At 42.3% G+C, this 137,481-nt stretch overlaps 4 protein-coding genes and 1 non-coding gene across 24 annotated transcripts in view; all 5 read left to right on the top strand.

The window, feature by feature from the left end:
- Positions 1-12,792, top strand: part of grk4 (G protein-coupled receptor kinase 4) — a 38,729-nt gene extending 25,937 nt beyond the window's left edge. The window contains exons 8-15 of one of the 2 annotated variants that reach the window (XM_072464029.1): positions 4,092-4,282; positions 6,238-6,275; positions 6,886-6,975; positions 7,199-7,407; positions 8,936-9,073; positions 9,517-9,654; positions 9,749-9,880; positions 10,319-12,792. In XM_072464029.1, the coding sequence (XP_072320130.1) occupies positions 4,092-4,282; positions 6,238-6,275; positions 6,886-6,975; positions 7,199-7,407; positions 8,936-9,073; positions 9,517-9,654; positions 9,749-9,880; positions 10,319-10,375 (993 nt within the window). In that variant the 3' untranslated portion in view covers positions 10,376-12,792. Of the gene's footprint in view, positions 1-4,091; positions 4,283-6,237; positions 6,276-6,885; positions 6,976-7,198; positions 7,408-8,935; positions 9,074-9,516; positions 9,655-9,748; positions 9,927-10,318 lie in introns of both variants that reach the window. The other variant, XM_072464030.1, reaches the window with a different exon arrangement.
- Positions 12,793-16,778: 3,986 nt separating this feature from the next.
- On the top strand, positions 16,779-46,162 carry htt (huntingtin). Of its 17 annotated transcripts, none has more exons than XM_072463414.1 (67): positions 16,779-17,168; positions 17,716-17,799; positions 18,646-18,766; positions 19,679-19,738; positions 19,825-19,904; positions 20,034-20,172; positions 20,271-20,412; positions 20,480-20,658; positions 21,159-21,363; positions 21,571-21,618; positions 21,816-21,884; positions 21,993-22,369; positions 23,784-23,907; positions 24,000-24,115; positions 24,204-24,315; positions 24,993-25,130; positions 29,235-29,393; positions 29,464-29,561; positions 29,630-29,769; positions 29,839-29,902; positions 29,976-30,076; positions 30,596-30,742; positions 30,873-30,993; positions 31,086-31,231; positions 31,301-31,473; positions 31,551-31,768; positions 31,849-31,975; positions 32,051-32,178; positions 32,264-32,374; positions 32,453-32,530; positions 32,908-33,131; positions 33,209-33,287; positions 33,380-33,541; positions 33,608-33,663; positions 33,737-33,885; positions 33,958-34,094; positions 34,175-34,291; positions 34,371-34,493; positions 35,144-35,400; positions 35,481-35,623; positions 35,711-35,933; positions 36,045-36,186; positions 36,268-36,447; positions 36,534-36,710; positions 36,784-36,860; positions 36,969-37,104; positions 37,203-37,325; positions 37,396-37,603; positions 37,687-37,832; positions 37,918-38,095; positions 38,167-38,259; positions 38,361-38,545; positions 38,624-38,750; positions 38,837-38,940; positions 39,154-39,308; positions 39,383-39,522; positions 39,603-39,688; positions 39,759-39,889; positions 40,384-40,516; positions 40,623-40,778; positions 40,848-41,038; positions 41,147-41,261; positions 41,575-41,788; positions 43,122-43,341; positions 43,465-43,627; positions 43,964-44,124; positions 44,210-46,162. In XM_072463414.1, exons 1-67 carry the CDS (start codon positions 17,071-17,073, stop codon positions 44,421-44,423), a joined length of 9,528 nt encoding a protein of 3,175 aa, XP_072319515.1. In that variant the 5' UTR covers positions 16,779-17,070; the 3' UTR covers positions 44,424-46,162. The 17 variants fall into 17 exon arrangements, with proteins under 17 accessions (XP_072319515.1, XP_072319505.1, XP_072319504.1 ...); XM_072463404.1 differs by having other exon boundaries at positions 18,643-18,766; positions 32,054-32,178; XM_072463403.1 differs by having other exon boundaries at positions 18,643-18,766.
- Positions 32,725-32,855, top strand: LOC140378703 (small Cajal body-specific RNA 14). Its single transcript, XR_011930525.1, has one exon.
- Positions 46,163-47,137: 975 nt separating the features above from the next.
- Positions 47,138-127,201, top strand: rgs12b (regulator of G protein signaling 12b). Of its 3 annotated transcripts, XM_072464005.1 has the most exons (19): positions 47,143-47,183; positions 48,109-49,267; positions 49,618-49,845; positions 49,940-50,860; positions 59,952-60,071; positions 116,074-116,095; positions 121,767-121,936; positions 122,114-122,206; positions 122,289-122,432; positions 122,909-123,091; positions 123,202-123,352; positions 123,419-123,513; positions 123,642-123,839; positions 123,963-124,036; positions 124,131-124,257; positions 124,343-124,436; positions 124,518-124,585; positions 125,183-125,354; positions 125,606-127,201. In XM_072464005.1, exons 2-19 carry the CDS (start codon positions 48,275-48,277, stop codon positions 126,172-126,174), a joined length of 4,422 nt encoding a protein of 1,473 aa, XP_072320106.1. In that variant the 5' UTR covers positions 47,143-47,183; positions 48,109-48,274; the 3' UTR covers positions 126,175-127,201. The 3 variants fall into 3 exon arrangements, with proteins under 3 accessions (XP_072320108.1, XP_072320106.1, XP_072320107.1); XM_072464007.1 differs by lacking the exon at positions 125,183-125,354 and having other exon boundaries at positions 47,138-47,183; positions 125,606-125,940; XM_072464006.1 differs by lacking the exon at positions 116,074-116,095 and having other exon boundaries at positions 121,745-121,936.
- Positions 127,202-131,835: 4,634 nt separating this feature from the next.
- dok7b (docking protein 7b) overlaps positions 131,836-137,481 on the top strand; it is a 19,931-nt gene continuing 14,285 nt past the window's right edge. The window contains exons 1-5 of the mRNA XM_072462396.1: positions 131,836-131,911; positions 131,987-132,032; positions 133,949-134,028; positions 134,786-134,936; positions 136,139-136,339. Coding sequence (XP_072318497.1) covers positions 131,858-131,911; positions 131,987-132,032; positions 133,949-134,028; positions 134,786-134,936; positions 136,139-136,339 — 532 coding nt within the window. The 5' untranslated portion in view covers positions 131,836-131,857. The remainder of the gene's footprint in view (positions 131,912-131,986; positions 132,033-133,948; positions 134,029-134,785; positions 134,937-136,138; positions 136,340-137,481) is intronic.

Genomic DNA, 137,481 nt, shown 5'->3' with positions numbered 1-137,481 from the left:
GACAGTAGTTGTCACAATTAGTCAATTCATTGTTGCAGCCCAATTGCTCATCTCGGCTTTTAAAAGGTTTGTTCATCTACATCAGAAAACAAGGACTCAACAAGGGAATAAAATGTGTATTCGTATTATTACGGGGCCAATCAGAGCCTCGGTCATTTCTGCTCCGCTACTTCCAGCTCTGTTCTCATCTCTGAGCCTTTTCCTCCGCGCGATCGTCTTCAAACCGTGGCGTATACACGAGTCTAATGATGTGTAGGAAACTGCAGAACAGGTCTATGCCAGGGCAAACACTGTGACGTTCTCATTTCGTCTGTCTCAGGTGCAGGAAAAGAAAAGTTATCTTTGGCTGTCGACTGTTGTTTTTCTTTAGCGAAATGTTGATCCAGGACTAACTGCTAATTGAGTTGTGTTGGCGGAAAAGCGGTTAATTTCACTCCTGTTTGCTTTGTGTATGTTACGCGGAGTAGATGTGTGTACTTAGTAGGTAATTTAACGAGGCAACGCTGGCATATTGACTTGTACTGTGCCTTCAGTTGTGTAAAGCGCACAATATTCTTCGTGTACAATTCAGGTTGGGCGAACTGATAAAACAATTTTCTTAGTCTGGGCCACAACTTTGTTTTCATCTCCATTCGCGTATTTGTACATCTTGCCTAAAGAGCACATGGAAGGCTCACACTTCCCTGTAATTATTTGAAATTGTCCTGTCATTCACGCAAAGCAATTGAGTCGCTCTCACGATAATAAGTGACCTGAAGTGCACTCACAGGTTTACACATGAACTACGTATTACAAAGCGATATCGATGAGTAAAAAACGACAAACAATTCTGATAAAACTCTCCTTTCACCGAGGGAAAACTTGCATGCAGATAAGTGACCACTACGACTTATAACCCTGATAATATTCTCAATCCTGCCACTGTTTGTAACAACGAAAACAAAATATATACTACATTGTCAGCAGTTTTTAAATAACAAGACAAAGGAAAATATAGTTTAGCTAAATAATTCCAGTGTTCTTTCCTCTAACTAAACGAAACAAGATCAAGATTTTAATCAAATTGTTGGCGTACTTCCGATTTGCCATTTGTGACACGTTTTTGATCAGATTGCGATACATCTTGTTGCATCTCTATTGTAAACACTTTTTGGTGATTCAAATGTTTCCCTTTTGCATTGTTTGTTCATTGTTCTACAGTAAATGTATTGAGGCATTTGACACACTCTTCTCTCTCTCTCGTCACCTGGGACTGGCACATGCTTTTGTATTTTTTGCTCATGTTTGTGTGTGTGAGAGAGAGAGAGAGAGAGAGCTGGAGGCAGAACGATGACTCCTCAGCCTCCTCTCTACTTCCGTCTCCGTGGTAACGCTGACCAAACAGCAGTAGCAGGAGGAAAGTCAAGAGCTCTCTCAAACCCCCATCTCTCTGTTCATGCACACTGTTAGTCGGGTTAGTTAATGCTGTTTCAGGGATACAAGGCGGTGCAGGACCTGACGTGATGTAATTTAAGCTTCAGAGTTTAGAGATTTAGTCGTCTCTAGTCGTCAATGATCAGCTGTTTAATGGAGATGTCCACAGCCCGTCCACAGTAAAGGCATGTGGTTTGGTGTTAAAACTTTGCAGTGAGAAATGTTACCTTTTTTGTTTTATTTGGTCATTATTAAAAGTCTTGTTTATCTTCAGGAAAATCGTCTTTTCCTTTGTAATGTTAGACTTTAAATGTTCTTCAATTAGATAGAGGATTGTACTCAAAGAAGCAAAGGACAACAACAGATGAGGTGAATAGGAGTTTTCATGTGACCTAGCTTATTATTTCGTCTTTGGCGTCTTTGGCGTCATCACACAGGACGGTTGCAGTGCAGAGTGAGGCCGAGAGGGGGTATAGACATTTGGCAAATGGTCGCGGCTCTGAATTGAACCCACAACGCAGCGGTAGCAGCAGCCACACATGTGCAATGCCCCCAGCCACTGCACCTACGGCACAGACGCAGAAAGTAGTGTATTCAGAGTTGATACAAGTGTTTTAAAAGCAGGAAAGTGGGTGAGTTTGATGAGAGATATTAGCTGTGCATCAATTAATCACAAATTTATGTTGTTCAAAATATCAATATCGTGATATATTGGCGTCTGGCGTGGTCAGATTTTCTTTTTCTTTCTCTAGGCTTAAACTGTAACTTCTCCCTCCTTTTACCAATACTTTTATATTCAATATTCCTTCTCTGTCCATACAATCTTATCCTTGTGTAAACAGTTGCGCAACAAACTGTTAAACTATAGATTAAAAAAAAATAATAATAATACTAAGGCTGTGCAATTAATCACATTTTAAAGCATGAATTAAATTGCTAATCTATTCAATTACACAAATCCTGTTAGTGAAAATACTATTACATTTTTTTTTTATCATATTAACTTCTGTTTAGATTATCTGGAGCAAAGCCACTTTTCTAAACGTCAAAACATGACTACGAAAGTATGTTTTGTCCTACTTTTAAAGGTTCATTTTAACACCATAGAAGTAATAATTTGAAATTATACAAATTTCAATTATGAGCCAAATAACCGCGATTATGGTTTTTCCCACAATCGGCATCCCCAGTTACTGCAGTACATCAAAGGTATTTTAAAATGTTGCACTGGCCCACATAATTGGCCTTTTGATGAATTTAGACTGTTTACATGTACACATAACTGCGCGGGCTGTTCTCTGGGGCTCAAGTATTTTCCCATCTCCTCTCGTGGTGGGTCGTGACTTGACAGTGGTGAGCAGATGGGACGGCTCCTGATGGCAGCCACATCCTGCTTATCCTAGACAAAAGTGCACCCCACAAGTCACTGACCCCCGGGGAGCGAGAGAGGCCCGAGGGGGAGTGGGGGAGTGGACGGAGGCGCGATGGAAGGACATGCTGGCATTAGGGAGAGTGTGTGTGTCGGTACGGGACTGTTGGTTTTATTTTCAACTGGTTACAGAAGAGGAGTTGGATATATTGTACTTGAAACGCTAGAGGTGGGCAATATATTGAATTATGGATAATATCATGAATAGTGTTTTGAAGATATGCAAAATACGAATATAGAGTACACGTTTTTTTAGTAAAACAAATGCTACAAAAAGAGATTTTCACATTTGTCTGATTATTGCTCAACTGAACATTTAAAGACACGTTTGAACACATTTTTGTCTGACTATTGTTATTGGAATACTCAAAAATGAATATCTTGAGATTTCTTTGGTCAATATTGCCCGGCCCTAAAATACACTCAAGTTCAGGGACCTAGTCAATATCACACGGCTCAGATTATGGTCATCACAGCAGAATTCTGTGCCAAAAATATACAAAAACATGCAGCATACTATCTTCAACCTTACAGGCAATGTCAACAAATACATTTTGCCCAACCTTCAGACAACAATGGAAAGCTTCTGTATCTCTGTCTCGTGTCAAATTGTGGAATGACTAAAGCATATTTTATTGTGATCTTGCAATGTCGTTATTTGTATCAATCAATCTACGGCTTTGTTTGTTATGCATTTATTTATCAGTAATTCTGGATGTAAAAATCCCAGAAGTGCAGATTTTTAAAATAACTGAATGCAACCAACATAATCAAAAGAAATTAAAAGTGGACCGTTAATTCTCACCTGTGGGACGAATCCTCTGCAATTTATCCTATATTGCCGTTTCTACATTATAACACAAGGCAACTCGGCGCAAAAGTGTTCTAAGTATTCAGAAAACAGTACTCTGATTGTACCATGTAACAGAAGACGTTAGTTTTAATGCAGGTATTCAGTCACCTGTAACCAAATATATTTTCATGGTATTAAACTACTGAACGTTGCCTCGCCCAGTATTTGTAAAGTTGCACTGTAAATGTAGAGACATTTAAGTGAATATTCAAAACTTGAAGTAACTGTTGCCAATGCACTGGTTTCCAGAAAAGACACGGTTGAATTATCCGTTTTAAGTCTAGTTTTGTTTGCTTATTCTCCTGCTGTTCTTGTACTTTGTGTTGCAATGCTGAACTTTCCTTTTTGTGGGACCTTTTTCCTTTAACCTCTTTCCTCTCTCGTGTACGTTCCCAGGTTAATCTAGCCTATGCCTATGAGACCAAGGATGCGCTGTGCCTGGTGTTGACCATAATGAACGGGGGCGACCTGAAGTTCCACATCTATAACATGGGAAACTCTGGATTCGACTCGCAGCGGGCCATTTTCTACGCTGCAGAGATCTGCTGTGGCCTTGAGGACCTCCACCGTGAGCGGATAGTTTACAGGTGAGGCCAGGAACATGTGTCTGAAGACTGGCGTAGTTATAGGGGGAATGTTTAAATGGGCTGCGTTCATGAGACATACCAACATTCTTGAATGGCTTTAGTTAAACTTTGCCTTTTTAACTGTCTGATTGCAAATTTGTCAACTTGACTTGTTTCACGTGGATAGGCCCAGTAATTACATGGATATGAACCACAAACTGACACAAACGACTCCTTAATCTGTAGAATATAGATACAAAATAAATCCGAATGGATTCTGAAAGTGGGGCCATTATTCAACACTAAATTAGTTATTGTTGTTTTTAGACTTGAGATTAATATGGTAAATAAGGTGTCAACGGTTGTGGATCATATTTCTTTTTAGGATCCTTCCCTCCATCTGAAATTGTGACATTCAATGATGTGACTGCAACCTAAGAAGGTTATGGTTTCACAAAACTGTAAATATGCATAATTGTATTCTTACACATGTTTCTGTTGTGCTATAGTTTTACTACAGGACTATTCTGGCCCTGCTCGTTTCAATGGAGCAGGGCGCTTATACATTACACGGCACACTTTTATGTGTACCAAAGAAAACATGATTCAATTTAACTCACGCCAATGGTTAAACACCATTATTTAGATGATTTACTTAATCATACTAGATTTGTTAAGAGGTCTGAATACTTATATTTACAGTACAACACTGATAATAAAACTGGAAAATGTCCAACTCTTATTTTTTTTAATCTATCATGTCAAAAGAAATGTAAAATGTTTTCGTTTGATATTAAGTATATTGGTACGCATACATTTTGAGGTTCTGGGTGCATCTATAGCTCTTTTACAAACACGTTGCCTAGTTTTTCAGTACAAAACATCCTTCTAGACTTAACTAAACTTGAGTTAAGTTGTTTGTCTGAGCGATAAGTCCAAGTGCTGATGTGTTACAGCCTTCATCTCTAAATGCACCTGTCACCATCAATCAAGGTTTCAGGGAATGTCAACATGAAGGATATTTTTACAAGACTTATTCAAACACAGGCCAGGCCTTTCAATGACTCCTATTGTTAAGGCCAGTGTTGATTCTCATGATTATCTTGTTAGACTAGACGTGTGCAGTTCTGTGAGAATTTTTTTTTTTTTTTTTTTTTTTTTTTTAAAGAGGTCATGCATAAAAAGGAAGTATGGACATGAAAACCCCATTGGAAAGCTCATACAAAATTTGCCATTCGGTTGCCAGATGCTATGGCTAAATCCCAGCAACAAACTGTTGGGTCCATGCTCAGATTTCACATTTAGCTTGAGAACAAAAACCACAAATGCAAATGATTCAACTTAGGTATATAATTATTGTTGTGGGCAAAATCAATATTTGAACTAGCTTTGCTTCTTATCTGGAGACGCAGATGGGTAATGATTAAATTGTATTGTAATGATTATATTGTAAAACGCTGCCTTTTTTTATAAGACGTAGTGCAGGTGAAGAAGATGTTGATCTGACAATTTTCCAATAGTTGAAAGTCTGAAATAATTTGTCCTCTTAGAGTGTGAAGTTTGTGTAGTTGGTGTCAAAATTGTACCACACGTACTTGTCATTGGGAAATATCCTTTTTTGACCATTTCAGGAAAAAACAACTGCTTTTTCTCACAGTACATTGAAAGCATATTTTGTGTCAGACTGTATGTACTTGTGTTTGCCCTTTTAACCTTCTAAAAAAAACTAATAACCCAGTTCAGCGTGTGGTAACAAATTAAGCAAACAAAGATGTGTACAGATAAGCTTAGCTCTAATCCACATTAAAGCCAAACACGGCATGACTCATGCAGGTAATAAAGGATGAATAGAAAAATATATACAATGACAATAAAGAGTCCCGATATTTGTCTAGGATTTAATTATTATGCCCTATATCTCTTTTGATTGGCACAAGATCAACCAGGCACTAATGTTTGTGTGTTCTCTATTATAGGGATTTGAAACCTGAAAACATCCTTCTTGATGATCGCGGTAAGTTTGTGTTTAATAAAACCCTGTATGTATCTGGAGGCAGGTTAGTGCTTCTGCCTGTTCAAACATTATAAATGTGTTGGTAAAATAATGGCTCCAATTTGCTTCTTGTGAACCCATGTAAGGGTCACGGTCCAGATGTACCTCGTCTAACTGTAGGGACACACCGATCCTGGTATCAGGTATTGGGTAATGATTGTAATTTGATTGGGTATCGACACACACTTAAAGCTAAATTAGCGAAATCAAGACTGAAAAAGCTGGAACAGAGGGCGTATGATTTCTGTTTTGTTGCAAATGAGCAATTCTGCAACTACAAATGCAGACCAAAGTAGTATGTATACAACTGATAGTATGGTAAATGTTCTGGGAAGAAGTTATACCAATTATAACTAAAACTGGCTCCATAGTAGCTTCCCATGTAAGATGTTTGTGGGTTTAATCCTTGTTTAGTCTAAGTTTAAACAAAACATGGACAAAAGCTCGATCTGCAAACATTGGTTGCCTTGTTAGGACAATACAAAGTAAACAGAGGAATGGGAGAAATACCACAATCATAAAGCCAACCTGGAGTAGAAGTCATTCTAATTTCTAAATCTTTCTTTAACAGGTCATATTCGCATCTCTGACCTGGGGCTCGCTGTTCAAATCCCAGAAGCGGAGACGATACGAGGGAGAGTCGGCACGGTCGGATACATGGGTGAGCTTTTGCAGGCATTTGGAACTGATATGAAGAAATATTTAAACTACAGAATTGTTGAACCCACATGATCAGTTATTTATGCAACCACATTACAAAAGTAGAATGTTATTGTAGTGCTTTAGCCTGTAGCCGTCTCAATGAAACACTGCAGGCTTAAAGGATGTTGTCCTGTGAAATCCTTGAAGATGGCTGGACATTAAATCTCCTTTCTTGTCCTCAGCTCCAGAAGTGATCCAAAATGAGAGCTACACCTTCAGTCCTGACTGGTGGGGGCTGGGATGTTTGGTCTTTGAGATGATCCAGGGACAGTCACCTTTCCGAAAGCGCAAAGAACGTGTCAAAAGAGAAGAAGTGGACCGACGAGTGCGCGAAGACCCGGAGGAATACTCCGATAAGTTTTCTGAGGAGGCAAAGGACATCTGCAGACAGGTAGTGAAAACAAGACCGTTTTACACGACTATTCATTGAGCAAAATGTACTCAAAGGTCCACACAGCAAGGTAAACAAGGCAGGTGTTGGACTTTTAGGGTTCATAGATAAAAAAAAAAAATGTTTTCACTATTATCTCAAGACCATAATTTATGGGGAGAAAACGGTTTAACAGTTTAACAAACGTTTGTACATCAGCGATACGAAAATATGATTTCACAATAATGTGTGGAAGGCTCTCCTTGTGTTTTGTAATTACTGACCTTAAACAGTGTTGTGGGACGAGGGCCAACACATACAGACGGCAGCCTTAACGGCCAAGATAATCTTGCTATATTATTTATCACCATATTTTTACATACATTTAGCAAAAATCAGTTTAGTGTCATGTGTTAAATAAAAAAAAACTGCACAAAACCAATGTTATGCCAGTCTAAGGACTATGATCATTGATAACTACAGATAATAAGAAAAAGTCTTAATGTCACATTACCACTTCAAGCAATTAAGCGACATTAAAAACATAATTCCAAATGACTCCTGCTTTTTCCTCCGGATTCACTTTTAGGTTTCTCTTCTCCTTATACAACACTCACCCAATTTACACCTGGGTTCAAAGCACTCTCACTCTCTGCTCCTGACAGCTAAGACCACTTGTCTATTTTGGGACGTTGGTAATGGCCTGGTCTTCTGTGTTTCATGAACACCCCACAAAATTCTTCCTCCTTTAACATCCCCCCTTGTTCTTTATCCTTTTCTCTTGTTTCTTGGTCAAACCATTCTTTTTCCCAGCCCACTCTTCCCCTCTCCAGGGAGGCTTTGAGTCGAACGAACCCTGGGTCAGAATGTTCCACCGCGTCACACAAATAAACGCCCCCTCCCTCTCTCGACTCATACACACAGAGCAGCGTAGACTGAAATTAGCAACAGGAATTGTTCAAATTATTGGTAAATAAATAAAATTGACATTGAGCAGTGTTTCCATGGCTTTTACAAACAAAACAAAAATGTCATATTTCCTTGACATTATTGACTAAACTGTTAATTCTCAATCGGCTCTAACAAAACCCCCGTGTTTCATTTGGCAGTGGTACCTATGTCCCAACCGTTATCTCTACAATAATCTATTGGAAGAAAAGGTGTCAGATTGTAAACTATGTGACAAAAATGTGCTCTTAGTTTCAAATGGAAACTAGGAACATGTTGTGTCTTGAAGCAGACCACATGTTGTTGACCACTTCTCTCTTAATCCTGGTTAACTTGCTCTAAACTTGATTTAAAGCTGCTCTGGTTTAGTCCTGTTTTTAGATCCAGCTTTGCTCGAGTTTAGATGTTGGTTTGAGGATTGACCTTGCTCTATTCCTGATTTGGAGCATCTATCAACATGAAGTCTGTTTTAGGTGAAGAAGTAATGTTATGACATGGAGACAGCAGCTGTTCATAATCGCAGTACATCAGATTTGAATGTGAAGTCGATTTCATTAACTAAAATGTTTCCCTCCCCTCCTCTCTCTGCTGTTCTCGTCAGCTCTTGGCTAAAGACCCTAAGGAGCGGCTCGGCTGTCAGGGTCAAGGGGCCACAGAGGTAAAGCAGCACCCCATCTTCAGGAACATCAACTTCAAACGACTGGAGGCCAACATGCTGGACCCTCCCTTCATTCCTGATGTAAGAGACACGTAAATGCAGGCCTGTAGCATGAAACCAGGGGGAGTGGCAAATTAATGCACAGGAAATACCATTGTCAGATATAAACAAACTTTTCCAGTATAAATGTGCTATTGGGGCTACAAAAGCACACTGTTTGTCAAATGGCATGTCAAAAGTGCACTAGTGCATATCAAAGTATCACACAAACTGTCCTGCTACCTGCAATATTCTATAAATATATGTGTAATTTACAGTCTAACATTCTTTAGTTCCAGGGATCTTTAAAGGCATTGCTATGAAAAACATGGTGAGAGAGTGACCTTCAACGGAGGCTAACTCTGTTGTTGAACTTAGATAGTGTTATCTGTATCTTAATTTTAGCATAAGCCGGTCAGTGGAGTTTCAAAACAATAACAATAAATCTGACTTTTATTTTCTATTTGTGATATCTGTTTCCTCAGCCGCGAGCCGTTTACTGTAAAGATGTCCTGGACATTGAACAGTTTTCTACTGTCAAAGGTGTGAACCTTGACCCCACCGACGATGATTTTTATCACAAGTTTGTCACAGGCAGTGTCTCCATCCCCTGGCAAAATGAGGTACTGCACCCTCAGATTACATCATACTGTACTACTTCTTCAGAAAACAACATGTCTAATGTACTGTAACATTTTTGGACTCCTGTTTGTTTAGATGATAGAGATGGAGTGCTTCAAAGAAATTAATGTTTATGAAACTGATGGGGTGCTGTGTGCGGATTTGGATGTGAACCGACCCAACCCTCCACCAAAGAGAGGCTTCTTCTACCGCCTGTTCAGAAGAGAGGCAAGTGCTAGTGCTCCGGCTACTGTGCGAGGGGGTGGGGGCTAAGGTACCTTTCTCTTCTTCCTTTACCACTTTACCACTGTCCAGGCCTAGTTCAAGGTATACAATTAACCACTACTGTAAACATCAACAAAACTAACATCACCATATCAATCAGCTTTATCCGCTTAATTATTTTCTGCTTCAATAACAATTGTGAAGGAAACCTCAATTCTTCTGGTATTGCATCTAGGGGTAACATGCTGGTTTGTGATATACTGTACAGTAATCCACTTCAACTTTACAACTAATGCTTAACTTAAGCAGCCGCATCAATGCAAATACATATCGGCCTATCCTTGACTTTTGGTATAGATATTGGATTTTATCCTCATTTCCTTTCAAAGCAAATATGCTAGGAGCTTGTGTGAGTGATGTATGTTGATGTGGTCCCTGCAGGTCTGTTTTAAAGGGGGCTATAGTGAAGACGAGGCCGAGGAGCCCTCACGACTCTAAACCACTCTTTCCCACCCGCCTCATCCTTCCTCACGCCGCTGAACATCACCACAAACTCCAACCGAGCGCAGATTTTAGGAACTCAGTGAATGTTGACCTGTATTTATGAGCTGTATTAAAAGTGTATTATAATTAAAGAAAAAAGTATGAGTTTAAAGATTTTGTACATTTGTACTTGAATTTATGTCTAGATGTATATTTTCACTAAAGGTTGTATTGTACAAAAAGCCATAAAAGTACCACTTGAATGCATACATTTAATTTTTTATTTTTTTTATTATTGGAATGAGTATGGACAATGTGTATTCTTTTTTTTTTTTTAAAGCACAGTACCAGTAGTCATTTTATTTTTCCAATGTAGCATACAGCTTTTTGTTTTGTATGCGCTTTATGTGTCATTGATTTAAATTGGGGCTCTGTAATTTGTCTTTGGCAAACTAGATACACAAAGTCCTATTTTATTTCTCCTTTAGGCTCAGGTAGAATTAAATGCTTGTAAACCCAGGTGAAAAGGGATTAGATTGGTCAATTCTTTAAAAAAAACAGAATATTTAAATAATCTGGTTTATTGTAAATCTGTTTAGAAAGTGATGCTCTCCACAAAGATAGTCTGTAAATTTGTCAACACTGATCTCTTGACCTCCAGCTAAAGCAAAGGTTTTTCTGTGTTTCAGTAAGTAGAATTATTTGGATTGCGGAAACCAATTGGCATAGTATTGCTTATTTATTTTTCAACAACTGAATCTCCATAAAGCCAGATTCAATACTTGTCCCACACATGACGCTAATAGATAGTTTTTACCTGTGGCTTTAGCTGTGTATGTTTTTAAATTTATTTTCCAATGATTGCACCCTGGATCGTAAATGTTGTTCTCTCTAGGATTGACTTGAGGCTTAGACAGTGTAGAATGGGAGTAGAGTTAATATCATCTATGTACAGGAATACTCAACCACTTCAAATCCCTATATGTTGTGCACTTTTGTTTTAACATGGAGAACATTTTCATGTTTTTTATTTTTTATTTTTTATTGGTCAGTTCCCAAATTTCAAGATATATTTTCATTATTTGACATTTGACACATGCATTTATGCTTTAAATCGTGCTTAAAGGCAGTCACTGTTTACGCCACACCAATACTGTGAATACCCAATTTGGATACATTTGCTTTGTGTATGTATAGATGAATTGTATAAAATGCAGCTTTTGTTAAGTCCAGTGCATTGAATTATTTTAATGTGCTATCTGAATGAACATTAAACCAGATAGAGTCTTTGATTGTACAGATGCGCAATGTCTGCATTTTGTTGTCAATATGATAAAGGAATTTAACTGAGCAGAAATTTATACAAGCTATTTATAACGATGCATTCATTGAGGTACGGTGTTAGTTGCACATGGAGTACAAATTTTGATCTAGGTTTTTGTTCCATATTACACATTCCATTGGCAAAACAGGGATTCTTAACTCTACATTTAGAAGTCACCATCTTGTCATTAATATCGTTTGGGTGATTGGTTATTTGTTGTCACGCTAAGGCACATTTTACGCTTTTTCCTTGACTATGTAGATTTAGTGCATTATCTCTTAGCCTCAAAACCTTGTAAATGATGTATTTCTAACACAGCTGTAACACTCATCACCTTCAAAGTAAAGAGTGTTTTGCATTCATGCCTGTCACTGTTCAAAGAAAGGCTTCTCAATCCATAAGTAAATATCAGTTTTATTGCACTATGGTGTGTATGGACAATGATAATGGGAAGTGTCTTTAACTTTTTCCAATGATACCAAAAGCAACACTGAGTTAATTAAACTTGTATTGTCTGAAAGAAAGACTGACAGCCTTCATTGTATGTGCCAATTATCATGTTAAGTTTTGATCCCCCGACTTTTTCAGTCCCCTATACTTCCGTCCACTCAGTAAATTCATTCACAAAAATTATATTTGAAAAGTTTTGAATGTCGCACTAAGTGCATTGTAATGCCTGTTTTAAATACATACATTTTAGTACTGAAGCATGTATTGGTTTGTAATACTTCAGGTTCCTTGTATATGTTATGACCTTCTAATGCCAACATATCTCACTGGTATCTGAAGAAGACTTTATAAATGGCAAGGTGACCAGCTGAGTTGTTTGCCCTGTTTGAATATATGTCTTCATCCCTCACTTGATGTCAAAACGATGTTCTTCAACAGATTATCAAGTCTCTGAACAGGGGGAATTGCTGTATTCAAACAGGGTCAGGGATCTCTTGTTTTTATTTTATTTATTTATATATGTATAAATAAATAAATAAATCTGTACAGTCATGTCTTTCAACCACTGCAGTCATTGTTAATTCTTGTACATGTACTGGTTGTTGTACCATATCAGACATTTGTAATTATGAAATAATACACTGCCATTTGTATAAAATGCTTTCGACTGATTACTTATTAGGCCCGAGCGCCACAAGCTGGCGAGAGGCCTATTAATCTCGTAAGGCCGTGCGAAGCACGGCTGCGAAAGTGCGCACGTAGTGCGCACGAAATCGAGCGCGAAGCGCTCGCCCACTTCCAAACACTCACTAACGCACTCCTTCACTCATGCACGCCCCGTGCATACTAATTAGTAGTAGGAAAATGGAACATTACCGTTGTAAACGGGCGAAGCCCGTGCAAAAGTGTGCACTAAACGAGCACTTTACATTGAGATGACGACCGCTTCGCGGTCGTCATCCCCATATAAAGCACTCATTTGCGCTAAGTAGCTCACGAATACGTTCCCCATCTCTTGCATGTTCCGTGCATATAAGCATGTAATGCAAAAATTGAACATTATTACTGTTTAGAGGGCCAGAAACACAAAGTGGGCGGAGCCCACTCAAAATTAACGAAAGTACCCGTCAGTGACCAGGGACCCACACCATGAGGTAGGAAAGCGCGAGCGCTTTCCGAAAATGTATAGTTTATGATATTTGAAAAATGGGAAACATTGTTTTCGCATCGGAATATTATTCTTCTTCTTCTTCTCGGGACCAACCCCCCTATTTTTCACCCAGTGAACATTGACGAAAAGTCACAAAAATTTGCACACCTCTAAAAATCGTGCCTCTCTACATTCTGGCTATTTCCCTTTTCTAAAATAAAAAAAATTGGCGCGTCAGCGCCACCAAATGTACCAAAAATGCATTGAGAGATGGGAAATGACCCAAAAAAAATCTGATCGTAGAATCATGAAATTTGGCGTAGAGGTAGATGGTGACAAGAGAAGTAAAAAATATTATTACGGCAACGCCGTCCCCCGAACCACAAATGTCGGCCATATTGCTTCAAAAATGGCTAAACATGACTTCGGAGTTTTTCCAAACGTCGTACTTTTACGAACTCCTCCCAGGGCGTTGGCCCTAAAAAGCTGAAATTTGGTGAAAATGCTACTGAGGAGTGGGACATCAAAAGTTATCCAAATTACATTGATACCTCTCACGGTCTCTGTGCGGCGAAGCCGCAAACTGTAACTAAAATTTCAGAAATCTCCCATATTTAAAATTTCTGCCGTTTGCGCAGATAAAGTCCGAATTGCATCAAATTAGAATCAGTTGTTAAACTCTTTGCCCTAAACCTACTTGAAGTGAAATTAATTAATTTGGCGCGACAGCGCCCCCTATAGATTTTATATGGAGGTTAAATGTTTAGTTTTGCGAAATTATCTGAAATTTGACACACAACTTAATTTTAGCATCCCCATCAAAAAAGTAAATGAGACCCATGTCATAATTGTTATGGCTTTGCCGTAGCGATGATCGAAACCTCCCATGTTATTCCAATGGGGAAATCACCAGAACATGCTTACACTTATAAATACTTTCACCAACTCCTCCTAGGGCGTCAGCCCTATTAACGTGAAATTTGGGGAGACTCATCTTCAGGTGTGGACCATCAAAAGTTATCCTAATTTTTATTCTAAGAGTCACGGTCTGTGCGTGAAAGCCGCACATTTTGCCAAGAATTCAAAATAAAATTGCTTTTTGATGGTAAAACAAAGGGGAGAAGATGTGACAGCATCACAGATTCAGCAGTAGGCGTAATAAAAGGACAATTGGGGCGCGTTAGCGCCCCCTCCTCTTGCGGCGTGGCGGCGGCGTAGCGAGGGCCGATCATTGCCGCTTGCGGCTATATTTCTTCTTCTTCTTCTTCTTCTTCTTCTTCTTCTTCTTCTTCTCGGGACCAACCCCCCTATTTTTCACCCAGTGAACATTGACGAAAAGTCACAAAAATGTTCACACCTCTAAAAATCGTGCCTCTCTACATTCTGGCTATTTCCCTTTTCTAAAATAAAAAAAATTGGCGCGTCAGCGCCCCCAAATGTACCAAAAATGCATTGAGAGATGGGAAATGACCCAAAAAAAATCTGATCGTAGAATCATGAAATTTGGCGCAGAGGTAGATGGTGACAAGAGAAGTAAAAAATATTATTACGGCAACGCCGTCCGCCCAACCAAATGTCGGCCATATTGCTTCAAAAATGGCTAAACATGACTTCGGAGTTTTTCCAAACGTCGTACTTTTACGAACTCCTCCCAGGGCGTTGGCCCTAAAAAGCTGAAATTTGGTGAAAATGCTACTGAGGAGTGGGACATCAAAAGTTATCCAAATTACATTGATACCTCTCACGGTCTCTGTGCGGCGAAGCCGCAAACTGTAGCTAGAATTTCAGAAATCTCCCATATTTAAAATTTCTGCCGTTTGCGCGGATAAAGTCCGAATTGCGTCAAATTAGAATCAGTTGTTAAACTCTTTGCCCTAAACCTACTTGAAGTGAAATAAATTCATTTGGCGCCACAGCGCCCCCTACAGATTTTATATGGAGGTTAAATGTTTAGTTTTGCGAAATTATATGAAATTTGACACACAACTCAATTTTAGCATCCCCATCAAAAAAGTCAATGAGACCCATGTCATAATTGTTATGGCGTTGCCGTAACGATGACCGAAACCTCCCATGTTATTCCAATGGGGCCAGAACATGTTTACACTTTAGACTTTCACAAACTCCTCCCAGGGCGTCAGCCCTATTAACCTGAAATTTGGTGAGACTCATCTTCAGGACCATCAAAAGTTATCCACATTTTCATTCAAAGAGTCATGGTGTCTGTGCGGCAAAGCCGCACATTTTGCCAAGAATTCAAAATAAAATTGCTTTTTGATGGTAAAACAAAGGGGAGAAGATGTGACAGCGTCACAGATTCAGCAGTAGGCGTGATAAAAGGACAATTGGGGCGCGTTAGCGCCCCCTCCTCTTGCGGCGTGGCGGCGGTGTGGCGGCGGCGTGGCGAGGGCCGATCATTGCCGCTTGCGGCTATATTTATTATTATTATTATTATAATTATTATAGCCTTTGGATTATAAAGGCTATGTGTGGTAGATGGTATCAGAATAGTAAAGTAGCCTATAATTTCTGTCTTTATTAGTGTATGGTGTGGACTCCATGCTGCACCACCAGAGATGCTTTCTTACCCCTGGGACACCGTACTTGAATCTCTTGAGCAAAACTATAATTAAATAAAACACGGATTGTGTTACAAATTGTGCACTGTAGTTAATAACTGCGGTTATTGTATTCTCAGATGTAGTATTTGAAGTATTCTAATAAGCGTTTATTAATTCCCTTCTAAGTAACAACAATCAGGAATTCAGTGATCCCGTGACTTACTGAAAACAACGATGGACAATGTAAGTCAGCTATTGGTCGACTGAGCTGTCAATCAAATCAATCCTGAATGCTGATTGGTGAATCTGCAGTGCCAAACGTTCTCACCACCCCAAAGCGTCAACGTAAGGACGAACAGTCACGGCCTTTCTGCGCAATTTATGGAATCATCAAATGTATTAGATTCATGGTGCAAATATGTACGATGATGGGCTAATTTTAGCGTTCTTTGGTAGACGCAGAGTTATTCCATTGACCTCCAGCCATCTGCGTCCATATCTGATAAGTTTTTTAGGCATTTTAAGTAGAAAATCAACGTTCAAAATCCAACCCGGATAGTAAGTTTAAAGTTATAAATAAAATCAGCTGTTTCTTTTCTCACTTAACTATTTACTGGCTACACGATTATTTTTGTGTCAATACATCCACAGATCAAACAAAGAGCATAATTTAGAACCGATAGCACAATACTAAAGCTATCGCACTTTACGGCACTACGTTGCCATGGTAGCAATGAACGCTTTCGACAACTACAATGATAAGTTAATCATAATATTGCTTTCAAAGTGTTAAATAAATAATCAAGTATTATTGCGCTCTTGTATTTTCTTGTCTGTGTTTGAAAGAACACAAAAGGAGCCCATCATAGTGCTATATGCACCGTGATCTACGCAAGGGCACCAGCCGTTTGCATTACGTTGACGCTTTGGTGTTGTTCTTCCTGCGTCTCTGTCACGGTGCACTTCCTGGTGTGATTTCTTGTGGGCAACGCAACGCCGCACCAAAGATGTCGTTTATCATCAGAAACCGCGTTCAGTGATATAGTGAAGCAGCAGTATATAATTTGCAGAGGGAGTTGTTGGAGGGCTGGTGGTAGTTGTCCGAGCAGTGTTGTCACTGTCGGCGCACTACGCACCGTTTGCTCTCCCTATGCTAACTGTGCTAACTAGCTCACATTGTAAATATTAGCCAGCTGAGCTAGCATCCGTATATTAGATTGATAAAATGGCCACCATGGAGAAACTGATGAAGGCCTTTGAGTCTCTGAAGTCATTCCAACAGCAGCAGGGACCACTGACTGCAGAGGAGCTGGTCCAGAGGCAGTAAGTGTTAACTCTGTTAGCTTGAGCTAGCTTCTATGTCCCTCAAAGGAGCGCCAGTGTCTATTATGCACAGAATCAAAACTAGTTACGCTATTACAAAATGTAACTGTTACTGTATAAAGTGGCCCGTAGACCTTACTGTGCATTGAAAATACCTGCAATCCTCCTCACTGACAGATACATTCTGTAACAACATCGTGTGGTTGTAGCATGTAAACACTTGCAGCCCTCTACATTGTTGCCACAAATGGAAATGGTTCACTGAGAATATTAACATGTTGATTGAAAATCCCTTAGAAATAGAATATACATTTGTAATCATTAATTGTACACAGTACAGTATTTTTAGTAATAAATAATGCCCTGTCAAAAGGGTCAGTATAGGTTTCATGTGATGTAGTCTTATATTCATAATCAAGTAACAATGAGTGTATTTCAAAGTGTTGTATTTTTTTCCATTATTATTCTTAAATACATTTATATAAAACATTTGCTCTGTCTTTGCTTTCTTTTTTAAAATAAGACAATCTTTGTTTTCCCTTTTAAGGAAAAAGGACCAGGCCACCACCAAGAAGGACAGAGTAACACACTGTTTGACAATATGTGAAAACATAGTAGCTCAATCTCTAAGGTAGGTATCGATAAATAATGGTCATGAATAGGAGTGAGCAATATTAACAAAAACAATATTTATTGATAATTTATTTAGCGTCCAGATGACGATATTGAGACAATCAGAATCAAAAAAGGTTTATTGCCATTGTCAATGAACAAAATTCCCAGGCTAGGAACTTGTGATACAGTGCAACATACAAAAATTAACAATAATAAAAGCAAGATATAGCAAATACAACCTGCATTAAAAAAGTTTAATAATGAGATCAAATAGACTTAGTCTATTTGTTTATTATATACTTAGTATATAATATATACTACCGGTAAGTAATAATATGTAAATGTAACAGAAACGTCGGTGTAATCCCTCATTCGTTCAGGAGTGTTCCATTGTTATAAAAGCTTCAGTTGTTGTCATCTGGACACTGTTTTTCTAGAAAAACAAGATGTTTCTACTCTCATCCAAGACTCATCAAGACTCTAATGTGAAACGTCTGTAAAAATGAAATATCACTTGAAATATATTTTTGTTGCATTTTTTTTAAATAACATACCAGTTTCCTGCATATCCAAACATAATAGTAATAATAATAAAGTATATTCACATTATTGGAATTTTCCAGGTCTTCAAAAGAACCTACTCAATATGATCTGAATTTCAATATATTGCTGATCTCTCATGAAATTAACAATGCAATAATGTAATTTATAATAAATATTTATAATGGCCTGATTGTTAGGAAGCCTAAATTAAATTAGGCAAATCTTATTTTATATCAACCATGAAAATTCAGTTGTAAGAGTCAACTCTATTATGTTTTGTATAAAAAGTGTATATTTTGCCTTTTGTTTTGAAAAGCAGAACATCTCCAGAGTTTCAGAAATTGCTGGGGATTGCCATGGAGATGTTTCTACTCTGCAGTGATGACCGCGAATCAGATGTGCGAATGGTTGCTGATGAGTGCCTAAACAAAATTATCAAAGTGAGATCATTGAATGTTTGCTATATTGACTTTAAACAGTTGTTGGTGTTATACATACATATGTACCGTAGTCAAAAAGTCCTTTCGATTTGACCATGTTCTGTAAAAATCCAATTAAACAAAATAAATGCTAGGACAGATTATTGTTAAATGGGATACAGTAATCCCATTGGACACACATCTGTCCTCTTAGTTTCTAAATCCTGTCAGAGAATTCCGCAAATGAGAGTGTGAGATTCTTCTATAAAAGTCCTGTAAAATTCACAAAATCCCATAGGCATTAATGTCTTATCTCCTATCCCTAGCTCACATTGCGTGTGGAGGAATTGTAATGTAGAGGCCGGATGAATTTCAAATCATTAAAAATAAGAGTAGCTCAGACCACCCTTGGATTATTGCGGAGGAGGCTGTAGACTTGCCATGTGTAATGGTTCACAGGTTAAACCCCAAATCCGAGTCAAGAGACTGAGGCAGGTTATTTTAAAATAGTAAATATTGCAGGCAGTGTAGACGGGGAGCAGGAACAGGACATCAGGAGCAGAAGATACACAGAGGAGCACCAGGTAAGAATAAAAAATCCACACATCAAGGTAAGCCAGCACTGCAGAATGTGACAGAATTATCTGCCAGAGTGGTGGTGAAAAGACCAGTCTGATATACTGCAGTTATATATGCAGGTGGAATGGATGAAGTGCAGGTATGTCTCGCAGAATAAAACGGCAGTTGCTCCGCATGCAGTCTGAGCGAGGAGCAATCCATGGGGTTTCAGAGTAATGTTAATCGAGCACCTTTTACCATGGCAATTACCAATAAAAAACAAAATATTGTTATTGAATATGGACGCTGAAATCAATGAATAGGATGTATATATTTCATATTTGGTTTATTTATCTGAACTCATCCTTCATTTAGGCACTGATGGACTCAAACCTGCCCAGGTTGCAGCTGGAGCTTTATAAAGAAATCAAAAAGGTACTTCATGTACAAGACTGATTTGTGTTTGTCGTGGCCAAATGCAATGACGCATTTTTAAGTGCTGATTTTCTGTTGGTCATCAGAATGGTGCCTCTCGGAGCTTGAGAGCTGCATTGTGGAGGTTTGCTGAGCTGGCCCACCTCATTAGACCCCAGAAGTGCAGGTATACACTACAGTCTCCTGACAACAATGTTTTAACAAAATGTGATATTCTGCTTTGTTTTATATGCCCATTTCAGAGAGAATATATAATTATGAATGGCCAATACTTTCATAACCCCTCTCTTTTCAGACCATACCTTGTCAACCTGCTGCCGTGCCTCACCAGAATAACAAAGCGACAAGAGGAGACCGTTCAAGAGACACTGGCTGCAGCAATGCCCAAGATCATGCTGGCCTTGGGAAATTTTGCCAATGATAGTGAAATAAAGGTAAATTAGTTGAGAAGTATAAACACAGTTGCTGTCGCTAATTAAAGCAACGTCTGTTGATAAAGCGTTTCAATAAAATATATATTTGCTTTTGACAGGTGTTGCTCAAGTCATTTGTTGCAAACCTTAAGTCTAACTCACCCACAATTCGACGGACAGCAGCAAGCTCCGCTGTCACAGTCTGCCAACACTCCAGACGCACAACCTATTTCAACACCTGGCTCCTAAATGTGCTGCTGGGTGGGTTTTACTGTAAAAATTTGTGTCGTGTGTACAGTGGAAATGACATCTGAACATACACCCTTAGGTCTCGTGGTTCCTGTGGACGAAGAGCACCCAACTCACCTCATTCTGGGTGTCCTGTTAACTCTCCGTTACTTGATACCTCTCCTCCTTCAGCAAGTTAATACATCAAGCCTCAAGGGAAGCTTTGGAGTCACAAAGAAAGAGGCAGACGTGCAGCCAACACCTGAACAACTGTTACAGGTACAGCAGAGCAATTTTAGCACTGTAGGAGCAAGAGATAGAGATTGGAGCTGGTACTAAAAAGTTAGGCTGAAAGAAGAGTGGCGCGATATGCCCTCAAAAAGGATTTTCCAGATCACAATTTTAATTTTCGATTCATGCAACAGGCTTTGTGCACAATGGCGCCGGGCAAGCTCACCTTTTTCAGGCTTTGACTTAGCGCACTGTCCACTGCATGATCGTAAAGTATTTATTGATTTGAGGGCGACTTGTCAAAAAACCCTTTAAGAAAATAAATATAATGGGGGCAGAAGTAGGAATGATAACATCTAGATGGACGCCATTGTACACAGAACAAATTACCGTTCGTGCTTTTATGGTCGCCATTCAGAGGTATCCTGATGCTTCTGAGAGTTCATAATCGACTGTACTTGATTAATTGGTCCTGTCAATCACTCAGAGCATCAGAGCATGATAGTGGGAATAAAAAGCAGTGACTCTGATTCTGTTCATGTCCAAAGGTGTATGAACTTACCCTACACTACACACAACACTGGGATCACAATGTGGTCACAGCCGCTTTGGAGCTCCTGCAGCAGACTTTGCGGACTCCGCCTCCAGAGCTTTTGCACATGCTCATCACCGCGGGAAGCATCACCCACGCCTCTGTGTTTCGCCAGGACATCGACAGCCGAGCGCGATCTGGCAGTATTCTCGATCTCATTGGTAATCGTTCATTTTTAAGTCATTTTGACTACTTGGCTTTACTTTTTACCTGTAACATTTTCAAGTTCCAACTGTTTAATTCATGCTTTTCAGCTTCCAGTTCCTTTTCTGACTAACCTGTTTACAGTTTTCAATCCTAATCCTTTTGTATCTGCTTCTTTTCTTTTTGTACTTTCTTTTTCTGCTTCCTATTTCCTGGTGTTTCAGCTGGGGGAGGGTCTTCAAACAGTCCTCTCCTCTTCAGAAAACAGAAAGGTGACTAATACATTTATCGCTACTTGAGTAGTGACGTGGTTTTTGGGTTGAGATTAGAATCCAAAATTAAATCTTTCAAACTCAAGTGTATCTTGTGTAAAACATTGTGGACTCCCGTGCAGTGCCTCAGAGGCTCCCCAGCGGCGCCCTGACCCCAGGCGTTTTCTTGCGTTTAACCATGAATACTTTTCTTTTAGGGAAAATGCTCTCTGGAGAAGAGGATGGCTTGGAGGATGAAGCTGAGAAGAATGACGGCAACTTTTCAAGTAAGATACACCCACAACTCAATTCTCATCCTATCTCTCCATATTATTGCATATCTATGTACCTTTTTTTCAATAGTTCTATTAACATCAAAATAATTTCTGTCCCAGCTTCAGGTGCAGATGGATCCTCGACAGGCCAAGTGGACATCATCACAGAACAGCCTCGCTCCTCACAGCATACTCTCCAGCCCGGAGACTCCGTGGACCTCAGTGCGTCTTCAGAACAGGGCGGCAGCGGCGGGACCCCTGAATCTCCCAATGACAACGAGGAGGAAATGCTCAGTAGAAGCTCCAGCGGTGGGGCCAACATCACTCCAGAGACTGCAGATTACACCACCCCTGAGAACACCACGCCAGAGGGGCCCTTAGTGGATGGAGGAACTCTTTTAGGAACAAATGATCAATCACTTCCACCCAGCGACTCTTCCCAGACCACCACCGAAGGGCCAGACTCTGCGGTCACTCCCTCAGATGTAGCAGAACTGGTAGGTCTAATCATCTACTCTTTTGAAAATGCAGTTATGTTTATTGTTATGCAAAGAAAAAAAAAATACCTACAATTATTCAAAAATAGGATCCCAAATCGCCTTGGTCAGAACTGTATAAAATTTGACGATAATAGTTTGTAGAATGGACATTGAACATGCAGTTAGATCACTTCATTGATAAATAATTGGGTTATTCTGCTTTCATGGTAATATGCACAATTCTAATTGAAATTGTATTGTTTTCAAAGAAGTTCATTGTGAATCTGTCCATTCTAACAATCCTACATCTATGGTCTTGCCCACTCTTCTTACCCTGTCCTCACTTGGACCGCAGTCGCACTTTCCATTGCTGCAGGTGATTGAGCCATGCCCTCCTTCTCCGACCTCCACAGAGGGTCCTGATGCTGCAGACAACGACTCCTCTGTCCACAACACATCTTCCACATCGTCTTCTTTCTCTATCTCGTCTTCTTCCTCCTTCTATGCCACCTCCTCCTCCTCTAGCACTAGTGACAAGGTCAGCTGCAGTTGGACATTCTCTATAGTGGGAGGGGCTTGTTTGCCTGTTTTCCTCCATTCTTTTCCATTGCTTGTTCCTCAAATTGATTCCCTAATTTTACCTTGCTAGTGGCTATCCCTTGAACTTTGCACGTTTTGGTCTAGAGTAGAGATAGACCGATATATCTGGCCAATACTTACACGTTAAGGTGTATCGGCTATCAACCATAAAGCTCTAGCATAGACCAATATTTTTGTTTGGGCCGACAAAATAAAACGACAAACTGTGATTGCTCTGCTCTGTAAATGGTGTGATGTGTATTATTTTTCTTTATTATACTCTGTTATTTACTCTGTTATTATGTAGAGCAGTGAACTGCATTAACTGAGTTTGCTGTCATTTCAAATCATTTGGAGGAAATAATGAAAATTGGTCCAAAAATAGCACATCTTATTGGCCATCGGACGATCTCTGTTCTAGAGATTGCCTCCATGTTAAAGCAACATGTTTTTAATATCTTATTTGGAAATGCTTTGACAAGTTTTCTGTGAAAACCTAAAAGCATGGATACAGTACGTTCATTTAACTTTCAGGAGGCTGTGACAGGTTTTTGTTCCAGTTGAAACCAGGCAGAGCAAGTTGACAAATTTCAGTCATCAAAAGCTTGATCATCTTCTGGTTTTACTCTTTTGGTGTTCTGTTTTTTCAAGCCAAAACTGTTGGCTTGTTTTCGTCGTTCAAACCCAAGCATGACGCACTTGAGTTAAAAAAAAAATCTGTTGTCCTGTTGTTGTGTGTGCCATGTTTGGTTCCAAAGTTGGAAAATATCACTTCAATAAGTATGCACAAGGTTTGGATATGGTCCTGAAAGACTGGTATAAGAACCCTTTATTTTGCTTGTGTGTGCATAAGGTGTTGGATGGCAGTGAGAGCCAGTACTCTGGGATGCAGATAGGAACACTACAGGACGAAGAGGAAGAAGGAGCCTCCACCCAGGAAGAGCAGCAACAGGAGCCATTTCTGGGCTCAGCACTGGGTACGTTTCTGGTAGACAACGGTAACAGGTGAATAGTAAAATATTGACATGCCTGGGTGATCTAAACGGTGGGTAATGTGCTCTGTGTGCAGCTCTGAGTAAGCCTCACCTATTTGAAGGTCGTGGTCACAACCGCCAGGGTTCGGACAGTAGCGTGGACCGTTTCTTACCAAAAGAAGAACCAACTGAACCCGAGCCTGACAACAAGGTAAAGACTACTTGTATTCATGAACATTTTCAAAATAAAATCAAGATTTCAAAATAATGTGATGTCTTCTTTAATCTAATATTCCTAGCCATCACGGATAAAGGGTCCAATCGGACATTATACAGACCAAGAGAAGGAACCTTTAGTTCACTGTGTGAGACTTCTTGCGGCTTCCTTCTTGTTAAATGGTCAAAAGAAAGGTAATGTTGGCATTCATTAATTTGCTAAAAGGTTTTAATAATACAAACAGCTGATGGATTTATGTCTGTACAATGGCGTGTGGCGTGTGCAGAAAGTCAAGTTGTGTTTTCACTCACAAAATTAGCCGACCTATCTCATCAATTAACCCCAATTATTGATTTAACATATATGACATATAACGGCTTTAGTACTACAAGTAACTGCACAAAACAACATTTATGACGAGATACTCACAATAACATGCACACATAATCATGCCTAATTTGCCACAAACATAACCTTAAAAACAGCCGTAAACTCGCCCATCACTCAGATACAAATCAAACCACATCTTTCCTGAAGGAAATGTCCTGCATTTCCTTGAAGTGGAATTGGTCCAAAACAGCCACAAATTCACTCACTCTTCATACTATGTCCTGTTATTCCTTGGTCGCTGTTGTTACTTCATAAAATAGTGTTGTGTAAAATAGTGTCGTGTCGGACAAGCGTCAGCAGCAGAAGTGAGGGGAAAACGGCTTTAATTGGATATATTTCGGAACACATTAAATGTAGTTGTGATGCGCGGTAATTTTAGACGTTAGTCAATCACTGATTGCCCTGACCGCACGCCACTGCTGTACGAGTTTCTTCATTTCACTTGATAAAAAGTGTTATAGTCACTGTATCATCTTCACAGGCCTTATACCTGACAAAGAGGTGCGAGTGAGTGTGAAGGCCCTTGCCATCAGCTGTGTGGGGGCGGCTGCTGCTCTGCATCCTGCCGCCTTCTTCAACTCCCTCTACTTGGAACCGCTGGACGGCATCTCAGTAGAAGGTAAAAGCACAGTATTAACAGTTACAATGGTGTAAAAATTACAGCCTACTCAACAAACATTGTTGAATATGAAACAAAAGAAATGTTTTACTGGAAAACTTGAGACTTGGTATCGGCTGCCATGTTAATTAAGTTATTCCAAACCCATATCTAAATAATGATAATGATAATGAACTGCCATGTTGAGTAAGTTATGCCAAACCCATTATGCCAATTATGCCATTATGTCATAAGGCGCTGGTACAGCTGGCAGCTCGGTGTCAACGCTCTCTCTTCTTTCTCACACTTATTGTGCTTTATCTCCTATATTTTGTAAATATAGTTAGTATATTTTTTCTATTTTACTGTACGATAGGGACACGCGCTGGAATATTTTTTTTAATTCAACTGTTTTTGACTTTTTTCGGCTGGATTTTTCGTTGCGTTCGTTGTGTTGTTGTGACGTGAGCTAGCTCCGAGCGAGCCCACCAGCCCCCCCCCCCCCCCCCCCCCCGCGCCCTCCGGCCGCGCTAAAGTACGGTGTGTCGTCGGTACACGTTTATATACACGTTTATATGAAAGAGGAACTTCACGAACGATCGGGACACGCACTGGAATCGCTTTAAATTAACTTGTTTTGACTTTATTCGGCTGGATTGAGTGTTTTCGTCGTGTCGTTGCGATGTGCCTTGGCTCTGAGTCCCCCGGCTCCGGCCCCGCCCCCGGCTCCGGCCCCGCCCCCCGGCCGGCGCCGTACCGCGTTTACACAAAGGAGGAACTCATGAAACTGCGGAGAACAGTCGTCTTACCCGGAGATCGTCACGTTATCCCGGCGGACATCCTAAGGAAAACGCAACGAGGCAGACGGGCTGGACGTAAACTCCGAGAGAAGAGAGGGGCAAACAGGAAGTCGGTTCCCGCCGTAGTCATAGGTAACGTGAGGTCCCTTCAAAATAAAATGACCGGAATAGCGAGCCTCATGCGGTCCCAGAGGATGTATAGGGACAGCAGCATCTTGATTTTCACAGAGACCTGGTTAACAGCAGAAATGCCAGACTCTATTGTAGGTTTGGACAATTTTCATCTGCTGCGGGCGGACAGAACGAGAGAATCCGGGAAGAAAAGAGGTGGAGGTCTGGCGGTGTATGTGAACACGAGCTGGTCCAAACCCGAACACTGCACAGTGAGGGAGCAGCTGTGTAACAAGGATATTGAACTATTGGCTATTGGCATGAGGCCATATTATCTGCCCCGGGAGTTCTCACATGTGATTTTGATCGCAGTCTATGTGGCCCCGTCTGCCAATGCTGAAAATGCTTGTGAAGCACTGCTCTCCTGCACTTGTAGGCTGCAAACACAGCACCCACAGGCTCTCTTCCTTGTCTCTGGTGACTTTAACCACGCTTCTCCCTCTTCTGTTCTACCAACATACACCCAGTATGTTACCTGCCCCACCAGAGAGAATAGAACATTGGACTTGTTTTTTGCCAACACCAAGGAGGCTTATTCTTCTTCCCCCCTCCCTCCCCTGGGCAGCTCGGACCACAACCTTGTACATCTGAGGCCTGTGTATGAACCCATCGTGCGCAGGCAGCCTGTGGTGTCCCGTGAGGTGAGGATGTGGTCTGCTGAGAGCGAGGAGGCTCTGATGGACTGCTTCAGCACCACTGTCTGGACTGAGCTTTATGACCCACATGGGGAGGACATCAACACCATCACAGAGTGCATCACGGACTACATCAACTTCTGTTTTGAGAACATTGTTCCCTCCCGGACGGTGCGGTGTTTTCCAAACAACAAGCCATGGATTAACCGTGAACTGAAGGCTCTGCTGAAGGAGAAGAAGAGAGCCTTCAGGTCAGGGAACAAGGAGGAGCTGAGGACTGTGCAGAAGGAGCTGAGGAGGAAGATCAGGCAGGCTGAGGCCGGCTACAGGAGGAGGATGGAGGAGCAGCTGCAGCAAAAGAACATTCAGGGAGTGTGGAGGAGCCTGAAAACCATCTCGGGCTTCAAAATCCCCCCTGCCCAGACAGAGGGGGATCTACAGTGGGTGAATGATTTAAATGCTCACTTCTTGAGGTTTGATCGGTCACCCGCCCCTCCCCCTGCACAGCTGCATGCTCCCTCTTCCACAGCTGGACAATGCCCTGCATCTGTTCCTCTTCGCTTATCTGCCCCGGACCATCAGCTCCCCACTTCGCCTGGACTCACCCATCCCCCCAGCACACGGTCCCCCTGCCAACCACTGACTGTCACAGCAGCACAGGTGAGGAGTGAGCTGAAGAGGATTAAAGTGAGGAAGGCAGCAGGACCTGATGGCATCAGCCCCAGGCTCCTTAAGTCCTGCGCAGATGAACTGTGTGGAGTGATGGAGCATGTCTTCAACATGAGCCTGAAGCTGAGGGTGGTACCACAGGTCTGGAAGACCTCCTGTCTGGTACCTGTGCCTAAGACACCGCGCCCCAAAGACCTCAACAGCTTCAGGCCAGTGGCTCTCACGTCCCACCTGATGAAGACACTGGAGCGGCTGGTCCTGGACCACCTCCGCTCCACCGTGAGCTCAGCCATGGACCCGCTGCAGTTTGCATATCGGTCTGGCATCGGAGTGGAGGACGCCGTCATCTCCCTGCTGCACCGCTCTCTCTCTCACCTGGAAAAGCCTGGCAGCTCTGTGAGGATCCTGTTCTTCGATCTCTCCAGCGCCTTCAACACCATCCAGCCGCTGCTCCTGAGGGACAAGCTGGAGACAGCTGGTGTGGAGTATGACCTGGCAGAGTGGATCCTGGACTACCTCACAGACCGACCCCAGTTTTTGAGAGCCCGGAACTGTGTGTCTGACACTCGGACCTGCAGTGTGGGGGCGCCCCAGGGCACTGTCCTCGCGCCCTTTCTCTTCACCCTTTACACTGCAGATTTCAGACATGACACGGGCAGCTGTGTCCTGCAGAAGATCTCTGATAACTCTGCCATCATCGGACTCATCACGGACGACGATGACGCGGAGTACAGAGGACTGGCGCAGGACTTTGTGGACTGGTGTCAGCGGAACCACCTCCTCATCAACGCGGGGAAGACCAAGGAGATGGTGGTGGATTTCCGCAGACGCCACCCCACTGCCCCCTCACCAGTGAACATCCAGGGACGGGACATTGGGAGAGTGGACTCATACCTGGGTGTTCATCTGAACCACAAACTGGACTGGACTCATAACACAGACGCACTGTACAGGAAGAGCCAGAGTCGGCTCTACCTCCTGAGGAGACTCAGGTCTTTTGGAGTGACAGGGCCACTCCTGGGGACCTTCTACGACTCTGTGGTGGCATCGGCCCTCCTGTACGGTGTGGCCTGCTGGAGCAGCAGCATCACAGAGAGGGAGAGGAAGAGGCTGGACAGAGTCATCAAGAAGTTCAGCTCCGTCCTGGGCTGTGCTCTGGACTCGGTGCAGGAGGTGGGGGACAGGAGGGTCCTGGCTAGATTCACATCTATGCTGGACCATGAGTGTCACCCCCTGCAGGACACTCTCTCCGCTCTGGAGAGCAGCTTCAGTGAGCATACTGATCCACCCTCGCTGTGTGAAGGAGAGGTTTCGTAGGTCTTTCCTTCCTGCTGCTGTCAGACTTTATAACAAAAACTGTTAGTACTGAACACTCGCAATACTGGCCTAACCATGTGCAATTCTGTCATATGTGCAATTGCTGTTGGAATTCATGTGCAATTACTGTGAAATTCATGTGCAATCTATGTGCTGTCGTGACACATATTCATGTGCAATTACTGTCGTGATCACATGCAATGGTATTTATGTATTTATTTATTTATTTATTTGTCTATGGGAGTTTTTATTTATTTATAGGAGATCTTCTACTGAAAGTGTTTTTCAGACTTCCTATAAGTGATCTGTTCTTCTGTATCTACCTCTGTATCTACCTCTGTATCTACCTGCGTTGCACCAATGAAATTTCCCCATGTGGGACAATAAAGGAATATCTTATCTTATCTTATCTTATTACAAAATCATTGTTTCCTTAAATACTGGCTAAAGAGAGGTGCCTAACCTGCCATTGGGGGTTTGAGACGTATAAAACAAAGCAAATTCATAACTATAATTTACTTCTGACCTAACAGAGCAACAGTACGTCAGTGATGTGCTATGCCTCATCGAGCATGGGGACCCTCAGATCCGAGGGGCCACTGCCATCCTGTGTGGAGCTATTATTCATGCAGCCCTCACCAAAACTCGCTACAACATACACAGCTGGCTGGCCAGTGTACAAAGTGTAACAGGTTTGTGTCCAGTTTTAATATTAGAACATTGGCCCCCCCCCCACAAGACTTACATTTTGCGTTCCCTTAGGTAACCCTGTGTCCCTGGTGGACTTGGTGCCTTTGATCCAAAAAACTTTAAAGGATGAATCATCTGTCACCTGTAAGATGGCTTGTTCTGCAGTGCGAGTAAGTATTTGTATGTGCTGATGTTGTGTGGTTTGCTCTTGTGTATGTGAACTGTGTGTTTGTTGTAGCACTGTGTAATGACCCTGTGTAAGAGCACCCTGAGTGAGCTCGGACTGCAGCTGCTGATCGACCTGCTCGCTCTCAGGGACTCTTCTTATTGGCTTGTTCGAACTGAGCTATTGGAGACCATGGCTGATATAGATTTCAGGTAAATCTGATGAAATATAGATTATGTAACAACTGTGCAATGAAGCTTACATTTCTTTTTGTTTATTAGAATAATTAACTTCCTCGAGAGGAAAACTGAAGCTTTGCATAAAGGAGATCATCACTACACTGGGGTAATTTTACATCTTACTGTTGATATACATGAGTTACTATTGTCATACAAAACCTTACTACTCTTCATTGCAGACATTGGCATTGCAGGAGAGGGTCCTGCATGATGTGGTCATCTGTCTTTTGGGAGATGATGACCCACGAGTGCGCCATGTGGCAGCTTCAATCATTTGCAGGTACTTTCAATTATTACTTCTTTTCATAGGTCGTTTTCACACTGCCACATGTTAGTTTGACGTCAAAGAGCTCCAGGAGCGGTGTGTTTGGAACAGTGTGAACAGGACAACTGCAGTCTGGCCCACATTTAATGAGACCACATGTTTAAGCGGTCTTTGAGCCGCCCGCTCCTCTCGCACTCGGAAGCAGGCCGAAAGTGGTGTGAAGGTGGTTGACCTCGGGCTGAGCTTATCTTAACCGCAGTGAGAGCAAAAGTGCTAGGACGTGGATCAAAAAAGTGATGGATCACTTGGATCACGTATATTTGTAGGACTGGGCACTGCATAGTTTGAAGCCAGTTGTCATGGAAATTCTTGTGTCAGCCAACTCCTCTCTTGTGACTCATGGTGCGCCTTTTGGGGTGAACGAGTAGCTGTACGTGTGAACTAAACCTAGTGTGCACTGGAAAGCTCCAGGGGCTGTGTAACGTGTGAAAACACCCTTAATGTTCATTGTATTGACACTTTGTTTGTTTTTAGGATCGTCGCTCGTTTATTTCATGACTGTGACCAGGGTCAGGCTGATCCTGTTGTTGCTGTAGCACGAGACCAGAGTTCAGTGTATCTACAGTTACTAATGCACGAAACACAGCCCCCTTCCCAACTTACAGTCAGCACAATCACAAGGTAACCACATAAACAAACAGCTGTGTATATTTAGTCCTGTTTATAATTCAGTTGCTGCTGTTTACGACACACGAATAAAGGGATAAATGCTCTAAAGTAGGTCTTATGAAACGGTCTTTTATTCTGTTAGAACATACAGGGGCTTCAATCTGTCTAATGCAGTTCCTGACGTCACACTGGAGAACAACTTGTCAAGAGTCATCACCGCAGTGTCGCATGCTTTTACCACTTCTACCTCTAGAGCCCTTACGGTAGGATTTTGTTCAGTTCCCACAATGTTTTGACACATTTTCATTTGACATTTTTCCCACAATGTACAAACACATTCTGGTTTCCTTTGTAGTTTGGCTGTTGTGAGGCTTTATGTCTCATGGCTTCAAATTATCCCGTATGTAACTGGAGCACAGGCTGGCACTGTGGCTATGTCAGCGCTGGATCCAGTCTTTCTTCTCGGGCCAGTCTGAACCGCACCAGGGGCCGGGCCCATAGGTTAGCCCTAAATCTCCCTCAATATAAATATTTTCTTGTTGTCGTAATTAAAATGAAATGTTATTGCAGTTTGTCACACTCCAGCAATATGCCTACGTCATCATCTGCAGCAGACACTGAGAAGAAAACTTTGGTCATGGGAGTGGCCAACATGGTTCTCTCATTGCTCTCCTCTGCCTGGTTTCCTTTGGATCTTTCTGCACACCAAGATGCACTTTTGCTTGCTGGCAATTTGCTTGCTGGTGGGTAACGGAAGCACTTTGATAAAATATATATTTCGACAATGACTTATGAATAAATAACTCTCTTCCATGTTTAGCTGTGTCTCCTAAATGCATGCGTAACCCCTGGTCTGGTGAAGATGAAGGAGGTAATTCCAGCACCAGTACTGGCTCCAATAAGATAGAAGAACCCTGGGCTGCACTTTCAGAGCGCCCCCTTGTGGTGATGGTGGAGCAACTTTTCTCTCATTTACTGAAACTGCTCAACATCTGCGCACACGTGTTGGACGACACACCACCTGGGCCCGCAGTAAAGGTAGTTCATGATGTTCTGAAGTCTTTCTAATTTCATTACATAAAATAATTTTATTATTTAATGCAAACATGTCTTACCAGGCCACCCTCCCATCCTTAACCAACACCCCATCATTAAGTCCCATTCGCAGGAAGGGTAAAGAGAAAGATGTGTCTGATTCCAGTGCAGTGCCCATGAGCCCAAAGAAAAGTACTGAAGCCAGCACAGGTAAACTGCAACCCACACAATATTGGACCAAATAAACTTGAATGTGGAGTAAAAATGTGTGTTGTTAAAAATGAGTAGGGCGACCTGCAGACAACACTGGATCAACAGCAATTAGTAAATCCACAACTCTTGGTAACTTCTACCACCTGCCAACCTACCTCAAGCTGTATGATGTCCTGAAAGCCACATACACAAACTACAAGGTTAGATAGTCATTTTAAAATATAAAATGTTGTCGCCACGAAACTACCTGCTTAGTACTAATGTCTTGTATGGGACTGTGTTTAGGTGACCCTGGATCTGCACAGTAACCAGGAGAAGTTTGGCTGTTTCCTACGCTCTACGTTGGATGTTTTGTCACAGCTGTTAGAACTGGCTACTCTGCATGATATCGGCAAGGTAATCAATTAAAATGGCAGAATCTAAATGTTACTCAGCTTTGCCTGTGGTTAATGTGCTTTCTGTGGTTTTATACAGTGTGTAGAGGAAATTTTGGGCTACCTGAAATCCTGTTTCTCCAGAGAGCCCACCATGTCGACTGTTTGCGTACAGCAGGTTAGTAGTTTCTTTCTTTCATTTAATTTCCTTTTATTTAAGAGGTTGGAAAGTAAAGTTTTGTAAGTTAAATTCCATCTTTCCTTAAAAAAAAAGAGGGGATGGGGGGCACAGTGCATTATTTACAGCGCAACAATAATACTGAAAACACATTCTGTATGAATACCTGTACTGTGAATTTGTTCTAAATTCGTGTGGTAGTCCCTTGTGGTTTCAGCACTGAGCAGTGTGCTGTAGCTGTCTTGACTCCACACAGAGTGAGGTTGGCTCCTGCCGACAGGGACTGTAAAGACATTGGTTTCCCTGTGCGATGGTTCCATACAGCTTTCATTGTAATGCTTTTTCATGAGTTTGTAAAAGGTGCATGTTCTTTTTAGTTGCTGAAAACTCTTTTTGGCACCAACCTGGCCTCTCAGTATGAGGGAGTCCATAGTGGACCAAGTCGGTCTCAAGGGAAAGCCCTTCGCTTGGGTTCCTCTAGCCTTCGACCTGGTCTCTACCATTACTGCTTCATGGCCCCATATACACACTTCACCCAGGCACTGGCTGATGCAAGCCTGCGCAACATGGTGCAGGCTGAGACCGATCAGGACACATCCGGGTAGGTATCTACACACTTCCAATGGATTGAATACATAAGTTGACACGGACTGAAATTTAAATACCTTGTTTTGCCAGATGGTTTGATGTCATGCAAAAAGCATCAAATCAGCTGAGGTCCAACATCGCTAATGCAACGCGCCACAGAGGAGACAAGGTGACTTAACCAGTTTGGTCACAAAATGAAATAAAAAATACACTTTTCATCTATATCTATCTAACTAACACACTATTATCCTTTTCTTCCAGAGTGCAATTCACAATCACATTAGACTGTTTGAGCCACTGGTGATAAAAGCTTTGAAGCAGTACACCACAAGCACTTCTGTCTCACTGCAGAGACAGGTGCTGGACCTGCTCGCCCAACTGGTGCAACTCCGGGTCAACTACTGCCTCCTGGATTCAGATCAAGTAAGACAAAAAACTTATTGTTAGACCTTTGTTCATTTCCATTGATTTCTCTTTCGTTTGTTCCAGGTGTTTATTGGGTTTGTTCTCAAGCAGTTTGAGTACATTGAAGTTGGACAGTTTAGGTAAATTGTTCTCTCTTAGAATACAACATTGGCACCAATTTCCACTCATCCACTCTTGTTTTTGTCCTTGTAGAGATTCAGAGGCCATCATTCCAAATATATTCTTCTTTCTTGTACTGCTGTCGTATGAGCGGTATCACTCCAAGCAGATAATCAGCATCCCTAAAATAATCCAGTTGTGTGATGGGATTATGGCCAGTGGCAGAAAAGCTGTGACCCACGGTAAAGTCTATTTCACAAAATAAAGACAAACAAAATTTTGTAAAATGTACTTACTTTACTTTTTCTTTACAGCTATCCCTGCATTGCAACCTATCGTCCATGATCTTTTTGTTTTGAGGGGCTCCAACAAAGCGGATGCAGGAAAAGAACTTGATATTCAGAAAGAAGTGGTTGTGTCGATGTTGCTGAGGCTCATTCAATACCATCAGGTTTAATATCTGCAATGCATTGTAGTATTTTTTTGCTTTACATTATTTAGTCTTCTTATGAGTCCTTATTTACATTGTAGGTGTTGGAGATGTTTATCCTTGTGCTGCAACAATGTCACAAGGAAAACGAGGACAAGTGGAAAAGACTGTCGCGGCAGATAGCAGATGTCATTCTTCCGATGATTGCAAAGCAGCAGGTGGTGTCATTAATAATGAATGTTCGTACTTGACCTAGTGTATTTGCGTTACCAAGACGGTTCTTTTCTGATTGAACAGATGCATTTGGACTCTCCCGAGGCACTTGGTGTTCTGAATACTCTTTTTGAGTCCGTTGCTCCCTCCTCTCTGAGGCCTGTGGACATGCTGCTGAAGAGTATGTTTACTACTCCGGTTACTATGGTAAGAATTGTTTTCGGAAAGTAAATTTAAAACACTTATTATACAATTACTCATGGGCCACAATACATGGCACATATCGGTAATCTTTAGTTTACTTAATGTTTACTAGGCACCGTCTTTGTCTAATTAGAATGACTAACTTTATCTGGAGAGATTCATTGCACCAGGTTGTAGCATAAGTGCTAATTTCCTCCTGTTGTCCCTGGACAAGCTGCTCATAAACTCAAACTCAGTTATTCAATACTGGGACAATTTCGTTCACAATATATAATTAGTTTTAGAAAGAAACAAATGCCTTTTTATAACAACCGTTCTTTGTTAAAACACTACCTGCAATAGGGCTGCACAATATATTACAATTAAATCTGAATCACAATTTGATTACCAGTAGTACCAAATTGCAGAGGTTGTAATTTTTTGTTTACTACAAATGACAAAATGTCTATATATGTCTCTTTAGGGTAGAAATGGTTAACACAATATTTGCAAATCTACTTGCAATCAAAACACTTCTACAAAATTGTTTATGAATCAACTTTTTTAATCCTCCTCAGTATAAAAAAACACTATTTAGACAATCAATACATCTGCCAAATTAAACATCATGATATGAAATGACCCTTATAATATTACGCCTTGTGTTTCTGCAGACATCGGTAACCACTGTCCAGTTGTGGGTGTCTGGCATCCTGGCCGTCCTCAGGGTGCTAGTGTCTCAGTCCACAGAAGACATCGTACTGTCCCGGGTCCATGAGCTCTCTTTCTCCCCTGATCTCCTCTCATGCCAAACCATCACTCGACTGCATCAGCAAAGCTTCTCCCCAAATGAGCCACCATCTGAAACGCCCGCCGTCCAGGAACCTGATGATGACACACAAAAAACACTCCCAGAAGAAACATTTGCCAGGTGAATAAAAGCTTTAAAAAGAAATTATCTAATGATTATGATTTCAAAATGTTGACATCACCATTGAATTGTTTGTACAGGTTCCTGTTGCAGTTGGTTGGAGTGTTACTCGATGACGTTTCCACTCGTCAGATCAAAGTGGACATTACTGAGCAGCAGCACACCTTTTACTGCCAGCAGCTCGGCACACTTCTAATGTGCCTTATACACATATTTAAAAGCGGTATGTCTACATTGATACTGACACTTTTACTTTTTTACACTTTTAGTCTTTCATGTGTGATGATTGATCTTTACATTATAATTCAAGGGATGTTTCGGAGGATCACAGCCGCAGCCAGCCGCCTCTTGAAGGGTGAAAGTGGAGGTTCACAGTCTGATGGCTGTGAGTTCTACCAGCTTGAGGGACTGAACAGCAGGGTCCAGAGCCTTATCACGACCCACCCCTCCCTCGTGCTGCTGTGGTGCCAGGTTCTGCTCATCATCGACTACACAAACTGTACATGGTGGTCAGAGGTGCACCAGACCCCCAAGTGAGAAAAAACCCAATGATGAATGACAGTGGCGTTTAGTATAATGCTCACATCAATATTGACCTACAACTTGGATATTTAATTCATCATAATTTGTTTTCCTTCTCATAGGAGACAGAGTCTGTCCTGCACAAAGCTGCGAAGTCCTCGTGGCTCAAGGGAGGGTGAAGAGGACAAGCCTGAATCACGCTTAGCTATGGTCAACAGAGAAATAGTCCGAAGGGGAGCCCTCATCTTGTTCTGTGACTATGTGGTGAGAATATTTTGATTTTGATTTTGCTATGTAGTTCTTTTAGCATGCTTATATTTTTTTGTTTCATTCTTCTTCTTTCAGTGTCAAAACCTCCATGATTCGGAGCATCTCACCTGGCTGATTGTTAATCATGTGCGAGACCTGATCAGCCTGTCCCATGAGCCTCCAGTGCAAGATTTTATCAGTGCTGTTCATCGTAACTCTGCGGCCAGTGGCCTCTTCATCCAGGCTATCCAGTCACGCTGCGACAATCTCTCCGCTGTAAGAATTCCAATAGGGAATTTAGTTTTTAAAATCTATTTTAGACAATTATCATTTTAATTCTTACTCTGGGTAATTTGTTTTAGCCCACCATGTTGAAGAAAACTCTGCAGTGTTTGGAAGGGATTCACTTGAGTCAGTCCGGCTCGCTGCTGATGCTGTATGTGGACAAGCTGCTCTGTACTCCCTTTCGTGTGCTCGCTCGCATGGTGGACACTCTTGCCTGTCGCCGGGTCGAGATGCTGCTCGCAGAAACACTACAAGTACGCAACTGACACTAGTGCAATGCTTGAGTTTTAAACTTGTATTTAATTCATCATCTTTTTGACGCTGCAGAACAGTATAGCTCAGCTCCCTGTGGAAGAACTCACCAGGATTCAGGAGTATCTTCAAAGCAAGGGGCTTGCTCAGAGGTAAACACACTGATGTTTGCCATCACTCGGATACTGTGGTTTCCGTTTGCTTGTCGTAGTATCTTTGCGTGGCAGAAGATTTGACCAAGTCCCCACTTTCCATTCCAGGCATCAGAGGTTCTACTCTCTGCTGGACAGATTTCGAGCCACTGTTACCGATGGCAACAGCCCAGTCCCTCCTGTGACATCACATCCCTTAGATGGGGATCCTCCCCCTTCACCAGAATTAGTCACAGCAGACAAGGTAGGCTTAAAGGTCAATTGCATGCATGCTGTTAAGGCTCTTTTTATAAGGCTTTTTGAAATTTTATGCAAATATATAAAAGCTCTTTGCTTTATTAGGAATGGTATGTGGCTCTGGTGAAGTCACAGTGCTGTCTCTGTGGAGATGTATCATTGTTGGAAACAACAGAACTTCTCACCAAACTACCTGCACCTGATCTCCTCAGCGTAATGAGCTGCAAGGTAACAGATTAACATTGTTTAAAATGCTTAATAAAGGGTTAAGTAACAATGCTTGATATCTTTCTTGTAGGAGTTTAATCTGAGTTTGTTGTGCCCAAGTATAAGTTTGGGAATTCACCGGTTAACGCGAGGTCAAGGGTCACTTCTGTTAGAGACTGCTTTGCAAGTCACCATTGATCAGCTTGTCGAGGTCACGAAGTCACTTCCTGCTCCACACCAGTCTTTTCTGCCTCCCTCTCAGCCACAACCCTACTGGGAAACGCTTGCCACTGTCTATGGTAAGGAACATGTTAATGGTTTGGTAAATTAAATGTCTTTTCTATCTAAAGCATTATCTTAGGACGTGGATTTGTTTCCCCAGATGAGCCTGGCTTTTTCCCAAAGGTTTTGTCGCTATGTAGAGCTCTTTCTCAATACTTGTTGAATGTCAGTCAGCTGCCCTCCTCGCTGCACATTTCTGCTGATAAGGAGCATCTCATCACTGCTTTCACATGCACTGCTACAGAGGTAGTCATTACGTTTTCTACAGATGTGTAAAATGGGTTCACCTGTTGTTAAATGTGACTTTACTACTGGTACTCCTGTTCTCCAGGTGATCGTTTGGCATCTGCTGCATAACCAGCTGCCTCTCAGTGTGGACCTCCAGTGGGCTCTGGCCTGTTTGTGTCTCGCTTTACAACAGCCCTGTGTTTGGAACAAGCTTTCTACTTTAGAGTACAACACACACACCTGCTCTCTTATTCACTGTCTGCACCTTATTATTGTGGCAGGTAAAATAGTGGTTGTCCTCTTTAACACATTTTATATTGCTAGTGTTTTTAAGAGTTGCTTTGGTGTTTAGTGGCTGTGAAACCAGGCGACCAGCTTCTATATTCTGAGAAAAAACCCAAGGCGGAGGATGAAGGAGATGAAGTAGATTCTCCTCATGCAAACCGTAAGTGTCAATTAAGGAAATGTGGTGTTTATTCACCGGTTTGCATTTAGCCCAGGACCTGCAATGAATAATAATGAATAATGCACTGCTCTTGTTTGCAGACATGCGTGAATGGCAATCATGTGAGATAATGGGAGAGCTGGTCGAGGGTCTCCGAAGCGTCCTTACTTTGGGTCACCATAGAAACAGTGCAATGCCAATCTTTCTTACTCCGACTTTGCGCAACATTGTGATCAGTCTGTCTCGACTGCCTCTGGTTAACAGCTACACTAGAGTTCCTCCACTGGTCAGTAAGAGAAGAGAAGATGCAGAATAATCATGTATTAAAATCATCATCTGCATCGTGATGTCCTTTATGTTTTAGGTTTGGAAACTGGGCTGGTCCCCTCAGCCAGGAGGAGAGTTTGGCACAAGCATGCCAGAGATTCCAGTGGACTTCCTGCAGGAGAAGGATGTCTTCAGAGAGTTTCTGTACCGCATCAACACACTGGGTATAAACACCAAATAAAGTCCATCTATCTGTCTATACAACTGTCTTAGTGCAATATTGTGTATTTCATAAATATGCAATTTTTAGGTTGGAGCAGTAGGACACAGTTTGAAGAGACATGGGCCACTTTGCTGGGGGTGCTGGTCACACAACCCATCACTATGGACCAGGAGGAGGAGACTCAACAAGAGGTGTGAAGTGTTTTCTAAGAAAGATGTCCCATTTAAGAACAGCTTTGCCATGGCAACTCTTCTGTAAAAGCCAATACCAAACCGACATAAGAGATTTTGGGCTGCAATTTCATTGATATAAATAGAATAATAAGAATAATATAGACAATAATTGTGTATAGATGAAATGGTAACTTCTCTCATTTACTTTATATTTATACATTTCCTGTTTAGGAGGACTTGGAGCGTACCCAGTTGAATGTGTTGGCTGTTCAGGCCATCACCAGCCTGGTGCTGAGTGCTATGACCCTGCCCACAGCTGGAAATCCTGCAGTCAGCTGTCTGGAACAGCAGCCGCGGAACAAGAGCCTCAAGGCCTTAGAGACACGGTGAGTACTCAATAATAATCATTACATTACAACAACTCACTCTTGAGTCTTTTAAATTTCTTTTTTGAACAAAGATTTGGGAGAAAGCTTGCCGTGATCAGAGGTGAAGTGGAGAGGGAGATTCAAGCTCTAGTGTCAAAGAGAGACAATGTTCACACGCACCACCCCTACCACGCATGGGACCCTGTGCCCTCGCTCTCTGCAGCCTCAGCCGGTAACAAACTGCACATGCACAAAGTTTGTCCCCCTTTTTAAATAAGTGTAATTATACATTTCTCTTTCTTGGTTTTGTAGCGGGGACACTTATCAGCCATGAAAAACTGTTGCTGCAGATCAACACAGAGAGAGAGCTGGGTAACATGGACTACAAATTAGGACAGGTAAGAAGTAAAATGTATTTGTATGCACATTGTGTTGGATTTTTTTTTTTTTAAACTCCTACCTTTTCAGGTATCAATCCATTCAGTTTGGCTTGGCAACAACATCACTCCACTCAGAGAGGAGGAGTGGGGAGAAGATGAAGAAGATGAGCCTGACACTCCAGCTCCCACGTCCCCCCCGCTGTCTCCCATCAACTCAAGGTAAAACAAAAAGGGGAACGCAATCAGGGCAGTCAAGGCAAGCAGTGATTGACCAGTAAAATTAAAAGTTACCATGTGTCACACTCACAACTATATTTAAATTGTTTCGAAATATATCCAAATGAGCCCGTTTACCCCTCACTTTTGCTGCTGAAGCTTGGCCGAAGTCAGTCTTTTAGTGGCATGTGCAGAGCAACGGAAGCACCAAGTGACCTAAAAACTAGCTTTTGAAGACAAGTCTTTGAGTCTTGAATCCACCTAGCAGTTTAAACAGGTAAGGTAGTTTAGCTCAGTAAGATGGGCGTTTGCGCTTTACAAGGCTGAGCTTGGTTAGAGACTGACCTTTGAGTGTATTTTTTTTTTTTTTTTTTACTTTTGCAAATGTTATCCATCTCAAGTTTGCTTGCCCATCCATAAAAGTCACAGCCACTACTGGTAAACGCTGAAATAAGTGGCACACCATGAGTAATATGTACTTTGTATTGCAATTTTAGGAAGCATAGAGCTGGAGTGGACATCCATTCATGTTCCCAGTTTCTCCTTGAGCTTTATAGCCAGTGGCTCATACCAGGCTCACCCAACAACAGGAGGATCCCTACAATACTTATCAGTGAAGTGGTTCGATCGGTGAGTGCTCCACTACACACCATCATTTGGTTGTTTTCTCCATTTTGTTTTAATCGAGTCCATTCCTATTATTTGATATTTTGTGTGCATTTTGTGTTCATTGCAGCTGCTGGCAGTGTCTGATCTCTTCACGGAGAGAAATCAGTTTGACATGATGTCCTCAACTCTAATGGAACTACAGAAGCTCCACCCACCAGAAGACGAGATCCTCAACCAATACCTGGTTCCTGCTATCTGCAAGGCTGCTGCAGTGTTGGGCATGGTAAGCACCGTGAGCCAACTTAAACTAGTACTTTATACAGATGGATTAAAGTACTCTCTACAATTCCAGGATAAAGTCATAGCAGAGCCAGTGTGCCGCTTGTTGGAGGCGACACTTCGTAGCACTCATCTGCCCAGTCGAATGGGGGCTCTTCATGGGGTTTTGTATGTGCTGGAGTGTGACCTGCTCGATGACACCGCCAAACAGCTCATCCCCACTGTCTCCGAGTACCTGCTGTCTAATCTCAGGGCTATTGCACAGTAAGTTTAATGTGTGAATAATTATATTTACCTCACTTCTTTATATAATAATAAGAACTACCCTGCCTTAGTTGAGTCTGATTAAAGGTGTATATTTCTGTCCTACAGCTGTGTACACTTGCACAACCAGCAGCATGTGTTGGTCATGTGTGCAGTAGCCTTCTACATGATGGAGAACTACCCTCTGGATGTAGGTGCAGAGTTCATGGCAGGGATAATACAGGTAAATCATTAAGAATGTTGTTGGTAGTTGCTTTCAGTTTCTAAATAGTAATGCTGTCATAGATGGGGGTCAGGAGGGCGTTTTCCTTGTAATTTATTAGTGTATAATGTAAGTAAGTTAAATGTCGCAAATTATGATGTGAATTTACTATTACTAGTCTATGGTGTCTATATCTTTGTATTATAGTCTGTACATCTATGATGTCGCTTAACCAAATACTAAACCAAATGAAAAATCTTGACTACAATGTTCATTTTACCGGCCCACTGTTTCTATTCAACATTATAATGTGCTTATTCCATCCACGTTTCAGCTCTGCGGTGTTATGGTCTCGGCCAGTGAGGACTGTACTCCTTCTGTCATCTACCATTGCGTGCTGCGTGGACTTGAGCGCCTCCTGCTGTCCGAGCAGTTGTCCCGAGTGGATGCTGACTCTCTGGTCAAACTCAGTGTGGACAGAGTGAACATGACGTCACCCCACAGAGCCATGGCGGCGCTCGGCCTGATGCTCACCTGCATGTACACGGGTAAGGAAGGCACTAACTTTACAAACTAACCACACATCAGACAAAAGATGGCTTACTACTTAACACCATATTTATTGGTTTAAAACATTCTTTTATGATTACTTACAGAAGTATGCATGCAATCTTAACCACTGACGTGTGCATTCTATGCTAGAAAACCCAACCCAGAAACAGTTGTTGTCCCCTCAAGTGACCTGTGAAAGCCTGAATGTCTTAACACTTAGAGGGCTTTAACAAGTAACAAAAACAAGTCTTGAAGTCCGTATGACACTTCAGACTACGCTTTGCAGTAAAAGAAAGGAAACAAATGAGATTTTACCAAACATTTTGTCTGTTTTTCTCCGATTTGGCAATTTTGGTGACGTTGATAATGTTAATTCCTAGTTCGACATGAGCAACAAATATGACATAGGTAAAGGTAATGCCACAACTGTTGCCTAGCAGTCAGATTGTAAACAAGAGGCAAAATCAATTTACATGAGACAATTTTGAGTATTTTACAAATAATTACACCGGACAACATGTTAAATAGTTAAATGTTTAAAGTGTCATAAAAAGGTGTAAGTTCCGTGCAAATTTTCTCTGCATTGTTGATGGAATGGTGCTTTTTGATGACATAGATGGATGTTGCAGAACTCAGGACTGCTTCCTGTAATTTTCAATTTTTATTTGTCGAACACAAACTGCAACTTGACCGATGTAAAACTATGATAACTATTTACCACAGGTGCTATCTCACCAAATAGCGTCATAATTAGTCACGAGAACATGTCATCTTTTGGTGGCTACTTAAGCAAAGTTCACCATTTCCTACATATGCAACGTTTTACTGTATAAAATGCAATACACTTTTAAGAAGTTATCATGTCCTCTTTTCAGAAAAGGCTATTTTTATTTGAATATATTTTACACTTGATGTACAAGTGCTTGATTTACGTAGTTCATATTTTTTGTTACACATTATTTGCACTGCGTGTTTGCATCCTGCATGTTACCTGTACCAGACAGTATTGGACGTAGTATTTGAGACCTAACCTCTAACCCCTGCAATGACCCTTACTAACTATCGTGTCTAAAGCATGTTGCCCTTTTGTTTTGACCTGTAACCTCAAGGTAAAGGTGGGTTTATTTAAAAAAATAACTAATTTGAAGATTTTGTTATTTCCCCCCAATCCTTAGTAATTGGAAGCAATGCCTTTGCACTCCTACAAAACATTTTATAGAAAATCTTTCAGAAAAACCAGTTGCTACATTGTGTTTTGACCAAAGTTCCTATAATTTGAGCAGCTTTTTGTTCAAAGTCTAACGTGTGTCCCACTGGTCGTCCTCTCAGCGGTGCTTGCGTCGGGTTCAGAGGTGACAGGGGATAGAGGTCAGGTTGACTCTAGCTCTGCCGTAGTGAAGGCGGTGGGCGTCACGGCGGGTCATGTTGGTTTCTCCTCAGGGAAGGAGAAGGCCAGTCCTGCCGCTCGCCCCGCCCACACTGACCCGCAGGCCCCGGACAGCGAGTCTATCATTGTGGCTATGGAGAGAGTCTCGGTCCTCTTTGACAGGTACAAACATCGTACAACAATCAACACAATTGGTTGTAAATCAAGTTTTCATGAATATTTTAGCAACAAGGCTTGTTCCCTAATTATCACAAAGCATCCACTGGTTGTGTTTCCTGTTTGCAGAATCCGGAAGGGTTTACCCAGTGAGGCGCGAGTGGTGTCTAGGATTTTGCCCCAGTTTCTGGATGACTTCTTTCCACCGCAAGATGTCATGAACAAGGTCATCGGCGAGTTCCTGTCCAATCAGCAGCCCTACCCACAATTCATGGCCACTGTGGTCTACAAGGTCAGTAAAGGATTATTTTGAAGTTTCCTCCACTGGGTAATTCACTTCATGCCATTTTGTAGATTAGGTGAGTTGATGATTTAAGTAGTGTTTGAGCTGTCCACATAAGCAGCAGCACATAAATGTCCTAAATCCTCCCTGCTCTCACCCTTATTTCACGCTACACTGTCCTGTCCATTAAACCAATAGACAAAAAAATAATAATTAAAGCTGACTTGGTTGAAAATATGGTCTGATAATAGTCCAAATTAATGTAGTAGACATTTTAAGTACAGATTTAGAGCAGAAGTATGTAAATGCACGTAATACTGTTGATTTTCCCTGCTGTCACTACAGGTTTTCCAGACACTACATGCTACGGGACAGTCCTCGATGGTGAGGGACTGGGTGCTTCTGTCTTTGTCCAACTTCACTCAGAGGACGCCGGTGGCTATGGCCATGTGGAGCCTGTCTTGTTTCTTTGTGTCTGCCTCCACCTCGCAGTGGATCTCTGCTCTGTATCCTTACACGTCAAAGAAACACACTACTTATAGTTTTGAAATTGTTTTGAGATGCTTTCCTTGACTCTCTCTCTTTCACCAGTCTGCCTCATGTGATCAGCAGAATGGGCTCCAGTGAGGTCGTGGATGTAAACCTGTTCTGTCTTGTAGCAATGGATTTCTATCGGCACCAGATTGATGAAGAACTGGATCGCAGGGCTTTCCAGTCTGTGTTTGAGACCGTGGCCTCCCCGGGCAGCCCCTACCACCAATTACTGGGCTGTCTGCAGTCCATCCATCAAGACACATCCCTCTAAGAACAGAAGTGCGAAGAATGGCAAAAAAAAAACCAACTCCTTTGCACTTCTTACTTGTGCTTGAAAATATAGATGATGAAGGAGCAGGATCAGAATGTGTACGTAAATGTAATCTACTGTAGCTGTGTTTATGTCACCAATTTCACCTGTCTAGTAAATTGAAGCGAAATGTAAAAAAAAATAATAATCTGAAAATGCCTCAAATTTAAGGTGATGACATCAATGGCTCCAGACCATTCCACAATACAAGCCTCAGCACCTTTATTGTGTGTCAATGCTGCACTTTGACAAAGTTTCACAGAAATCCCCCAAAAAGTTTTGACAGGGGTGTCAAAAATGCCTGCTTTCAGTTGTATTTCAAACCATTTTTATATTTTGTATAGTCCGCTAATTTATGTTAAAAGTATATTTAATGAAGTGGGAGGCAGGCGTCACCACAGATATAAATTACAAAAGTATGTACATAGAGAAAGTTTTAAAGTATCTATTCTCTATATGTATACATACGTATTTTAGCAGTTCAACTCTTGCAGAGTGAATTAACACAACTCATAAACTGGATTCCCTATATTATAAAAGATTATTTCTGTACTTCTCAGGATGTATGTGACTTATTTACAGAAATTGCTATGGCGTGTCGCATAAAAATATTTGTAACGCCATGATGCATGATGATATATGAAGAAAGCTCCTGAATTTACAACAATGCAATGCCATTACTTGTTCAGAAGATCATAGAAAGCAAAAAGTAGTGCGTTTTAACAATGACTTGACTTTAGCCCAGACGATCTGTGCTGTCACTGTACATACACTTGCCTTAGTAAAGACTGAAAATGTATGTCTTGTACATTGAAACTTGACGCATGTTTAGCATTACTGCTATTCTCACACTGTATCCATATGAGTAGATTTCCTTGGATGCAGTTGCTATGACTGATGCAACTCAATCCAAAAGGAGACTTCTCGACCAACTGCAGCTTTGACAAATCAGACCGAGGAAAGTGTAGCATAGAGTGCCATGTGACTTCTATTGTTGAGCTTTAAATATTTTGTCTGGATTTAATATTCGTAAATATTCCATCAATAATTGTCTATGTGCTGAGAGTATTGATATTTAGCACTTAAACGTTAAACTTAAAAGTTTTTCCATGTTGGTGTTTCAAAATTCAATATGCAATGTGTGACTTTTAACATCTCAGTTTGTACAGTAAAAACATGTCTAATCCTGAAAATGCACAGCTTGAACAAGGCACTGTAAGCAGATTAATACAACCTAATGGATTGTGTATAACTGTCATTGTTGAGAACAGCTCTTGTTTTTAGACAAAGGCAGACTGAAGACCCCTGCGGAGCATAATACGATTACAATAAACCTGAGGTGGTGCTGGAAGGGTCAGTGAACATTTTTCATTTAATTTCAGGATGTCTTAAAAGGCTTTGCCCCTGTCACTCCCACAACAGACGCTGTTCCACCCCTTTGCTTGATCCATAATGTATCACCTCTGGATCAATAGGAATTATGTTCTTGTTTTCTGAAAGTTAAGACTTGGTATGCACGACACATGTGGAACATACAGTAATTTCATCTCTGCAGATTGAAAAGTCTAGAGTCTCACGTTATTGTTTCGACCGCCTGTAAAAATAGAACAAGAGATTGTGCATTTCATGTTAATGTACATTTTTGCAAAGATTAAACACTGCTTATGGTCTTGTAGAAATTAATACATTATTTAAAGATGTTTCTGTCTTGATTTATATATTTAAACTTTTCTCTTCTTTAAATAAGAGTAGAAATTGTCTTCAGCTCACCCAAACCCCTCCCATAGGTGATTACATGTATTAACAGGATTACAAAGTTACAACCATATGGCCCAGGAGCTAAAATCATGACCACTATGTCACAAGAAACCAAAAGTAAACTAAGTCAAGCTTATATATGTTCTTGTCTGCACAACATAGAGCCACGAGTTTCCTGCATGTCCTTTGCAGCCAGTGTCTACTCATTTTTGTCTTCATTTCAGTCCAAAAGTGCACTCTTGATCAAACGTTTGGCTGATGTAAGCAGTGTAATAAACTTCCTAATTGATTTAGCCCTGCACAGAGTGGTCTTCCTCTCCTCCCTCCCTCTCCTCCGGTCTTCCTCTTAAGGCTACTTCGCCAGATGGTGCGGCAGCAGCCTTTTTCTTTTGTTTACCCATCGCCTCTCAGAGTTTACCTTACACAGATCCTTGGCTACGCAACTATGGACACGGCGCGACCGACATCACCGCCGGACGCAGGACGGTAAGTTTTGTCGCTCGCTGACTCTCCGTTTCACCCAAAACAGCGTAGACAAAACATGAGAACGAACTTCCTCTGAGTTACAGTCTGCTTTTTCTTTTTTTTTTTTACAACTCTTATTCCTGCCATCTGTCCCCGTCCCCTGGCTGTCTTTCTTTTCCACGCACTGTCACGTTGCTGCCGACGCGTGGTCAACAACTGTTTTTTAACTACTACTACTAAAAGTGTGATAATGTGTAAGTTTTCCACCTGTTGAATCTGTGACAGGCGATACTTTTTTCACATCTGTGGCGCCTCAAGCTAACTTTTGTCAATTTATCCACATAACTGTCCACGGGTTGATGGACAGCTCAGTTGACCAATGGCGGCTTCCGAAAGGCTGTGTACAGTTCTGTTACCGTAGCAACTGACCGACATTCCAGATTTCGGGATGCTGGGGGCGGGACTAAAGGATTAGCATGGTTGGTAGCGCGTAGTGGAGTAAGTTTCACCCAAAAGTTTTTTAAATATTTTTTTGGGTGAAAGTGGAGTTACAGACGAGTTAAGAAGCGTGTGTTTGTTTGAAGCATGGGAACAATCAGTGATGTTTGCTCGCCGATGTTTAACACTGAGCGCGCATTTATAGTTTGCTGCTTTGAGCTAATTTGCTAACCTAGCTAACCTCTTTCCTGTCGCTGCGCTGCATGTATCTCGTTTACAACAATGCACCGAACGAACTACAACGTTTGCAAACAAAGAGCTATTATCCTGGCACACAGCTGTCAGATTTGGCCTGTAGTGTTACCATAGTGACGGAGCTCAGGTGCGCGCACCTTTTTAACTCCCGCCCACTCACCTTCCTCGTGCTCCTCTCGTGCACTTTTGTCTCATACCTGTCTCACCTTTACTGTATTTATAAAACTACTCACTGCTGGGGAGACAAACATATACTGTGAACAGATCATTGAAGCCTTCAGTGTCCTTTTGTTTGGTTTCAGATCACATTTGTTGTCTAGTTAAATTGAGATGAGTAGTAAAGTAAGATTAATATTGCTAATATTAATCACATGCATGTATATGTGTAATATAGTTATAGTGGTTGGCTTATATTCATTCATATTCAACATGATTTACTTCTTTCCTTTCCATTATATTTTTATACAGTTAGTTGTGCCTATGACTGAACTTATTTTATCTGCATTCTTCTCTTTTAAAGTAAATTATGATTATTTATAATTTTATTCATCTGTAATGTCATTTAAATACATATTATCTTGTTCTTTCTTGCACTTTGAATTTCTTTGTATGTGAACTTGCCTTGCCTTTTATTAAGAATAAATACTCTGGATAGGAATACTCACCCTTGAAGTTCCTTATGAAGAGGTTTGTGACACAACTGCTCTAATCATTTTCACTGTGTTGACAGGCGCGCAGTTGGCTTGAAATGATAGCACCATGATGATACTGCTCTCTCATCAACGCAAGAATCACAGCTGAGCTTTTCATCCCAGCTGCACTATTTCCTTCAGCTCGCAATCGTCAAGGACCTGGGTATGATGTGAGGACAGAAGTATATTAAGACAGGTGGCACAATGTTTAGGCAAATGGACACATCATCTAAGAGACGTGGGTTCAACCTGCCCGCCCCGTGTCAGCAGGGGCGTATCCGGGCCGTAGAGGTGGCCAGGGGAAGAACTGGCTATGGATTTACTCTGTCAGGTCAAAGTCCCTGTGTCCTGAGCTGTATTCTAAAGGGCAGCCCTTCAGACTATGTCGGACTACGGTCTGGAGACTACATCCTCTCTGTGAATGACATCAATGTTTCCAAAGCCTCCCACGAAGACGTGGTCAAGCTCATCGGCCGCTGCTCCGGTGTCCTGAAGTTGGTCATTGCTGAGGCAGAACGACCAAAAAGACACCATCATCAACGCAATGCCGGCAGCCGACACCACAGCAGCAGTAATATGGACGCCGCTTTTGTGGACTCCTGCTCCAGTGACGACGAATTGGACTATTTCTATGATAACAGCATGAACAACAATAACAACAGCAGCGGCAGGTCCGGGGCCAGAGCCGGTTGGTACAAGCCCAAAACCGATGTGAAGTCCCTGGGCATAAACAGAGCCGAGAGGGTCGTGGCTGAACTACAATCTGGTGGGATTTTTAACATGATCTTTGAAAACTCCAGCCAGTCATCAAGCAGCTCGGACAAAGAGAGGGTCCCACCCGCACCCAAACCACGTCCACTTTCTGATCCAGAGTATCCCCCGTATCGCACGCGCTCCCATAGCAACCCAAACTTGCTGTCTGAGGAGGAGATGGCCCAGGTTGTCAGTGACGATGCCTTTTTAGACTTCAGACACCTTCAGCTCCTTCAGCAAGAGGGGGACGTGGAAGACGGAAGGGACTTGGGCCTTGAGTCAAACGAGGGCATCCTAAATGTAGGGATGATTGTTGGATATCTCGGATCCATTGAGTTGGCATCCACAGGGGCAAGTCTCGAGAATGACAGTTTACAGGCCATTCGAGGCAGCATGAGGCGCCTGCGAGCTGAGCAAAAGATTCACTCTTTGGTAATGATGAAGGTATGTCATGACTCACTATTCACTATCACTTTTTGTCACAATTTTATTTTGCACTACACAAGGTTCACCGTGTTTTAACATTTAATTCATTTGTAATTAGGTTCGGAGCTAGAGGGTTTGGGTTGCTTGCTATTATGGGTTGTTACACAAAAAGAAGTAGGTACAATATATTAAGTGTAGTGTGAAATGATGTGTTGCAATTTTGTTTTTCAATCATGAAACACACTTAATATACTCAATGATAATCCAACTTCTAAACAGCCAGTTTACTGCAAAATGACATTATTATTATACATTACCCTATAGTCAGTTATTTTCTACAATAATGTATCTGTCTTCTGCTTCTCCAGGTCATGCATGACAGTGTTCGCCTGTGCAGTGACAGGGGGCAGGTTTTGGCGACCTATCCCACAGAAAAACTTGCCTTCAGTGCGTGTTGTCCGGATGACCGCAGATTCTTTGGGCTGGTCACAATGCAGGCCTCAGACGACCAAGATGACCGATACTTTAACGACGAGAGTGGTTTGAGGACATCTTGTCATGTTTTTATTGTGGATCCAGAGCTCTGCCAGCACCAGGTATGAAATGTAGTTACACGCTGGATCATTAGCAATTTTACATTGTATTATGTCTGACTCACTTATTTTTCACTTCCCTACTCCTTCCCTGCAGGTTCACCTGAGCGTTGCCTGCAGGTTTGGCTTCGAGTGCACCCCAGACCCTGACACGGGAGGCTGCCTTGAGTTTCCTCCCAGCTCTCAGCCTCTTTTGCAGTTTGTTTCTGTCCTGTATCGAGACATGGGGGACAATATTGAAGGTGTGAGAGCCCGAGCCTTTCATGATCCTGACAACGACGCCCAACAAAACCACAGCACAAGCAGCAACAGTGACAGCGGCATCGGCAACTTTCTACCTGAGGAGAAGAGCAACAGGGTGCTCGTAGTCGACCTTGGGGGACCTCCTGCCAACAACTACGTCCCGGGACCACGTCACTGGGACAGCCCTCCGTCCTCACAGCAGGCCTGGAGCCCCACCCTGGGTGCAGCGGCACACCCTCCTCATCCTCCTCCTCCCGTGGCTCTGAGAAACGGTCACTATCGCCATGAGTCACACCTGGCTGACCTCCCTCAGCCGTTGCCTCTGCCCCATCATGAAATGTCCCGGAGAGGGGTCCACCCACACCACTTCTCTCCAGGGATACGGGGAGGAGCTGCGGGAGGAGCTGCGGGCGGAGGGGCGGAGCCTCAGCGATGGCTACCAGTCCATGTGCTGAGAGACTGGCGGCAGCAGCACCACCTTGGTCTGAGCAGCGACCAGGAGTCCTACGCTGAGTCTACGGACGGATGGTCTTCAGCAAACTGCAGCACCCTGCCCCCACCCATGAGTAAGATCCCAGCTGACCGCTACAGAGCCCCACTGGCCCCTGGGGACCACCTGCCACCTCAGCCTCCGCCTCCACCGTCCCACAGCCAACGGCTGGCTCTGCAGAAAGATGAGTGGGCTAAGAAACTGTTTGGTGACAAGGACAGACCTGTGGGTGAGAGAGGAGACAGAGATAAGAAACGAGGGAACACCAAGGAGAGGGAGAAAAAGGTGAGTTTGTGCTGAAGTACTGCACAAGTACTGAACTACATTATTTTAAACTATTTTATTTCGCGTTGTACTTGCTTTTACTTGCTTCTGTCTTTGTAATGTCTTGTATTAGGACCAGGCCACTTTTCTGTGATAGTGAAAGATGGTGTGTAAGTTTGTGGACTCAGGGTTTTAGGTGGAGTTGTGTTAAAAGTGACTCTGAGATGAGAAGACTGGGCTGTAGATAGCATCCCCCATCACACAGCACTGCTGTGGAAAGTTACTCTGGCCCCTCTGTGTCTGAGACAACAGTTTATTGAAGCTATAAATCTATGGTTGTGCTGATCACTCAACACTGACCGTTTACCCAATTCACCTCAAAAAACCTGCTGATATAAAATTATTGTGGATTTAGCTTTGCTCAGACTTAGAATAACTTTATCCCACCGCTCCAGTATCAGATCATGCATTATGCACAAGGCCAGCATCTGCCACCTGAAAACCACCTGTTTCCCTCTTCTCTGTCGGGGACAGTCACGGAGTCTTGGTTTGAAACTTTGCAAGGATGATGGATTACTTCTGAACAGTATATTGATTATATTGAGTAGAGGTGGGAAATGTATTGAAAAATGTATAATAAAGAAGTTGCAAAAAGAAGATGCAAAAAGAGCTGATTAACTATAAAAACAAATCAAATTTGCTGTGTAAGCTATCTAATAAGTGTGTAAAGCTGTTTGCACATTTCATCATTATTTTTACAGTCCAATCACTTTTTGTGCAATATTGGAACCTGGAACTAGATTGTCATGGTATCATCTGAATATGGTCATTGAGATACTCAACATCGCCCACCCTAATATTGAATTATGTGATTGCTATTCATAACGTCACTTGTATCAAGCTCCCAGTAATGAAATAAAAATGATAATAAAAACTGTAATTTTCCCTCTTGACCTGACCATGTAGATGCTCATTCTCATAAAAGGGAATAAGCCATTGACACAAAAACAGAATTTTGTTGTGGACGTCCCTGAGTATTGGGTCATGTGTCTTACATGGACCATTTCTCGGCTCAATTAAATGAGAGAATGTACAAAAGTGATGCACTCTTTGTTTTTGGCACCTACCAACATTTTTCTTTTGCTGTGGTCAGTGCAGCACTTCTGTTGACAAATACATTGTCACCATTTGGTGGCACTGTTTCACTACCCAAATGATTTGCCATTGTCATTTTTGGACTTAATTCAAATGTATTTCGAATTCTTAAATAAAAGTACCCCTTATCTTCCTAACTGTTATAGTTTTATTCCTTGTGAATTGCAACGTCAGACACTTTACTGTTCAGCTCAGATTATTCAGCTCTATGGTGACAGTATGTAGAGTATTCTTGACCAGTCTATTCCCGTCTGTGGTCCAAGTACTTCTTTCAACAATTGTCTTCAGCTGGAGATCGATATGAACTCTGATCTTGTCTGTTCTCAGAAGTTAAGTAGTGTTGGACCTGGTTTGTGCTCTAGTGCAAACTGTTGTTTTGCCCTTGGGCTGGGCACCTCAACCACCTTGCATAGTATTAAGATGGTCAGACTACTCCAGTATACAGAAGTTACTTAACATCACCAAATGTCTTCTTATTTATTTTATTTTTTAATTCATTCACTTAATTTGTACATTCAAATAATAAATTCCACTTTTCGATCTCATACTCAACATTTTCATATCTGTTTGCTGTACTTACCATCTCATCTTGACACATTAAAAAGTCACAGACCGTTCACGTAGGATTCTGGTTTAATTATCACTTGTTTTTTTCTGGGACGCGGCGGCACATAGCGAGTGTCAGGCTCAGACACATCAGCAGCACATGCAGAGTCAGTATCCAGGCAACACCACTGGTCATCTCCTGAAGAAACCAGACCTGCCTCTAATCAGCCGCACATCACATTCAACACGTGTCAGAGCCCGGCTGCTTTCATAATTACCCACAAGTCAGCTGGACTCCACTCATGCTTCCTGTTTTAGAGAAGCCAGTGCATGCCATTGGTGAGACGGATAAAGAATAGCATTGTTTGATTGATGTCTGATGGTTATGCTACTTTATTCATAGTTCGGCACACATTTTAACAAACAAAAGCTTTAAGTTTGTAGAGGCAAAAAGTGTGTCCCCAAATATGTATTATTCACTGTTTTTAAAAGAAATAACCAAACACAAAATCCACATTTGTTTAACGTTATCATTATTTGTCAGGGATTAGAACCACAAACATGCCGTCTTTATATATTTCCAACAAACAAGAATGATGCCTTTGTGATTGAATAATGCTTCCACGTTTCGAAAGGTATTGTTTTTGTTTCCTGTAGTTAGGCCCAGTAATAACAGACATTACCCAGTAAACTAGGCCAAAACATGAACAAACAACAAGGAGTACCGTAGATGACTGTGAAGAGGATGAATCTGTGAACTATAGGCATTTAAGAATGTTGTGTCACATGTAGGGGTCAATCTACATCGATATATAAACTTCTGTAATATCCATGGGTTTCAGAAGGATGAGAAATTCAGATTGTTGCATAGAAATTAACAATTTAAAACCTAATATATCTTTTGAATGGGAAAACAATTAATTGGAAGCTAAAACAAATATCCGCACCATCAAGACAAAAAAATGTCACTCTTGAGTTGACTCTGAAACCAGTTTGTCAGAGAAGTATTTCTGAGGCAGAGCAGACAGTGCGTGATATTTTGTGTAGTGTGAAGAACAAGTATCTATTCAGGGGCACTCTTTCCTCCTTGGATCGATCGCAGAACTTAATTTGATTGTGTCGTGATCGTGTCGTGATTGTATGACAGCAGCTTTTGTAATAACTCAATCGCAAACTCAATCTTTTTACATAGACTTTTGCTATGTGTACAATGTTGGTCAAATGGTAGCAAATGGTATTTGAGAAGAGCTAAACTGTGATTTTGATTCGAAGGTTGTGAAGTGCACATGACAGGTCCTCATGTTTTCCAAATTATTACTTTGTTTGGTGGTTGTTGTCCTTGTGGTATATATATACCATAGTTTTGAAGTTTAAAGTTGAAAATTACATTACCTCTGTCTATGTCGTCAATAGGCGACATTTCACCCAAAATGCTGGGACAATTTACATGCAACGGACACATTTTTCTGACAGTTTAAACTTAAATTTTACAAAATAAAGGTGTTATCAAGTATTTGTCAAATCATGTCTATCATGTAATTTATATGGATTTTGGCCATTGATTACAATATGGTTTCTAGGTAACAGTTATGTCACATCTGTTACTCATGTCCAACCAGGAATTGACATTATAAACTTCACCAAAATTGTCACACTGGGGAAAAATAGGCACAATGGTTAATAAATCCTTAACATAATCACAGTCACTCCGATATAGTGAAATGGAAAGTTCTCATATGAACTTTAATCATGACTAACTAATGCTTATTACTTTGCTATAACAAGGCGCAGCATGTCCTTGTTTACAGCATCCTTCTCTGTAGTTACATCACAGTCAGATGGCATCGGGCAATAAATCCTGATGAGGCGGTGACTAATGAGTGTTCATTTCAAGCCCAGGTTTATGGTGTCATGTAACAGCTGCCATGCTTTAATCTCCACAGTCGCTGACAATTATGTCAAGTTAACACAGGTTTATACCCAGTAAAACTCGCATAACGTCATTATCATTATGAAATTGAAAACGTCTGAAGAATCTTAAGTCATATCTTTGTGTGTACTTCAGTCACTTCCATTGTCGCAGTCTATTTTGGAGATTTTAAAGTCCAACTCATCGCTGCAGGACAAATCACAGGACTGTACATGCCTGTGTGTAACATGTGGAATTTATCATTGAAGTGGTGAAGAGTCTTGAAGAGGCGTGCGTGTAAGTCGGGCTTCAGGCGAGGAGCCAGGCCAGGAAAATTAACATAAAATGGGTGTAAACGTAATATGTGTTTAAGCTGTTCTTTGGCTTTAGTTACTATTATACAGAGATATATTTTGCTTCATATTATTACTCACACAGTTGTACACATTGTAGAGAAAACGTTTTAATTGTAACTAAATTCAACATCAAACTGTGAACTCTTTCCATCTTATCCTGTCTAAAATAATTATCAATTACATGTGTGATATATTATACGTATAGTGTGGCTCTAAATCTATAATGTATGTGTTTGACTTTAATTACAGATATAAATAGTATATTGATTCATTGATTTGCACCTGTAGAGTCAAACCAAACCAACTGCAGTTAAGAGACATCAATGATTAAAACACAGATACTTTTATGCTAAACTTTTCTCTTTTAAAAAAGCTTAAACGTTGCATCCCCAACAGAGTTTTCAGTGAGTAGAGTAAAAAAATCTCAAGATTTGTACGGCAAGGCAAAAAGTTTAAATGTCATTCAAAACTGAAAGATCACTTTTTGTCAGCTCAAAGGGAAAATGTTGAGTGTAATGTTGTGCCGTAGGTTCCTGTACAGCAGGGGTGTCCCAACTTTTTTCACCAAGGGCCGCATTTTGAAACTTAAACGGGGCAGAGGGCCACAAACAACTTGACGATGTCGAATTTGTTGAATGACAAAGTGAATCATTCAAAATGTTGCATTTGACGTAATTGCGATGAGCCTCCACACCTTTAATTAGACCTAGAATATTAATAGGTTGGTATAACATCAATATGCTTGAACTTTCCCAATTTCACAGTAAAAAGTACTACTACCAACAAAAATTGGTTTGAGGGCCGCATTTGGCCCCCGGGCCCTAGTTTGGACATGCCTGCTGTTCAGGCTTTACTGGCAGATGATGGTTGAGTTATCAGGAAGAAGTGGAGAATCTCTGGGTAAAATCTGTGCTTACGACCTGGGAAGAGCTAATCAAAATATACAAGCTAAACAAAGATGTCCAAATCTTAAACTGGTTGGCTTATGATCAAAGAGTTGAAGCTAACAGCACAGATCTGAGATTCAAGGTCTGGATAGCAAAAGGTATGAAGCTTTTCCACCAGGTTGTAAAAGATAGTCAAATGAAAAGCTTTGATATGTTGAAAATAATGATTTGGCTTGGAGAAACAGGAGAAACTTGTATAGGTATTTACAGATAAGGAGTTATTATAACCAAGAAATTAAACAAAGCACCATTATAACCATCTGAATGAGATATTTATTAAAGCTTATACATCAGAACTTTCAAGGGGAATCATGTCTAATAAATTATATTAATACATTCATAGTCTTGACAGATCTACTAAATTAATTAAAACAAATGGAAAAGAGAAGGTACGGTAATGTTGTTTTGTCAGATTTTGAGTGGGAAAATATATGTACATCCCAGTGGAGGACCACAAAGTCACATGTCTGGAGGGAATTTAGTCTGAAAATTTTGTCTTGTTATTTCATAACACGATGTCAAAGTGCCCATTATCCACAAGGAAAGACTAACTGCTGTAGAAACTGTGGCAGCCTGTCCAGTAATTTACCATGTGTTTTGGGACTGTCCATTCCACACAAATTCAGAACTATTTACTTGGGTCTCAGAACATCTGCCATGATAACAGTCGGTGGATACATTTAGAGTATACTTCTGGCTGCAGTGAAAAAGGCCATTATAAAAACATGGATGTCACAGACTGCTCCAACAATCGAGGACCGGACCACAATTACAACTGACATTGAAAAATGTAAAATAAAGAAAAGGGGGGAAAAAAAATCACATTTGGACTTAAAAACTGACCTCTTTGACGGACTGTGGACAAAATGGAACTCTTTTAAATTTGACTGTGCTGTGATTTTTTTTAGTTTTGATAGATTACATACTACTAAAATTTTAGTTTGCTCTTTGGTCTTGTTTTGTGTTTAGTTAAAACACAACACAGCTACAGTATGTATGTTTTGACAGTGATGAGTGGAACGCTTCAGTTAAACTTGTAATGCTTTTGTTTGTTTATAAAGACAAAGTAGGCTGTTTTTACCTTGACTTATTGGCTCGAGCCATTGAATGGAATTCATTCCATGGAATGCTAGGAGTCATTGTTTTCGCCTGGTTTCTTATTAAAGAAAAAACATGAACCGCTTTAATCTTTGGCCTAGGCACATGAAACTGTGATAGAGCTACCTTTGATGAGTAAAACACACCTGGCAGCATCGCTCTATGATAAACAGGAAGTCAGCCATGTTGAATCAAAGTGGCGATGCCACGTTTGACTTTTTTTTTTTTTCAACATCAGACTTGTTCTAGGTTTTTTGTCCGATTGAGCTCAAAACAACACTTTTTGCATCTAAAGACATTGAAATTTAATAACGATTTAAAACAATGTTGATTTTACTTACGGTCTCTGCGTAACACGGCCCTCAAAAAAGGCTTAATTTCCTGTTTTTTCAAGGACTAGTCTATTGGACAACTATTGGAATTGATCTACGGAGCTCATATTTCACTCACTAATGCGTTTTTATGGTCTGATTGAAAATAATGAATACCCATGTAACAAATTTACACTCTAGCACCCCCTACCCATTGTGTGAAAAACTCAACATTGTCTGATTTGTTTTGAACTCATGGGTTATATTCTCCTCAAGACTTTTTAACAATTGGCCAGCAGGGCGCAATTAATGCCTTCACGTCCTCTTTTATTTTCATGGGACATTTCCTCTCGTGCCGCGGTCTCAGCATTAGCATTAGCATTAGCATTAGCACTAGATCATACGCTCATAACTCACGGAAGTGACGAATTCGGTCCCGAAAGTGACGAATTTGGTGGCCGTTCGTGGCGGGCAGATCACATGCGAGTATATTGTCTGTCTTGCAGCAAGACATTTCCAGATCATTTGGCCCAGCAGTTTGAACCACAGCGTGCCATGCTGTAGATTTTGGGTTTGAGTCTGGTTCCGACCCTTAATTTGTTTTTGTGTTTAGATTTTTCGGCGCTTCCGCTGTACAGCTTTATTCTTTAAGCTTCATTCTTTAGGCTTTGATATTTCCACTGATGTCGTTGCTTGGCAGCCGTGCCTCTACTAGACTGGGCGAGACCAGGAGACCGCCCCCACCTCTAGTTCTTCACTCTGATCACTCTGGTTCCCCAAAAGTAGACCTCCATCACTCCGACTCCCATTTAGCGCTATTAGCCGTTTTTCTATTTCTGCCCATTTAAGCTCTTTTGTTCCAAGGAATCTCCCTGCAGCTTTAGCAACGATCCTGATCCTTTCAGTTCTGCTTTGAGTCTGAGCAGCACAGTTTACAACATCCACCATAAAGAGCACAACATCCTCTCTATCCACAACCAGGGTATTCTCATTAATTCTGGAACCTCCACACTTGGAACCTCCACACTTGGAACCTCCACACTTGGAACCTTCACACTTCTTGGGAGCAGCGCTGGCTCCTCTCTCTGTATTTACTTTAACCTCGTTACTTGAAACTTTCTTGACTGCATCCGCATAGGATATACCTTGAGAGACCTTAATTTTCTGCACTAACCCTAACCCAGCTCGTTTGCTAAACTTGCATCCCCCGTAGGCAGAGCTATGTTCTTCCCCACAGTTACAGCACTTCAGTTTCCAGAGTCCGACCGGCATTATTCCAGGGCTGACCCCTCTTCATCTTCCTCTCCTTCTTTGATGTTCGGTGCTTCCGCCCTACAGCTTTTTCTTTAGGCTTCATTCTTTAGACTACGACAAAATCTGAGGAATAAAGTCTGGCGGTAATGCAACGCTCGGATGCCAACCGCCATAAAACAACATTTCGCAACTAAAGAATAAAGTCTGGCGGTAATGTAACACTTGGATACTGACCGCCATTAAACAACAAAGAAGAAGAAGAACAATAACAACAACAACAACAACAACAACAACTTTATTCTTTAGACGTTATTCTTTAGACTTTATTCTTTCTGCCACAACTCGGGAATTTTTGACCCCGTAAACATCAACAAAAAGCCAGGTCACCGAGGCTCTCTCTCTTTCTCCCTGCTCAGGTCTGTGTTCAGCACGATCTTGCAATTTGTCAGGACAAACAACTATTTAAATTGCAAACTTAAACGGTGTTGATTATTAAAACGACAAATTGAGCGTCGTTTGTTATGTCGCAAAACACAGTAGAAAACATGGACGGGTGGGAAGGCGGTCACGCGGGTGGCGAGAGCCATCATCGCTGCTAGCGACTGTAATTGTGTTATATTGCTGATGACAAATGATTACTTAAGAAATTGGATTTCTGTGATCAGAACAGACAAACTTAAAGGCGTAATGGATAATTTTTCGGCGAATTGAGAACTCAGACGGAAGTGCGCATGTGCACTCGGTTTGTTTATTAGCGCGACGGATTGCATCGCATCTCTCGTCTCCCGTAGAATTCCGTCTTCTCCTGAGCCAACTCGAACAGTCTTTCTCCGTCTTCATTTTGTCCCATACACTGAGGGAACTATGTTATGATAGATCCATGCGCTTAGACACGCGGCTGCAAGTGAGCAGTAGGTGCGTTTTATGATTGATACGTGGCAGGACTAATCGGCAGTCCACGCCACGAGGAAATGAGACTCAGATTTGGGCCAAAAAAATCCATCCAATCCGTCCATTCAACCTTTAAATGTGTTTTCAGATACATAACTCATATTCAGTACATAATTGCACCTGAACAGTCACAGATGAAGATAAACCAAAGTAACATTGTTGTAACATCGTGGCTTCATCAGAACTTAATGGCGAATGCAGAGATTGACAATATATCGACATTGTTATAAATTATTGTGAAAGTTGTTTTGAAGATATCCAAAATTCCAATATTGTGTATATCATTTATAGGGAAATATGCTCGAAAAAGATATAATTAAAAATAAAAATGAATGAAGTTATGCTGTCAACTTTAAAATAGGGATTTATTTCAGGATTTTGCAATTTATTTTGAAGATATTTTACATTTGTCTGATAATTAAACCTCAACCAATAAACCAAAAAAAGGCGATGGATTCATTGTTGTCAAAATTGCCCATCCCATGGCCTACATACACCAGTTATTCAGAAAATATGTAAACAGAAGTAAAAAGTGAAACAAAAGCACATTCATTTAGCATATTTCATTGCTCTTTTCTGTTGCAGGGGAGTCGGTTTCGGGGGCTGACCATGGGTTTTCCTCCTCTGGCTCAGCGCTCGTCCGCCCGGCGCTCCTTTGGCCGCTCCAAACGCCTCAGCCTGGCTCGCTCCCTGGATGACCTGGAGGTAAGACTCAGTAATGACTCATACTGTTGACTGAGACTCCCTCCTCACCATCTGCACAGACTCACTGCAGCGCTCGCGTTATTGTCACATTCAAGCCTCTAAAAATAGTTGCTCATGAGCTTCGTACGTGACACGTCAAGGTCTCCGCTAACATCACCGTGGCAACGTACAGAAGATTATTGCTTTTGTAATATAACCGGTTCTTGATTTTAGCTATATGTGCACAATGGTATCAAGCCTCGAAATAACGGGCTGGACACTGTCAATGACAGACGTAAAAATCTGTTTTGACCGACTCAAAAATAAAGTCTCCGGACAAACTGACCGACGCTAATTTTTCGGCGCGTGTGACCCCATTTAGAATTTTCTAATTGCCCATTCACTCCGCGGCGTCAAAGTGTCCAGTTTACATTCAAAGTTAATGTGAACGTGTGTTTTTGCAACGTGTGTTTTTGCGGCGTGAATCCTGCACATGCGGTTTTACACAGATCGTCGGACACTTTGGACGCTCCACCAGAGTGGGCAGATTTTGGTCACAAGTCTGAATAAACACGCTGAACGACCGTTCAGTCAGCGTGAGTACCGTAGTTTTTTTAAAATGCATTTTTATCGGCAAAGCAAGGGGCTCCACCGCTGACGTCGCTGGAGCGAAAAGCACGCGCTCAGTGCGGCTCGAAGTAGAGCCATGGAACGCACAGAGGAGGAGAGGGAGGGAAAGAGAGAAGAGGAGACGGGTAGTTCCAGAGCGTAATCTTACCTGTAAATGCTTTTTTCTTCTTCACAAATCTGTTTGTTGTTGGCGTGAGCCAAAGGAAAGTTTCAAGCCCCTCCCCCGAGCGTTGCCATGGAGCTCATCTCACTAATAAATTATACAATGCTTAAAAGAGCTACAATGAGGGGCCAATAAGCATACTTTAATATTATTTAATCAATTTGTAGCCATTTTATTTTTAGATGAATATGCTGTATTAAAGAGTGGGGAAGTTAATTGTTTTTAAAAAAATACAATATAAATGTTTCCTTACTTTTTTCTGATAATTGTGAATAATCGTAAAATCGTGATATTTCTCCTCATGATAATCGTGACTAAAATGAATATTGTGACATCCCTACTAACGTGACAAACAAAAGTCACCCAAAAGCTAATAAGACGAGGAAATATGAGGAAGTGTTTGTAGCACTTGGCTTCACTGTGACTGAGGTGGAGACGAGGAAAGACCGGTGTGTCCACTTTAATGTCTTTAATGTTGGCAGCGACATGAAGCCAAATAAACACATCAATAAAACACACACACTGACTGATTCAGAATTAGCCATCACAGGTACCAAATGACTGGTACCTGTCATGTTGACAGGAACGTAAAAATAATTATTTCAAGGCTAATAATCCCAACCTGGGGCTAAGAAAGTAAATACATTTCCACTGATTTACTATAGGCATTAAAACTCTTTCTATTGGTATTTAGCTTATCTTCCTGTGGTCTTATTTTTCTACGGATTCATTTTCACAATTTAGCTTCTTTATTTTATATATCAAAAACGTTTAAAATGGTTTCTGAACATAAACCAGGCATACATTAATCTTTGCCATTGAACTCAAAATTCCTTCCGCCCATTGATGATTAGAAGTATTGAATCTAAAAAATGTGCACAGGTCTAACAATAATGCATCTTTGAAAACAAATACAGCGTTGACATGAACCAGCTAGAAGTAAACAGACAAAACTTGTTTTTGCTGTAAAACTGTTAAACCCTTGAGTCAAAGGTTTTGCCATTTGCTACACTTTGGTTTCTTTTGTGAATATCTCTGTGGACTGCATCTTGTATTAACTTTATTTCAGACACAAGTTAGTCCATAATTAAAAGAAAATTCATCGTCCATACTAAGATGAACGGTTGTTTTGCCGCAGGTACAAACTCTGTATCTGTGTCACTTGAGCGACATGAGTTTTGCTTAACAATGTATCTACAGTATTTGGTCAATCTTAACAACACTTATGAATTGTTTGCCTTCTGTGGTGACTGTATTACTCTTAAGAGGAACAATACAAAGGATTCATGGTTGAACACAATACAATTCTTGAGGCAATTCCCAGATTGTAATTATTTCCTGTCTTCAGTGGTGGATGAAGTACTCAATTGTGTTGAGTAAAAGTACAGAGGCGTGTTCAAAATAATTTTCAAATGGGCTTGAACTCAAACCCTTTATGCAGAAATTACTTAATTTAAGTATAGATACCTAAAAAGTACACTACTTTTACTTTTGTACCACTGTTGTAAGTACAGTATATCCTATGCATTTATTTTTAGGAAAGACACAAGGTATAATCAAACATTACACTCTGGAGTCTGGTAAGTGGGAACAGAACTTTTGTGTTTTCTCTAATGATTTTAATCATTTTTGGACTTAAAGGTTGAATGGACGATTTTTTTGGCCCAAATCTGAGTCTTATTTCCTCGTGGCGTGGACTGCCGATTAGTCCTGCCACGTATCAATCATAAAACGCACCTACTGCTCACCTGCTGCCGCGTGTGGCTCGTCCCCATGAGAGCAGCACTTTCTGCGTGTCTAAGCGCATTGATCTATCATAATATAGTTCCCTCAGTGTACGGGACAAAATTAAGACAGAGAAAGACAGTTCGAGCTGAAGAAGAAGACGGAATTCTACGGGAGACGAGAGATGTGATGCGATCCATCGCGCTAATAAACAAACGCACGTGTGTGTTATATCAGTCCGCACGGGGGAGTGCACATGCGCCTGAGTTCTCAAATCGCCGAAAAATCGTCCATTACGCCTTTAAATTCATATCTATTTTTGCATCTATTTGATCAACTCATAATGTTTCTTAAGACAAAATTGGCATTTCATGCTGAAGGTTAATGGGATATGCCCGGATTAACTGAGGATGGGCCCCTGAGCACAATTTGCAGTTGGGCCACCATGTTCAAATTGATTATTATTTATTATCAATTATTATTATTTTATTATCAGTTATTTTCCTTTCACCCTTAGACCGTCAACATGGCCTTTTGATTGAATCAACTATATCAAATACATAAATAAAATGTCCTTATTATCTGTGACCCTTTTTTATCCCATACTTTTATTTATGTACAGATTTGGCAGCAGGACCTATTGAAATATCACAGCTGCCTTGGGCACATTTGAGTTTTAGTTTAGTTTCTTATGGAGTTTTGCGTCGAGTTCACTTTTCTAATCAGTGCATAAAGTGGAGGCGCGATGCAAAGCTCTGAGAAGTTCGGAAAGTTAGGCAGCTTGGCAGGACATTTGGGCTGAAGTGTGACAGAACTGTGGGAGAGCTTTTCTGCAGTGCAAAGCTTTACAGTGTTTCTATGACACAACTGCCTGAAAGGCTGCGTAAGAGCTCAGACCACAAATGCCAAAAATTTGGTTTGGTGTCATTTTAGTCTGGATCAGAGGGCCCTGGTCGGCAGGGAAGGCCCCTGGGCCCTTTGGATAATCCGGGTATGTAGCTAGAACATATATTGTGTGTCTTTCGTTTGATGATTCAAAACAGTTGCTCTTTTTTAGTGAGATAATTATCTGAATAAAGACATCTCTACAGTTTTGTGGCTATTGCAACACACTCGCATAGTACAAAGGCCTCATCTATAAAGGTTTGCGGAGAGATTTTGCTGATTAAGTTTGTACTTTATAATTATTTATAAAACACTGTCCTCCACGCAATTGGAATCTGCAGCTGGAATCTGCAGCTGGAATCAGCCTACGCAAACCCACGTCACGCCGCTCCCTCTCCACATCCCCAAAACGCCAAAAAAGAGCCATGCAAAGTGAACAAGATTTACATAAACATGAGACGATAATCAGTGTGACTCAAACACAGGGGACAGAGTGGGAGGGGCAGACGGGGCAGCAGCAGTCACATGGAGCTTTATTACAAATACAAATAAAAGTGATTGTAATGACTCCCCTCAAATTAACTTTTAAAACGTAAGATTAAATTGTGTTTCAGTTGACTACACTTAATACTATTTAGAAAGGAGGCTATTTGGTTTTTATTGTGCTTCAGACTCGGACTTCACAGGTTTGAACATGTCCATGTTAATACGTGAACGTGGAGGTCTAACTGGTCAAAGGAGGGGGCAGTGAGGGGGCAGTGAGGGTGCAGTGAGGGTGCAGTGAGGGGGCAGTGAGGTTGCAGTGAGGGGGCAGTGAGGGTGCAGTGAGGGTGCAGTGAGGGGGCAGTGAGGTGGCAGTGAGGGGGCAGTGAGGGGACAGTGAGGGGGCAGTGAGGGGGCAGTGAGGTTGCAGTGAGGGGGCAGTGAGGGGGCAGTGAGGGGGCAGTGAGGGTGCAGTGAGGGTGCAGTGAGGGTGCAGTGAGGGGGCAGTGAGGTTGCAGTGAGGGGGCAGTGAGGGTGCAGTGAGGGTGCAGTGAGGGGGCAGTGAGGGGGCAGTGAGGGGACAGTGAGGGTGCAGTGAGGGGGCAGTGAGGGGGCAGTGAGGGTGCAGTGAGGGGGCAGTGAGGGGGCAGTGAGGGGGCAGTGAGGGTGCAGTGAGGTTGCAGTGAGGGGGCAGTGAGGGGGCAGTGAGGTGGCAGTGAGGGTGCAGTGAGGGGGCAGTGAGGGTGCAGTGAGGGGGCAGTGAGGTGGCAGTGAGGGTGCAGTGAGGGGGCAGTAAGGGGGCAGTGAGGGTGCAGTGAGGGTGCAGTGAGGGGGCAGTGAGGGTGCAGTGAGGGTGCAGTGAGGGGGCAGTGAGGTGGCAGTGAGGGGGCAGTGAGGGGACAGTGAGGGGGCAGTGAGGGGGCAGTGAGGTTGCAGTGAGGGGGCAGTGAGGGGGCAGTGAGGGGGCAGTGAGGGTGCAGTGAGGGTGCAGTGAGGGTGCAGTGAGGGGGCAGTGAGGTTGCAGTGAGGGGGCAGTGAGGGTGCAGTGAGGGGGCAGTGAGGGGGCAGTGAGGGGACAGTGAGGGTGCAGTGAGGGGGCAGTGAGGGGGCAGTGAGGGGGCAGTGAGGGTGCAGTGAGGGGGCAGTGAGGGGGCAGTGAGGGGGCAGTGAGGGTGCAGTGAGGTTGCAGTGAGGGGGCAGTGAGGGGGCAGTGAGGTGGCAGTGAGGGTGCAGTGAGGGGGCAGTGAGGGTGCAGTGAGGTGGCAGTGAGGGTGCAGTGAGGGGGCAGTAAGGGGGCAGTGAGGGTGCAGTGAGGGTGCAGTGAGGGGGCAGTGGGGGGGCAGTGAGGTTGCAGTGAGGGGGCAGTGAGGGGGCAGTGAGGGGGCAGTGAGGGGGCAGTGAGGGGGTGCAGTGAGAGGGCAGTGAGGGGGCAGTGAGGGGGCAGTGAGGGGGCAGTGAGGGGGCGGTGAGGGGGCGGTGAGGGGGCAGTGAGGGGGCAGTGAGGGGGTGCAGTGAGGGGGCAGTGAGGGGGCAGTGAGGGGGCAGTGAGGGGGCGGTGAGGGGGCGGTGAGGGGGCAGTGAGGGGGCAGTGAGGGGGCAATGAGGGTGCAGTGAGGGTGCAGTGAGGGTGTAGTGAGAGGGCAGTGAGGGGGCAGTGAGGGTGCAGTGAGGGGGCAGTGAGGGTGCAGTGAGGGTGTAGTGAGAGGGCAGTGAGGGTGTAGTGAGGGGGCAGTGAGGGGGCAGTGAGGGTGTAGTGAGGGGGCAGTGAGGGTGCAGTGAGGGTGCATGAGGGTGCGCGAGTGACGCAGATGCCCTTCCTGACAGAGCGAAAGTAGCGGGAGAGATATGGGTGGATCAGCCGCAGAGAGACAAATGCTTTTGCTGAATGTGACACTTGAAGCTCTTATTCTGCAATAAAACTGCATGTGGAAGGTAACAACTGTGGTCACTTCTGTGCCTGTAGTGCGCCTGGTTCTGGCACATACATTATTTCATTTATTTAAACAGGGGGACCCTTGAGAGTAAGACAGTAAGCTGTCTGCAAATTAATGAAGAGAATTCTGAGTTTGGGTTTGGGTTTGGTTCGGACTGTGGGCTACATGTTGTGGGGTGTGTAAAAAAATTTTTTTTGTTGCAATTTTGAGAAAAAAATATTGTAATTTAAGTCATTTAAGGATATCTTTTGGTATTTAAGAGAACATAAAAGTAATAACACTCAGGCTGGGTATTACCAAGAACCTCTCAATAAGAAAGGGATCTTAAAAGTTTATTAAATTGATGTTGAATAACAAAATACATCGGAATTTCATGTCCACGATGGCCTTTAATATCAGAACACAATTGATTCATGGATAACTTTAACTGCCGTGATGCAGTAGTCAGCAGGTAATTAAGTCTACAACTTTTTATTTATTTAAAGTAATTATTATATTCCAAAAAAACTGTCACCATATATTGTATTAGGAACTAATGACCTGTCACAGTTTTTCACTAAATCATTCAAGTTTGCCAATAATCCTGCAGTCTTACTCAAAAGCATGCCCAAACTCACCCGTCACAACTGTTCATTTGTCATGAAACAATTATCTAGCCTCTCTCTGCAGCCACAGCTTTGCTCCAACTCTGCACACCACCTTTTTCTTCCGGTCGTTAGGCCTTTTTCCTCTTTGCGTCTCATGCAGTTATGTTCACTAACAGAGGGGGCTTTGTATCGACAGAGGGGCATGAAGGAGGGATGTTTGCCTGTGTGTGTGTGTGTGTGTGTGTGTGTCTGTGTCTGTGTCTGTGTCTGTGTCTGTGTCTGTGTGTGTGTGTCTGTGTCTGTGTCTGTGTCTGTGTCTGTGTCTGTGTCTGTGTCTGTGTCTGTGTCTGTGTCTGTGTCTGTGTCTGTGTCTGTGTCTGTGTCTGTGTCTGTGTCTGTGTCTGTGTGTCTGTGTCTGTGTCTGTGTCTGTGTCTGTGTCTGTGTCTGTGTCTGTGTCTGTGTCTGTGTCTGTGTCTGTGTCTGTGTCTGTGTCTGTGTCTGTGTGTGTGTGTGTGTGTGTGTGTGTGTCTGTGTCTGTGTCTGTGTCTGTGTCTGTGTGTGTGTGTGTGTGTGTGTGTGTGTGTGTGTGTGAGAGAGAGAGAGAGAGTTCATGTGGTGACAGTGCTGAGATAAAGGGGTTTGTGTGTGTAAGTGTAAGCTGCACTTCTAATGAGCGCCGATGAGCAAAACTGACAGTCCCCTCGTTAGGAAAAGCTCTGCACAAAAACATACGGGAAAAATCACACACAAGCTCCAAGTGCACACACACCAGATACAGTAAATCACATTCTTGATTTCCTCACAAATAAAACATGCCTTTAGTTGCGATCATTTTGTGTGCAAGGTTATCAGCACCTTCTGCTCGTCTCACGCTTTTGAAACAATAGCATGCAAGCAAGAAGAGGGGCATAGAATAATGTATCTAAAATATTGTGAATAATACACAGCAAACTGTTCTGTCTGTCAAAAATAATTTGTGGTTTGATAGTTTAAAAATAGTGGACAGAATGAACCATCACCAACGAATATTGTGAATGTTATTTTGAAGATATGCAGGATTTGAAAATTGGTTATATATTGTGAGAAAAAATAAAAATACAAAAATGCTGCAAAAGGAGCTTATTAAAAATTCAAATTAAAAAACTCCTGTCGCAGCCTTTCAAAAAATAGTTACAGGTAATAATATTTCTTCACTTTTGTGGGTATTTTGACAGTCCTTTCACATTGTCTGATACTTTAACCTCAACTAATACATTTCAAGATTTTGCACATTTCTGTCGCCAAAAAACATTTATCGGAATGCTCCAAAAAGTAAATGGAGATACTAATTTCTGTCAGTATTAGCCACCCCTTATGACAAGGGAAACTAAAACAAGAACGGCATCAAAATAAGTCTAAATTCTGATAATTATAGGTTATTTTTAATGGGTCTATATCTGGCGGCGCTTTGTAAAAATCGGATACATTTGCAACAGGTACGTTTCACTTGATATTTCAATACCAATCATGCAGTGCGACTAAATAACAGATTCAGCTTTACCCTTTTTCGCTCTGCTCACCTGCACGATTGGATAAAAACATGCTGACAAGACTGCACTTCCGGAGGACTCGGTCATAGAAGCTGGAATCAGTCTTAAGTGTCTGAGTGGTTCAGTTTGAGTGAGAATTCCAGCTAAAACAACCCGCAGTAATCAGGCAGAGGTCAAACGTACGAACACGAGAGGCAGTGAATGGACACAACACACTGATTACTGAGCTGATTGCTGCTGTTTCTTTGTGAATCAAAATCATCACCACTGAAAGGTATTGGTAAAAAGTAGTGTCCCGATAACGGCTTTGTTTTTAATGCAAATCCATGCAAAGTGATGACATACAGAACACCAACATCAGACCTGGGCAAACTACGGCCTGCGGGCCACATACGGCCCGTTTGTCTTTATAATCCGGCCCGCCAAACATGCCAAGTAATATTAAAAAAAATAATAAAACATTTTTTTTAGCCCTCAGGCATTTGTGGCCCCAGGGGCAAGATGTGGCCTCAGGGGCAAGATGTGGCCCTCGGCATATTTTAATCTGGCCTCTAGAAAGATTTTACTTTGTATTTTTTAACTGTCTGTAACATCTGTCTGCACTTGTATCCTTAATAAAGATGCCATGAAATAATAGATTCAATAGCCTATTTGACAGAAAAGTGATATTTTATTTGATATTTACACACCAATGATGGCGGGCCGGCCCTCAGCTACTTGCCTGGATTCGAATATGGCCCTCGGAGGAAAATAATTGCCCCCCCCTGACCTACATAGTGCCATGCTGTTTGTTTGAGACTACAGGGCTCATTCTTCTTTTTGATACTAAGGAAAAAGTTCAATACTCTTGATGTTCTATTTTCCTGTGCAGTGAACTCATTTACCATCAATTAAAACCTCATTTACTACATTGTATTCAACACCGAATAAATAGTTAGCTATTCATTTCACATTTCAAATACACCAGTAAAAAGCTAATAAGAATAGTAAAACTTAAAGCTTAAGTTCACATCTACAAAATATGAAATAAGTTATACAGTAATAAATTGTTGACTGGTTGATATTTGGATAAACACCTTAACTCTCATGGATATTTTAGCCTCACTTACTCATCTAAACCTCCAGCTGATTGTAGTGTAGGGCTGACTAAGAAGTTGTTGGCTGTTAAAAGACATGCTTTGTGTGATGATTAGTCTACTAAAATGGGCATGTCGCAAGCTCTCAGAACTATGTAATATCTATAAAGACCATTCTTCTGATCCAAACTGCAATTACAAGACGCGATAATAACTAGAAGAGTATTAGTAAACTGTGTAAAAAGTAGATGAACAACAACTCCAGCTACCTTCCCTCTTGTTTCTTCTGCCATCTATAAAATTGTTATAATCCCAGTAAAGTGACTATTTGTTAGTCAACTAATAAAAATGTTGGTCATCTAAAGCATTGACCCATAAATCAACTGAATGACTAAAAGCCTGCTGCTTTAACTAGTGTTCAATTGAACTATGACCTTCTTGATGATGCAAAGCGTAGCCTATAGCTTCCAATTGTATTCCATTGTTATTCATTACATGGCTTTAACTCCACATAATTTTATTAGAAACGTTGCTAATTTTCCACAGATGAAAACAGGCCATTGTCCTCAGGCACGTCTGTTTGCGAAGGTCAAGGCACAATATCTTCCATCTTATTAATACTCGAGGACATTTACTCCGTGAATAATGATGTTATTTGTGCAGTTGATTGAGGTTCTTCTCCCGTTCCCTGGGAAGCAGCCCCGAGGTATTTGGAAAAGCAGTGCCATTCGGAGGATCACTTTATGTCAAGGCATGTTAAGGAATATCACCTTTGCTCATTTTGAAAGTAGTTATCAATCTTCATTTTCAGCAGAAAGAACTTGTTTCTTCCACTTGCGTCGTCGTGTCGTAGTGCTCTCGTTTTACCCCAGTTGCACCCCTTTTCTGCCTCTCCCTCTGTCCTCTTGCCGTCAGTTTGCTAATATACGTGGGGCATACTAAGCAGATGACAGCGCAAGTCTAAAACACCTCTCCCTCCCTCCTTGCCGCCCCCTCGCAAACATACATACATGTTGGTGGGTGGGTGTGTGGGTGGGCAGGACGGGTGCGTGTCTTAATGGCAGGGGTCTCCCACGGCTGCCTCTGCATTCGCGTCTCTCTCTCTGACCGCGGTGGTGTGGGTGGAATAGAAATTATACAAGGGGTGGGTGTAAAAGGAGGAGGAGGGGGACGAGGGAGAGAGAGAGAGAATGAGAGAGGCGAGGGGAATCCGACGACAGCGACCTTCTCAGGCGTTTGGACAATTCTGAAGACACCGAGGTTGTCGTTTTTTTTGTTTTGTTTTTTTGCACGCTTGCCTTGTCTCGCATTTTCTCTGACTTCCACACAAAAAGGTGATGACAATATGACAATGCGCGCGGAGGAGACCCGTCACATGCTCTGCTAAGGATTACTTGTGTCTCGTTTGTTCATGGAGCAGCAAACTTTGAGTGTGGATGCAGAGACAGCCGTTCAACCAGTGAGTATTTGGGAGTCTGTGTGTGTTTTAGTGCAGGAGTGGCAAATGAAGCCCCTGTCGATCTCTAGGTCACTGATGGAATACGTAAAGAGCAAGGTCTAATAGACACGAAGCAAGCAACGCAAATGTATTAATGCTTGATTGTGGCTGATGACTGCTGTTTCTTATCTTTGGGGTGAATGTTTTAAAGTCAGTCTGTGGCTCTTCACGCGCTGCTGTGAACAAAACTAAACTATGCTTTTCACTCTACAAAGGAAAGCAATTTTAACGGTCCAATTAGATTCTCCTTTATGGCTGACAACTGTTGCTGCAGTTGGTAAATCTGTAAATGCGCTCCTGTCGTCTTGCAAAAAAATATCTTGGTTTCACGTAAAATAACTAAACAAAACAAAACTAAAAAACCTCCAGGGAGGGAATAGTCAATGTCATGACAATTGAATGCCTTAAACTATAGTTGCCTATTGCTGGAATAACAGATCATGTGACTTGCTATGAGCCAATCAGAATCTTCTTTTTGTCTCTAATAGTTAAAAGGGAAACCTGTTGACATACTTTGACTGGTACTTGGACTGACACCAAGTTGTCTTTTGTCAGTGAAGATTTAGACCATTTAGTTTGTCTTGATTGTTAGGCTTGTATATATTTGTATGTTTGTGCATTTTGAAGCTGTTTTGACAGTCAAAAAGGAGATCATTTTCCTCAGCACTGCGATGAGAAGAGTACAGTGTACTCTGACCCAAAAGGCAAGAGACAGAGACAGAGACACATAAAAAGGCATTGAAATCGTCAAATGACTTAAATAAAAAACTGTCCCAAAGATAAGAGCTGGCACACACACACACACACACACACATCCACTGTGCATTTCTTCAGCGTGCGCACTCCTCGTGATATCCCCCAAGGAGCAGATTGTGAAAATCAGATGATGAGACGGGATCAATGCTGCTGCTCTGGACACCTCAGGAGGATGCCAGTTTCCTGCGTCTGTGGCTAAATTCTAACTCATTGGTTATAGCAGCGTAACCAAACACATGTCATGGGATTAGGACAAAGGGTTTGACATAAATAGCAAATAGGAACATGTTGAATAATATAAATGTGTCTTCTTCTGATAGCTGTTGCGCTTGAAGACTCATCTTTTCTTATTTTGATTTAGTCATTGTAGATAAACCTTTTGCTTTTAATGTTATGTTCTTGACCTAAAATGTACAAATGTGAGTGAATAAGTAATTTTCAAATACTCAAGTTATGTGTAGTTAATTATGTGACTAATGCAATGGCTCTACACAGAATAATAAAAACTACTGTAGTGTGGATTTGCATTAACAACTGTTCCCCTGCAAAGTGCTTTATGTCTGCTGGATCAGCAGAGGGCAGTGTTGAGTCTCCTTTGTGGCGTTTAGAGACTGGCAAGAATGTTGAAAAGACTAATTTTATTGCATAATTGCGTACCAACTATAATATGGAAAACTTGCCCAGATTTTTCTTGTATAGAATTCATCATGAAGCCACACGTTTGTAAAAGATCTACGTGTCCCTCTGATATGGTCTTTTCTCCTCGTCACATGAAGAAATACACATTACATGTACATGATGTCATCTCTTACCTCTACAAGCCATGCCCCTGAATGCAGTTGTTCCTAAAAGATAACACACTCTTCTCGGCCCTCAGGTTACGCAGGTCGTCCCTGTTGCACATAGATGTTAACAGAAGTGATGATATAGTGTTACTGACATCGGATCTCTTCTAAGGAGCTTTTTCCCTTTCATGTCGTATTGCCCCAGAAAAGACCACAACATTCACATTTTCACAAGTAACAAAAATGTACACCCGAAGACAGTTGACAGACCTCAGGAACTAAATTAGATCAGATTATAGGTCACACATGTTCTGGACTTTCCTCACATTTGTCCTTTTTTATATGAAAATTATATGAAAATCGCAATTGGCTAAAGTAACCTATAATAATATATATATTTTTAAAGCGGTAATGAATTGATTTAATTATTGCTAGTCAATGCTGGATAAGATACTTGTCCACTTTTACATTGACTTGCCTTGTGTCCTCTTCATGGTCTATATCCAGAATAGAGTCATTGAAAAGCCCTAAAAAACAAACGTTCCTTACTTTGCCTGCGAATAGAACATTTAAACATCAATTTTGGAACTGCAACAACCTTTTTTAAGTAGTCAACCATACTGCAAAGGTTTTTTCCGGTTTGCAGACTAGTCAAATGATTATGTATATTGACATGTTCCCTAATATTTCTGTATTATTGATGAAAATTTGAAATACTTTATCATTTTTTTGCCATTTTGCTTCTGTCTTTGTTCTAAGTGGTCTTGGTTTTAGAGTCTGTAATCTCCAGATAAGAATTCATCACTACCAAAATACTATTGACTAGTTAGTCACTATTATTCTGATTAACCGTTGCAGCCCTAACATCTAGTTAGGTAGTTGAAACCATTTCAGATTCTTTGAGTTCAATTTTGTGTCTTTTCAGTTTTTACACACACACTTTTAAGTAGTTTTTGCCCATTTGTCTCTGCACTTTCACTTTACTTTTACTTAAGAACTTCTTCTGCTCCTGTGTGTTTTTCATATTAACTAGCGGAACCAAGGAGACTGAAAAGATATGTGCCAAGTGCTTGTGTGTGGAGCGTTGGTAATTAGTGCGTTGGCAGCGCTGGGCCTGCGTCTGGGGGGCGCTCGGGCTGCTTTGGGATTACTCGAGCTGTCCCTGAGGTTGCTATGGCACCAGAATGAGGATGGGCAACTTGAACAAGAAAATTACTGAGGTTTTGGGGGTTTTGTGACCAGATTTTTTGCTTGTATAATGAATAGATATATATTTATTGCTATTTGCACAGGTACAAAACTGTTCAAACACTTGGGAACTCTTGTGTGTTCCTTAAACTCAAAGCAAGAATGGATTAAATGCAAACAAAACAAGTCAAGACAGAAAATCAATGTTGCTGTTACAACGTATTAGCCGCCATTATTACCAATATATTACAAATGTATTCAAATGTATTATTGTGAGATGCATTAAACCAACTACATCATTTGACATTGGTTAATAGGCCATTATTCATTATTTGCATTACATAAAAAGTAGAGCTGGGTTGAAATAATCGATTTTCCGATTTTGAATCGATTTGCATATTAATGACCGATTATCGATTCGTACGTCCAAAGATCTTTTTTTTCTTTCTTTTTTTAATTTTTTTTTTTTTTTTTAATTAAAATTATTTTCTACATTTCCCTCAGTGAACTTCAATCTACCTTCAACAAAGATAATTCAGGACTCCTGGATTATCTTTCTTGAAGGTAGATTGACCCTTAGCCTTTTCATCAGTCTTCCAGCCATCAGTAACTACCAATACTTGTAAGATTTGCTGTTTAATATTGATATAATACTAGTTTTAATATGTTGCTTCTCCACACAGTCATGAAGTGAAGGAAACGGTTCAAATACATTTGTCATTTTTAATAACATTAAGCCCCGGATCCAATCAAAATCGGATCGAATCGGAAATCAGATCGAAATTGGAGCGAATCGGATGGGATCTGAGAAATCGGAAAAAATCGATTTTGAAACGTAAAAATCGGAATCGAATCGATTCTTGAAATTTGAATCAAAACCCAGCTCTAATAAAAAGTTTGGAAGTAGGGCTGCACTACGCGTACTCCTACACCGGGATTGGTTAAAAAGCTGCAACTGTAACTTTATTTGTAACACATTGTAAAACAGAAAAGGTTTACCAAATGAAACAAGAGTGGCATTAAAAATAAAATACATGTATAACAGCAAAATAAACAGATAAAATGTCAGCATCTCAAACTGTGCCGAAAGCCAAAGTGAACCAGTGCGTTTATAGAAGTGATTCAAAAGCAGGTGTAGAATGTAGAAAAGCAGCTTGTTTCACAGTTATGGTGCTGCCTGTTCTTTTGGAAAAGCATTAGTTTAAGATGGTTAATACCAAATTTTGGAACATATCACATTTGAAAAAGTATACATGCTTTTTGTCTCTTTGCTCTAGTCCTCATAGTCAGTTGAAGATAAAGCTACCCTTTACACACACACGGTCATTTCCAGGCAAACCACGCCTGTAATGCTCTTTCCTACCGCCTAATCACTGAGTCACAGTCTTGAACAGTGGCATCAAAAGCAAAAGCATATATTTTTTGTCAAAACAGGAAATTAGGCTGAGCTAGACTTAAGACCGTAAGGACACATTCAAGAGCTACAGTAGACCTCTGTTTGCTTTATTTAACTTTGAGGAAACTGGCCAACGCAAATAAGTCAACTTCTCTGTTTCGAGTAGTTTTGTTGCCGACAATAATTACTCTTTTGTACGCTGAATGGAGGTAACTTGGATTCGACTCAGCCTTCGGTGCAGAAGTTGGAGTGATAAAAAACAGTCTGCTGCAGTGCGATTGGTTGGCATTCCGGCATCGCCCCGCCTCTTCTCAGTAGCGGCTGCCTCATGGGGGCGTGTGGCTATGGAAACGGAGCCGTGTGTGAGCGAGTGCGTCTCAACTTCACCGTCAGCCTGTCAAGAGACAAAAGAAAGGAGAGGTATAGCATGTAGGAGGAGGCGTAGTATTGTCGTCGCTGAGCTCTGGTTGAAGGCATGTACGGGACCACGGCCGTTACCTTCAGGACCAGATAAGTTGGAGAAGGAGGTAGGAGGCAAGAAAGTTTAGTGAGGCTGCTGGGAGTGAGCCCTGGATGAAGATATGTAGTTTGAGAAGTTGGCGGCAGCATGAGCCTAAGGAAGAGGCTCTCCTTCAAGCGTGTGTGGAACTTCAACGCCGTGAGTTGGACGCACAACGCTTTATTTGCCAAATCACCTGACATTGACTGACATTTTTGCATTCAACAGTAACATTAAGGCTCTGACAAGTTCATTTGATTCCAAAATCTTGGACTAAACTATTTGGACCACATTGTATGGTCAAAGTAGCTGAGCAGGACACAAAATTAAATGAGAAGTTACTTAAAATAGACATACATCTTTGAACACTTTGGTGAGAAGTGAAAAGGCCGTGTTTAAAAGTTGGATCTATCTACTTGAATTTGTCAAGACATGGATGATTGATGAGACATTTCGTTTATGATCGTGTTATAATTGGATTAAGGTATAATGGGATATTTAATCAAAATAGCAGGCTCTTCTGGACGTACTTTACATGTAATGTCAAAACAATACAGACGGAGGGGAAAAATATATCTGGAGACAGAGGAATTTACATTAGAAGGTTAAACGGCTGGTAAAGATATTATATTTTAGCAAATGCAGATATTACTAAAACTGAAGATGCAGAAACCTCAAGACATTTCTAGTATTTTGTCGTCATATGTAGGGCTTGATTTGAGGTCAGAGCAGTGGAAGAAGAGGAAGAGAGCGGGATGTTGCAAAGCTCAGATGAGTGGACTGAGCTGTCTCACTTCTTCAAATTGGCGTAATTTTTCATTTCCACAGTCAGGAGCTCGGGTAAAGGACTTCGATCAGGTTGTGCAGTGTTGACGTTTCCAGAGTTTAAATGTGATGTTTTCACGGCTTGAAGTCAAGTAAAACAGACATTTATCAGCTGCTCAGCCTCCGAGTCACATCCCTGTGTGGCTTTATTGTCGGAAAACAAACGCTATCTGCATTCTTTCCTTTCTTAGATAGTGGATATTGATTTTCAAATGCTTAGCCGGGATTTAGTCCAAGAGAAACAGGGATGGTCACACTGGATTACACTCAGGAATGACAAGGGCAGTTTTCAAAATGTTTGTGGCCTTAATGAAAACATAAAATTACTGTATTTACAGTGTATTCAGTCCCATGAGTCAAAAGTATTGAACCTCAGAATAATGTTGTGGTGACTCCAGTTAGACCTGTCACGGTAATTACTATATCAACTTATCGTTCAAGGAATTAAAGATGGAACAATATTTTTTGGGACTCAAAATGTAAGCACTTCTATGCACTAATAAGAAACAGTTACTTATTTTTGTTGTTGTTTCTTAACATTTGAGTTGTAGAGGGTCAAATAATTCACATGTACAACTAATTTTGCACTTTATTAAGTACAGTTCAGGTTTTTTAATGATATTGTTATTCAAAAAAATTACTGCTTTAGAGTTTTTGTGCCGCATAAAGTCGTTTCAATATTGTTGTTTATCATGATTTTCTATGTAACAACATATGTTCACTTGTTATTGTGACAGGCCTAACTCCAGAATTACCTCATTCGACCTGAGTTCATTAGGAGCTAACGATCCTGCCGGCCCCGTCCTGCCCTCTCGGGTTAAGACTGTTAGCGCTGGTGTGGCTGCCTGGCCTGACTCTCCTCGCTCCTCAAAGGCATCCACTATTCGCCCCATATTCAAAAGTAAACAGGTCAGCACGCACACTCAGAGCCTGTGGCACTGCAGCTTCCTCCTCAGAGGGGAGTGTGTGCGTGCGCCCGGGGTTAGTCTGCTCTAACACTGCGTGTGTGTGCTTGTTGTTCTGCCACAGGTGTGGTCCTCTTGTAGTTAGGCAAGTATTCAAGTATAGAGGTGGGAAATATATTGAAATTTAGATACTGTAAATCGTCAATGTTGTTTTGAAGAATTTTAGTTATTAAGTATATCTTTTATTGTAAAAACAATGCATCAAAGAACTTTCATATGAGAATATAAGTTTATATTTTTGTACTTTTGTGATCTATTTTACTGAAATTTCACATTTGTGCGATAATCAAACTTCAGCAATATGTTATCAATTATCTATATATATCAATTATGTTATAATTTCAGATTATAATTCTATGGGCAAATCTCCAAACGGTTTCCACCTCACCATTTTCATCTCTTGGGTTAAAGTTTCTGATTCTAAATGATGTGGAAACTGAACAGGTCCAGTAATTACTATATCTGTCAGATATAGTAATTACTATATCTGTCATTGTAGATCTAAATCTCTGCAATGACAGATTCAACATATAATTCTGATCTGAACTATGGGCTTCTTCTGCACATAACATGTGCCATTGTGGATGGTTGGCTGCAGAAAGCCTCTCTGGTTTTAGTGTTGATTTTACCTTTGAATTTGAAACATCAGAACACATATTTTGACACATTGTTGCCATGGTGGCTAACTGCCACATTTTTACTTAGAAAATATGCACTGTAAAAAGAATAATTTGTAATGCGTTTAACAGTTTAAAACACAGTTGAGGAAGAAGCAAGGGATTTGTTATATTCAAAACTCAAAGCAACACATTTAGGATGCATGTGCAGTAGAGTAAACAAAGCTGTCACATACTATAGTATGTGACCTTACCTCTTAAAATAAGATAAGATAAGCCTTTATTTGTCCCACAATGGGGAAATTTCAATGTTGCAACACAAAGTAGGTACAGAAGTAAAAAAAACAAAAAAAAACAGATAACACTCTTATAGAAAAGCGCTTATAAAGCTGTCCTCTCTAAAAAAAATCTCTTTGCGGCACATACTTATGTGTACTGCAAGTGTATTTGTGTTGAATTTATGTGAATTTGTAACGCAAGCGCTAGTCTAGGTAGATCTACAAACCCAACAAACACATCAAAATTAAATGGAAATTTCAAACATTTTATTGTTTTTAATTAACCTAAACGGAGAACAAAGTAAAATTTTTACCCTGTCCAATGTCCCTATGATGGTTAAATATGTATTTTTGGGGTATTTGAACTTGAACTATCCGTCATTTCCCCCTGCTCTCTTTGGGCAGAAAACTCTCCTGAGAAACCCTGGGCCATTTTATTTTAAAAAAAAATTGTGGCAATTTTAAATGTTTTGGATGTGATTATGCTGTCTTATTTTGATTTAAAAAAGGATTATAAAAAAGGAATCTCGGTGGTCGGTTCTACCTTATAATATCAAAGTGACTTAGCTCTGCTTTGATGGGTTGTATATATGAGACTGCTGTGTGTAAACCAGGAAGTAATTCTGGTGCACTGCAAAACTCTAAAAGTTGTGAAACGCATACTCATCGCAGTAAACAATAAAGATGCTCAAATGCGTTATGAATGTGAAGAAAACAGATCTGTTCCTTTAATTTTCAGGCAATTTAGTTACTTTTCAAACACCAAAACGACTACCTCCAAACCGGATTGATCTGTGATGATATTAACATTTTACCACCAGGCCTAGTACAAGCTCGCTACTTTGAGTTCCTCTACCATCTTTTCTCTTTGCCCGCCGCTGTTACTCCCGGCTCTGTTTCTCGTCCTATAAAACAGTGCGTCCAATTCCTGGAAACAACATTGCCATAAACGTCCATGTGCATCAACAGGGACCCCTTGGCTAAACTTTTACAGTTGTTCAAATTTTCAATATTATGATATGCAGAGCCATAAGTCGTACCATGTGTTTAGGCATATTTTGAACCTTCATAACAGATGATGTAAGCCACCCCCCGTGGCCACTAGTCACAGCTAATAAAGAGCTAGGGACCAGAACACAGTGTGAATGGCCCCTCCCGTTAGTAATAGACGTAAACTCATTCATGTGCAATCTATGTGCCGTCGTGACACATATTCATGTGCAATTACTGTCGTGATCACATGCAATGGTATTTATTTATTTATTTATTTATTTGTCTATGGGAGTTTTTGTTTATAGGAGATCTTCTACTGAAAGTGTTTTTCAGACTTCCTATAAGTGATCTGTTCTTCTGTATCTACCTCTGTATCTTCCTGCGTTGCACCAATGAAATTTCCCCATGTGGGACAATATCTTAAACAGGTCAGGTTACCCACTATATTTCACATTCAAAGCAATGAGACGGGCATGTTGTGCACGGTATCGGTTGTTTTCAGAGTTTAAAATGTGTCGATGCCTCACAAGCTCGTATGGATTAAATGGTAAATTCATATAAAACGTTCTAAGGAGAATACGTGTATTTTTATAAGGAATACATAGCCCTGTTGATTTAATGGTGTCTTTATTGAAAATATCGGAAAGGGAAAATGTTTAACCTGATTGTTAGAGACGGAGACAGATAGGGGAACCTGCTTTTCTACAACAGAATGTATACACTCAATTTAGCTGCCCCTCATCTAAAGCAATATATTCAAATTTAGATCATGCCGTGTTGTTTTGAGGGTTAGAGTGTATTGTTTATTGTAATTATTGTCACACCGGACTATAAGACGCACCAGCCAAAAAATGCATAATAGAGAAGAAAAAAAACATATATAAGTCGCACTGGAGTATGTGTGAAAATAACAAATAATATCACATATAAGTTGCTCCGGAGTATAAGTAAAAATATAAGTATAAGCCAAATCTATGAAAAAAATTTACTTAACTTAACACTTAACACTTCCACTTCGGAAAATACGGTAAACAGCTTAACAATAAAGATAGTAAAATGTATGTTGTAATCTTCAATCAAATGATATTTCTGCACTTTTGTGATTAATTTTACAAAATGTTTCACATTTGTCTGATAATGAAACCTCAGCTAATAAAGTCATGTTTTAGCACATTTCGGCTGGTTGACATAATGTCGTCTGACTATCGTTATCTAGATACTTAAGAAAATATCAGGAAATATTTTTTTGTCAATAATGCCCATCCCTACCCTCATCTCCATGCAATATTATAATCTTAAAGGAAATCTGGAAAGGCCTTGTTTATTTAGTGGTCATATATGAATCATATATTTTAACGTGATGATTCAAATTTTAATAGATTCCACCACTGATCATAATTCCAGTGTTGGCATGAGAACTGAACATTTGTAGTCAAAGTAAAAGTACAGTACATGGCTACAAGTACAAGTAATGCTGCCAAATGTGTAAAAGTATGCATGAAAAATACTTGAAAAACACTGTGGAAAGTCTGTCTGGCATTCGTCCCCTTTAGTATTTGACTTATTTGTCTCAGTTTTATGGCTTATTCTCTGAGCTCTGGTCAATCAGAGCGGACGATGCACTGCTGTTTGGTGTGTTTGTAGAGTAAAGAAGAGAATCTGATAAAGCGATGCGACAGACTGATAAAGACAAAGTGTGTTGTATTAAGTGACTTCTAACATTTTAAATATAGCAATGACATGGCTAGAATTAAACTCAGTTACAAATACATGTTTAAAGATATACTCAAAACGGTATGATTACCCCAAAACGTTTTCATTAATATGTGTATTTGTAATTTGTTACATTCCAGCTCCGGTTAAGTCACATGACGATCTATAATGAGTCATTTTAGTTTGTTTTCAGCTGAACTCTTAAGGTCATGGTCTCTAATCTGTGGTGAGTCATGTGCATTGTCCTTTCAAAATAATTACCTACAGAACTTTCTTTCTTTTAAATAATTTAATTGTCTGAATTAAATATGTTCTTGTTAGTTAAACCTTAGAAATACAAAAAAATAACATAACCTTTACAGTATGGTACTATGAAAAAAGAAAACAGTACATATCCATCCAACAGGGTTTTTGTGTGTTCATTTTCCAGCGACACGGATCCTTGTGGATATTGGTCTGAGGTGAGGTTCTTGAGTTGGGATAATCCGGAAAACCCCAGTTGTTCCCAGTGGGCTGACAGGAATGATGGGGATGTGCCAGCAGAGGGAGAGGGGCTGCGGAGTCAGGGAAGAGTAAGAACAAAGTACTGCCAGTTTGTTTTAGGAAAGGAAATTATAACACACAAAAAAAGTTGAAATTACCAGAAGAAAAAACAATGATGATGGCAGAGGGTTGCAGTGATTCAGTTGTGTGTATTTGACCACAATCTACACAACCTTTTTGCCTTGAGGTCCTTGCCTGGGATCCAGAATACACACTTCTCCAATACTTAAGCGTTGAGTCTGAGTCGAGGCGTGGCGGAGGGAGTGGTGACCAAACTGAACCGTTCAATCAGATTTACACATTCCCGTGTGGCATCTGAGACAATTGGGCTCTTTGGTTATTCATTATTTAGAACAGAATCAAACTCCTCTCAGGGTGTCTATATTCTGCATAAATCTGCAATGTTTTTTCAGTCCCATGTGATATTTTTTTCCCTGTAAGAAACCATATATGTTTCGATACAGACTAATCCACCTGTCAGTCACGCCCGTCTGAACTCGGGGCGATGGAACCGTTGACCAGATTGTTTATGATCTGTATAAAAATGCTGAGAGATATCATTCTAGACGTTACAGGTAATTGAAGCCTCCCTTTGCTTGTAACAGAAACTTGCCGTGCGCCTCCAGTCCACAACTGCATCCCCCACAAATGCACCATTATCAGAAAGTATTCCTCTTATTTCAGGCAAATAAACTGCATTTTTGTTCTTATATACACGCTTACATAAAGACATTGGCCTTTGTACTGACCAAACCCCTGGTAAAACATGTCCAGCATAGATCGTATATGTTCATGAGTTTAGGTTTGAAGAGAGACAAAGGCGAGGGGAACATGGAGAGGGGACTTGGTGGAGGGACTGAACCTGGGGCCAAACCACAGCACCGCGCAGCATGTCTGGAAGCCATCATATTTGAGTTTAATGGGACGGGGGTTTAACTCACACACACTTTCACAAAGGCAGGAATGCAGCCACCGCGAAAGACAAAAGACATGTCCAACAGATGTGAGCCAGATGCCCCGAAACATCATGAGGCCGTGGTGTGAAAGGGTGAAGTGTGGACTGGTTTAATCAGAGCGAGAGCTGGCAAACCATCTGCATTTTCTCAGACCGACCACAACCAGCATCTTCCCACCAGTGTCTGAAGGTCCATACATTACAACCACAACCAGCATCTTCACACCAGTGTCTGAAGGTCCATACATTACAACCACAACCAGCATCTTCCCACCAGTGTCTGAAGGTCCATACATTACAACCACAACCAGCATCTTCACACCAGTGTCTGAAGGTCCACACATTACAACCACAACCAGCATCTTCCCACCAGTGTCTGAAGGTCCATACATTACGACCACAACCAGCATCTCCACACCAGTATCTGAAGGTCCATACATTACGACCACAACCAGCATCTTCCCACCAGTGTCTGAAGGTCCATACATTACGACCACAACCAGCATCTCCACACCAGTATCTGAAGGTCCATACATTACGACCACAACCAGCATCTCCACACCAGTATCTGAAGGTCCATACATTATGACCACAACCAGCATCTCCACACCAGTGTCTGAAGGTCCATACATTACGACCACAACCAGCATCTCCACACCAGTGTCTGAAGGTCCATACATTACGACCACAACCAGCATCTCCACACCAGTATCTGAAGGTCCATACATTACGACCACAACCAGCATCTCCACACCAGTATCTGAAGGTCCATACATTACAACCACAACCAGCATCTCCACACCAGTATCTGAAGGTCCATACATTACAACCACAACCAGCATCTTCACACCAGTGTCTGAAGGTCCATACATTACAACCACAATCAGCAGCTTCCCACCAGTATCTGAAGGTCCATACATTACGACCACAACCAGCATCTTCACATCAGTGTCTGAAGGTCCATACATTACAACCACAACCAGCATCTTCACACCAGTATCTGAAGGTCCATACATTACAACCACAACCAGCATCTTCACACCAGTGTCTGAAGGTCCATACATTACAACCACAACCAGCATCTTCCCACCAGTGTCTGAAGGTCCATACATTACGACCACAACCAGCATCTCCACACCAGTGTCTGAAGGTCCATACATTACGACCACAACCAGCATCTTCACACCAGTGTCTGAAGGTCCATACATTACGACCACAACCAGCATCTTTACACCAGTATCTGAAGGTCCATACATTACAACCACAACCAGCATCTTCACACCAGTGTCTGAAGGTCCATACATTACGATCACAACCAGCATCTTCACACCAGTATCTGAAGGTCCATACATTACGACCACAACCAGCATCTCCACACCAGTATCTGAAGGTCCATACATTACAACCACAACCAGCATCTCCACACCAGTATCTGAAGGTCCATACATTATGACTACAACCAGCATCTTCACACCAGTATCTGAAGGTCAATACATTACAACCACAATCAGCAGCTTCCCACCAGTATCTGAAGGTCCATACATTACAACCACAACCAGCATCTTCACACCAGTGTCTGAAGGTCCATACATTACGACCACAACCAGCATCTCCACACCAGTATCTGAAGGTCCATACATTACAACCACAACCAGCATCTTCACACCAGTATCTGAAGGTCCATACATTACAACCACAACCAGCATCTTCACACCAGTATCTGAAGGTCCATACATTACGACCACAACCAGCATCTCCACACCAGTATCTGAAGGTCCATACATTATGACCACAACCAGCATCTTCACACCAGTATCTGAAGGTCCATACATTACAACCACAACCAGCATCTTCCCACCAGTATCTGAAGGTCCATACATTACAACCACAACCAGCATCTCCACACCAGTATCTGAAGGTCCATACATTACAACCACAACCAGCATCTTCCCACCAGTGTCTGAAGGTCCATACATTACAACCACAACCAGCATCTCCACACCAGTATCTGAAGGTCCATACATTACGACCACAACCAGCATCTCCACACCAGTATCTGAAGGTCCATACATTACAACCACAATCAGCAGCTTCCCACCAGTGTCTGAAGGTCCATACATTACGACCACAACCAGCATCTCCACACCAGTATCTGAAGGTCCATACATTACGACCACAACCAGCATCTCCACACCAGTATCTGAAGGTCCATACATTACGACCACAACCAGCATCTCCACACCAGTATCTGAAGGTCCATACATTACAACCACAACCAGCATCTCCACACCAGTATCTGAAGGTCCATACATTACAACCACAACCAGCATCTTCACACCAGTGTCTGAAGGTCCATACATTACAACCACAATCAGCAGCTTCCCACCAGTATCTGAAGGTCCATACATTACGACCACAACCAGCATCTTCACATCAGTGTCTGAAGGTCCATACATTACAACCACAACCAGCATCTTCACACCAGTGTCTGAAGGTCCATACATTACAACCACAACCAGCATCTTCACACCAGTGTCTGAAGGTCCATACATTACAACCACAACCAGCATCTTCCCACCAGTGTCTGAAGGTCCATACATTACGACCACAACCAGCATCTTCACACCAGTATCTGAAGGTCCATACATTATGACCACAACCAGCATCTTCACACCAGTATCTGAAGGTCCATACATTACAACCACAACCAGCATCTTCACACCAGTGTCTGAAGGTCCATACATTACAACCACAACCAGCATCTTCCCACCAGTATCTGAAGGTCCATACATTACGACCACAACCAGCATCTCCACACCAGTGTCTGAAGGTCCATACATTATGACCACAACCAGCAACTTCACACTAGTATCTGAAGGTCCATACATTACAACCACAACCAGCATCTTCCCACCAGTATCTGAAGGTCCATACATTACAACCACAACCAGCATCTTCACACCAGTATCTGAAGGTCCATACATTACAACCACAACCAGCATCTTCACATCAGTGTCTGAAGGTCCATACATTACGACCACAACCAGCATCTTCCCACCAGTGTCTGAAGGTCCATACATTACAACCACAACCAGCATCTTCACACCAGTATCTGAAGGTCCATACATTATGACCACAACCAGCATCTTCACACCAGTATCTGAAGGTCCATACATTACAACCACAACCAGCATCTTCACACCAGTGTCTGAAGGTCCATACATTACAACCACAACCAGCATCTTCCCACCAGTATCTGAAGGTCCATACATTGCGACCACAACCAGCATCTTCACACCAGTGTCTGAAGGTCCATACATTACAACCACAACCAGCATCTTCACACCAGTATCTGAAGGTCCATACATTACGACCACAACCAGCATCTTCACACCAGTGTCTGAAGGTCCATACATTACGACCACAACCAGCATCTTCACACCAGTGTCTGAAGGTCCATACATTACAACCACAACCAGCATCTTCACACCAGTATCTGAAGGTCCATACATTACAACCACAACCAGCATCTCCATACCAGTGTCTGAAGGTCCATACATTATGACCACAACCAGCAACTTCACACTAGTATCTGAAGGTCCATACATTACAACCACAACCAGCATCTTCCCACCAGTATCTGAAGGTCCATACATTACAACCACAACCAGCATCTTCACACCAGTATCTGAAGGTCCATACATTACAACCACAACCAGCATCTTCACATCAGTGTCTGAAGGTCCATACATTACGACCACAACCAGCATCTTCCCACCAGTGTCTGAAGGTCCATACATTACAACCACAACCAGCATCTTCACACCAGTATCTGAAGGTCCATACATTATGACCACAACCAGCATCTTCACACCAGTATCTGAAGGTCCATACATTACAACCACAACCAGCATCTTCACACCAGTGTCTGAAGGTCCATACATTACAACCACAACCAGCATCTTCCCACCAGTATCTGAAGGTCCATACATTATGACCACAACCAGCATCTTCACACCAGTATCTGAAGGTCCATACATTACAACCACAACCAGCATCTTCACACCAGTGTCTGAAGGTCCATACATTACAACCACAACCAGCATCTTCCCACCAGTATCTGAAGGTCCATACATTGCGACCACAACCAGCATCTTCACACCAGTGTCTGAAGGTCCATACATTACGACCACAACCAGCATCTTCACACCAGTATCTGAAGGTCCATACATTACGACCACAACCAGCATCTTCACACCAGTGTCTGAAGGTCCATACATTACGACCACAACCAGCATCTTCACACCAGTGTCTGAAGGTCCATACATTACAACCACAACCAGCATCTTCACACCAGTATCTGAAGGTCCATACATTACGACCACAACCAGCATCTCCACACCAGTATCTGAAGGTCCATACATTACGACCACAACCAGCATCTCCACACCAGTATCTGAAGGTCCATACATTACAACCACAACCAGCATCTTCACACCAGTATCTGAAGGTCCATACATTACAACCACAACCAGCATCTTCACACCAGTATCTGAAGGTCCATACATTACGACCACAACCAGCATCTCCACACCAGTATCTGAAGGTCCATACATTACAACCACAACCAGCATCTCCACACCAGTATCTGAAGGTCCATACATTATGACCACAACCAGCATCTTCACACCAGTATCTGAAGGTCCATACATTACAACCACAACCAGCATCTTCCCACCAGTATCTGAAGGTCCATACATTACAACCACAACCAGCATCTCCACACCAGTATCTGAAGGTCCATACATTACAACCACAACCAGCATCTTCCCACCAGTGTCTGAAGGTCCATACATTACAACCACAACCAGCATCTCCACACGAGTATCTGAAGGTCCATACATTACGACCACAACCAGCATCTTCACACCAGTATCTGAAGGTCCATACATTACGACCACAACCAGCAACTTCACACCAGTATCTGAAGGTCCATACATTATGACCACAACCAGCATCTTCACACCAGTATCTGAAGGTCCATACATTACAACCACAACCAGCATCTTCACACCAGTGTCTGAAGGTCCATACATTACAACCACAACCAGCATCTTCCCACCAGTATCTGAAGGTCCATACATTACGACCACAACCAGCATCTCCACACCAGTGTCTGAAGGTCCATACATTATGACCACAACCAGCAACTTCACACTAGTATCTGAAGGTCCATACATTACAACCACAACCAGCATCTTCCCACCAGTATCTGAAGGTCCATACATTACAACCACAACCAGCATCTCCACACCAGTATCTGAAGGTCCATACATTACAACCACAACCAGCATCTTCACACCAGTGTCTGAAGGTCCATACATTACGACCACAACCAGCATCTCCCCACCAGTATCTGAAGGTCCATACATTACAACCACAACCAGCATCTTCACACCAGTGTCTGAAGGTCCACACATTACAACCACAACCAGCATCTTCCCACCAGTGTCTGAAGGTCCATACATTACGACCACAACCAGCATCTCCACACCAGTATCTGAAGGTCCATACATTACGACCACAACCAGCATCTTCACACCAGTGTCTGAAGGTCCATACATTACGACCACAACCAGCATCTTCACACCAGTGTCTGAAGGTCCATACATTACAACCACAACCAGCATCTTCACACCAGTATCTGAAGGTCCATACATTACGACCACAACCAGCATCTCCACACCAGTATCTGAAGGTCCATACATTACAACCACAACCAGCATCTCCACACCAGTATCTGAAGGTCCATACATTACGACCACAACCAGCATCTTCACACCAGTATCTGAAGGTCCATACATTACGACCACAACCAGCATCTCCACACCAGTATCTGAAGGTCCATACATTACAACCACAACCAGCATCTCCACACCAGTATCTGAAGGTCCATACATTATGACCACAACCAGCATCTTCACACCAGTATCTGAAGGTCCATACATTACAACCACAACCAGCATCTTCCCACCAGTATCTGAAGGTCCATACATTACAACCACAACCAGCATCTCCACACCAGTATCTGAAGGTCCATACATTACAACCACAACCAGCATCTTCCCACCAGTGTCTGAAGGTCCATACATTACGACCACAACCAGCATCTCCACACCAGTATCTGAAGGTCCATACATTACGACCACAACCAGCATCTTCACACCAGTATCTGAAGGTCCATACATTACGACCACAACCAGCAACTTCACACCAGTATCTGAAGGTCCATACATTATGACCACAACCAGCATCTTCACACCAGTATCTGAAGGTCCATACATTACAACCACAACCAGCATCTTCACACCAGTGTCTGAAGGTCCATACATTACGACCACAACCAGCATCTTCCCACCAGTATCTGAAGGTCCATACATTACGACCACAACCAGCATCTCCACACCAGTGTCTGAAGGTCCATACATTATGACCACAACCAGCAACTTCACACTAGTATCTGAAGGTCCATACATTACAACCACAACCAGCATCTTCCCACCAGTATCTGAAGGTCCATACATTACAACCACAACCAGCATCTCCACACCAGTATCTGAAGGTCCATACATTACAACCACAACCAGCATCTTCACACCAGTGTCTGAAGGTCCATACATTACGACCACAACCAGCATCTCCCCACCAGTATCTGAAGGTCCATACATTACAACCACAACCAGCATCTTCACACCAGTGTCTGAAGGTCCACACATTACAACCACAACCAGCATCTTCCCACCAGTGTCTGAAGGTCCATACATTACGACCACAACCAGCATCTCCACACCAGTATCTGAAGGTCCATACATTACGACCACAACCACCATCTCCACACCAGTATCTGAAGGTCCATACATTATGACCACAACCAGCATCTTCACACCAGTATCTGAAGGTCCATACATTACAACCACAATCAGCAGCTTCCCACCAGTGTCTGAAGGTCCATACATTACGACCACAACCAGCATCTCCACACCAGTATCTGAAGGTCCATACATTACGACCACAACCAGCATCTCCACACCAGTATCTGAAGGTCCATACATTACGACCACAACCAGCATCTCCACACCAGTGTCTGAAGGTCCATACATTACAACCACAACCAGCATCTCCACACCAGTATCTGAAGGTCCATACATTACAACCACAACCAGCATCTTCACACCAGTGTCTGAAGGTCCATACATTACAACCACAATCAGCAGCTTCCCACCAGTATCTGAAGGTCCATACATTACGACCACAACCAGCATCTTCACATCAGTATCTGAAGGTCCATACATTACAACCACAACCAGCATCTTCACACCAGTGTCTGAAGGTCCATACATTACGACCACAACCAGCATCTCCACACCAGTATCTGAAGGTCCATACATTTCAACCACAACCAGCATCTTCACACCAGTATCTGAAGGTCCATACATTACAACCACAACCAGCATCTTCACACCAGTATCTGAAGGTCCATACATTACGACCACAACCAGCATCTCCACACCAGTATCTGAAGGTCCATACATTACAACCACAACCAGCATCTCCACACCAGTATCTGAAGGTCCATACATTATGACCACAACCAGCATCTTCACACCAGTATCTGAAGGTCCATACATTACAACCACAACCAGCATCTTCCCACCAGTATCTGAAGGTCCATACATTACAACCACAACCAGCATCTCCACACCAGTATCTGAAGGTCCATACATTACGACCACAACCAGCATCTTCCCACCAGTGTCTGAAGGTCCATACATTACGACCACAACCAGCATCTTCACATCAGTGTCTGAAGGTCCATACATTACGACCACAACCAGCATCTTCCCACCAGTGTCTGAAGGTCCATACATTACAACCACAACCAGCATCTTCACACCAGTATCTGAAGGTCCATACATTATGACCACAACCAGCATCTTCACACCAGTATCTGAAGGTGTATACATTACAACCACAACCAGCATCTTCACACCAGTGTCTGAAGGTCCATACATTACAACCACAACCAGCATCTTCCCACCAGTATCTGAAGGTCCATACATTATGACCACAACCAGCATCTTCACACCAGTATCTGAAGGTCCATACATTACAACCACAACCAGCATCTTCACACCAGTGTCTGAAGGTCCATACATTACAACCACAACCAGCATCTTCCCACCAGTATCTGAAGGTCCATACATTACAACCACAACCAGCATCTTCACACCAGTATCTGAAGGTCCATACATTACGACCACAACCAGCATCTCCACACCAGTATCTGAAGGTCCATACATTACGACCACAACCAGCATCTTCACACCAGTATCTGAAGGTCCATACATTACAACCACAACCAGCATCTTCACACCAGTATCTGAAGGTCCATACATTACGACATCAACCAGCATCTCCACACCAGTATCTGAAGGTCCATACATTACAACCACAACCAGCATCTTCACACCAGTATCTGAAGGTCCATACATTACGACATCAACCAGCATCTCCACACCAGTATCTGAAGGTCCATACATTACAACCACAACCAGCATCTTCACACCAGTATCTGAAGGTCCATACATTACGACCACAACCAGCATCTCCACACCAGTATCTGAAGGTCCATACATTACGACCACAACCAGCATCTTCACACCAGTGTCTGAAGGTCCATACATTACGACCACAACCAGCATCTTCACACCAGTGTCTGAAGGTCCATACATTACAACCACAACCAGCATCTTCACACCAGTATCTGAAGGTCCATACAGTACGACCAAAACCAGCATCTCCACACCAGTATCTGAAGGTCCATACATTACAACCACAACCAGCATCTTCACACCAGTATCTGAAGGTCCATACATTACAACCACAACCAGCATCTTCACACCAGTATCTGAAGGTCCATACATTACGACCACAACCAGCATCTCCACACCAGTATCTGAAGGTCCATACATTACAACCACAACCAGCATCTTCACACCAGTATCTGAAGGTCCATACATTACAACCACAACCAGCATCTTCCCACCAGTATCTGAAGGTCCATACATTACAACCACAACCAGCAACTCCACACCAGTATCTGAAGGTCCATACATTACAACCACAACCAGCATCTTCCCACCAGTGTCTGAAGGTCCATACATTACAACCACAACCAGCATCTCCACACCAGTATCTGAAGGTCCATACATTACGACCACAACCAGCATCTTCACACCAGTATCTGAAGGTCCATACATTACGACCACAACCAGCAACTTCACACCAGTATCTGAAGGTCCATACATTATGACCACAACCAGCATCTTCACACCAGTATCTGAAGGTCCATACATTACAACCACAACCAGCATCTCCACACCAGTATCTGAAGGTCCATACATTACAACCACAACCAGCATCTTCCCACCAGTGTCTGAAGGTCCATACATTACAACCACAACCAGCATCTCCACACCAGTATCTGAAGGTCCATACATTACGACCACAACCAGCATCTTCACACCAGTATCTGAAGGTCCATACATTACGACCACAACCAGCAACTTCACACCAGTATCTGAAGGTCCATACATTATGACCACAACCAGCATCTTCACACCAGTGTCTGAAGGTCCATACATTACAACCACAACCAGCATCTTCACACCAGTGTCTGAAGGTCCATACATTACAACCACAACCAGCATCTTCCCACCAGTATCTGAAGGTCCATACATTATGACCACAACCAGCAACTTCACACTAGTATCTGAAGGTCCATACATTACAACCACAACCAGCATCTTCCCACCAGTATCTGAAGGTCCATACATTACAACCACAACCAGCATCTCCACACCAGTATCTGAAGGTCCATACATTACAACCACAACCAGCATATTCACACCAGTGTCTGAAGGTCCATACATTACGACCACAACCAGCATCTCCCCACCAGTATCTGAAGGTCCATACATTACAACCACAACCAGCATCTTCACACCAGTGTCTGAAGGTCCACACATTACAACCACAACCAGCATCTTCCCACCAGTGTCTGAAGGTCCATACATTACGACCACAACCAGCATCTCCACACCAGTATCTGAAGGTCCATACATTACGACCACAACCAGCATCTCCACACCAGTATCTGAAGGTCCATACATTACAACCACAACCAGCATCTTCACACCAGTGTCTGAAGGTCCATACATTACAACCACAATCAGCAGCTTCCCACCAGTATCTGAAGGTCCATACATTATGACCACAACCAGCATCTTCACATCAGTATCTGAAGGTCCATACATTACAACCACAACCAGCATCTTCACACCAGTGTCTGAAGGTCCATACATTACGACCACAACCAGCATCTCCACACCAGTATCTGAAGGTCCATACATTTCAACCACAACCAGCATCTTCACACCAGTATCTGAAGGTCCATACATTACAACCACAACCAGCATCTTCACACCAGTATCTGAAGGTCCATACATTACGACCACAACCAGCATCTCCACACCAGTATCTGAAGGTCCATACATTACAACCACAACCAGCATCTCCACACCAGTATCTGAAGGTCCATACATTACAACCACAACCAGCATCTTCCCACCAGTATCTGAAGGTCCATACATTACAACCACAACCAGCATCTCCACACCAGTATCTGAAGGTCCATACATTACGACCACAACCAGCATCTTCCCACCAGTGTCTGAAGGTCCATACATTACGACCACAACCAGCATCTCCACACCAGTATCTGAAGGTCCATACATTTCAACCACAACCAGCATCTTCACACCAGTATCTGAAGGTCCATACATTACAACCACAACCAGCATCTTCACACCAGTATCTGAAGGTCCATACATTTCGACCACAACCAGCATCTCCACACCAGTATCTGAAGGTCCATACATTACAACCACAACCAGCATCTCCACACCAGTATCTGAAGGTCCATACATTATGACCACAACCAGCATCTTCACACCAGTATCTGAAGGTCCATACATTACAACCACAACCAGCATCTTCCCACCAGTATCTGAAGGTCCATACATTACAACCACAACCAGCATCTCCACACCAGTATCTGAAGGTCCATACATTACGACCACAACCAGCATCTTCCCACCAGTGTCTGAAGGTCCATACATTACGACCACAACCAGCATCTTCACATCAGTGTCTGAAGGTCCATACATTACGACCACAACCAGCATCTTCCCACCAGTGTCTGAAGGTCCATACATTACAACCACAACCAGCATCTTCACACCAGTATCTGAAGGTCCATACATTATGACCACAACCAGCATCTTCACACCAGTATCTGAAGGTGTATACATTACAACCACAACCAGCATCTTCACACCAGTGTCTGAAGGTCCATACATTACAACCACAACCAGCATCTTCCCACCAGTATCTGAAGGTCCATACATTATGACCACAACCAGCATCTTCACACCAGTATCTGAAGGTCCATACATTACAACCACAACCAGCATCTTCACACCAGTGTCTGAAGGTCCATACATTACAACCACAACCAGCATCTTCCCACCAGTATCTGAAGGTCCATACATTACAACCACAACCAGCATCTTCACACCAGTATCTGAAGGTCCATACATTACGACCACAACCAGCATCTCCACACCAGTATCTGAAGGTCCATACATTACGACCACAACCAGCATCTTCACACCAGTATCTGAAGGTCCATACATTACAACCACAACCAGCATCTTCACACCAGTATCTGAAGGTCCATACATTACGACCACAACCAGCATCTCCACACCAGTATCTGAAGGTCCATACATTACAACCACAACCAGCATCTCCACACCAGTATCTGAAGGTCCATACATTATGACCACAACCAGCATCTTCCCACCAGTGTCTGAAGGTCCATACATTACAACCACAACCAGCATCTCCACACCAGTATCTGAAGGTCCATACATTACGACCACAACCAGCATCTTCACACCAGTATCTGAAGGTCCATACATTACGACCACAACCAGCAACTTCACACCAGTATCTGAAGGTCCATACATTATGACCACAACCAGCATCTTCACACCAGTATCTGAAGGTCCATACATTACAACCACAACCAGCATCTTCACACCAGTGTCTGAAGGTCCATACATTACAACCACAACCAGCATCTTCCCACCAGTATCTGAAGGTCCATACATTACGACCACAACCAGCATCTTCACACCAGTGTCTGAAGGTCCACACATTACAACCACAACCAGCATCTTCCCACCAGTGTCTGAAGGTCCATACATTACGACCACAACCAGCATCTCCACACCAGTATCTGAAGGTCCATACATTACGACCACAACCAGCATCTTCACACCAGTGTCTGAAGGTCCATACATTACGACCACAACCAGCATCTTCACACCAGTGTCTGAAGGTCCATACATTACAACCACAACCAGCATCTTCACACCAGTATCTGAAGGTCCATACATTACGACCAAAACCAGCATCTCCACACCAGTATCTGAAGGTCCATACATTACGACCACAACCAGCATCTCCACACCAGTATCTGAAGGTCCATACATTACGACCACAACCAGCATCTTCACACCAGTATCTGAAGGTCCATACATTACGACCACAACCAGCAACTTCACACCAGTATCTGAAGGTCCATACATTATGACCACAACCAGCATCTTCACACCAGTATCTGAAGGTCCATACATTACAACCACAACCAGCATCTCCACACCAGTATCTGAAGGTCCATACATTACAACCACAACCAGCATCTTCCCACCAGTGTCTGAAGGTCCATACATTACAACCACAACCAGCATCTCCACACCAGTATCTGAAGGTCCATACATTACGACCACAACCAGCATCTTCACACCAGTATCTGAAGGTCCATACATTACGACCACAACCAGCAACTTCACACCAGTATCTGAAGGTCCATACATTATGACCACAACCAGCATCTTCACACCAGTGTCTGAAGGTCCATACATTACAACCACAACCAGCATCTTCACACCAGTGTCTGAAGGTCCATACATTACAACCACAACCAGCATCTTCCCACCAGTATCTGAAGGTCCATACATTATGACCACAACCAGCAACTTCACACTAGTATCTGAAGGTCCATACATTACAACCACAACCAGCATCTTCCCACCAGTATCTGAAGGTCCATACATTACAACCACAACCAGCATCTCCACACCAGTATCTGAAGGTCCATACATTACAACCACAACCAGCATATTCACACCAGTGTCTGAAGGTCCATACATTACGACCACAACCAGCATCTCCCCACCAGTATCTGAAGGTCCATACATTACAACCACAACCAGCATCTTCACACCAGTGTCTGAAGGTCCACACATTACAACCACAACCAGCATCTTCCCACCAGTGTCTGAAGGTCCATACATTACGACCACAACCAGCATCTCCACACCAGTATCTGAAGGTCCATACATTACGACCACAACCAGCATCTCCACACCAGTATCTGAAGGTCCATACATTACAACCACAACCAGCATCTTCACACCAGTGTCTGAAGGTCCATACATTACAACCACAATCAGCAGCTTCCCACCAGTATCTGAAGGTCCATACATTACGACCACAACCAGCATCTTCACATCAGTATCTGAAGGTCCATACATTACAACCACAACCAGCATCTTCACACCAGTGTCTGAAGGTCCATACATTACGACCACAACCAGCATCTCCACACCAGTATCTGAAGGTCCATACATTTCAACCACAACCAGCATCTTCACACCAGTATCTGAAGGTCCATACATTACAACCACAACCAGCATCTTCACACCAGTATCTGAAGGTCCATACATTACGACCACAACCAGCATCTCCACACCAGTATCTGAAGGTCCATACATTACAACCACAACCAGCATCTCCACACCAGTATCTGAAGGTCCATACATTATGACCACAACCAGCATCTTCACACCAGTATCTGAAGGTCCATACATTACAACCACAACCAGCATCTTCCCACCAGTATCTGAAGGTCCATACATTACAACCACAACCAGCATCTCCACACCAGTATCTGAAGGTCCATACATTACGACCACAACCAGCATCTTCCCACCAGTGTCTGAAGGTCCATACATTACGACCACAACCAGCATCTTCACATCAGTGTCTGAAGGTCCATACATTACGACCACAACCAGCATCTTCCCACCAGTGTCTGAAGGTCCATACATTACAACCACAACCAGCATCTTCACACCAGTATCTGAAGGTCCATACATTATGACCACAACCAGCATCTTCACACCAGTATCTGAAGGTGTATACATTACAACCACAACCAGCATCTTCACACCAGTGTCTGAAGGTCCATACATTACAACCACAACCAGCATCTTCCCACCAGTATCTGAAGGTCCATACATTATGACCACAACCAGCATCTTCACACCAGTATCTGAAGGTCCATACATTACAACCACAACCAGCATCTTCACACCAGTGTCTGAAGGTCCATACATTACAACCACAACCAGCATCTTCCCACCCGTATCTGAAGGTCCATACATTACAACCACAACCAGCATCTTCACACCAGTATCTGAAGGTCCATACATTACGACCACAACCAGCATCTCCACACCAGTATCTGAAGGTCCATACATTACGACCACAACCAGCATCTTCACACCAGTATCTGAAGGTCCATACATTACAACCACAACCAGCATCTTCAAACCAGTATCTGAAGGTCCATACATTACGACCACAACCAGCATCTCCACACCAGTATCTGAAGGTCCATACATTACAACCACAACCAGCATCTCCACACCAGTATCTGAAGGTCCATACATTATGACCACAACCAGCATCTTCCCACCAGTGTCTGAAGGTCCATACATTACAACCACAACCAGCATCTCCACACCAGTATCTGAAGGTCCATACATTACGACCACAACCAGCATCTTCACACCAGTATCTGAAGGTCCATACATTACGACCACAACCAGCAACTTCACACCAGTATCTGAAGGTCCATACATTATGACCACAACCAGCATCTTCACACCAGTATCTGAAGGTCCATACATTACAACCACAACCAGCATCTTCACACCAGTGTCTGAAGGTCCATACATTACAACCACAACCAGCATCTTCCCACCAGTATCTGAAGGTCCATACATTACGACCACAACCAGCATCTCCACACCAGTGTCTGAAGGTCCATACATTATGACCACAACCAGCAACTTCACACTAGTATCTGAAGGTCCATACATTACAACCACAACCAGCATCTTCCCACCAGTATCTGAAGGTCCATACATTACAACCACAACCAGCATCTCCACACCAGTATCTGAAGGTCCATACATTACAACCACAACCAGCATCTTCACACCAGTGTCTGAAGGTCCATACATTACGACCACAACCAGCATCTCCCCACCAGTATCTGAAGGTCCATACATTACAACCACAACCAGCATCTTCACACCAGTGTCTGAAGGTCCACACATTACAACCACAACCAGCATCTTCCCACCAGTGTCTGAAGGTCCATACATTACGACCACAACCAGCATCTCCACACCAGTATCTGAAGGTCCATACATTACAACCACAACCAGCATCTCCACACCAGTATCTGAAGGTCCATACATTATGACCACAACCAGCATCTTCACACCAGTATCTGAAGGTCCATACATTACAACCACAACCAGCATCTTCACACCAGTATCTGAAGGTCCATACATTACAACCACAACCAGCATCTTCACACCAGTGTCTGAAGGTCCATACATTACGACCACAACCAGCATCTCCCCACCAGTATCTGAAGGTCCATACATTACAACCACAACCAGCATCTTCACACCAGTGTCTGAAGGTCCACACATTACAACCACAACCAGCATCTTCCCACCAGTGTCTGAAGGTCCATACATTACGACCACAACCAGCATCTCCACACCAGTATCTGAAGGTCCATACATTACAACCACAACCAGCATCTCCACACCAGTATCTGAAGGTCCATACATTATGACCACAACCAGCATCTTCACACCAGTATCTGAAGGTCCATACATTACAACCACAACCAGCATCTCCACACCAGTATCTGAAGGTCCATACATTATGACCACAACCAGCATCTTCACACCAGTATCTGAAGGTCCATACATTACGACCACAACCAGCATCTCCACACCAGTATCTGAAGGTCCATACATTACAACCACAACCAGCATCTCCACACCAGTATCTGAAGGTCCATACATTATGACCACAACCAGCATCTTCACACCAGTATCTGAAGGTCCATACATTACAACCACAACCAGCATCTTCACACCAGTATCTGAAGGTCCATACATTACGACCACAACCAGCATCTCCACACCAGTATCTGAAGGTCCATACATTACAACCACAACCAGCATCTTCACACCAGTATCTGAAGGTCCATACATTACAACCACAACCAGCATCTTCCCACCAGTATCTGAAGGTCCATACATTACAACCACAACCAGCAACTCCACACCAGTATCTGAAGGTCCATACATTACAACCACAACCAGCATCTTCCCACCAGTGTCTGAAGGTCCATACATTACAACCACAACCAGCATCTCCACACCAGTATCTGAAGGTCCATACATTACGACCACAACCAGCATCTTCACACCAGTATCTGAAGGTCCATACATTACGACCACAACCAGCAACTTCACACCAGTATCTGAAGGTCCATACATTATGACCACAACCAGCATCTTCACACCAGTATCTGAAGGTCCATACATTACAACCACAACCAGCATCTCCACACCAGTATCTGAAGGTCCATACATTACAACCACAACCAGCATCTTCCCACCAGTGTCTGAAGGTCCATACATTACAACCACAACCAGCATCTCCACACCAGTATCTGAAGGTCCATACATTACGACCACAACCAGCATCTTCACACCAGTATCTGAAGGTCCATACATTACGACCACAACCAGCAACTTCACACCAGTATCTGAAGGTCCATACATTATGACCACAACCAGCATCTTCACACCAGTATCTGAAGGTCCATACATTACAACCACAACCAGCATCTTCACACCAGTGTCTGAAGGTCCATACATTACAACCACAACCAGCATCTTCCCACCAGTATCTGAAGGTCCATACATTATGACCACAACCAGCAACTTCACACTAGTATCTGAAGGTCCATACATTACAACCACAACCAGCATCTTCCCACCAGTATCTGAAGGTCCATACATTACAACCACAACCAGCATCTCCACACCAGTATCTGAAGGTCCATACATTACAACCACAACCAGCATATTCACACCAGTGTCTGAAGGTCCATACATTACGACCACAACCAGCATCTCCCCACCAGTATCTGAAGGTCCATACATTACAACCACAACCAGCATCTTCACACCAGTGTCTGAAGGTCCACACATTACAACCACAACCAGCATCTTCCCACCAGTGTCTGAAGGTCCATACATTACGACCACAACCAGCATCTCCACACCAGTATCTGAAGGTCCATACATTACGACCACAACCAGCATCTCCACACCAGTATCTGAAGGTCCATACATTATGACCACAACCAGCATCTTCACACCAGTATCTGAAGGTCCATACATTACAACCACAATCAGCAGCTTCCCACCAGTGTCTGAAGGTCCATACATTACGACCACAACCAGCATCTCCACACCAGTGTCTGAAGGTCCATACATTACGACCACAACCAGCATCTCCACACCAGTATCTGAAGGTCCATACATTACGACCACAAACAGCATCTCCACACCAGTATCTGAAGGTCCATACATTACAACCACAACCAGCATCTCCACACCAGTATCTGAAGGTCCATACATTACAACCACAACCAGCATCTTCACACCAGTGTCTGAAGGTCCATACATTACAACCACAATCAGCAGCTTCCCACCAGTATCTGAAGGTCCATACATTACGACCACAACCAGCATCTTCACATCAGTATCTGAAGGTCCATACATTACAACCACAACCAGCATCTTCACACCAGTGTCTGAAGGTCCATACATTACGACCACAACCAGCATCTCCACACCAGTATCTGAAGGTCCATACATTACTACCACAACCAGCATCTCCACACCAGTATCTGAAGGTCCATACATTACAACCACAACCAGCATCTTCACACCAGTATCTGAAGGTCCATACATTACAACCACAACCAGCATCTTCACACCAGTATCTGAAGGTCCATACATTACGACCACAACCAGCATCTCCACACCAGTATCTGAAGGTCCATACATTACAACCACAACCAGCATCTCCACACCAGTATCTGAAGGTCCATACATTATGACCACAACCAGCATCTTCACACCAGTATCTGAAGGTCCATACATTACAACCACAACCAGCATCTTCCCACCAGTATCTGAAGGTCCATACATTACAACCACAACCAGCATCTCCACACCAGTATCTGAAGGTCCATACATTACGACCACAACCAGCATCTTCCCACCAGTGTCTGAAGGTCCATACATTACGACCACAACCAGCATCTTCACATCAGTGTCTGAAGGTCCATACATTACGACCACAACCAGCATCTTCCCACCAGTGTCTGAAGGTCCATACATTACAACCACAACCAGCATCTTCACACCAGTATCTGAAGGTCCATACATTATGACCACAACCAGCATCTTCACACCAGTATCTGAAGGTGTATACATTACAACCACAACCAGCATCTTCACACCAGTGTCTGAAGGTCCATACATTACAACCACAACCAGCATCTTCCCACCAGTATCTGAAGGTCCATACATTATGACCACAACCAGCATCTTCACACCAGTATCTGAAGGTCCATACATTACAACCACAACCAGCATCTTCACACCAGTGTCTGAAGGTCCATACATTACAACCACAACCATCATCTTCCCACCAGTATCTGAAGGTCCATACATTACGACCACAACCAGCATCTTCACACCAGTGTCTGAAGGTCCATACATTACGACCACAACCAGCATCTTCACACCAGTATCTGAAGGTCCATACATTACGACCACAACCAGCATCTTCACACCAGTGTCTGAAGGTCCATACATTACGGCCACAACCAGCATCTTCACACCAGTGTCTGAAGGTCCATACATTACAACCACAACCAGCATCTTCACACCAGTATCTGAAGGTCCATACATTACGACCACAACCAGCATCTCCACACCAGTATCTGAAGGTCCATACATTACAACCACAACCAGCATCTTCACACCAGTATCTGAAGGTCCATACATTACAACCACAACCAGCATCTTCACACCAGTATCTGAAGGTCCATACATTACGACCACAACCAGCATCTCCACACCAGTATCTGAAGGTCCATACATTACAACCACAACCACCATCTCCACACCAGTATCTGAAGGTCCATACATTATGACCATAACCAGCATCTTCACACCAGTATCTGAAGGTCCATACATTACAACCACAACCAGCATCTTCCCACCAGTATCTGAAGGTCCATACATTACAACCACAACCAGCATCTCCACACCAGTATCTGAAGGTCCATACATTACAACCACAACCAGCATCTTCCCACCAGTGTCTGAAGGTCCATACATTACAACCACAACCAGCATCTCCACACCAGTATCTGAAGGTCCATACATTACAACCACAACCAGCATCTTCACACCAGTATCTGAAGGTCCATACATTACAACCACAACCAGCATCTTCACACCAGTATCTGAAGGTCCATACATTACGACCACAACCAGCATCTCCACACCAGTATCTGAAGGTCCATACATTACAACCACAACCAGCATCTCCACACCAGTATCTGAAGGTCCATACATTATGACCACAACCAGCATCTTCACACCAGTATCTGAAGGTCCATACATTACAACCACAACCAGCATCTTCCCACCAGTATCTGAAGGTCCATACATTACAACCACAACCAGCATCTCCACACCAGTATCTGAAGGTCCATACATTACAACCACAACCAGCATCTTCCCACCAGTGTCTGAAGGTCCATACATTACAACCACAACCAGCATCTCCACACCAGTATCTGAAGGTCCATACATTACGACCACAACCAGCATCTTCACACCAGTATCTGAAGGTCCATACATTACAACCACAACCAGCATCTTCACACCAGTGTCTGAAGGTCCATACATTACGACCACAACCAGCATCTTCCCACCAGTGTCTGAAGGTCCATACATTATGACCACAACCAGCAACTTCACACTAGTATCTGAAGGTCCATACATTACAACCACAACCAGCATCTTCCCACCAGTATCTGAAGGTCCATACATTACAACCACAACCAGCATCTCCACACCAGTATCTGAAGGTCCATACATTACAACCACAACCAGCATCTTCACACCAGTGTCTGAAGGTCCATACATTACGACCACAACCAGCATCTCCCCACCAGTATCTGAATGTCCATACATTACAACCACAACCAGCATCTTCACACCAGTGTCTGAAGGTCCACACATTACAACCACAACCAGCATCTTCCCACCAGTGTCTGAAGGTCCATACATTACGACCACAACCAGCATCTCCACACCAGTATCTGAAGGTCCATACATTACGACCACAACCAGCAGCTTCCCACCAGTGTCTGAAGGTCCATACATTACAACCACAATCAGCAGCTTCCCACCAGTGTCTGAAGGTCCATACATTACGACCACAACCAGCATCTCCACACCAGTGTCTGAAGGTCCATACATTACGACCACAACCAGCATCTCCACACCAGTATCTGAAGGTCCATACATTACGACCACAACCAGCATCTCCACACCAGTATCTGAAGGTCCATACATTACAACCACAACCAGCATCTCCACACCAGTATCTGAAGGTCCATACATTACAACCACAACCAGCATCTTCACACCAGTGTCTGAAGGTCCATACATTACAACCACAACCAGCATCTTCACACCAGTGTCTGAAGGTCCATACATTACAACCACAACCAGCATCTTCACACCAGTGTCTGAAGGTCCATACATTACAACCACAACCAGCATCTCCACACCAGTATCTGAAGGTCCATACATTATGACCACAACCAGCATCTTCACACCAGTATCTGAAGGTCCATACATTACAACCACAATCAGCAGCTTCCCACCAGTATCTGAAGGTCCATACATTACAACCACAACCAGCATCTTCACACCAGTGTCTGAAGGTCCATACATTACGACCACAACCAGCATCTCCACACCAGTATCTGAAGGTCCATACATTACAACCACAACCAGCATCTTCACACCAGTATCTGAAGGTCCATACATTACAACCACAACCAGCATCTTCACACCAGTATCTGAAGGTCCATACATTACGACCACAACCAGCATCTCCACACCAGTATCTGAAGGTCCATACATTACAACCACAACCAGCATCTCCACACCAGTATCTGAAGGTCCATACATTATGACCACAACCAGCATCTTCACACCAGTATCTGAAGGTCCATACATTACAACCACAACCAGCATCTTCCCACCAGTATCTGAAGGTCCATACATTACAACCACAACCAGCATCTCCACACCAGTATCTGAAGGTCCATACATTACGACCACAACCAGCATCTTCCCACCAGTGTCTGAAGGTCCATACATTACGACCACAACCAGCATCTTCACACCAGTATCTGAAGGTCCATACATTATGACCACAACCAGCATCTTCACACCAGTATCTGAAGGTCCATACATTACAACCACAACCAGCATCTTCACACCAGTGTCTGAAGGTCCATACATTACAACCACAACCAGCATCTTCCCACCAGTATCTGAAGGTCCATACATTACAACCACAACCAGCATCTTCACACCAGTATCTGAAGGTCCATACATTACAACCACAACCAGCATCTTCACATCAGTGTCTGAAGGTCCATACATTACAACCACAACCAGCATCTTCACACCAGTATCTGAAGGTCCATACATTACAACCACAACCAGCATCTTCACATCAGTGTCTGAAGGTCCATACATTACGACCACAACCAGCATCTTCCCACCAGTATCTGAAGGTCCATACATTACAACCACAACCAGCATCTTCACACCAGTATCTGAAGGTCCATACATTACAACCACAACCAGCATCTTTCCACCAGTATCTGAAGGTCCATACATTACAACCACAACCAGCATCTTCACACCAGTATCTGAAGGTCCATACATTACAACCACAACCAGCATCTTCACATCAGTGTCTGAAGGTCCATACATTACGACCACAACCAGCATCTTCCCACCAGTATCTGAAGGTCCATACATTACGACCACAACCAGCATCTTCCCACCAGTGTCTGAAGGTCCATACATTACAACCACAACCAGCATCTTCACACCAGTGTCTGAAGGTCCATACATTACAACCACAACCAGCATCTTCCCACCAGTATCTGAAGGTCCATACATTATGACCACAACCAGCATCTTCACACCAGTATCTGAAGGTCCATACATTACAACCACAACCAGCATCTTCACACCAGTGTCTGAAGGTCCATACATTACGACCACAACCAGCATCTTCCCACCAGTATCTGAAGGTCCATACATTACAACCACAACCAGCATCTTCACACCAGTATCTGAAGGTCCATACATTATGACCACAACCAGCATCTTCACACCAGTATCTGAAGGTCCATACATTACAACCACAACCAGCATCTTCACACCAGTGTCTGAAGGTCCATACATTACAACCACAACCAGCATCTTCCCACCAGTATCTGAAGGTCCATACATTACGACCACAACCAGCATCTCCACACCAGTGTCTGAAGGTCCATACATTATGACCACAACCAGCAACTTCACACTAGTATCTGAAGGTCCATACATTACAACCACAACCAGCATCTTCCCACCAGTATCTGAAGGTCCATACATTACAACCACAACCAGCATCTCCACACCAGTATCTGAAGGTCCATACATTACAACCATAACCAGCATCTTCACACCAGTGTCTGAAGGTCCATACATTACGACCACAACCAGCATCTCCCCACCAGTATCTGAAGGTCCATACATTACAACCACAACCAGCATCTTCACACCAGTGTCTGAAGGTCCACACATTACAACCACAACCAGCATCTTCCCACCAGTGTCTGAAGGTCCATACATTACGACCACAACCAGCATCTCCACACCAGTATCTGAAGGTCCATACATTACGACCACAACCAGCATCTCCACACCAGTATCTGAAGGTCCATACATTATGACCACAACCAGCATCTTCACACCAGTATCTGAAGGTCCATACATTACAACCACAACCAGCAGCTTCCCACCAGTGTCTGAAGGTCCATACATTATGACCACAACCAGCATCTTCCCACCAGTGTCTGAAGGTCCATACATTACAACCACAACCAGCATCTTCACACCAGTATCTGAAGGTCCATACATTATGACCACAACCAGCATCTTCACACCAGTATCTGAAGGTGTATACATTACAACCACAACCAGCATCTTCACACCAGTGTCTGAAGGTCCATACATTACAACCACAACCAGCATCTTCCCACCAGTATCTGAAGGTCCATACATTATGACCACAACCAGCATCTTCACACCAGTATCTGAAGGTCCATACATTACAACCACAACCAGCATCTTCACACCAGTGTCTGAAGGTCCATACATTACAACCACAACCAGCATCTTCCCACCAGTATCTGAAGGTCCATACATTACGACCACAACCAGCATCTTCACACCAGTGTCTGAAGGTCCATACATTACAACCACAACCAGCATCTTCACACCAGTATCTGAAGGTCCATACATTACGACCACAACCAGCATCTTCACACCAGTGTCTGAAGGTCCATACATTACGACCACAACCAGCATCTTCACACCAGTGTCTGAAGGTCCATACATTACAACCACAACCAGCATCTTCACATCAGTATCTGAAGGTCCATACATTACGACCACAACCAGCATCTCCACACCAGTATCTGAAGGTCCATACATTACAACCACAACCAGCATCTTCACACCAGTATCTGAAGGTCCATACATTACAACCACAACCAGCATCTTCACACCAGTATCTGAAGGTCCATACATTACGACCACAACCAGCAACTTCCCACCAGTATCTGAAGGTCCATACATTATGACCACAACCAGCATCTTCACACCAGTATCTGAAGGTGTATACATTACAACCACAACCAGCATCTTCACACCAGTGTCTGAAGGTCCATACATTACAACCACAACCAGCATCTTCCCACCAGTATCTGAAGGTCCATACATTATGACCACAACCAGCATCTTCACACCAGTATCTGAAGGTCCATACATTACAACCACAACCAGCATCTTCACACCAGTGTCTGAAGGTCCATACATTACAACCACAACCAGCATCTTCCCACCAGTATCTGAAGGTCCATACATTACGACCACAACCAGCATCTTCACACCAGTGTCTGAAGGTCCATACATTACAACCACAACCAGCATCTTCACACCAGTATCTGAAGGTCCATACATTACGACCACAACCAGCATCTTCACACCAGTGTCTGAAGGTCCATACATTACGACCACAACCAGCATCTTCACACCAGTGTCTGAAGGTCCATACATTACAACCACAACCAGCATCTTCCCACCAGTATCTGAAGGTCCATACATTACAACCACAACCAGCATCTTCACACCAGTATCTGAAGGTCCATACATTACAACCACAACCAGCATCTTTCCACCAGTATCTGAAGGTCCATACATTACAACCACAACCAGCATCTTCACACCAGTATCTGAAGGTCCATACATTACAACCACAACCAGCATCTTCACATCAGTGTCTGAAGGTCCATACATTACGACCACAACCAGCATCTTCCCACCAGTATCTGAAGGTCCATACATTACGACCACAACCAGCATCTTCCCACCAGTGTCTGAAGGTCCATACATTACAACCACAACCAGCATCTTCACACCAGTGTCTGAAGGTCCATACATTACAACCACAACCAGCATCTTCCCACCAGTATCTGAAGGTCCATACATTATGACCACAACCAGCATCTTCACACCAGTATCTGAAGGTCCATACATTACAACCACAACCAGCATCTTCACACCAGTGTCTGAAGGTCCATACATTACGACCACAACCAGCATCTTCCCACCAGTATCTGAAGGTCCATACATTACAACCACAACCAGCATCTTCACACCAGTATCTGAAGGTCCATACATTATGACCACAACCAGCATCTTCACACCAGTATCTGAAGGTCCATACATTACAACCACAACCAGCATCTTCACACCAGTGTCTGAAGGTCCATACATTACAACCACAACCAGCATCTTCCCACCAGTATCTGAAGGTCCATACATTACGACCACAACCAGCATCTCCACACCAGTGTCTGAAGGTCCATACATTATGACCACAACCAGCAACTTCACACTAGTATCTGAAGGTCCATACATTACAACCACAACCAGCATCTTCCCACCAGTATCTGAAGGTCCATACATTACAACCACAACCAGCATCTCCACACCAGTATCTGAAGGTCCATACATTACAACCATAACCAGCATCTTCACACCAGTGTCTGAAGGTCCATACATTACGACCACAACCAGCATCTCCCCACCAGTATCTGAAGGTCCATACATTACAACCACAACCAGCATCTTCACACCAGTGTCTGAAGGTCCACACATTACAACCACAACCAGCATCTTCCCACCAGTGTCTGAAGGTCCATACATTACGACCACAACCAGCATCTCCACACCAGTATCTGAAGGTCCATACATTACGACCACAACCAGCATCTCCACACCAGTATCTGAAGGTCCATACATTATGACCACAACCAGCATCTTCACACCAGTATCTGAAGGTCCATACATTACAACCACAACCAGCATCTTCACACCAGTATCTGAAGGTCCATACATTACAACCACAACCAGCATCTTCACATCAGTGTCTGAAGGTCCATACATTACGACCACAACCAGCATCTTCCCACCAGTATCTGAAGGTCCATACATTACGACCACAACCAGCATCTTCCCACCAGTGTCTGAAGGTCCATACATTACAACCACAACCAGCATCTTCACACCAGTGTCTGAAGGTCCATACATTACAACCACAACCAGCATCTTCCCACCAGTATCTGAAGGTCCATACATTATGACCACAACCAGCATCTTCACACCAGTATCTGAAGGTCCATACATTACAACCACAACCAGCATCTTCACACCAGTGTCTGAAGGTCCATACATTACGACCACAACCAGCATCTTCCCACCAGTATCTGAAGGTCCATACATTACAACCACAACCAGCATCTTCACACAAGTATCTGAAGGTCCATACATTATGACCACAACCAGCATCTTCACACCAGTATCTGAAGGTCCATACATTACAACCACAACCAGCATCTTCACACCAGTGTCTGAAGGTCCATACATTACAACCACAACCAGCATCTTCCCACCAGTATCTGAAGGTCCATACATTACGACCACAACCAGCATCTCCACACCAGTGTCTGAAGGTCCATACATTATGACCACAACCAGCAACTTCACACTAGTATCTGAAGGTCCATACATTACAACCACAACCAGCATCTTCCCACCAGTATCTGAAGGTCCATACATTACAACCACAACCAGCATCTCCACACCAGTATCTGAAGGTCCATACATTACAACCATAACCAGCATCTTCACACCAGTGTCTGAAGGTCCATACATTACGACCACAACCAGCATCTCCCCACCAGTATCTGAAGGTCCATACATTACAACCACAACCAGCATCTTCACACCAGTGTCTGAAGGTCCACACATTACAACCACAACCAGCATCTTCCCACCAGTGTCTGAAGGTCCATACATTACGACCACAACCAGCATCTCCACACCAGTATCTGAAGGTCCATACATTACGACCACAACCAGCATCTCCACACCAGTATCTGAAGGTCCATACATTATGACCACAACCAGCATCTTCACACCAGTATCTGAAGGTCCATACATTACAACCACAACCAGCAGCTTCCCACCAGTGTCTGAAGGTCCATACATTATGACCACAACCAGCATCTTCCCACCAGTGTCTGAAGGTCCATACATTACAACCACAACCAGCATCTTCACACCAGTATCTGAAGGTCCATACATTATGACCACAACCAGCATCTTCACACCAGTATCTGAAGGTGTATACATTACAACCACAACCAGCATCTTCACACCAGTGTCTGAAGGTCCATACATTACAACCACAACCAGCATCTTCCCACCAGTATCTGAAGGTCCATACATTATGACCACAACCAGCATCTTCACACCAGTATCTGAAGGTCCATACATTACAACCACAACCAGCATCTTCACACCAGTGTCTGAAGGTCCATACATTACAACCACAACCAGCATCTTCCCACCAGTATCTGAAGGTCCATACATTACGACCACAACCAGCATCTTCACACCAGTGTCTGAAGGTCCATACATTACAACCACAACCAGCATCTTCACACCAGTATCTGAAGGTCCATACATTACGACCACAACCAGCATCTTCACACCAGTGTCTGAAGGTCCATACATTACGACCACAACCAGCATCTTCACACCAGTGTCTGAAGGTCCATACATTACAACCACAACCAGCATCTTCACATCAGTATCTGAAGGTCCATACATTACGACCACAACCAGCATCTCCACACCAGTATCTGAAGGTCCATACATTACAACCACAACCAGCATCTTCACACCAGTATCTGAAGGTCCATACATTACAACCACAACCAGCATCTTCACACCAGTATCTGAAGGTCCATACATTACGACCACAACCAGCAACTTCCCACCAGTATCTGAAGGTCCATACATTATGACCACAACCAGCATCTTCACACCAGTATCTGAAGGTGTATACATTACAACCACAACCAGCATCTTCACACCAGTGTCTGAAGGTCCATACATTACAACCACAACCAGCATCTTCCCACCAGTATCTGAAGGTCCATACATTATGACCACAACCAGCATCTTCACACCAGTATCTGAAGGTCCATACATTACAACCACAACCAGCATCTTCACACCAGTGTCTGAAGGTCCATACATTACAACCACAACCAGCATCTTCCCACCAGTATCTGAAGGTCCATACATTACGACCACAACCAGCATCTTCACACCAGTGTCTGAAGGTCCATACATTACAACCACAACCAGCATCTTCACACCAGTATCTGAAGGTCCATACATTACGACCACAACCAGCATCTTCACACCAGTGTCTGAAGGTCCATACATTACGACCACAACCAGCATCTTCACACCAGTGTCTGAAGGTCCATACATTACAACCACAACCAGCATCTTCACATCAGTATCTGAAGGTCCATACATTACGACCACAACCAGCATCTCCACACCAGTATCTGAAGGTCCATACATTACAACCACAACCAGCATCTTCACACCAGTATCTGAAGGTCCATACATTACAACCACAACCAGCATCTTCACACCAGTATCTGAAGGTCCATACATTACGACCACAACCAGCAACTTCCCACCAGTATCTGAAGGTCCATACATTACGACCACAACCAGCATCTCCACACCAGTGTCTGAAGGTCCATACATTATGACCACAACCAGCAACTTCACACTAGTATCTGAAGGTCCATACATTACAACCACAACCAGCATCTTCCCACCAGTATCTGAAGGTCCATACATTACAACCACAACCAGCATATCCACACCAGTATCTGAAGGTCCATACATTACAACCACAACCAGCATCTTCACACCAGTGTCTGAAGGTCCATACATTACGACCACAACCAGCATCTCCCCACCAGTATCTGAAGGTCCATACATTACAACCACAACCAGCATCTTCACACCAGTGTCTGAAGGTCCACACATTACAACCACAACCAGCATCTTCCCACCAGTGTCTGAAGGTCCATACATTACGACCACAACCAGCATCTCCACACCAGTATCTGAAGGTCCATACATTACGACCACAACCAGCATCTCCACACCAGTATCTGAAGGTCCATACATTATGACCACAACCAGCATCTTCACACCAGTATCTGAAGGTCCATACATTACAACCACAATCAGCAGCTTCCCACCAGTGTCTGAAGGTCCATACATTACGACCACAACCAGCATCTCCACACCAGTGTCTGAAGGTCCATACATTACGACCACAACCAGCATCTCCACACCAGTATCTGAAGGTCCATACATTACGACCACAACCAGCATCTCCACACCAGTATCTGAAGGTCCATACATTACAACCACAACCAGCATCTCCACACCAGTATCTGAAGGTCCATACATTACAACCACAACCAGCATCTTCACACCAGTGTCTGAAGGTCCATACATTACAACCACAACCAGCATCTTCACACCAGTGTCTGAAGGTCCATACATTACAACCACAACCAGCATCTTCCCACCAGTGTCTGAAGGTCCATACATTACGACCACAACCAGCATCTCCACACCAGTATCTGAAGGTCCATACATTACGACCACAACCAGCATCTCCACACCAGTATCTGAAGGTCCATACATTATGACCACAACCAGCATCTTCACACCAGTATCTGAAGGTCCATACATTACAACCACAATCAGCAGCTTCCCACCAGTGTCTGAAGGTCCATACATTACGACCACAACCAGCATCTCCACACCAGTGTCTGAAGGTCCATACATTACGACCACAACCAGCATCTCCACACCAGTATCTGAAGGTCCATACATTACGACCACAACCAGCATCTCCACACCAGTATCTGAAGGTCCATACATTACAACCACAACCAGCATCTCCACACCAGTATCTGAAGGTCCATACATTACAACCACAACCAGCATCTTCACACCAGTGTCTGAAGGTCCATACATTACAACCACAACCAGCATCTTCACACCAGTGTCTGAAGGTCCATACATTACAACCACAACCAGCATCTTCACACCAGTGTCTGAAGGTCCATACATTACAACCACAACCAGCATCTCCACACCAGTATCTGAAGGTCCATACATTATGACCACAACCAGCATCTTCACACCAGTATCTGAAGGTCCATACATTACAACCACAATCAGCAGCTTCCCACCAGTATCTGAAGGTCCATACATTACAACCACAACCAGCATCTTCACACCAGTGTCTGAAGGTCCATACATTACGACCACAACCAGCATCTCCACACCAGTATCTGAAGGTCCATACATTATGACCACAACCAGCATCTCCACACCAGTATCTGAAGGTCCATACATTATGACCACAACCAGCATCTTCACACCAGTATCTGAAGGTCCATACATTACGACCACAACCAGCATCTCCACACCAGTATCTGAAGGTCCATACATTATGACCACAACCAGCATCTCCACACCAGTGTCTGAAGGTCCATACATTATGACCACAACCAGCATCTTCACACCAGTATCTGAAGGTCCATACATTACAACCACAACCAGCATCTTCCCACCAGTATCTGAAGGTCCATACATTACAACCACAACCAGCATCTCCACACCAGTATCTGAAGGTCCATACATTACGACCACAACCAGCATCTTCCCACCAGTGTCTGAAGGTCCATACATTACGACCACAACCAGCATCTTCACACCAGTATCTGAAGGTCCATACATTATGACCACAACCAGCATCTTCACACCAGTATCTGAAGGTCCATACATTACAACCACAACCAGCATCTTCACACCAGTGTCTGAAGGTCCATACATTACAACCACAACCAGCATCTTCCCACCAGTATCTGAAGGTCCATACATTACAACCACAACCAGCATCTTCACACCAGTATCTGAATGTCCATACATTACAACCACAACCAGCATCTCCACACCAGTATCTGAAGGTCCATACATTACAACCACAACCAGCATCTCCACACCAGTATCTGAAGGTCCATACATTACAACCACAACCAGCATCTTCACACCAGTGTCTGAAGGTCCATACATTACAACCACAACCAGCATCTTCACACCAGTGTCTGAAGGTCCATACATTACAACCACAACCAGCATCTTCACACCAGTGTCTGAAGGTCCATACATTACAACCACAACCAGCATCTCCACACCAGTATCTGAAGGTCCATACATTATGACCACAACCAGCATCTTCACACCAGTATCTGAAGGTCCATACATTACAACCACAATCAGCAGCTTCCCACCTGTATCTGAAGGTCCATACATTACAACCACAACCAGCATCTTCACACCAGTGTCTGAAGGTCCATACATTACGACCACAACCAGCATCTCCACACCAGTATCTGAAGGTCCATACATTACGACCACAACCAGCATCTTCACACCAGTATCTGAAGGTCCATACATTACAACCACAACCAGCATCTTCACACCAGTATCTGAAGGTCCATACATTACGACCACAACCAGCATCTCCACACCAGTATCTGAAGGTCCATACATTACAACCACAACCAGCATCTCCACACCAGTATCTGAAGGTCCATACATTACAACCACAACCAGCATCTCCACACCAGTGTCTGAAAGTCCATACATTACGACCACAACCAGCATCTTCCCACCAGTGTCTGAAGGTCCATACATTACAACCACAACCAGCATCTCCACACCAGTATCTGAAGGTCCATACATTACGACCACAACCAGCATCTTCCCACCAGTGTCTGAAGGTCCATACATTACAACCACAACCAGCATCTTCACACCAGTGTCTGAAGATTCATACATTACGCTCTTTTTATGTCAGCAGTGCAATGCATCAAACATCCAAAGCCAGACAAAGTTCTGGAAGTAAATTTCACATTCATTTTTCTGCCTAAATCTCTCAAAATACCAACTCTTAAGAATGAGGGATTATTACATTGACAAATATTAAGAGTTTAAAGGCACAATGGAGGCTTATTATGGGGCACATCAGCTGTAATAACTAATGTCCATAACAGTTGTTTTCTGTCCAAAACACAAATAAAAAACGTTCTAATAACTTAACACATTTGTATTTGCAAGCTTTAAAACGTTCTTTTTTATTGGAGTTTTTGGGAAGATAAGTGGGATTTTTTTCCTCCCGAACCTCGTCACTGTTGAGCTTCTTTATTATTTAGTGACAAAATTGGACTCCGTTGTCTGTTATTACTATATCAAATTACCTACTGTAGATGTACTTGACAACTTTATAATTTATTATCTACAAATGTCTTTTTGAACTACCGTAATAAGAAAGTTTTGCTCATTTGTGACTTACTGCGCTACACAGAAGAATTATGACTCAAATCAGTTCTAAACTTCAATATCATTTTAATATGAAAGTAAAATCATTGGAGCAATCCTCAACATCCACATGAGTCACATTTACCGCTAGATACTGTAGTACGTTTTCAAAGAATGTGTTTTACGCTGCACTGTAAAAAAGGAGAAAGAGGGAGAAATAAAGAGAGAGCGAGACTCATGGAATTAGAACGAAGGTAGAGAGAGAAAATGCACGTGGAAAAAAAAGATTGTGCAATAGTTTGAAACATGATCAAATAGTTTTCAATTGTCACTTCTAAGCAAGAGGAGGAGCCTATTCATGTTTTAGTGGTTGAGGAAACCTATGCAGAACATACACGCAAACTCCACACGGAAAGACTCGAACCAAGGACCTGCTCGCTGTGAGGCTCTAACCTGCTGCGCCACCGTGCTGGATTCCTTCCTAATTTGGAGGATTTGCCCTGTCAGCAATAACACACTTCAAATCGAAATATAATATCTTTTTGACTGTGGAAAAGTCCTCACAATATCAGAAAGGAATCATTTGCCTGAAACCCATGAATAGCAGAACCTGTGGCAGTTAAAGTTTGGAGTTTGGAGCAGAGTTTACACTTTTCATTTGAAGTGTTGTTTCAGTTGAGGTTTAATCAGTCTTACTTATGTTCATGAACTTAATTTATTCAAGAGATAATTGTTAAACACATAAAAACTCTTGATTGAGGGGCATTAATTGCATTTGCATTAATTGCATTATGAGGCTGTGATTGCAGTTGAGTCACGTTTTTGAACCAGTTTTTAAAGTTAGAATTGTCACTTCATAGTTATATAGAGTTAAAACAAAGAGGCTCTTCAATACACTTTTATTCAATAATAAACATGGTTATAGTACATAACAAATACTATAACTTGGGTTGTTCTTAGAGTGCTGTGTCTAATTGCTGAATGTGAGGCAGGTAATCCTCACGCTCATAATTGGGGGCAGGTTTAGACCCAGAGTTCCCTCTTCACATAGACAGAACACACCCATCACTCACTCTGTCAGACTGACTGAGTGAGTGAGTGAGGGAGGGAGGGAGGGAGTACTTGCAGAGCCAGAACAGCCAGTTCAGCTCTTCCTCCCACACATGTGACAATAGTGTGGGCGCTCTCCTGACTCCTGATGTGAAAGTGCAGTGAGATAATTATCAGCTTTGATGGAGCCTTAGTTAAACATGGACAAGTCCAGACAGCTGCCTCTTGAGCCCTGAGCACTGTGCCATGAGCGGGTGATGAAGGACCTCACTAACCCATGTCTCTCTGTGCTTTCTTACAGTCTAATGCAGTCTCCGATGGAGGTGAGTCCACAACTCTTTCTGTTTGTTTTGTCTGATCTCTACATTTCACAAAACAAAAAAAACAATCACAACCAACGATGGCTGGAAATATAGCTTTTTTCTGGTTTAACCAGCACAACGTCTATGTCACCTCTGGCTCTGCTGGGGAAAAACAAGGAAGAAAAACATAGCATAAAATCAGATTTATTGTTCTGAACATTTTATTTCATTAGCTTCTGATTTGATTAGCATTTAATTGATTCCCTGTTGTCTTGTTTTATAAACTGCAGTTTAACATGAATCATAAGTAGCTACTTGCATACTATAAACATTTGAACTTTGTTGAAGTATTGTGTAGCTAGTATTCCTAGTTCAAAATAAACTGTTTATTTGACTTGTCCACAAATATCCAACCATTCATTTTGAATGTATTATATGCAACCAAGTGAAATGTTTGCCTTAACTTTTCATATGGTCATTGTACACAAGACATATTTTAATCTCTAAAAAAACAGGTAAGAACCCATTGAGATCGAGACATCTTTTTCAAGGGCAAAATACTTTTCATAGTACTTCAGAGTTAGTTTCTAGATCACTTATTTGAAGGTAAACACTTATTATCTCGAGCCCACAACAGCAGAATGCATAATTCCCTGATTCCTCAGTTTAACAGATTCCTTCGACGCCTTTAGTGAAGATGAAAGGCACATTTTACAGCAGGAGGCACAAGGTGGAAGAGGAGGTGAGAATCAGCACAAATAGCTGTGTAAAAGTAATCACAGACACAATGTTTTCAGTTCTCTTCACACCTTGAGCCTCGGTTGTTGGACGGGTTTACAGTGAAGATCTTACAGTATGGCGCGTTTGTTTATTATAAGAATCGTGACAGTCTTCCCCCGAGAAGTTGGTGAAGGTCGCTGTTGGGTTCATTTACATCATAAAACTGGTGTGACTTGGGTTGAAAAAGGGCCGCTTTGTTTGTGTTCCTTATCATTTGGAGACTACATAAAATGCTAATTAGTAATGCTACTTTTTAACAGCTCCCTGTTTGTGCATCTTTATAAACTTGTTTAGTGGAGGAACTTGTGAGAAGATAGTCATTTGAATTAACTTCCTTTTAACTTTTAAGTCTTTATCTTTCCATTTCTTTACACATTTTACCTTAAAAAACGTTTGTAACTGAATTAAAATAATTGACTCTGTGCTGATTGAAAGGGTTTCACGACGCACAAGGCTATAATCTAATTCCACTAAACTGGGTTTCCGTTTCCAGCAGGTCTATGAAGCGGAAAACTGTTCTGTTTTATGAGGCAAATAGACGCATTGTGTGATTTTGATAAAGAACAGAACTGTAAATTGTTGGAACGTTGTTTATATGATTTATTGAAATGGGACAATGCTTACCCCATGCTTTTCATCTGTTGTTCCTCAGCTGGTCGATGTTAGGACAAGCCACACAGCATAAAGTTATTAAAAGACGCAGACATATATTGAAGAAGCTACTTGGATGATTGGAACGCATGATTGGAACATATGCACTCTTGAGTTGTCATAATTTAACTGACAAGTATTGAGATTGAGCGTGTGCGATATATGTTTAAAAAGACTCAAATGAAGTCTTCTCTCAGTCTCATATTTCATTCTTCTCTCTTCGTTTGAGAGAAGAATGAAATACGAACGGATAAACTAATACAAGAATCCCATTCCTTTCATGTTTGTTAGATCTAAACTACAGATACAACCAGATTTTATCCATAAAAAGACAGGATATAATGCTTTTTGCAGATTATATTAGATTATCTAAACAATTACAGCTTTGGCAATTTGATAAATACGGATTGTGATATGTTATGCAGCCCTAGAACTGTATGTAGTAACATTTTGGATGGCACACTACTGAAGACATATTACATTTCAGTGCACCATGTTGATAATAAGCGAGTCAAATACAGCTGTTTTCAAGTTACACCATCTCCAGCCTCTGTTTCTGCAGCAGACACACAAAGTCTCAAAGGCACAAAATCACATCTCAAAGGGAGACTTGGATAAGAACACTTTCTGCTTCACACTATTTACATTTAGTAGAAGAAATCATGATTACTTTGCCCTTTAAGAGTAAGATCTCGGCTCTTGATCTGATGGTAAGATTGGGGATAAAATATACGTCTCTGAACCTGGGATTTCATTATCTTTCTATTTGAAAATGTTCTTTTATATTTTATAGGCAACAGACTCATTCTTCTTCTTTTTGTATAGTTTTTATTTTATTTTTTTAACTTGTAACTGGATGATACACCAGCTTGTCTCCATGGTTGCCATAAATATTCCACAGTATGACATTAAATACGTTTATCTTGCAAAAAAAAAAAAACTGCAATGAATGTAATGTATGGCTGAAACAAGTTTATTGATTAAACGCAACTAGTACATTATTTAGATGAATGTATTTATCAGCTAATTGTTATGTGGACTGTGCACACACTTTAGAAGATGAAATGTGATATAAAAGGTTTTATGGCTCCGACAAAGCAGGAATTACATCAGAATGACATTGGAAACATTTACGAGTGTTTCTGATTAAAAAAAAACTATTTTGTCTGCAAGTATACTCTATCAACATCCTCAAGCAGCAATACTTTAGTTTTATCTGGGTCAAAATTGGTTAAAAACAATTTTTTTCTCGTCACGTCTGTTGTGAATCAAGCGAAGTAATAACTAGTGCTGCAACTAAGTGTTATTTTAGTAGTCGACAAGTCAAGCGTTTGTTTCTTTCTTTATTTAAGTGTATTATTAAGGGAAATTAGAATAGTTTTTATGCTTGACATTTTGATTTAATAATGTCTTCTGTTGTATGTGTTTTAGTCTGCACAGTCTAGTTATCAAAGACTACAATTATTTTCTATAGTCGTCCAGTCACGATACTTGGTATACCAGGTTACATAGTGCTCACCATTACATTTCACATACACGTATATCACAGCAGCACTGAGCTGTTAGTATCTATCGCCTTATACTAACAGCCCTCTATTCATACAGTTTATTCTGGTCGTGCCTGTGAAACAACACCTCTACAATCTACGGTGTGTTAGCTGTTATTGATTTGCTTCTCTCTGGCGGCGCGGGGGTCACGGCTTCTCGTTAGTCTCAGTAGTGGCCTTCCTTTGGCAAGCTTCTCTCCCGTGAATACTGCAGTTTGTATACAGGTGTGTGTTGGTGTATCTACCTCGTCCTGCCCCCTCTAAATTATTCACCGTCCCGCGGCTCGTGTGCGTGGATCGCTTACCGTCCCGTGCCAGCGTGTTGTGAAGCTTCTCTTGGCTTGTTCAGCGTTCTCCCAAACTTCTTTTTCAATCTATTTCCTATTGTTATTAGTCCACTGGTTTTTGTGTGTCTTTCTGATGCCTGGGGCGTGTGTACGTTTGTCTATGTGATGCTTTTGCCGTTTGAGTATGGATTATGGAGGGTCTCGGGGCCCTCAGGATGCGTTATCTGCCCCGCTGGCATCACACAGGCTCCTACCAGCTTCACCCAGGTGAGATTATAACGGTGGCTTAAGGGTGCATTCACACTTGTTATTTGGTCCTAAATTGAGCCCATTTTGTTCCTGATGTAGACTTTTGTTGGCCCTGTTCTAGTCATTGTGTAGTTCTGGTCTAGTCCAGGTTTAGCTTTGGATTTAGTCCCAAATTCTCCTTTTTGTTTGTTAATTTTTTCCAAAATTAGATAAGAAAGATGCAGCTGGTTTTGTTCTATTTTTGTTTTATTTTATTAGAATTACCTAAAACATCTAACAAGTATTTTGGTAATTGATTAATCTTTTAATTATTCTTTTGATTAATCGATTAGTTGTTTAGAACATGGAAAGCCTGCGAATACTGGATTTTATTTATATTTAACCGGATAAAGCTGAACTGAAGCCGTTCATCCTCAGTCATGAAAATAAACAAAAGACAAAACTGTTTTAAGCAAAAGCACAAAAGTTACACATTTCTCATGTCATTTTTGGGTGATTCTTGCTCTGTCATAAAACTTTTTCTCTCAGCTCATGGCACATTTTGGAGTCTGTGTCTAGTCCAGTAAACAATTATTCGATTACTATTAGTTGACCACAATTTCTATTATTGATTAGTTGTGATTCGTCAATTCACTTGTTGAACATTTTAAACAACATTTAAAATGTTGCACCAACAGTTGCCTCTGTTCTTGCTTTTTGCTTTGCTGTTTGTGATATCTATACGAGCCAACAATTGTGGAGGGAGAGTCCAAGTAATTTGTCATTCTCACCTTTTATATTTTATCAGATGGAGGAAGACTGCTTTACTTTGTTTAGCCAGGATTAGGTGATAAAATATTTAACAAAGGAATGTGAGGGTGATTGTGTGACGAGAAGTACAGAGAAAAACACATCAACTTTACCGAGCTTTTCAAGCCATATTATGATGTTGTTTTATCTGGAGTAGTGTTTTTGTTGAGGAATCTGCATGTTTATTCCCTCTCCCATTCCCTTCACCTAACCTGCTGAAACCAGGTCAAAAACGGGTGTGTTTATCACAATAAAAATGTTAACTATAATCCTTCATGTAATGGCCAACAAACGTACGATAATCACAATTTTATCATCAGATTGTTCCATAAAAAGCTACAAAGTTCAACCGGATTTAGTGTCAGGCGCATTCTGCTTTCTAATTATAATAGATAATAGTCTTGAGAACCAACGCACCAAATTACAACATAAACAACTTGGCCATCATGTCAAGGTCTTTGTTATTAAGAATAAATCATCTTTACAATAATTGTTATCAGTAAAAGCTGTATTTCCCTCAAATCTGATGACATGTCATGACTCATGTGTATGAAATTTCAAATGCAAATTCTACATACTGCATTATGACTGCATTACGGGCTGAATGAACTGATTGAATTACTGGTATATGTGTGACAGCCACAGAGAACCAGCAGGCTGGCTGAAAGTGTGCATTTGTTGTCAAGTCGAAAGTGTTAAACCACAGAAGACTGTAGCTAAGGGCAGATGTATTTACAGGCTTGTACTGTCGCGGGGCACCTGATCAGCACTCTCCCTCTGGATGTCCTAGTATTCACTGTTATCTTCTCTGAGCAGCCCACTTTATTTCAAGTGTCCTCCAGCTTAATCATTGGAGTTATTTTCAGCTTTCCTCCAGGCCTGGTCATGTAGCTCTGAACGTCTACAAGTTTTAACACTGGGATCATTGACACAGAAACATGCCCCTAACCCTAACCTTCCTGCACTAATGTTATATACAGTTTTAAGAATGCTTTGGGTTAGTGTTGACATGATACTAAAAAAAAAAAATCTTGGACAGCTGTAGTGTGAAAGGGGAAGAGCGGGGTTATAGACAGGTAAATGATGAGGATTGGACTTGAACTCACAACAACTATATTTTATACTTTGGTCTTATACTCACTATCTTTGGTATTGAGTGGTGTCTGATTTTCAATGCTCTTAGCAACCCTACCTGGGATTAGATAACCCTAACCCTTTTTTTTTTTTTTTTTTTTAAAGAAACGAGACAATCCAACTGCCCGGACAGTGGAATCATTATACTTTAAATGGATGAGCCATATAATTTATTCATCATTATAGCTTGATTAATGCTCACACCATGTACAAGTGCAGATCAATGATTAAAGCATGACTGTGTTTGCTGTGCAGAGCTGAACAGTGTGGAGCTGCAGGGCTGCAGCAGTGACAACAGTCTGCACAGTAATGCCAGTCTGCCCAGCGTCCAGAGCCACCGTCGCCACACCGACCGCAGAGTGGCGAGCTGGGCTGTGTGCTTCGAGAGGCTGCTGCAGGATCCTGTGGGAGTGCGATACTTTTCGGTACTGCTACTCTCCGCTCTTCACAAAGCACATCAACTACTAAATTAATAATGTCCATCACTTTCATTATGAATTTCATGTTATTGTAACTGACAAGAAATAAATGAAATAATGACGCATGTGCAGTTTTTGTTGACCTCTGTACATTGTCTAACCCTGTTTTTGCACTGATTGAAGGAGTTCCTCAAGAAGGAGTTTAGTGAGGAGAACATCCTGTTCTGGCAGGCCTGTGAGTTTTTCAGTCATGTTCCTGAGAATGACAAGAAGCAGGTACCACTATAAACACAGGCTGCTACTCTCATCATCGTCCATAATACTTGTTTAGTAAAACACAACCTGTGTTTCTCTACAGCTGTCTCAGCGCGCACGGGAGATCTACAACAGCTTCCTGTCGAGTAAAGCTACGACTCCGGTGAACATAGACAGTCAGGCTCAGCTTGCCGATGACATCCTCAACGCCCCTCGACCCGACATGTTCAAGGAGCAACAACTGCAGGTCCTGCCCGCTCTACATACACTACATCTCCTTTGTCAAACAACTATACACAGAGGATGTGCAGAGCCAGCCTCTCATGTGAGCTGGAGTTTCTAGGAAGAAACTTTATTAGTGAACATAAAAGTGCATCAAAATGCACTGCCATTAAGTCATAATAAGATTTAGCACACGCACAGCTTGCTCTCTAAATGTCTGTCTAGCTTCACGGAAGTGAATGGATTAGTCTGTTGTTAAGAGGGAAAGTTTCAAGGAGCTATTGATTTGTCTGTTGAGTTCAGAAGTTGAAACTGTGATAGGAGTCACAAGGCAGAAGGATATCTGCCAGCATCAGTATGTCACACATTTAACACTTTCTTATGTGCTCACAAAGCATCTTTAGCCTCAATACTACACATGAGCTTTAGTTTGACCAAAATGCATTTTTCTGTTGAAGACAAATATTTTTGACTTGAAATAATTTTGTGCCTCCCCTTTAGATATTTAATCTAATGAAGTTTGACAGTTACACGCGGTTCCTGAAGTCGTTGCTGTATCAGGAGTGTATGCTAGCAGAGGTGGAGGGCAGGCCCCTGCCAGACCCCTATCACGTCCCCAGCAGCCCCACGTCAAAGCACAGCACCACCGGCTCAGACCGCTCCAACCTCTCCACCCCTAAGAAGGTACGCTCTCCCTCTGTGGGAATCTAGCTCAGTATTTTCTGTTGTTTTGATGCAACCTTGTTATCAACACAATTTGTTACTGTGCATCTGAGTTGACACTGGTTTTGCAGGAAGACAAAAAGAGCAAGTCAGGTCGCTCTCTGAACGAGGACAGTCGTGATGATGCTGGAGACAAGAAGAAGGGCATGTTCTTCTCCTGGTCACGCAACAGGAGTTTTGGAAAAGGCCCAAAGAAACGCGACTTGGCTGATTTCAACTACAGTGAGTCTATTGAGTCTAAAACTGTTATTGTGTCATTTGTGCAGGTGATTGACTTTACTCTTTCAGATTATTCTGGGAGCAATGGACGTCGTGAATCTCAGGGCTCTCTTTCATCAGGAACAAGTTTAGAGCTTGGGACATCTGGATCAGGAAAAAATGAGGTCTGGCCAAAAAAATCAGATTTTATTTGTGTGTAATATAGCAGACATTATTTTGATGCTCCAATTGTGATTGAAACACAAAGTTCTAAAAGCTGTACTTGTTACAACTTGTTTGTTGTGGTGTTCAGGTGGATGCTCCTCGTGGGGCAGAGCGAGGAGGTAGCAGCGCCCCCTTGAGGCAGTGTAATATAACCCTGCCGGACGGCTCATGTTGCTCTGTGCCACTGAGGTCTGGAGTGTCCATCAGAGATCTGATGCTGGGACTCAGTGAGAAACTTTGCATCAACCAGGCAGCTATAGACCTCTTTCTGGTCGGAGGGGAAAAGGTACACAAAACACACTTCATGTAAAAGATGCAATTTGGGGATAGGTTTAATAAAGTACAGTTTAATTGAAACACATACTGCCAACTGTTCTATTTGATTACTTTTGTGTTTGTCCTTTTGCAGCCATTGGTTATGGACCAGGACTGTATGACACTGTGCTCTCGTGACCTGCGGTTAGAGAAACGCACTCTTTTCAGGTATTAAATGTCAGACTGACGGTCGAGCTAAATTAATAAAACATCTGATATTGCGCTACAATTGTAAATATTGTGTTTTACTCCTTAATAACAGACTTGATTTAGTCCCCATCCACCGTTCAGTGGGATTGAAGGCAAAGCCCACCAAACCAGTGACTGAGGTCCTCCGCCCTGTGGTGGCTAAATACGGCCTGCACCTCTCAGAATTAGTTGCACATATTGTACGTATGGATCACCTCATCAGTATGTACAAACAAAGGTGTTTTTTGTGAATCCTCATTTGACCTGTTCCTGTGTGTAATGTAGAGTGGGGAGTCAGAGCCGTTAGATCTAGGTCTTCCTATATCCAATCTGGATGGACTACGGGTGGTATTAGATGTAGCAGATCAGTTTGGGAAAGGTAATAAACACAGTGAGCATATTGAGCAGAGATTTTCATTTGTCTAACACTATATACTCTTCATTTGTATGTTTTCTGCAGATAAGCAGAAAGTAGGGCCCTCTAAGAGTCTTGCTCCTGCATCAACGAGCAGAAATCAATCAACACCAGTAAGACTTCCTCCAGCACAGTTTTATTATTGTCTTGCACTGGAATGTTCCATAACCTAACGAATGTCTCCACTTCCTGTTTATGATGTCACGCCACTAAGTGTCTTTCCCACTGTCCTCAGTCCACCATGTCTGTTTGTGTTTAAACCTGTCCAGGTGTAACATCTGTCACGCTGCAACTGTTTGTAACAGTATGTGCACTGTATGTGAAACCACACGACTCAGCATCTGTCTCACTATTGGCCGATTGCATCAGTTTGTTCTTCTTTCATCACAAATCCTCCTCTGAAACTCAGCATAAACTGGACTTGGTGTTAGGAATTAATCAGTAGTTTGTAGATTGTAGTTAAGGTAGATTGTAGCTGGTAGTTGGCCTAATCCATTGGTGGTGTAGTGTGTGTTGCTGATTAGATATTAGACATTCATTTCAATGGAACATCGTCACTGTCTTTGAAGTCATACCATCATGTTTTAAATATGTGGTAAAACATGCCCTCATATGTGCTCTGGCCATGTTGTCATCACATTTGCCGTACCTGAATCTTGATGACTTACCAGGGCTCTAATGCCCCATTCCGCTCTCCTTGTGGCCCTCAGGGGGAGGACAGGCCTTCAGGGAAAGCCGGTTCAGCCCAATCCCATGGGGAGAACGGCAAATCTCGGCCAAGCGCTGATACAAGCAGCCAGCCTTTACCCAACCACTCTGTCTCTCTTCTTAAGGCTCCGGAGAAAAGAAAGCAGAAAAAGATTAATATAGACGAAGCTGAAGGTAACCACTGAACAAGCTCTTTTGTGTTGTGTTGTGTAGTTTCTGTAGCCGTGTCGCTGTAACACACTAACCTTTACCCCTATATTGCAAGTGCTTCCAAATCTAGCTACATGTAGCACACTCACAGTGAATGTAGCTTTGCCTTGACTAACATTCTCTGCATGTTTCCAAGAGTAGTTACTTAATATTGTTACGTTGTTATGTGAAGTATTTAACCCAGTTGTTGTGTGTACCTGCCGGTGCGTCTGCAGAGTTCTTCGACCTCATATCCAAAGCTCAGAGTAACCGAGCAGACGACCAGCGAGGCCTGCTAAACAAAAGTGACCTGCAGCTCCCTGACTTCCTGCGCCTATCGCCAACGGAGCCCAGTAGCTCCACCCCCAATTCCCGTCACCCCAATAACGGCAGCTTCCCTGGTCGCCGTGGCAATAAAGCCAACGGAAGTGACAAAGGCGGAGGGGGCACGCACCTGCTCAACGCGAGCCATCAGTCCCAGAGCCTGGACTCTGCGCTGAGCAATGACAGTGGAGGAGGGAGGAGAGGTAGAGCTCCTCCCCCCTTCCCCGGCACCATCTCACCCATCCACCCGCCCCAGGGCAATCAGCGCCACTCCGCACTGCTGCAGGACTCTCACCAGGGCGGCTCTGTGCAGATGCTGGAGGAGGACGCCCTGTCTGAGCTGACTCTCGTGGGAGAAGGGGACATAAGCAGCCCCAGCCTCAACTATGTCACTCCCTTCGCCCTGCAGTGCAAACCCTCCTCACGCCCTCAACACCAAGCACAGGACACTAGGCCCAGCTCAGGTACCTCCCCTGTGTGACCTCAGTGAAGTGCTCTTCTGCTCTGTGTTCTCTCCTAAAGTCTTTCCGAGATGTCACTTTCAAATCAGACCTTTAAAAAGGTCTGGACTGCCCAGTATGCATCCAGAGCTCCAAACCTTTATCGACCAGTGTGGTTACAGAATCCCTTTGTGCACATAAAAGAACTACTGTTAATTAAATGCAGGAGTACAGAAAGATTTTTTCTACTGTAGAAAAGTGAAAATAATCAAATTGAAAGCAGTAAATGGATGCATTGGGTTGAACTTTACTGTGTGCTGTGTAACTGTGTGAACTTCTGAGCTGTGGATTTTCTTTGTGGTAATGTAAAGAGCTCAAGGACGAGTTTGTGCCAATTAGAGTAGCCGACATCTTTCACATGCACTTTAGACAGCTACGAGCAAGCTTTTACACTTTATTGGTCCATCATGGTTTTGTAATCAATCTTAGAAGTTGTTAATATTATTAGAGTGGTTTTAGGATAAAGAGTTCAGTTACAATCAAAACATTATTCAAAGTCTGAAGTACTCCACAAACCCTCTTTTTAGTGCATATTTGTAAACGAGGGCTGGAAAAACAGGTTCATTTATTTAACTGCATTTTGCCCAGGTCTTCTTCTGTCTCTGCTGCCTTAGGCTTATTTGCCATTCATAAACGCTGAGTACATTTAGTGCTCCACACAAAGTTCAAATCAGTCTATTTACCGTAGATTCAAAGCTATTTTTATTTCACTACATCACACAATACACTCTCAAACAGCTGGAAAAGAGGACTTAGATCACTTTGCAAACTTAACTTTAATCATGTACTATATTTTTATTAAAGTGGTAATTTATCCAAGATACTTCTACTTTCTGTTACATAAAAGTATTAGTTTGTATATAGTCAACCATACATCGGTAGTTATTGTTGAACTGCATCGGGCTGTGTTTCAATAGAAAATGCCTCTGTTCAGTTGCCTGTACTGTTTGTAAATAGATCAAATAAATGGTTGTTAGAGGTTGAACTCTCAGTGAAGCCTCATGTGAACAGCCTCCGTTTCTTTTCTTAGACAAAAACAACCTCCAATGTGTTCTATTCTCTCGCTGTTTGTCATGTGTACATGTCTCGCTGAGGCCCGCAGCTCTTCTCTGCACACATTTATATATTCTGGAGTCATCTTAAAAATAATAAATACTAAGTGCATTCTGGGATAGTCATGATGTTTCTGCATTGATATCTCCATCTTTCTCTGTTTGTGTCCCGAGATACAGCAGGGCAGCACTTTTGTTTGAGGGTACAAAGGCTTTTGGGGGAATGGGGCATTAGTTATGCATGGGTTCCCCTCAGCTCCATGCTTAGTTAGACAAGCTTTGTCATGATGGTCCCTTTTAAAATTGCACAAACAAAACATTTATTCTGTTGAGAAATGCATTGATGCACTGATGTAGATTCCCCCTATCATCAAAACTTTGAATGTGGAAATATAAACCTGAGAGAAGCATGAGTAGAACCCCGGAGATTGTCTGAAAGGCAGATCATAAAATCAGAACAAACCTGTGCCAAAACAATAATAGTGACAAAACATTCAGAGCAATAAAAAATTAATAAAGTAATTGTGCCCTGGACAAAATGTATATGAATACAGTATTAAATTGTACTAAACCCTAAGCCCCCTTTTTTGTCTAAGTAAATGCAAGGGAACCCACTTTCAATTAGCTGTAAAATGAATAGAGCTCTAAAGACCTTTTCCCATGCAGGGCTGATGCACACTACAGCCAACCAGTAATTGCTCCTTGAGCTTGAATCCAATCAGATTCTTTTATTTCAAATGGCACCATCTGCTGGTGGTGATATAAAGAGAGAGGAAGTGTCAAAGGGATTGCTGATGAGGTCCAGTTGTGTGCATTCAAACAAATACTTCGCATCAATGCAGATAACATTTTAGTAACAGCACATGCATTTTCAGGACACTTGCAAGTATCAACAATGTTGCATAAAATATAGTACAAAATACATTAGTGATATATACAACACATTAGTGAAAAGGTCTTGACTGTTCAAACCAAATGAGGCAAATGTCACAATTATCTGTTATACTTCTTCTTGCCACTAGATGGCAGCAGCTCACATGAATGAGTGACATACCAGTATTCTCTGTTGAGGTTTAGTGAGGTAGAGATTAGAGCAAAGTCTTGTTCTGTTTCCCATGAAGCCCGCGCCAAGAGTCGCTCTGGCCTGTTATCCATTTAGATCCTGCAGGGTCTTGTTGAGGGGGCTTCCATCTGCCAGCCGGAGATAACTCACTGGGCGAATTATCCAAACATCTCCAGTATAAACCAATAAAACATGCTTCTGCATAACTGAATATCAGCAATTGTTGGCATTTTTTTAATTGACTTTTACAATGGCAGTAAACATTTTGTTTTGCCAGAAATATAATTCAGCAACATAGACTCTAAATAACTTTGAGATAAAGGCAAAAAATAGATCAGATGTGTCATAAGAACTGTGTCATAATGTGACAGTGGCCAAGTCATGATCTATAAGACAAATGTTAAATAGCATCTCAATCACTCAAAGTAGTTTTATCATATATTTTTTTCAATGTTCTGCCAAAAATACATAACATTTCAAATGAATCACTTATAAAGTAATTGCAATATTGAACACAGTCTGGGTTTTTGCATGTTTTCTTAATACGTTGGAGCCCTAATTTTTTTCTTTTGCATGTTTGAGGTGCAACTGACTGCTGTGCCACTTTCCCCTCTGGTTTGCTAGGCCTGTTTGTAAGCAGGATTTCCCCCTTTAGGCAAAGACAGAGACCGCTGGAAAGGAAGTCGAAGACATAGCGGAGATTTTAGGGTTCCCAATCGCAGAGCTGCGGTCTACAAACATTCTCCACCTTCTCCTTCGCCTCCACCTGACCCTCCACCCCGCGCCCCTGTCCGCTCCCGCCGCAAGTCCAAGTCCCCCACGTCCAGACCACACGCATCTAAAAGGGCCTTGGACTTGGACAGGATAGGGAACTCTTTTGACCCTGTTGACCAACTCCGGCCCACGCGGAGTGGGTCCCGGGACCTCCGATGCCACCAGCGAGACTCCGAGCTGGACAGGAGGTGGGAGGGTGTGGCCATGGAGCTGCGGGGGCGTAGCAGCAGGATGAGGTCAACAGTGTACCAGACTTCAGACGTGCCTTCCATGGTCCAAACCAAGAGACACACGGACCCCAAAGAGGGCAAAGGGCAGGTAGATCGGGCCACACTCAAAGCAACGTTTGTTTAAACTTAAGGGTCTGTCCACACTGTCGCAGCTGCTCCACTTTCTGTCCCCAGAGGATGTTAGGAGGTATGGAGGGAAGTGCAGAGCTGTTACTCGGTGTGTACTCTTACATGGCCAGTAAAAAGCAGATCACTAAAATAATCGGATAATGCAATAATTAGATCTGATTTTGGTGTGTGTTTACATGCACAAGAGAAATCTGATTATCAAAACCTAAACGTGTCAGTTAATTAGTGGAATTATAAAGTAACTGTTGCATTTGGAAGACAAAGTACACTCAATTTTCAAATAACTTTAATTTTAGTCTTAAGCCCTTTTTTGCTCAACCTTCCTTGTCAAAACATGCACAGATGTGAACATTCAGAAACAAATCTTATTACTTACATCCCTTGTAACTGTACATGTCATTTCAATGATCTCATAACTCCAGAAATTGGATAATCATCAGACTTTTGGTGTGCATGTGAACATATCCAGTGTGTGGCATAGTTTCATATGCAGAACAGGCAAATCAGTCTCTGGTTCATGGTGAATCCTGAGAAAACGCAGTATTAATGTCACAAAACAACTTCAAGGCACAAATATCAAAATACATGGTAAAATGTATCTGTAAATGTAAAGTTTCAATGTAAAGCGTCAAATAAAATGTCATGTTTTTGTGTTGGAGTCCATCGATGCCAGTCTGTAGTTTACCTCTAAGGTAAGGACAACATGCACGCACACACACACACACACGCACACTCTCACGCACACAAACTGCGGTAATTAATGGCAACGAGTGTGAAATTTGGCTTTTTGAGTTGTTTTTTTAGTCTTTGTTATTAAATGAAGCCGTAACTAACAATACATTTTAAGAACTCAGATTGCTCACAAACGATGCCTGGTTGGCTTTAAAAGAGTTTAGATTGAGATTGTGTCCTAATTTGGCAAAACCTCATCAAAAAGTGTCCCTATTATGTTGTGAGAAATACACTTTTTTATAAACCATGTACATATAACATTTACTGATATTGATGATTAAAATTATATAATATTCATAATATAGTGACCCATTTTGTGTACTAGAGCTAATTCACTCATGTCAATGTAATAAACATAAAAATAATTGATTTAACTTTAGTTTATGATTGTATTGAACCCTCAATTATGGAAACAGTGTTTTTGAAAAGCATTTGAGATTGTATTTCTCTTTAAACTACTCTCGCTCTCGCTTAATTTATAGATAATAATTAGAGTCTCCAATACACAATCTTAATAAAGATTTTGAATCATTATGAGGTGATGGTTAAACCCAAATCAATGCAGAAATACATTAGCAGCTTCATTAAAGTGGTTTGACTCACTACAGTCCAATTAGTTACAGAAATCCACTTCTTTTGTCAGTCTGGAGCTTAATCAATCTGGTAAAAGACTCAATGATACGTTGTACATCCCAGCACGCAAAAATAAATCACTACCTCTGAAACTCTTATAAAGTTTGATCATTGCCACCGGCGCCGTTAGTTTCAACACAACATCTCCACCGCCATCACATGCGTTGGCACATCCGGGAACTTGCGCAGTGGCAACCAAGTCTGCCATTTTGAAAGGGGCACAACAGCACGTCTACTACATACGAAATCCAGGAAATATGAGGCCAAAATGCCAAAAACCTGCGTTCTGTAAGGACATCGCTCTGTTGACTGACCAATAAGTGATAGCTTTGTGGTGTACCTTAGTTTGCCGTTATCGTCTAAAGAATCAAAGTATTCGTAGCTCATTAAGCCGTAGAAAAGGATGCAGTCCTGTTGGTTTTTATATATCGCGTGCCCCTTTTAAAATGGCCGCTATGGGGAAGTCCCAGTTGTATGACGTCACCGCGTAAAGACGAGCAGGTGACAGATTTTGACGTGATATCTAGGCTTTCCAGTTTTCTACACTCTCACTCTGAATTATGATCACAAAGCACCATAAACCAACACCAGTTTAATAACACCAGCGCCAGTGTCAGCATCCGGGTCCGGAGCGCGCGCGCCTTTAACTGACCGGACCACGTTGTAAACAATACGCACTTGACGCACGATGACAACTGCGCTCGCGCTGACGACGGGGGCCTGGAGAGAGTGGTCTGCAGTCTATTTTGAACCGCGCGCCCCTCCCTCGCGCGCCCCTCCCTCGCGCGCGCCCCTCCCTCCCTCGCGCGCGCCCCTCCCTCCCTCGCGCCCCTCCCTCGCGCCCCTCCCTCGCGCGCGCCCCTCCCTCGCGCGCGCCCCTCCCTCCCTCGCGCCCGCCCCTCCCTCCCTCGCGCGCCCCTCCCTCCCTCGCGCGCGCCCCTCCCTCCCTCGCGCGCCCCTTCTCCCTCGCCCCTCCCTCCCTCGCGCGCGCCTCTCCGCTGTGGCTGGTCCGGCTTTGGCCCCGGGACAGCGCTGTGAACCATGACTGAAGATGACGGATACAGTTATCGCGGAGGGACAAGTCAAGCTCAGAGATGGGAAAAAGGTTTGTTTTTGCGGGTTCGTGCGCGTCTCATTCGCCCGCTGTCGAGCTGAGCGTGTTTATTGTGTGTCTTTACAGTGGAAGACGCGGTGGGTCGTGCTCCGAAAGCCCTCTCCAGTCGCAGGTACAGTCTGACACATAACAGAGGTGTATTGACACAATTTGCCCCTAAGCTAAAGTTTCAGACCGTTTCAGATTTTAAAGGAACATTCACCTGACCTCGTGTCTCGACAAATATGAATCAGCAGTTTCCAAACTTGTGAAACTTTAGTCGTTTGTAGCACGGTCACTTCTCCTCGCCGTGATTGATTGAACTAGTTTACCAAAATCTTGCGCGGCTCCTTGAACTGTTGTAGGGATATTAATCCCCGCAGGCTTTTGTTGCCAGCTCAGTGGCAGGTTTTAATTATTTTGAACACTGTCCAACGAGTGACATTGCCAAAGTCTAAGACAAATCGCATAGTCACTCACGAAACACCAGCAGCTTTTTTTAAAAACTTGATTGTTCTTAAAACCTCATGTGGGACATTTTCACGTCATCATTTTGTCATCGTCCCTCACTTCATCAGGATTGATAGAGATAGAGCTTCCTTCATGCTTTACCAGGCTGTGTTGCTGTGTTGGCTCATGTTTGCCAAAAGTGAGGCCAGTGAATAGACTCGCTTTAAGATAAGTTATAAGAGAACCGTTATTTAAGATAAGATATTCCTTTATTGTCCCACATGGGGAAATTTCATTGGTGCAACGCAGGTAGATACAGAGGTAGATACAGAAGAACAGATCACTTATAGGAAGTCTGAAAAACACTTTCAGTAGAAGATCTCCTAATTCCAGTGTTGCATCGCCCACAAAGGGGCTCCTGATCTGACCAGGGATGCACAATATACAGCAGCCTATCACAAAAGGATCCATAATGCAATATTGGCTTATGTAATACTTGATATTTCTACATATTAAATACAGTACATTGCAATAACACCAAGGCTCTCCATCTGACAGAATGTACAGATTTCCCAAAGAAGCTGTCAGATCTTATTCAGGATTATCCTCACTCGGCCTGAATTAGCCTTTGTTTAGTCTTGATTTTGTCTCTGTTGAGTTTTTATGTAGACATAGAGTTTTACAGATTTGCCTGTAATTTGTTATGTAAAGGTTTGCTTTGTGTTCAAACTCTACAAATAAACTCGCCTTGTGTCATTTCATCATTTCAAATATTTGCAGCCCCAGTTTAGACAGTGTTCATACAAAAAGTATAGCCAGTCAGCAATTTTTACATTTAGTCGTCTAGTCAAAAAGTTATTTTTTTAATAGCCTACATTTTTAATGTAATGAGAAGTTCTGTCTATAGGAGTTTTGTTTATAAGAGTTTTGTTTATTTTAAGAGTTCTTCTATCAAGAGTGTTTTTTTAAACTTCCTATAAGTTATCTGTCCTTTTCCTCTGTATCTTCCCGCGTTGCAACAATGCAATTTCCCCATGTGTAGACAATAAAGGAATATTATCTTATCTTATTTTAACCAAACAAAGGTGACTGAAGGCTTCTGGTTGGAGAATATTCACAAGTGAAATGTATTATTGCTAAAAAATGAGAGTCTGTATCGGGCAGTTAACGATAACGATGATAAAAATGACAATTATTCTTATTCTAATTGTCGACTTTTAACTATTATTCCGATCCAAAGTGTAAGACAGTCACATGGAGCATGGCGTAGCCTTATTGTGGAAGGTACACATGTAAAACAGTCAAAGGAGGAGGGCTGTGTGGTCCAGTTCTCCCCAGTGATGTCCCAGACGGTGAAAGTGCGTGGACACTAATTGATCACCTGTCCATTACGCTCATTGGACGTTGGTTATCAGCTGCTGTAGTGGATCAGCTCATTGTTTTAGAGTTTGCTTTGACAGCTGTGCGATAACGCTCTCAGCCACACAGACGGGATTACAACACCACAGTCACTTTGCGTTCTATTCATACGCACGATAATTGACTTTTAAGCCTGCCACTTTTTTAGTGTGCTGTGTCTGTGTTGTGTCTCCGCCGCAGATTGTCTGGTCCTGTTGGCCTACAAAAAGGAGAAGAAGAATAAAGGCAAGAAGGGTCAGAAGGAGAGTTTAACACTAGAGGTATGTTCTAATGTCTAAACTGAGGCTATGTTTAGAGACGCTTCCACTACAAGATTAATGTAGTTTAAGGGCTTGTCGGAACAATAATGAAGAAGCATTAAAATAGATCATAGGCTTTTGTCAAGTGATTAAAAGATGCCGCAGAAGACGTCATTGCTAGGTTGGATAATTGCTGTGACTGAATTAGTCGTTATTATCTATAAGCAAGCATAATGACTGGAGATCAAGATCTGGCAAAACCAAAATTATAAAGGTTTCTCATCCCAGTAGAGAACTGTCTCGTGATGAAACAATAATAATATCACGATTGACATGCTACAATAATAAAACAATATCGTTTTTGGCTAATTGCATGTGTAGCCTCATAAAAAAAAGAGTTTTTTGTTGTTGTCATTAGTATAAATATAATGTTTTGTCATATTAGAAACGCTTTCTGCTCCGCACCAAACGTTCAGTCTGAAAGCCACAAGATGGATTCTTGTGACGTTTGAAAAATCTAACCTCATGTCAATCCAGATGTACATTTTACGATGTATTTAAGCCTTTTTATGCACTGTGAACATTTACATTAACACTGTGTTGAAAAATAATGTCCAGACGAAGGACTATGTAGTGTTTTGGCAGTAGACGGAGCTCATTGTCAACTTTCCTTGTGTCTATCATTCATATTCGGCTCAAATGTCACTTGTCCTTGCAGACATTTATCATCACCGCTGTTCCATCTCACCACGGTGTGTTTTGTCTTGCGCTTCCTCAGGGGATCTGTGGCGTGGAGCCGGCCCCTGGCTTTGATGGCGTGTCCTACAGCCTGTCGGTCCTGTGCCTGTCCCACACTCTGGTCCTGGGCTTCAGCAGCAGAGAAGCGCTGCAGGCCTGGGACGCTCGCATACGCTTCCACCTCGGAGAAGGTCTGTGGCTGTTTTACACTTAAGCCTCAAAGTCGTATATATTGAACATATATATTACTTCAAAACATAAGTCATATTTTTAAAGCATATTCTAAATGTCATTTTTAATAACGCACCTGTGTCAAGGAAAGTCAGATAAGTCAATCACGTTTTTGTGCTTATAAACCTTGAAAAATCATCAGTTTAAAGGTGCACAATGTAGAGGTCTGCAACTTGCCTGTCTCCATGGAGATGTTATTGCTTTGGCTGGAATGTTTTATGGCATTATTTATCTTGTCAACTTATCTAGCTTTTATTTATTCACTTACAGTTGTTTTTGTGCTAAAAAAAGGTGCACTGTGGTGTCACCTGTCTCCATAGCAATAGATCAGTTTAAGGCCATACTGCATATTATTCTTGGCAAAGCAATATCATCGGCATAGTAACAAGCAGGTATCAGATCCTCCAACAGTACATTTTCCATCTTAAAAAAAAATACTAATTTGACTCTCTTTATTTACACCAGTAAAAACAAAAATAAAATAAATGTTTCAGTGTTGATATTGGCTCTAAAATAAGCACGTAGCACATACAGTTGGCTCCTGGTCTGGCTGTATGTCCAGTGGAGTACAATCCGAGCTCAGCTGCTGTGAACATGTGCTGCAGTGACAGATGACAAAGTGCAGCCTCTCGAGCGCAGAAATCACTTCATTATTGTCACAACTGCCCCTGTGTGACACTTACATGTGCCAAATGTTTGACACGCCTTGTTAGTACTCATGTGTGTGATGTATGACTTGAATATTATTATTGTTGTCACTGTTCCATAAAAGTAACTCAACTGGGGGGGAAAAAAGGTAGTCGTCCAAATTACTTGTCAAATAAGAGTGAAAATGTGCGTGGAAGAAGTACAACGTAACTGGAATTATATCTCTTTAGTTTTAGGCAGGGTCAAATATGTAAAATAATGTTTTATCCCCCAAACATTGAACATTCAAATTACTTCATGATATATCAAGGTGCAAAAACAACAAGATGCACAGGGACAATTTTGCTGGCACAATAAAGTGAACCATAGCTTCAGCAAAAAAATGCCATTTAAATTACTACAGCAAATTATTTAATCACACCTCAAAAAGAAGTAGAAGTTATAGATTTATTATTTTTTATTTTTTTATTTAACACTTGCATTTTGAGTGTTGCATAAAGCTCATCTCATACAGTGCACAGGTTCAGTGTCAGCGTTGAGCCGGGGTCTAAACTGGAGAGTGGGCCAGCGTCGCTTCACCTGTGCAACAGTCTGCTGGTCCTCACCAGAGGTTTGCCCCCGACGGTCACAGGACACTGGAAACTCTCGGCCCTGAGACGATACGGAGCCGTCCCTAATGGATTTGTGTTTGAGGGAGGATCTCGCTGTGGATACTGTGAGTAACAATACACTGTACCACACTGACCATAAGGAAATACAAGCAGAGACTAAATGTGTTCCATTCAGAACATCAAGAGCAGCAGCAATTTCATCTTTATCTTGCAAGGTTTTATTTTTCCTGTTGATTGTTAAAAGTGTCCTTAAAGCATTATAGTATTTTAATAGACTAGGTTAGTGCTACTCGAAGCTAATGTATCAAAGCTTTATTGCACAGCTGTTGAAATACTGCCTATAAATGAGCCTAAAGCACTTTTGGAGTCTAGTTGAAGTGGTGGTCTATGTAAAGAATGGCTGGCAGTCTGGTGACTGGGCGTGTAGACGACACATGCAGAAGATACTGTTAGCTCTGTTGCACACAGAATAACTGCCTCTTTTATTACTGTAGTTTAGTGTGTAAGTGCTGCAGCCATGTAACTTTTCATTTCAGTTTATTATTGCTCATCACACCAGCTCTCTACATGACTACAGAATGAGACTTCTACAACACAGAATAAAGACTACACTGTCTCTACTGTCTTACACTTGAAAGGAGAGATATTATACAAAACCTTTTATGAGATTTTAACCATGTTATAATAGTTTTTCCTCATTATTAGCTTATTGAAAGTTGTATTTTGTGTATTTGTGTGTATTGTCTGTATTTGAGGCGTTTTCACATGCCCCCTATCCCTGCCCACATGTACTTCCATGTGATTCTTTGAAAAAAAAAATAAGACTCAATGAAACATACATAGGGTATTTTTTTTTTTTTTTAATTTGTAAAAGAAAATCTGCTCATCAGCTCTGCAGTTTTGAACAGGAAGTCAATGGTCCCATTTCTATTCTGAAGCCATGTTAGGCCAATATGGAGCTCAGCAGTTGCTAATCAGATATTTGGTAACTAATGGTTTGAAGAAATATCATTTTCTTTAATCTGTTTCTTTATAAACCATTCAAAAAATATTGCCACATTAAGGGTATCAGTTACCTCATATTAAAGCTGGGCCGCACTTTTCAAGTCAATGGGAAAAATTTATTAATAACAGACTGTTGAGGTTCATTGCGGTTTATATTGAACTAAATGGAAACTTATGATCTACTCATGTTCAATAATAACCACATAAACAATTATAAATCTTCTGTAATATAAAAAAATAG

This window comes from Eucyclogobius newberryi, unplaced genomic scaffold, assembly GCF_026437365.1.
Source record: "Eucyclogobius newberryi isolate DKJ021-1_F unplaced genomic scaffold, fEucNew1.0.hap1 SCAF_4, whole genome shotgun sequence".
In the NCBI taxonomy this organism is placed as follows: domain Eukaryota; kingdom Metazoa; phylum Chordata; class Actinopteri; order Gobiiformes; family Gobiidae; genus Eucyclogobius; species Eucyclogobius newberryi.
Note: the sequence above shows the minus strand (reverse complement) of the source record. Positions and strands in the feature narration are given on the sequence as shown.

Excerpts from the sequence above, each read along its gene's own strand:
- htt (XM_072463400.1), top strand. The coding sequence starts at position 17,071 with ATGGCCACCATGGAGAAACTGATGAAGGCCTTTGAGTCTCTGAAGTCA. Across the intron at positions 20,659-21,158 it reads CACCTGAACAACTGTTACAG|GTGTATGAACTTACCCTACA; the intron begins GTACAGCAGAGC and ends TCATGTCCAAAG. Across the intron at positions 38,751-38,836 it reads GTACCGCATCAACACACTGG|GTTGGAGCAGTAGGACACAG; the intron begins GTATAAACACCA and ends TGCAATTTTTAG.
- rgs12b (XM_072464006.1), top strand. The coding sequence starts at position 48,275 with ATGTTTAGGCAAATGGACACATCATCTAAGAGACGTGGGTTCAACCTG. Across the intron at positions 121,937-122,113 it reads TGGGAGTGCGATACTTTTCG|GAGTTCCTCAAGAAGGAGTT; the intron begins GTACTGCTACTC and ends CACTGATTGAAG. Across the intron at positions 122,433-122,908 it reads TCAAGGAGCAACAACTGCAG|ATATTTAATCTAATGAAGTT; the intron begins GTCCTGCCCGCT and ends CCTCCCCTTTAG.